At 49.5% G+C, this 117807-nt stretch overlaps 3 protein-coding genes, 1 long non-coding RNA gene and 1 other non-coding gene across 42 annotated transcripts, besides 24 other annotated features; 2 read left to right on the top strand and 3 right to left on the bottom strand.

Moving 5' to 3' along the window:
* Nucleotides 7280–7913: an enhancer, noted in NCBI's record as "H3K4me1 hESC enhancer chr1:38126219-38126852 (GRCh37/hg19 assembly coordinates)". NCBI's record gives its function as "activates a minimal SCP1, AML or CMV promoter by ChIP-STARR-seq in primed H9 embryonic stem cells {active_cell/tissue: H9 hESC(primed)}" and the evidence as "EXISTENCE:reporter gene assay evidence [ECO:0000049][PMID:30033119]".
* Nucleotides 9203–9282: an enhancer, noted in NCBI's record as "active region_772". NCBI's record gives its function as "activates an Ori minimal core promoter by ATAC-STARR-seq in GM12878 lymphoblastoid cells {active_cell/tissue: GM12878}" and the evidence as "EXISTENCE:reporter gene assay evidence [ECO:0000049][PMID:35858748]".
* Nucleotides 9876–10409: an enhancer, noted in NCBI's record as "H3K4me1 hESC enhancer chr1:38128815-38129348 (GRCh37/hg19 assembly coordinates)". NCBI's record gives its function as "activates a minimal SCP1, AML or CMV promoter by ChIP-STARR-seq in naive H9 embryonic stem cells {active_cell/tissue: H9 hESC(naive)}" and the evidence as "EXISTENCE:reporter gene assay evidence [ECO:0000049][PMID:30033119]".
* Nucleotides 10410–10942: an enhancer, noted in NCBI's record as "H3K4me1 hESC enhancer chr1:38129349-38129881 (GRCh37/hg19 assembly coordinates)". NCBI's record gives its function as "activates a minimal SCP1, AML or CMV promoter by ChIP-STARR-seq in primed H9 embryonic stem cells {active_cell/tissue: H9 hESC(primed)}" and the evidence as "EXISTENCE:reporter gene assay evidence [ECO:0000049][PMID:30033119]".
* Nucleotides 13332–14051: an enhancer, noted in NCBI's record as "H3K4me1 hESC enhancer chr1:38132271-38132990 (GRCh37/hg19 assembly coordinates)". NCBI's record gives its function as "activates a minimal SCP1, AML or CMV promoter by ChIP-STARR-seq in primed H9 embryonic stem cells {active_cell/tissue: H9 hESC(primed)}" and the evidence as "EXISTENCE:reporter gene assay evidence [ECO:0000049][PMID:30033119]".
* Nucleotides 28303–38975, bottom strand: AIRIM (AFG2 interacting ribosome maturation factor). 25 transcript variants are annotated; one of them, NM_001350767.2, is made up of 7 exons: nucleotides 38763–38975; nucleotides 38192–38314; nucleotides 37067–37171; nucleotides 36339–36616; nucleotides 33006–33185; nucleotides 30052–30170; nucleotides 28303–29893 (listed from the first exon to the last, which is right to left on the bottom strand). In NM_001350767.2, exons 4-7 carry the CDS (start codon nucleotides 36611–36613, stop codon nucleotides 29856–29858), a joined length of 612 nt encoding a protein of 203 aa, NP_001337696.1. In that variant the 5' UTR covers nucleotides 36614–36616; nucleotides 37067–37171; nucleotides 38192–38314; nucleotides 38763–38975; the 3' UTR covers nucleotides 28303–29855. The 25 variants fall into 25 exon arrangements, with proteins under 25 accessions (NP_001337696.1, NP_001337692.1, NP_001337694.1 ...); NM_001350763.2 differs by having other exon boundaries at nucleotides 30052–30174; NM_001350765.2 differs by having other exon boundaries at nucleotides 36339–36619.
* Nucleotides 36415–36524: an enhancer, noted in NCBI's record as "active region_773". NCBI's record gives its function as "activates an Ori minimal core promoter by ATAC-STARR-seq in GM12878 lymphoblastoid cells {active_cell/tissue: GM12878}" and the evidence as "EXISTENCE:reporter gene assay evidence [ECO:0000049][PMID:35858748]".
* Nucleotides 36595–36654: an enhancer, noted in NCBI's record as "active region_774". NCBI's record gives its function as "activates an Ori minimal core promoter by ATAC-STARR-seq in GM12878 lymphoblastoid cells {active_cell/tissue: GM12878}" and the evidence as "EXISTENCE:reporter gene assay evidence [ECO:0000049][PMID:35858748]".
* Nucleotides 37235–37424: an enhancer, noted in NCBI's record as "active region_775". NCBI's record gives its function as "activates an Ori minimal core promoter by ATAC-STARR-seq in GM12878 lymphoblastoid cells {active_cell/tissue: GM12878}" and the evidence as "EXISTENCE:reporter gene assay evidence [ECO:0000049][PMID:35858748]".
* Nucleotides 37990–38500: an enhancer, noted in NCBI's record as "H3K27ac-H3K4me1 hESC enhancer chr1:38156929-38157439 (GRCh37/hg19 assembly coordinates)". NCBI's record gives its function as "activates a minimal SCP1, AML or CMV promoter by ChIP-STARR-seq in naive H9 embryonic stem cells {active_cell/tissue: H9 hESC(naive)}" and the evidence as "EXISTENCE:reporter gene assay evidence [ECO:0000049][PMID:30033119]".
* Nucleotides 37990–38552: a biological region, named in NCBI's record as "H3K27ac-H3K4me1 hESC enhancer GRCh37_chr1:38156929-38157439".
* Nucleotides 38303–38362: a silencer, noted in NCBI's record as "silent region_674". NCBI's record gives its function as "represses an Ori minimal core promoter by ATAC-STARR-seq in GM12878 lymphoblastoid cells {active_cell/tissue: GM12878}" and the evidence as "EXISTENCE:reporter gene assay evidence [ECO:0000049][PMID:35858748]".
* Nucleotides 38383–38552: a silencer, noted in NCBI's record as "silent region_675". NCBI's record gives its function as "represses an Ori minimal core promoter by ATAC-STARR-seq in GM12878 lymphoblastoid cells {active_cell/tissue: GM12878}" and the evidence as "EXISTENCE:reporter gene assay evidence [ECO:0000049][PMID:35858748]".
* Nucleotides 38501–39010: an enhancer, noted in NCBI's record as "H3K27ac-H3K4me1 hESC enhancer chr1:38157440-38157949 (GRCh37/hg19 assembly coordinates)". NCBI's record gives its function as "activates a minimal SCP1, AML or CMV promoter by ChIP-STARR-seq in naive H9 embryonic stem cells {active_cell/tissue: H9 hESC(naive)}" and the evidence as "EXISTENCE:reporter gene assay evidence [ECO:0000049][PMID:30033119]".
* Nucleotides 38783–38972: an enhancer, noted in NCBI's record as "active region_776". NCBI's record gives its function as "activates an Ori minimal core promoter by ATAC-STARR-seq in GM12878 lymphoblastoid cells {active_cell/tissue: GM12878}" and the evidence as "EXISTENCE:reporter gene assay evidence [ECO:0000049][PMID:35858748]".
* Nucleotides 39011–39521: an enhancer, noted in NCBI's record as "H3K27ac hESC enhancer chr1:38157950-38158460 (GRCh37/hg19 assembly coordinates)". NCBI's record gives its function as "activates a minimal SCP1, AML or CMV promoter by ChIP-STARR-seq in naive H9 embryonic stem cells {active_cell/tissue: H9 hESC(naive)}" and the evidence as "EXISTENCE:reporter gene assay evidence [ECO:0000049][PMID:30033119]".
* Nucleotides 39249–56452, top strand: CDCA8 (cell division cycle associated 8). 2 transcript variants are annotated; one of them, NM_018101.4, is made up of 11 exons: nucleotides 39249–39311; nucleotides 39409–39517; nucleotides 39638–39766; nucleotides 42643–42683; nucleotides 45638–45710; nucleotides 47169–47254; nucleotides 48487–48551; nucleotides 49985–50080; nucleotides 52174–52300; nucleotides 53711–53797; nucleotides 55055–56452. In NM_018101.4, the coding sequence occupies exons 2-11, from the start codon at nucleotides 39424–39426 to the stop codon at nucleotides 55097–55099; spliced, it is 843 nt and encodes a 280-aa protein (NP_060571.1). In that variant the 5' UTR covers nucleotides 39249–39311; nucleotides 39409–39423; the 3' UTR covers nucleotides 55100–56452. The 2 variants fall into 2 exon arrangements, with proteins under 2 accessions (NP_060571.1, NP_001243804.1); NM_001256875.2 differs by having other exon boundaries at nucleotides 39249–39517.
* Nucleotides 39522–40030: an enhancer, noted in NCBI's record as "H3K27ac hESC enhancer chr1:38158461-38158969 (GRCh37/hg19 assembly coordinates)". NCBI's record gives its function as "activates a minimal SCP1, AML or CMV promoter by ChIP-STARR-seq in naive H9 embryonic stem cells {active_cell/tissue: H9 hESC(naive)}" and the evidence as "EXISTENCE:reporter gene assay evidence [ECO:0000049][PMID:30033119]".
* Nucleotides 58276–58476: a silencer, noted in NCBI's record as "peak183 fragment used in MPRA reporter construct". NCBI's record gives its function as "represses an SCP1 promoter by STARR-seq MPRAs in K562 erythroleukemia cells {active_cell/tissue: K562}" and the evidence as "EXISTENCE:reporter gene assay evidence [ECO:0000049][PMID:32103011]".
* EPHA10 (EPH receptor A10) lies at nucleotides 60613–111853 on the bottom strand. Of its 13 annotated transcripts, NM_001099439.2 has the most exons (17): nucleotides 111694–111853; nucleotides 109518–109582; nucleotides 108138–108816; nucleotides 100948–101103; nucleotides 99609–99959; nucleotides 81990–82123; nucleotides 78144–78315; nucleotides 73835–73943; nucleotides 70044–70105; nucleotides 69774–69899; nucleotides 68393–68578; nucleotides 67516–67577; nucleotides 67084–67287; nucleotides 66642–66791; nucleotides 66147–66340; nucleotides 65394–65549; nucleotides 62709–65219 (listed from the first exon to the last, which is right to left on the bottom strand). In NM_001099439.2, the coding sequence occupies exons 1-17, from the start codon at nucleotides 111797–111799 to the stop codon at nucleotides 65105–65107; spliced, it is 3027 nt and encodes a 1008-aa protein (NP_001092909.1). In that variant the 5' UTR covers nucleotides 111800–111853; the 3' UTR covers nucleotides 62709–65104. The 13 variants fall into 13 exon arrangements, 6 of the variants coding, with proteins under 6 accessions (XP_016856569.1, NP_001092909.1, XP_047274359.1 ...); XR_946610.2 differs by lacking the exons at nucleotides 100948–101103; nucleotides 108138–108816; nucleotides 109518–109582; nucleotides 111694–111853 and adding exons at nucleotides 60613–60756; nucleotides 61464–61623 and having other exon boundaries at nucleotides 62588–62730; nucleotides 65111–65219; nucleotides 99609–99969; XR_001737124.2 differs by lacking the exons at nucleotides 99609–99959; nucleotides 100948–101103; nucleotides 108138–108816; nucleotides 109518–109582; nucleotides 111694–111853 and adding exons at nucleotides 60613–60756; nucleotides 61464–61605; nucleotides 99230–99414 and having other exon boundaries at nucleotides 62588–62730; nucleotides 65111–65219.
* Nucleotides 72252–72753: an enhancer, noted in NCBI's record as "H3K4me1 hESC enhancer chr1:38191191-38191692 (GRCh37/hg19 assembly coordinates)". NCBI's record gives its function as "activates a minimal SCP1, AML or CMV promoter by ChIP-STARR-seq in naive H9 embryonic stem cells {active_cell/tissue: H9 hESC(naive)}" and the evidence as "EXISTENCE:reporter gene assay evidence [ECO:0000049][PMID:30033119]".
* Nucleotides 72754–73253: an enhancer, noted in NCBI's record as "H3K4me1 hESC enhancer chr1:38191693-38192192 (GRCh37/hg19 assembly coordinates)". NCBI's record gives its function as "activates a minimal SCP1, AML or CMV promoter by ChIP-STARR-seq in naive H9 embryonic stem cells {active_cell/tissue: H9 hESC(naive)}" and the evidence as "EXISTENCE:reporter gene assay evidence [ECO:0000049][PMID:30033119]".
* Nucleotides 73341–73841: an enhancer, noted in NCBI's record as "H3K4me1 hESC enhancer chr1:38192280-38192780 (GRCh37/hg19 assembly coordinates)". NCBI's record gives its function as "activates a minimal SCP1, AML or CMV promoter by ChIP-STARR-seq in primed H9 embryonic stem cells {active_cell/tissue: H9 hESC(primed)}" and the evidence as "EXISTENCE:reporter gene assay evidence [ECO:0000049][PMID:30033119]".
* Nucleotides 73842–74342: an enhancer, noted in NCBI's record as "H3K4me1 hESC enhancer chr1:38192781-38193281 (GRCh37/hg19 assembly coordinates)". NCBI's record gives its function as "activates a minimal SCP1, AML or CMV promoter by ChIP-STARR-seq in primed H9 embryonic stem cells {active_cell/tissue: H9 hESC(primed)}" and the evidence as "EXISTENCE:reporter gene assay evidence [ECO:0000049][PMID:30033119]".
* Nucleotides 82086–82585: an enhancer, noted in NCBI's record as "H3K4me1 hESC enhancer chr1:38201025-38201524 (GRCh37/hg19 assembly coordinates)". NCBI's record gives its function as "activates a minimal SCP1, AML or CMV promoter by ChIP-STARR-seq in primed H9 embryonic stem cells {active_cell/tissue: H9 hESC(primed)}" and the evidence as "EXISTENCE:reporter gene assay evidence [ECO:0000049][PMID:30033119]".
* Nucleotides 96935–97035, top strand: LOC124904835 (small nucleolar RNA U13). The gene has a single exon (XR_007067431.1). It is a non-coding gene; the product is annotated as a small nucleolar RNA U13 (small nucleolar RNA).
* Nucleotides 99929–99978: a silencer, noted in NCBI's record as "silent region_676". NCBI's record gives its function as "represses an Ori minimal core promoter by ATAC-STARR-seq in GM12878 lymphoblastoid cells {active_cell/tissue: GM12878}" and the evidence as "EXISTENCE:reporter gene assay evidence [ECO:0000049][PMID:35858748]".
* Nucleotides 99989–100038: a silencer, noted in NCBI's record as "silent region_677". NCBI's record gives its function as "represses an Ori minimal core promoter by ATAC-STARR-seq in GM12878 lymphoblastoid cells {active_cell/tissue: GM12878}" and the evidence as "EXISTENCE:reporter gene assay evidence [ECO:0000049][PMID:35858748]".
* Nucleotides 111854–112461: 608 nt separating the features above from the next.
* LOC105378650 (uncharacterized) lies at nucleotides 112462–114049 on the bottom strand. Its single transcript, XR_947192.2, has 3 exons — nucleotides 113929–114049; nucleotides 113224–113414; nucleotides 112462–112626 (listed from the first exon to the last, which is right to left on the bottom strand). It is a non-coding gene; the product is annotated as an uncharacterized LOC105378650 (long non-coding RNA).
* Nucleotides 114050–117807: the final 3758 nt, after the last annotated feature.

Consider the following 117807-nt stretch of genomic DNA (forward strand, 5'->3'; position numbering starts at 1 on the left):
ACGTCCCAGGCCCACATCTGCCACTGCTGCAGAGGCACATTCCTAAGAACTACCCAGGAAGTGGAGACCCAGAGGCCTTATTCTCACAGGAGCCAGATGCAGTGCCCAGGGACCCCAGAGAGGGAGAGATGGGCAGAGGTGAGCCCAGGGAGCCAGGGTCCCTAGTCCAGGCCCCCGAGAGGCTGGTGTGGGAGGAGGGCAGACCACAGGGCTCAGGCTGGACAAAGGTCTTCCAGAAACTTGGGCTCCAGGGATTTTGATCTCAGAGACCCGAGGGGCTGTGCTTCAAAGGAAAGAGCCTTGGAAGGCTGTACCCAGCCTGCCAGTTCTTGCCTGGGTCTTTTCTGTTCAGTGGTTCTCTATAGTAGCAGCGAAGAAAACATTCCTCTGAACGCCCAAAGCAAGATGAGAGAAGGTAGACGGTCCTGACTTTACTACAGATCCAGGAGTTATGTGACCTTGGCCACCTCTGTAAGCTGCTGAGCATCACCTCTGTGAAATTGGTGTACATTAGCTCCCATCTTACCAGGTTGCTACAAAGATCCCATGTGATGAAATGCAGATGCTGGTAAGCAATCGATGCTCCAGTCAACAAATATTGACTGGTCTGGTATCGTGGCTGAGCTTATAATCCCAGCACTGTAGGAGGCTGAGGCAGGAGGATCGCTTGAGCCCAGGAGTTCCACAAGGCCAAACCCTGTCTCTACCAAAAATACAAAAATTAGCCAGGCGTGGTGGTGTGCACCTGCAGCCCCAGTTACTTGGGAGGCTGAGGTGGGAGGATGGTTTGAGTCCGGGAGGCAGAGGTTGCAGTGAGGTGAGATCATGCCATTACATTCCACCCTGGGTGACAGAGCCCGACCCTGTCTCAAAACAAACAGAAAAAAACAAAAACAAATATTGACTGACAGTTTGGCACGGCCAGGCCATGGGCTAGACCCTGGAGTTGATAATGACCTCAAAGCCTTTGTGCATGCTGTGCCTTCTGCCTGGAGCCCCTTCCTCCCCATCCTCACCTGGTTACTTCTACTCATCCCTGCAGGTCTCACCTTGAAAGTTCCTGCCTCAGGAAGCCTCTCCCCAACCCACTGCCTGGGCTAGGACCTCCTGTCTTGTGCTCCCCTAAAAATCCTGCCTTCTGCCATTACAAGTCATTACACATTATCTTGGCCACTTGGTCAAGGATGACTCCCCACCCTGTAACCGAGGCCCTAAGACTTTGAGCTTGTTGAGAGCAGCACTGTGTCTACCTTATTCTCTGCCATGTACCCAGTGCCTATCAAATTTTTGGCATAGGGCTGGTTAAGTTTTTAAAGCTAATATATGCATGGCATTAATTTGGGGCCAGGAGGTGGTTTCTCTTTTTTTTTTTTTTTTTTTTTTTTTGTTAGAAGCAGGGTCTTGCTGTGTCACCCATGCTGGCGTGTAGTGCAGTGGCATGATTCTTGGCTCACTTTAGTATTGAACTCCTAGGAACAAGCCACCCTCCCACCTCAGCCTCCTGAGTAGCTGTGACTACAGGTGCACACCACCACGCCAGCTAATTTTAAAATGTTTTTTGTAGAAATGCAGTCTCACTATGTTGCCCAGGCTGGTCTCAAATTCCTTGGTTCAATTAATCCTCCTTCGATCTCTCAAAGTGATGGGATTATAGGTGTGAGTCAACTGCACCTGGTGAAGGTGGTATTCTATGAGATTTACACATAATAATTCATTCCATCCTAAAAATCCTATGAGGGGCCAGGTGCAGTGGCTCATGCCTGTAATCCCAGCACTTTGGGAGGCTGAGGTGGGCAGATCACCTGAGGTCAGGAGTTCCAGACCAGCCTGGCCAACATGGTGAAACCCTGTCTCTACTAAGAATACAAAAATTAGCTGGGCCTGGTGGCGGGTGCCTGTAGTCCCAGCTACTCAGGGGGCTGAGGCAGGAGAATCGCTTGAACCTGGGAGGCGGAGGTTGCAGTGAGCCGAGATCACGCTGCTGCACTCCAGCCTGTTGACAAGAGTGAAACTCCTTCTCAAAAAAAAAAAAAAAAAAAGAATCCTATGAAAAAGATACTATTATCCATAGTTCAGAGAAGATAATTAGGCCTCAGGTTATTTAGCTGATAACAAATGAATGAATGGCATAAAATAAGCTTGCCACCTAGTGAGGGAGACAGGTAGTTGTTAGGATAGAGATAGACAAGTTGCAGCCCAGCAGCTCTGGGAGCCAGAGGAAGGCTCTAACCTAGGTTGAATGAGAGGTATACTAATGGAGACTGAGTGGCCTAGAGCTCAGGCCCCAGGCCCCAACAGCTGGTAGATCCTGTTCTGGCTCCTCCTCAAGGTGCTCATTCTGGTCCCTCTAGCCAGGAACAGGGTGGGGCCTCTCCTCTTCACATTACCCTGGTTCCTGCCCTCTTCCCTCCCTCAAAACCCGGGACCCCCGCGCTCCCGCCACCAACCAAAAGCCATCCTGCCCAGCCTAGGGGGTTCAGATCAGCCTTCCTGGGGCTCAGATTCCCTAACCTGCCCTGGCCATGGTCTCTACCCCTGCATCTTCCCTGTCTGCTGAAGACATCATGGGGTCAGAGCGCCTGGGCTTCTTGCTCCTTTTGCTTAAGTAAACAAGTAAACCAAAGGTTCTCAGCTTGGATGGGAGGAGGTATCCTCCCTAATCCAAGCCAATGTTTCTCTTTGGCAAGACCCCTGCCCCCCAACCCCTGAGAGTCTTCCTGCCCTCTCACCCCTTCCCAGAGCCCCTTCCCTTTGAGAGTCAGCCTTGGACTCCAGAACCTGAGATTTCAAATCACCAGAGGTGGTTCCCAAAGGACCAGATCAACAAGATCCGTCTGACAAAAGTCAAATGCCATGAGGACTTCCAGAGGTTGGAGCCAGGACTAGGCTAGGTCTCTCCCTGGGTGATGTCGCAGCAGCTGGGGAGGCCTGGAGGGAGGGCCTGCCAGGCAGGGGCTGGGCATGGTGCTCTTTCAAGTTTCCTCCAGCTGGGAATCAGAGGGCTCTTCACACTTGAGCTTGCACTGAGATTGAGGACACGCCCGAGTGTGTCTGAAGTGGTGTGCCCCAGCCGTGTGGACTGTGAACACGTGTCAGTGTGGGTGTGTGTGCCAGCTGTGGGTTGACATATACATGCCTGAGTGTGTACTCACGAAAGTGTGCTTGAGTGTGTAAGAGACTCTATTTTTTTTTTTGAGGCAGAGTCTCACTCTGTCACCCAGTGCAGTGGTGTGCTCTCGGCTCACTGCAACCTCCATCTCCTGGGTTCAAGCAATTCTCCTGCCTCAGCATTCTGAGTAGCTGGGATTACAGGCGCGCGCCACCACATCCGGCTAATTTTTGTATTTTTAGTAGCGATGGGGTTGCATCATGTTGGCCAGGCTGGTCTCAAACTCCTGACCTCAAACCATCCTCCCGCCTCGGCCTCCCCAAAGTGTTGGGATTATAGGCGTGAGCCACCACGCCCGGCTGTAAGAGACTAAGTGCCTCCCTAGGGTGGCTGTCTCTGTGTGTCCATGTGTGTTGGTACCTGGGGGGCACATGTGTGTGTTTGAGTGTGTGTGTGTGCATGTCAGTAACTGGAGGGAGCATCTCACATGGGTCTCTGTGTGCCTACAGGGCTGTGGTGGGGCGTGTTTGTGTGCAGTGAGATGTGACCGGGAGCTCTGGCAGCCTGACATTCACACCCTGCCCATCCCTGGCAGCCCTGCCTTGCAGGGCTCAGACTCTCGGAGAGCATTTTGGAAGGTTTGAGAAGGCGGCATCCTGGCCCCTTGCAGTCACCCAGACAGACACACTGGGTGGGAGGAAACCGGAAACCGGAGCCTTCGGAGGCTTCCATGGACCTAACTTGGTTACACGCTCATTACTCAATTTCCCCACTGTAAGCCCAACGCTGCTGGCACAGGGTGGGGTGCAGCATGCACCCCCTCCACCGCAGCTCTGCAGCCCTCTCACGGGGTGTGGGGAAGGCTGAGGGAGGGCCCCCAGCCCTCAGGGACCCCAGTGTGAGGGGAGACACGACCCTGCTTTGGGGGAGGCCTAATAAGAAGAGTGGTCCTAGAGGATTCCAGAGGTGGGCAGTTAGTCCATCCTGTGAAGCAGATAACATCAGCATGGCCTCATCTCACTAGCCTCAGCCCCAATCATCCCCTCGTCTCAAGGAATCCTCTCCCCTCGGACTGGCACTTGGTGCGGGTGAGGGCACAGCCATCTCCCGTGGCTGAGAGCCACCCGGGAAGTGGGAGGGGCCTGACTGCTCTCCCCCTCCAGGAGATGTGAGGTGCAGAGATGCGCAGTTCCTCACATCCCCAAACCTTCACCATTAGAGGTCCAGTTTGCAAAACCCAACGCCAGCCTAATGAGAAGCACATTGTCTCCCAGAAGACGCTGGGAGGAGAGGAGAGGGCAGCTCCCGCACCCTGCCATCCCGGGGAAGGCCTCCAAGCTACAGGGAAGAAGGCCAGCTGGCCCTTCTGCCCACCCCTTCTGGCATCCCCCGCCCTCCCTTGCTCTGTCTTCCCTTACCACAGGGTCCCCAGCCTTCGCCTTCCCTCCTGGGGGGTCATTTGGGAGCCAGATGTGGAGCTCCAGCCTCTGGGAGGGAGGAGCACAGAAGGAGAGAGAGGGAGAGTGGCCTTTGGAATCAAACAGATGTAGACATTGGAATGCGGGCTCCACCACTTGCTCACGAACTCTGATCTTGGGCAAGTTTCCGAAACTTTCTGGGCCTTTGTGCCAACGCACCCACCTCCAAGGATGGCCTGAGGATGACAGCAGATCCCTAAGGCCACACCTGGGAAGCAGTGCCTGGCACATCACAGGTGCTCCATGCTTGGAGGTGCTACGGGGATGTCAAGGAGGGAAAAGACATGGGGGAGTTTCCTAGCCAGTGCTGAGGAGGAACAGCAAAGGCAAAGGAGCAGGCCGTGTGGGTGGAGGCGAGAGCCGGGTGCTGAGTGCAGGAAGCCTGTGGGAATTCCAGCTCTTCCCCTGGTGCTCCCTAGGGCTTGGGGCAGGCAGAGCCAAAAAGAAGCTGCAGGGTGGGGGCCAACTGCCCAGGCTCAGCTCCCAGCTCCTCACTTACTGGGTGTGACCTCGGACAAGACAGTCACAGTCCCCTCTCCAAGCCAGGCTTGCCTCCTTTGCAAAATGGAGAGGATAATAGTACTTACTGCTACCCCAAAGTTGTGGTGTAAGAAGGAAAGGGCTATAGTGTGCTTTCATCTGTGCCTGCCTTGTAGTAAGTCTGCAAAGAAATTTCTCCTCTCCTTCTCGCTCCTTAACCCATGTAAGATGACCTATTTACTGACCCAATTACGTTACGCACAGTATCTTATTCAACCCTTAAAATACCCTATGAACAACCCAGAGGTCCATCAGTGGGTGAAGGGATAGCACACGGCCATCCACACTGTGGAATACTATTCAGCAGTGAAAAAGGATGAAGTGGGCCATACATGGAGGAATCTCAAAGCATTCTGAGAGAAGCCAGACACAAAAGACCACAGGCTGCATGATTTATTTTAATGAAGTGTCCAGAAAAGACAAATCTATAGAGAAAGAAAATAGGGCTGGGCACGGTGGCTCACACCTGTAATCCCAGCACTTTGGACGGCCAAGACAGGTGGATCACTTGAGGTCAGGACTTTGAGACCAGCCTGGCCAACATGGTGAAACCCCATCTCTACTAAAAATACAAAAAAAAAAAAAAATTAGCCGGGTGTTGTGGCACATGTCTGTAATCCCAGCTACTCAGGAGCCTGAGGCAGGAGAATCGCTTGACCCCGGGAGGCGGAGGTTGCAGTGAGCCAAGATTGCACCACTGCACTCCAGCCTGGGCACCAGAGTGAGACTCCGTCTCAAAAACAAAAACAAAAAAGACAAGTGGTGGCTCAGGATAGAAATGGGGAGTGATTGCAAATGGGCATGAGAGACATTTTGGGGGTGATGGAAAGGTTCTAGAATTGGGTGGTGATGATGGTTGCACAACTGTACACATTTACTCAAGATCATTGAATTGTGCACTTAAAGTGGGTACATTTTACGTGTAAATTTTATACCTGAAGAAAGTTATTTAAGAAAAAAAAGCTATGAGATCAACATATATTAGCCATTTGCCCTTAAAAACTTCATAGTAGGTTTCGGGAATTCAGTGCCAGGTTTGTTTGTCTCCAAAGCTCATGGTCAAGTTCTTTAGTTTGGGAGATAAAAGGAAAAACAACAACATGAGGTGAGCATTCTTTTTTTTTTTTTTTTTTTTTTTTTTTTTTTTTGAGACAGGGTCTCACTCTGTTGCCCAGGCTGGAGTGCAGTGGCACAATCACAGCTCACTGCAGCCTCGGCCTCCCGGGCCCAAGCCGTCCTCCCACCTCCACCTCAGCCTCTCAAGCAGCTGGGACTACAGACGCACACCACCACGCCCGGCTAACTTTAATTTAATTTAATTTTTTGAGACAGAGTCTCACTCTGTCTCCCAAGCTGGAGGGCAGTGGCACAATCTCAACTCACTGCAACTTCTGCCTCCCAGGTTCAAGTGATTCTCCTGCCTCAGTCCCCCGAGTAGCTGGGACCACAGGCACATGCCACCACACCTGGCTAATTTTTGTATTTTTAGTAGAGACGGGGTTTCACCATGTTGGCCAGGCTGGTTCGAACTCCTGACCTCAAGTGATCTGCCCACCTCAGCCTCCCAAAGTGCTGGGATTCCAGGCGTGAGCACCTGGTCAAGGTGAACATTCTAGGACTCCAGTTTGTTTTCCACTTAGTAGCCACGAATTGGCTCACAGAAGTAAGGTGATGAATACGGAAAAGGAGCCTGGACCCCAGAAACAGTCATCTCCAGGGAAGAGGTCCTGCAACTCAGAGTCCTGTTCTGCTCAAGGGCAGTGGGGGCTTCCCAGGCACCACTGAGCTCTCTCTGTCCCTTCTGCCTTCTGTCTCTCTGTCTATGCTTCTGATACTACAAAGTAAGGATTATTACTCCATTTTGCAGACGAGAAACGGAGGCTCAAGTAGATGAAGTAGCTTGCCCAAGCCCACACGACTGGGTACCAGGCGTGACTTTAAATGCAGTTGAAAGTCCCCAAACCTGTTTTTCCCACCATGCCAAGCTGCCCTGGACCTCTCCTCCATTTCTCTCGGCCTCTCTGTGTCTACCTCCTTCTGTATCTGTCTTCCCAGCTCCGTCTTCTATCTGTCTGTCTTTCTTTGTCTCTCTTTGCTTGCCTCTGTCTCTCAGCCTCTCTGTCTCTCCCTCTGTGTCTCTGTCTCTGGCTCATTTATTTTTTAATAACCACAATAATGAGAAAAGCTCCTTCCCGACCCTCCTGGGGAGGGAGACAAAAGGAGGGGAGCCCAGGGAAGAAGGGGAGGGATAACCTCCCCTCTTGCTCCTGAGAAATTTAATAAAGGGCCTGAGAAAGTGCTGGGCTCCACGGCCAGCCAGTACCCTGGGAAAGGGGGCGGCCCCCTCCCCCACCACAGACACCAGCTCTGCACGGGCCTAGGGTCAGGGAGGGAGTGTCTCGGTGCTGGGCCCCCCTTCTTCAGCTCACAGGCTTTATCTCTCCCCTCCCTGCTGGTGGGAGCAGTTCCCCCGGCTAATCCGTCCCTGAATATGGTCCATACCAGACTCCCTCCCCTTGACCCAGACCTGCGGCTTTCCCAGGAGAGCAGCCCAGAGGCTCCGAGGGGAGAATCAATCACAGAATCATAGCCTCTGGACTCACAGGAGGTCAGGCGGTGCAGCCGCCTGCCTCTGCTGTGTCCAGGGCAGCTCCCCATGAGGCCATGCCCAGCCCCCTACCAACATCAGTAGAGAGGGGGCTGGGCCTTCCCACCCCCATCCTGGCTTGCAAAGGCACCTGATGCCAAAGTGCCCAGTTGGCTTCTGGCCAGAGACAGCCCAGGATCCCAGGCGGGAGGTTACCAGGCCTCCCGCCTCTGCCTCCTTGAGGGCCAGCATTGGCCAAGATGGAGAAAGCGAGTCATAGCATCCTTCAGTCCGGCCCCGGCCTCACCTCTCCCTCCATGGGTGGTTCATTCGGACAGGGGCTTAGCAGGTCAGAGTGGAAGAATGCCCTGGTCCAACCTCTGGGAGAACCAAGGGGATGAAAGCTGCTGGTTGATAGGTGAGAGGGGGGCTTCCCAGGGGGCCGAGAAAGGAGGCCTGGCTGCTGCCAGGCTGCTGAAATGGACCCACAGAGAGGAGTCATAGGGTTGGTAAGACGAGGCCAACTCGTCAGACGAACACCGAGGCCAAGTCCCACAGTGCAGGGAGGCCAATCCAGCTCTCCACCCAGGAATGCGCTCTGGGCTCCTTTCTGCCCAGAGAGACTGTAGGCCCCGGGGCTGCCCAGGCACAGTCATCCTGCTGTTTCCAGGTGTCCAGACAGCCTTTCCCATGCTGAGAAACCACACTCTGGCAGAGCAGACAGCATCTCCCACCTGGCCAGGAACCAGAGGGAGGGGCTGAGGGCCGGGGCCTGGGACTGAGCATGCATTCACACGCTCATTTGCTGTGCACTGCACTCTAGCAGGCCGTGCTGAGTTCCCAGGATAGGGAGTAAGAACAACAGCTCATTCTCTGGGGGGCTTACAAGGTGCCAGGGACTGTGCTAATGCATTATCCCACTAGACCCTCACAGCAATGCAATGTGCCATCTGCACTTTAAAGATGAGAAAATTAGAGGTACAGAGAAGTTAGGTCACTTGTTCAAGGTTACAGCCAATCCATAAGAAAGCCACCGTTCCAATTTGGCATTGAATGGAGCACAGCATGTCCAAGGGACAACGAGACACCCTTTCTGCCTCAAGAAGCTCGCAGACAAGAGAAGTGAAGCAGGGTGGAGTTGCAGGGAAGGGACAGGCAGAAAAGTGGGAGCCAAGGTACAGAGGTTTCCAGAGATGGCCTGAGCTAGGACTTAGTCCCACCTCCTTCGAAATGGGAAGGCAGAGCAGTGACCTCACAGGCACTGCCAACAGATTCCAGCTGCTGACAGGCTCTGTGCAGACTAACTGCCTGTCCGCCCAAGTCCCAGGTGCCCAGTGGGCAGCCAGAAGCAGCCCACACTCCTGCACACCTGGGACCCCCTTGCCTGGGGCCACAGGCAGAGGAAGTGAAAAGGAGCCAAGAGATGGAACCGGAAGACAAACATTTGCAGCTCCCAGCCTGATTCTGCTCTGTGCCAGGGCCTGCATTGGGCATTGTGGGGGTGTTAGCCGAGGTCAGCTGGGCAGCGCCCTGCCCCACCTTGAGGAGCCAATGATGGAGCATCCTAGAACCTTCTCAGAGAACTGTGGCCGTGGGGAGCGGAATGCACTAGGCACCGAAAAGGAGGTAGCCAACCCCAGGGGTCTGAGCTCCCCTTGGGGTGTAGGGCAGTGCAGTGAGGGAAGGCCTAGCTACTTCCTTTACTACATCTGAAGAAGTAGAGGTGGCCAGCAAAGGCCAGAGGAGTAAGGCATTTCCCAAGTACCCGTCCCCACTGGCAAAGCACTTGAAGACCCTTCCTTGTCCTCTCAGATAATTTTGATCCTCTAGTCCTTAAAATAGGAGTTTAATCTCCATTTTAAAAGAAACTGAGGGCAAGCACGGTGGCTCCTGCCTGTAATCCTAGCACTTTGGGGAGGTTGAGGCAGGTGGATCACTTGAGGTCAGGAGTTCGAGACCAGCCTGGCCAACATGGTGAAACCCCCGTCTCTACTAAAAAAAAAAAAAAAATAGCCAGGCATGGTGGTGCACAGCTGTTATTCCAGCTACTTGGGGGGCTGAGGCAGGAGAATCACTTGAACCCAGGAGGTGGAGGTTGCAGTGAGCCAAGATCTCAGCACTGCACTCCAGACTGGGCAACAGAGCGAGACTCTGTCTCAAAATAATAAAAGACAATAAAATAGAAACTGAGGCCCAGAGAGGTAATGAGATTTGCCAGAAGACACACAGCCAGTGAAGAGCATCACACAGAAGCTGTGTTTCCCAGCTCCTTGCCTGGTTGTGTGGAGACCCCTGGTTTATGCTGAAGGTGGCAGAATCTGGGGGGAGCTGAACGGATTCTGACCCGCACTCTCCCCAGTGGGCAGCTGCAGGTGGCCAGGCACAGCTCTGCCTCCAGCGTAGCACCAGCCCCATGGTGGCTGGTGGGCAAGCGGAGGCTCTTTGGAACACGTGTTTCCACTTTCACTGGAGCTGGGAACTAATAGCAGAAAAACCTGTGAAGCTGCTAATGGGATAATGGAGAAAGTATTTATTTATTTTTCGAAGGAGGCCTGTGAGGATCTGGGGCAGGCCCAGTGTGAGGCCACAGAGGCGGGAGGTCAGCCCACTGTTAACAGGGATTAAGCAGACACCGTGGAATGAGGGGGTTTCCGGAGCAGAGGCTGGCAGCAGGGCCTGGTCTGATACTCTCAGTGATTGCTCTCCCTGGGGACAGTAAGGCTGGGCCCGAGGACTCCCTCCAATCACTTCTAGGTAGGGGGCTCCAGGCTCCGCGCTTTCCTCTGCATCTGCTTCCTGCTATCCCGCCCAAGGTGCAGGCGCCCGTAGGGGGTCATCACATGGGTCTCCTGTCCCCAGGCAGTGTGACCCCAGCAGCTTGCTGAGGGATGTCTGGGTAGCTGCCTCCCCACATGCCCAGCTCCGGGAGGGAGGTGGTTCATATTGCACCTTCGGCTGGAGCCATGTCCATCCCCGGGAAGCTAGTTCTCCTTGAGAAATGTCTTCATAAGCAAGGCACAATGGGTCTGCCCTCCCCTGTCCTCACTAGTGAGCCAGTTGTCATCTCTCCAGCAGATAGCACTGCCCTTGGACCTCCCAGCCCTAGCCCACCTGGAAACCCCTATTAAGCTTGAGGACAAGAAGTCCCTTAGCTGTCCTGCAGTGCCATGGCTCTCAGGCTGTGGGTGTGAGAGAGGCGCTCAGAGGCATAGGGGAGGCTGAGCAGGCAGGACCCCAGGCTCCCCCTGCTCCAGCCAGAGCAGTCCTGCTTTGTTTTACATGTTGACATTCCTCACATTTCTCTCCACAATACTAAGGTTTCTACTTCTTTAAAAGATTAAAAAAAAAAAAATAGGCCGGGCACGGTGGCTCACGCCTGTAATCCCAACACTTTGGGAGGCCAAGGTGGGTGGATCACCTGAGGTCAGGAGTTCAAGACCAGCCTGGCCAACATGGTAAAACCCTGTCTCCACTAAAAATACAAAAATTAGCTGAGCATGGTGGCAGTCGCCTGTAATCCCGGCTACTTGGGAAGCTGAGGCAGGAGCATCGCTTGAACCTGCGGTGGAGGTTGCAGTGAGCCAAGATCGCATCATTGCACCCCAGCTGGGCGACAAGAGCAAAACTCTATCTCAAAAAAAAATAATAAAATAAAAATAAAAAGCATTTAAAAATCTTTGCTCTTTGCCACTCTATGGAGGTGAAATAACTCAGGACTCAGAGAGATAGGACTTGTGAAGGTCACACAGAGCTGGAACTTGACTGCAAGTCACTGGCCTTCTGGCCCAGAGGTGGTCCCACCATCCTCTGCTTAGCGTAACCAGTGAGACTTCAGGAAAACCAGAGAAAGGCTAGAAATGGTCTTTAGGGAGTGGAGAGCTGGGAAGAAGGGTTTGGTTGGTGTTCCCAGAGCCCCTGGAAAGTTGTTTCATCTCTCTGGGCCCAGCACAAGGCCTGCATGGGAGAAGTGGCATTGAATATTGGGGGTGATGGCAGTGAGGTTGGCAGGGACCTGGGTGCAGTTGGGCTGGAGTGCTCCTGCCTTTGAGGCTGACCCAGACTGCAGATGAGGTCCTTCCTTCCTGCAGGGCAGCCCTGCTGGAGGCCCCTTCTTTCTGGCCTGTCCAATAGTGAGTAGTCCTGGCCCAGGCTACATGGTCCTTTGTTTGACCAGGCCAGCCTGGGTGTCTTCTCTCAACCCAGCCCAGGAAGGCTAAGGGTCTGGAAACCCCCACCCTGTCTGCTTCTTCCACAGTGCCTGGTAGGTATTCCAAGATTCCCGGTGCACCTGCCATACTTGAGGGATGCCTGGCTGCTCATGATTGAGAGCTCACCCTTCTTGGTGGCCAGCGCCTCTCCACTAGGAAAGCTCTTGAGTTTCAGATCAGATGCAGGCCCTCTTTGCCAAGCCCTGTTCACTACAATTACATTGTATTTCCTTGGGAACATGCACTCGACATCTGTCAGTTCAATTTCCAACCTGTCCCCCATCCTCCTCACCCTGCCGTGCTGGTTCCTTTTCCTTGGGGAAGCAAGGGGAGGCATTTGGGGAGGACACCCCTCTGCTTCCATGCTGCTTGACTCTAGGACAATTGGCCGAAGTTATTCCTGGAGATGTAGGCAGACATTGGGAAGAACTTCCTGACCAACGGGCTTAGAAACTGAAACGAGTGGGAGGAAGATGGTGAATTCATTGGCCCTGGAGACATTCTATGGGGCCTGTGTGGGGAGGCTTAAGAGGCTGTTTTAGATGGAGGTAGGTCACCTTTCAGGGGCCCTAGTCCTAAGCCCAGCTGCAGGCCTCAAGTCCATGCTCATTCCTTTGTTTGACAAATATTGGTCGAGCATCTGCTCGGTGCTGGGCATTCACTGGGTTCTGGAGAGCAGGGAACAAGAGACACAGTGCCTGTCCATCCCCAGTCAGGAACAAGTGACCAGAAAACCTCAAGATAGTGCATTGTCAGTGCTGTGATAGACAAAGAATCGGGTCCAGACACCTCACCTGGTCTAGAGGGGATGGGGGAAGACTTCTTGGAAGAGGAGAGGTCTCTGCTCAGGCTGGAAAAAGGGGGAGATGGTGAACAGAGCAAGAGCTGGACTCTAAAATCTCGGGACCTGTGTGCCATCGAGGTACACCCCAAAGCTCAGCTGGGGCAGCATCAATGAGCCTTTCATTTATTTATGTATTTATGTATTTATTTATTTATTTATTTTTAAGTGGATAGCCCAATAAAGAGAAAAATAAAATCGGCAGATCACACGAATATCCAGTAGCCAGGTAGACATCCCTGTCAATTCGACATATTTAGCTCAGTGCTTGGCACACAGTAGGACCTCCACAAACATTTGTTAGAGGAACAAGATATTTGGTCAGTCTGGAATTCAGTATTCTCGCTGGCCCTCTTTCTCCTCCAAACCTGCAACCTGTCTCAGCTTAGAGCCCTGCCAGTAGAGGATCAGCTGCCAAACCAACCCAAGTCATGTATTTACTAGGCCTCGCTCCAAAGCCATGTCCTACAAAGAAGTAAAAACAGTGACAACAATGTGCACCGAGGGCTTCCCAAGTGCAGGCACCGTTCTCATCGCCTTACCCGCGTTGCCCCCCTTAATCCTCACAAATGCCATATGAGATGGGCACTGCCATGATGTCATTTTACAGGTGAGGAAATGGGAGCACAGAGAAGTTACGTGCCTCACTCGAGGTCACACAGCTGGTACATGGTTGATGGAAGAAATCACATTCTGTGTAGCTACAGGGTGTCAGGCATTGTTGGGCCTTTAATTCTTAGCATAAGAGAAGCAGGTATCAATCTTCCCCTTTTACAAATGAGAAAAACCAAAGCTCAGAGTTAAGTATTAATAACTTGCCCAGCCTGGAAGCTGCTCCTCTGGAATTTGGCTCCCAAAACAGTGCTCTTCTCCGCCCTGCACCCCATCAGCACCCCAGAACCTTTCCTGAACTGGTGTGCAAACAGCTGCACCCTGGCGAGCTCTGGGAGGGAACCAGCTCCAGGAGGCGAGCTGGCCCAGTACTTGCCAGCAGGATTTATGTCCTGTCCAAGGAGGACAGTTTGGCTGCTGTATGAAAGGCTGAGCAGAGCTCCAAGATGGAACTGATTTCCATTAAACGATCGCAAATGTCAGGCAGCACGGCCTGGGAGCTCCTTCTGCACGCACCCAGGCGGCTGGAGGCCAGGCCGCCTATAACAAGCATGCCCACTGACCTCATGGTTACTCCTAATGCAATTAGAGCCCACTAAGAGACAGAAGGTTCCAACACGGAGCCTGAGCAGCATGCTCTCCAGGGCACGCAGCAGCGCCTCCCGCCTGAGAGACGGCACTGGGACAGAGGGTGTTGTTCTAATGAACTGAATGAGATCCATTCCAATGCAGATGGATGAAGAAATTACCTGCAGATGTGACTATGCACAACCATTGTGACTGTCCAAGCTGTCACGCAGGCTCGGAGAGTCAGGGCCTCATGGAGCAGGGTTCCTCCCATGCAGCCCCCTGTCTCTGGGCAAGGCAGACTTGTGCCAGTCTGGGCTGATGAGTGACTGCTGTCTCGCTTAGGCCTCCCGGCCATCAGTGCTTCTCGGGCCTGTGTTGTCCAGAGGCTCAGCTGATAGAATGTGACTCCCCAGGGGTCCTGGCTAATGGCCTTAGAAGGGCTTCTGCAGGGGAACCCGGGAAGCTGCCAGTGGTCCTCTGTGCACACTCCAGCGGGGCTGAGTCCTCCTCCATCTGCACTGCAAAGCCCTTTCCTTGGGTCTTTGAGTCCCCATGCATTTTTGGATTGTATAAAACCAGATAACACATTTTTTTAAAGACAGCTATAGAAAAGCTTCCCACATCGAAGACACAGGATCCATCAGAACATTGACTGATTGATTGATTGATTGATTCATTCATTCATTCATTCATTCCAGCACCCACAAGGCTCCAAACTGTTCCTGGCTGGGACAGAAAAGAGGAGCAAACCTGGCCCCTGTCCTGGAGGAGCCAGGGAAAGGAGATGGAAGTATAAATAGCCAGTTACCCGAAAGTGGGATGGGCTATTATACTGGAGTGTATGATACAGTAAGTCCTTACTTAACATCATCAATTTGTTCTTGGAAACTGACATTAAGCAAAACAATATATAACAAAACCAATATTTTCTTCATGGACATTGAATGAAACAAAATGCTGTTATTTGAGGACCTGCTGTATGTTGTTTCCCTTAAAGTCACAGTTTCCAAGAACCTACAAACAACGTTAAGTGAGGATTTACTGTACTCTGGGGACTCGGATGAGGGAGGTGACTTGACATGGTGGTCAAGGAAGACTTCATAGAGGAGGTGATGTTTAAACTGAAAGGTGAACGGAACCTCCCCAGATGGATGAAGGGAGAAGGCATCCCCAGCGAGAGATCCCCCGTGACAAAGGCATGGGGCAGAGGAGGGCATATTGCAGAGCAGGGGAAGATGAGGGGCTCAGGGGCTCACGAGGGGCCTTGGACACCAGGCTGAAGACCCAGGGAACCTCTGAAGGTCTTCTGGGGCAAGAGGACAACATGGCTCGATTTCCATGTCAGAGCAATCCTCTTGGCAGAGGGTGTACTGGAGGGAGAGAGGTTGGAGGCAGAGGCCAGCAATTGTCCAGGCAGGGAGAAGGGAGAGGAAAGGGCAGATTCATGAGATGTTTGGACAGTACCACCATCTTGGGGACTTCTATGCTGGGATGGGATGTAGTGGGGAGTGGTGAGGAGGCAAAAAAGAAGAAAGAGTCCAGAACCATGAGGCTGGTGGGTGAGAGGAAGCCCACATGGGGATGGGCAAAATGATCCTGCTCCAGGCATGGCTGCCCAGTGGTTAGGATTCAGGGAGCCAGGACATCCGTGTTATGATCCCGGCTGCTTCCCGAAGCGTTGTGAGAGCTCCTCTTCTCCACTGGGCACCTGTTTCCCCACAACAAGTCAGAAAGCTCATTCCCACACTTCTTCCATCCATCTCCTCCCAGCATGGAGAAGATAACTGGGAAACATTTGGGGAAGATGTGAGGAGCTCTTTGGATTTTCTGAGCCCACCAGGTTCATGATGGGTGAGGGACAGAAAGTCCCAAACCCAGGCTTGCTGTTGAGCCCAGCATCTTTCTCATCCAGCATCCTTAGGGGCCTTTCCCTACCTTCCCCACCCCTGGAGCCTCCGCGCCACCCTGGTATCCCTGGGCAAATGACCTTGCCTCTTAACTGCCACCCCAAAGACACTCCCACCCTTCAAACTCACTGTCAGGTTTCCGTCCTTCCCTGCCCTGGTCCTAAGCCAGCCTCTCCACCTGTGCTCGGGCACTCTGTGCCATCAACCATCCCTTCTCATGCTGCTGTCTTCTGCGCCTCAGCCGACAGAACAGGGTCCTGTCTCCTCCATTCCAAATTGCCCCCTGCATCTGCTTCAAGCTACTGCCTTCTTCCTTTCCCTCTTAAAGGGCTTTCTACATGCATCACTTCCATATCCTCATCTCTTTCACCCTTCAACCCACTGCAAACTAGCTGCTGTGCCCCCACTTCCAAGAAACTCTTCTTACAGAGGCCACAGCCTGTATGGACCTGTCCTCATCCTACATGTCCTCTCTTCACCTTTATCACCTCAAAACCTTCCTTCCTTCCTTCCTTCTTTCTTTCCTTCCTTCCTTCCCTCCCTCTGCACCTTTATCACCTCAAACCCTTCCTTCCTTCCTTCTTTCTTTCCTTCCTTCCTTCCTTCCCTCCCTCTGCACCTTTATCACCTCAAACCCTTCCTTCCTTCCTTCTTTCCTTCCTTACTTCCCTCCCTCTGTACCTTTATCACCTCAAACCCTTCCTTCCTTTCTTCCTTCCCTCCCTCCCTCCTTCCTTCTTTCCTTCCTTCCTTTCTCCCTCCCTCCCTCCCTCCCCTCCTCCCTTTCTTCCTTCCTCTGTCTCCTTCCTTGGCTCCTGCCCCCCAGTACCTGCTGGTTCTCCTCTCACCCTCTCTGCCGTCTCCTTGGGCAACATCATGCAGGTTGGGCTTCCCCAGTAAAGCCCCTCGGAAGCCTCTCCTTCTCTCTGCACACATTCTCCCGAAGCTTGATCCTCACTCCAGCCCTGACTTCTCTAGTGGCCTCCAAACCCATCTAAGAAGCCAGCAGATGTCCTCCACCCCATGTCTCATATTCTGTCTCCCCCACCCACCCATCCCCCACCTGTCCCCTGCCTTGTTCAACAGCCAGCAAACTGGAGCCATCTGCCTTTACTCTCCCTACATCCAATGTATCACCAGGTCCTGCCAATTCAACCTTCCAGATATCTCTGGGATCGACTTCTCTCCATCTCCACTGTCATCACCATAACCTGGTCTGGTATCTCACATCTGGACAGCCTCCCAGTCTCTCTGCCTGAAATCCTCCTCCTCTAGGTTCCTGCAGATCTGGTCTCTGCCTTCCCCTCTGACCTCATCTGCTTCCATCCCTTTCTCTCTTCATTCTAGTCCTCCTGCCTTCCTGCACTTCCCTGAATATACCAAGCTGGTCCCACCCCCGGACTCTCTGGAAGGCTCTCCTGCCAGATCAGCAGTTCTCTAACTTTTTGGTCCCATGACTCTATTACACTCTTAAGAACTGAGGGGCTGGGTATGGTGACTCACACCTGTAATCCCAGCACTTTGGGAGGCCGAGGTGGGTGGATGGCTTGAGTTCAGGAGTTCGAGACCAGCCTGGGAAACATGGCAAAACCCCATCTCTACAAAAACTACAAAAATTAACCACTTGTGGTGGTGTGCACCTGTAGTCTCAGCTACTTAGGAGGGCCTATAGTCCCAGCTACTCAGGAGGCTGAGGTGGGAAGATCGCTTGAGCCCGGGAGGTCAAAAAGAAAAAAGAATTGAGGACTCCAGGCCAGGAGTGGTGGCTCAGGCCTATAGTCCCAGCACTTTGGGAGGCGGGGGTGGGAGGGTTGCTTGAGGCCAGAAGTTCAAGATCAGCCTGGGCAACATAGCAAGACCCCATCTCTACTAAAAAGAAAATCGGCCAGGTGTGGTGGTGTGCACCTGTGGTCTCAGCTAGTCAGGAGGCTGAGGAGGGAGAACCACTTGAGCCTGGGAAGTTGAGGCTGCAGTGAGCTATGATTGTGCCACTGTACTCCAGCCTGGTCAACAGGGTGAGACCCTGTTTCCAAAAAATTTTTTAAAAATTGATGACTCCAAAGAATGTCTGTTTGTGTCTATATGGGTTATAGCCATCACTATTTACCAACATAGAAATTAAATTTGAGAATTTTTAAAAACAGAATACAAGCCAGGCTCAGTGGGGTGCGCCTGTAGTTCCAGCTACCTGGAAGGCTGAGGAAGTAGGATTGCTTGATCCCCGGAGTTCTAAACTAGCCTGGTCAACATAGTGAGACTTGGTCTCAGAAAACAATCAAACAAAAAACCCAAACATGAGAATGCTCAAGAACGAATCCCATTAGCTGTCAGAGCGATGACATCATCATACATCACAGGGCACCTGAAAACTTCCTTGCAGACTGGTGAGAGAATGAGAGTAACAAATAGCATCTTAGTATCATAAAAAGTTTCACTTGCAAAACCCCTGAAAGGGTCTTAGAGTGCTCAGATGGCACTGAGCACAGCTGCACCAGATCCACACGTCCCCGTTATTCACTTCATTTAGGTCTAAGCACAAAAGTCACCTCCTCAGAAAGCCTCTCTGCCCCCTCACCCTCTCCTCAAGTCATTGTATCCCATTGCTACTTGCATTTTTGTCTCTCTCTCCCTCCCCCCGACTCTCTCTCTCTGGAGACAAGGTCTTGCTCTTTCACCTAGGCTGGAATGCAGTGGCATAACCACAGTTCACTGCAGCCTCGACCTCCCAGGCTCAAGTGATCCTCCCACCCCAGCCTCCTGCATTGCTGGAACCATAGTTGTGTGCCACCAAGTCTGGCTAATTTTTTTTTTTTTTTTTTTACTTTTTATAGAGACAAGGGTCCCCCTATGTTGCTCAGGCTGGTCTTGAACTCCTGGGCTCAAGTGATTCTTCCACCTTGGCATTCCAAAGTGCTGAGATTACTGGTGTGAGCCGCGTGCCCGGCTTGCATGGTCTTTATAGAACTTATTACCATCTGAAATTGTTTTCTTGTTAATTTATTTTGTTCCTCCCCACTAGAATGCAAGCTCCATGAGGACAAAACCCAGATTCTTTTGTTCACCTTGGAACCCAACATAGTGCCTGACACACAGTGTCAAAGATCTTTAAATGAATGAATTGTATCAAAGCAGCTGTTCTCAGCCATTGCTCTCTATTAGAATCACTTGTGAGGGAGGGAGGGGATTTTTAAATTCCTGCATCCCAGCCAATTAAACCAGAGCCAATTAAACCAGAATCTCAGGGGGTGAACCTGAGTCTACCCAGTCATCAGTGTTTTATAAAGTTCTCCAAATGATTTCAATGCGTAGCCGAGAAAAGAACCACTGGTCTAGATTCTTAAATCCTCACTGATGGAGAGACTGTTTATTCCTCACTGGACCAGAGTTACACAGGATATAAATAAGGACAACTCTGTCTTGCTGGACCAGGCAGCCAGGCCCAAGGGCAACTGGACGGAGGAAGCTATTCAGCTCTCTGTGGGTGAGAACTACCCTCCTTGGTCCCAGGCTGTGGATCAAAGAGATGGGATGGGCCGCTTGCACAGATGGCACTGGTTATTCTCTCAAACACGTCTGCACGGCTTGCCGCACTGGGAGCATTTTCCCCCTTGCTGTGATGCAGGATTCTGGAGCTTTGGAGACTTGCAGGGAACAATGATGATTTCAGTGGACAGAGATAGAAATGATGCAGGTCCCCAGACTCCCCTAGGCAAGGAGGAGGCTCACGTTGCTGGCCTGGGCGCTGAAGTGTAGCCAGGAATTGACACACCTGTGCTCCCACCTGGGCAATGCTTCCTGCACTAAGCGATCACCAGAACTCCCCAGAAAGTCTGGAGTCAGCCACCGTCCAACCCAAAGCAGCTCTTAAGGCTAAGATACCTAGTGGGAATTCCTGATTCCAAGCAAAAGAAGAAAATTCACCCAGCACTGTGCCAGGTGCTTTTCACACATGGGTTCATTTCATCACAGTGGTTCTGAGAGGGGAATAATGGTGTCCATTGCACAGGAGAAGAAACTGAGGCACAGAGACGGTAGGTGATTTGCCTAGAGTCCTATCAGAGTTAAAATCTCAGATTGGCTATGTGACCTTTGAGAAGTCATTTGACCCCCACACCCCCCAAAGCAGCATCCTTGTCTGTAAAACAGGGGAAATAGCACCTGCCTCACAGGGTTGTTTAATGGATGTGAAAGCGTTAGGAGTAAGCATGAAGTTGAGAAACTTCCAGAAGTGGCAATTATAGTGTTATTCTTATTGGCTCCCAAATCCTTTTGCTTCTCAGAGGAAAATCGCTTCCATTTCTATGATATGGTTTCAAGTTTAAAACAACAACAACAACAACAAAACAAAAAACAGGGTCTTGCTCTATCACTCAAGCTGGAGTGCAGTGGTGCAATCATGGCTCACTGCAGCCTTGACCTCCCAGGCTCAAGTGATCCTCCCACCTCAGCCTCCCAAGTAGCTGGGACTACAGGTGTACGCCACCACACCCAGCTTATTTTTTATTTTTATTTTTTGTAGAGACAGGGTCTTGATATGTTGCCCAGGTTGGTCTTGAACTCCTGGGCTCAAGCAATCCTCCCGCCTCAGCCTCCCAAAGTGCTAGGATTACAGATGTGAGCCACTGCGCCCAGCTCTGATTTCAAGCTCTTTTACGTGCATTAGCCCATTTCATTTTTGCAGCAGCTGTATGTTGAAACCTTTGCCTACCCGCCCTCTTTGTTTGATGAAGACCCTGGGGTCTAGAGAGGTCAAGTCACACGCTCAGGTCCCACCGGAGTGGCACAGCTGAGTCAGGAACTCTGATGTCCCGACTCCCTGCCCAGGACCTTCACCACACAGCAGCAGCCACAGAGGGCTGTGGCTTACCTTGGCCTCAAGGAGAGGTTACACCCTGGGTTCTCTGGGAAGGAGGGAGGCGGGGAAGCCTGAGGTGGGAGGGGATGCTGAGAGGAGGGTGGAGCCGTGTCCTTGATGTGGTGGCTGGGCCTCCGTCAGGGCTGTCGCCACAGTCCCAGGGTTTGGCTCGAACAGTAACCACCATTTCCGCCAGTGTGGCAATGCCGGGTGGATCTAGGTCCGCCAGCCTTGCCAGGGAACCCAAGCCAGGCGGTCTGGGAAAGGGAGGATGCTCTGCCCAGCCTGGCCTGTGGGTCTTTGCTGCTGGGATGGGGTCATCTTCTGCCTTGTTTCACTTCCATCAGCCAGCCTAGCTCTTAGGTGGCCAGTGACTACACCCTCAGCCCAGCTGGCACCTGACAGAGGAGGAAATGGGCCTCAATCCCAAGTCCTCCTCCAGGGGGAGGATAAAACCTATAATTAATTAAGAACCTACTGGGTGCTGGGCTTCATCCTCTGTGGTTTGAATGAATTAGTTCATTTCATTTTCAAAATAGCTCAGTGAGTCGGGTCTTCTTATACTCATCTTACAGGTAAGAGCGGCAAAACACAAGGCCCACATCCTAGGTGGGTGGAGACAGGATTTTGCCGAAGCTCACAATCTTTCTAGGATACCGCAGCTTTACAGGAGGCCATGGCTATCAGCAGCCAGCCAGCTCTGTCAGAGACCACTGCCACCCCTTGCACCATCCCACTGGGTAGAGCAGAGCCCACCTTCTCCACGCCATGCAGCTGCAAAGGCCCCTGCACCATTTCTACCACTTGGGTCAATTCCCAAATGGGGCTGAGCCCCTTGCTGAGCTGGTAGGGATATAAGAATGGATAAGAAAAAAATAAAATCCTGCAGGAGCTGGATTTAAATTTAAAAAAAAATAGGCCGAGTGTGGTGGCTCACGCCTATAATTCCAGAGCTTTGAGAGGCCAAGGTAGGCAGATTTCTTTTATTTATTTATTTAGTTAGTTATGAGATGGAGCCTCACTATGTTGCCCTGCCTGGTCTCAAACTCCTGGGCTTAAGCGATCTGCCCGCCTCGGTCTCTCAAAGTGCTGGGATTACAGATGTGAGCCAAAGCACCAAGCCCAGCTCAGGTGGATCTCCTGAGCCCAGGAGTTCAAGACCAGCCTGGACAACATGGTGAAACCCTGACTCTACATTTTTTAAAAAAATTAAAAATTAAGTGTTAAAGGGAAGTACAAGTACTGTGCTGAGAAAGGAAGGGTTATTTTCATCTAGGGGTGTAAGAAGAGATAACAAAAAGGAGATGGTGTCTGAGTGGGGCTTGGAAAAATAAGAAAGTGGGTCTCTTTCCCGTAGCAGGAAACAATGTCTTGCCTTTGAGGTGGAGGTGGCAGTTAGGGGATGTTTTCTCTAGCAAAGACCCCAGCTCCTCCATAAGAGCAGGCAGCTTCTTCCAGGCAGAGTGCATTGACTAGAAATCTTTTCTGGAAAATGATAAGAAGGGGCCAGGAGCAGCTGCAGATGACTTAGGGAGTTGGGACTGACAGGCACCTCTTTAGGGCCTGTGGAGATACTGTCACGTAATAGGGATTGCCTGTAGCCAGAAGAGTGGATAACAGGGAGCCTTTGGGAGGGGGACAAGGCCAGAGGCCTCAATGACGGGTAACTAACCTGCTCTGCAAAGGCTCAAACTTCAACTTGGAGAAGAAAGGGTCTGTCCACAGTGCTGGGGCAGCTACAAGCAGTAGGACCAGAGAGAAGCTGGGCAGAACTGGCAACATAATTTGCAGGGCCCAGTGCCAAAGGAAAATCATTCGAAAACTGTTTAGAATTTCGAGAGTGACAGCAGAGCATGAAACCAACCTTGGGAACCCTTGTAAGTGTGGGTCACAGGCACATGAAGCCAGCCCTGAAGTGTGGGCTAGGGAAAGCAAGCAGGGGATAAGGCCACAGGAAGGGCAGCCACAGGAGCCTTCTGACCTAATGGTCTGATCAAAATGAAGAGAACCCATAAACACAGGTGGGTAATCCTGAGACACAGCCAGGGCCACACTCAACCATTCCTAGTTGCACCACTGAGGCCTTTGTAGCTCTCCCAATGACCCAGTCCACCCCAGCCAAACAGCATTCTCCAAGAGTCCAGGTCTCGCCCTATTTGGAGGACAGAGGGCATTTAAATTTCATCTCTCTGTGTTGGGGGAGCTCTAAATGCTGGGAAAAGATGTCATGCCTGGAGACCATCTGGGGAAAAGGCCTCCGGAGCTGTTTCTTTAATTTACAGAACTGACAACTGAGGGTAGGGGCCTTTGGCAAGTACAAAGGGTGATGGCCCAGAAAAGAATCAAAGTATTAATAACGGGCTCGGCTGGCACTGGCCTCCTGTCCCCCGCCCTGGGGTTCATGTGGCAGGGAAGCCTGATGTCTCTGTTTCAACAGTGGGATCAAAACTGGCTTTCAGAGCAACATAAGCCAGGGGTAATTTTTAGCACAGACGTAACTTTCTAGTTCCTTTTTCCTACCCCTCATTTTTCGGTTGCCTTTAAAGAGGCCGCAGAGAACTGAAAAACAAATCCAAGTTTAAAGAGACAAGTGCAAAAATGCAAACTGGGCAAGGGGACAGAGCCGCCAGCTGGACAAAATGTGCCTGGAAAACAGCATCCTCTGCTTGGCAGGTGCCAGGAATTTATGGTTGAGTTTTGCAGACGTTTCATCACATTACAAGCCAGCTCAGGAGACCCTCATAAAACTCTGCTTATATGAAAGAACAAACTAGCTGATAAAAGTCAGCTGTTGCCTATAAACGCACTGTGGGAATTGCAATTGAGTAGCGGATTTATTAGTCTGGGCTCTCTGTGCAAATTAAGAACTGCTCCACACGTTTCAATCAGAAGAGATGAGCCAGAGCAGAAAGGGTTGCTCCCCGCTCACATGATGGCCAGCAGGCCAGGCTGACCCCCACCCCCATCACTTACTCTACTAGAGACCAGAGGGAAGACTCTCACTGAAATTAAGTCACAGAGGAGCTAGTCTCACATTCCCCTATCTCGCCTCCCACAAAAACCCACAAAAACAATCAGTCACTCTCTCCATCCACTGCATTCCCCACACATCCTTCACAATAGCACTTCTCACGAAGAGCTTGCAGATCTGCCTGGCCTACTAAATCATGGACTTCTTTGATTTACCTCTGTATTGCTAATGATGAGTTCTGTGCTGGGCACACTGGGAGGCCTCAGAATGAATGGATATGGATGCGACAGACTCTAAAGCCCCATATACATAAGTTATGACTATCCCACCCCAAACAGCATGGAGGGGCCAGGGGAGCAATGCCGAGGTACCCATTGGACTTGAGGACTGGCAACAAAAAGGGGAAAAGAGGTGCAGTGAGGGAGTTATGAAGGCGTTTCTTCCCCAGAGAAGTGCGGTCTTTGTGGCTAGTCTACCCAGCCATCAATCTCTGTGCTAACTGCTGCCTTTTCTCAGGATGAAGGCTCTTTCTTAAGGAATGACTCTGCAACTGAACTAAGGGTACTTATTAAGGATGCAGATATCTAGCCCCTCCCCACACATACTAGACCAGAATCTCTGGGCTGGGGCCCTACAGTCTCGGAAAAATGACTTTGCTCTACGTGGAAACCAAGAAGGAGCCTTCCAGGAAGGATGGGGAGGAGGACAGTGCCTGGAAGGGGTACCCCTGTCATTCCTTCAGAATCACTGGCTTTCTCCTACCAGGCCCTGGCATCAAAGGCAAAAGTGTAGGACTCTGGTAGACCACGCCAGGATTTGCTCCAACCCTCTTGGCTATGGGGTCAGAAGGAAGGGTAACTGGCAAGGTTGCGGCTGTCCTGGAAGAGGCTTGGATACTTCATGTGCCACGGCCAAGTTGGATGGAGGTAGCTCTGCACTGCAGGATCCATGTCCTGTGCAGGGCTGGGTATCAGAAAACCTCACCCTTGTTACAGCTGAGTAGATGTTAGGCATGCTCTTGCCTTCTGTGGCAGAAAGGCAACAGTGATGTGGGGGAAAGCACCTTTCACCGGAACCAAGCAAGCCCTGGTGCAAATTCTGGCAACATTACTGACAAGCTGTGGGCATTTAGAAAGCTTACCAGGTCTCTGTCTCGGTCTCCTCATCTACCTAATGGAAGTAAGCATACTTGTTTCAATTCTCGTTGAGGGTTTAGAAAGATATTAAAGAGCCTAGCACAGAGCTATACACTTAGTGAGTGACTAATAAAGCTTAAGTGAATTTCAATCCCTTAAATGCTCACAAATGTACCCAAAGCCCTCACTATCTCCTCTCGCTTAAACCTTACAACCCTGTAAGGACATATCATCACTTCCACTATACAGATGAGGAAATAGACTTAGAGGAAATTACTTGCCCAAGATCACACAGCTGGCTAAAGGCTGAGCCTGAGACTTGAACCCAGGTCTAGGTTCCTTCCTTCCCCTCATCCCCAAACCTGCTCCCTGAAATGTGCACTCTTCCTCCCTTCTCATAGGGAAATGGAATTATAAATGATCCAGTGTTTGAGCAGGTTGGGAAGGTACCTGGCTTCTCGTCCCAATTAAAGTCTGGTGTAATACAGTCCCCATAAAGCCCAGGCTCTCCTTGGGCAAGCAGGAGACCTTCTCTTTAGGGCCCAGGCACCCCAGCACCTTGAGACAACACTTACTCTGAGAGAAGAATCTGAAGGTCAGTTTCTAGATGTGGATGGGGAGGGACAGGATAGAGGGAAACCAAAATTCTTCATTTCATCCCAAGACTGTCTTACACTGACAGAGAAAGGGGTTCTGACCCAGCTGAGGGAAAACAGAACAGAACTCACATTGGTGTCTTCATCCATAAGCCAGTGGCATACATAAAGGAGGAGCACCAGAAGTATTCCCAGTGTGGTGACTCTCCCTGAATTCGTTTATCAATTTAGTGATTCTAGTAAAAAATACTGACAATTTATTTTTTGTTGTTGGAAGGTGATGGGGTTAGCTAAATGGAAAATTCCAGGTGGTGGAGGGGAGGCCTAATGAACAAGAGTGGGAGTACAGGCGGGTTGCTACTATAAAAACCAATAGGTATTAAGACTTTGGAAACAAATGTCCACCCTAAGGAGCTATTTTAAGTAAATTATGGTTTACCCACACAACAGAAATCTATGCAACTGTTTAAAACAATGTAAGGAAGCTCTTTATATAGAATGAACTCCAAGATACGGTAAGAAAGAACAAGGTGCAAAAGTGGGTATATGGTATGTTAGCATTTATATAAAAATGAAGGGAGGTTTTTTTGTTGTAGTGATTATCTATCGCTGTGGAACAAATGGCCCCCAAACTTAGTGATTTAAAACATTTATTATCCCAGTTTACATGGATCAGGAATCCGGGCACTGCTTAGCTGGCTGCCTTTGGGTCGGGTCTTCAAGAGGCTGTAGTCAAGCTGTCAGCAGGGGCTGTGGACCCATCAGAAGGTTCAACTGTGGGAGGGAGGATCTGTTTCCAAGTTCAGTCACATGGTTGTTGGCAGGCATTGGTCTCTCACATGAGCCTCTCCACATGGCTGCCTCACAGCATCGCAGCTGCCTTTCCCCAGGGTGGGTGATCCCAGAGAGAGAGAGAGAGAGAGCACCCAAGATGGAAGCTGCAGTCTTTTTTACCTATTTCAGAAGTGACATCCTACCACTTGGGTAGTATTTTATTCATCAGAAGTATATCTGTGGCCGGGCGCGGTGGCTCACGCCTGTAATCCCAGCACTTTGGGAGACCAAGGGGGGCAGATCACAAGGTCAAGAGATCGAGACCATCTTGGCCAACATGGTGAAACCCTGTCTCTAACTAAAAAATACAAAAATTAGCTGAGCGTGGTGGCACATGTCTGTAGTCCCAGCTACTCGGGAGGCTGAGGCAGGAGAATCGCTTGAAGCCGGGAGGTGGAGATTGCAGTGAGCCAAGATCACGCCACTGCACTCCAGCCTGGTGACAGAGCGAGACTCTGTCTCAAAAAAAAAAAAAAAAAGAAGTATATCTGTCAGTCCAGCCCATCTGGAAGGAGAGGGGAGTACACAAGGGCAAGAATACCAGAGGTGGGAGCACTGGGGGCTGTCTTTGAGGATACCTACCCACCACACTCACACAGGCATAGTATTTTTGGAAAGATACACTAGAAACATTCAATATTGGTTGCCTTCAGGGAAGGGAATTGGGAAACTCCCACCTCAGCCTCGCAGATAGCTAGGACTACAGGCACACACCACCACACCTGGCTCTTTTTTTCATAAAGACAGGGTTGTCTGGCTAGTCTAAACTCCTGACCTCAAGCCATCCTCCCACCTTGGCCTCCCAAAGTGCTCGTACAGGCAAGAGCCATTGTGCCCAGCCTAAATATGCTCTTGCATACCTATTTTACAATATTGATATATCACTTAAAAAATAAATCAGGCTTGGTGTGGTGGCTCATGCCTGTAATCCCAGCACTTTGGGAGGCCGAGGCAGGCAGATCACTTGAGGTCAGGATTTGGAGACCAGCTTGGCCAACATGGCGAGACCTTGTCTCTATTAAAAATACAAAAATTAGGCAGGCATGGTGGTAAGCACCTGTAATCCCAGCTACTCTGGAGGCTGAGGCAGGAGAATCGCTTGAACTTGGGAGGCAGAGGTTGCAGTGAGCTGAGATTGTGCCTCTGCACTCCAGCCTGGGTGGGAGTGAGACTCTGTCTCAAAAAAATAAATTTTATTTTAAATTTAAAAAGAACAATGAAAAATATGGCATTTTAACAGACACAAAGCTAAGAGGGAACAAAATAAAAACAATACTTAAATACTATATAGTTATTACTGAGCACCATAAACGTGCTTGTTTCTACTTAGCCATTACTTGCTTCTATGAGGGAGGTTTAAAAACCTCTTTATTACACATGCATACACATAAGCGAGCATCTCCCACTTGTAGAGCAAAATACAAACGCTTGAGCTGGGACTCATAATCCTCTTCACAATTTGGTTCCAGTCCACCCTTACTGACCCACTTCCTGCCATCCTTCTATCCATCTGTGAACTTGTTATTTGTGATACTGAACTATTATTTGCCAGTTGTGGAGGGTAAAGGCAACAAGCACAATGCCTGGCACACAGCTAGCTTTCGTCAAGTGTTGGCTTCCATCCTGCCTCAAACATGGCCTTTGTTTAGATTATCCCCTGTGCATGGAATGCCCCGCACCCCTCTCCTAGCCCCAGGTAAAATTCCCTTCAAGGCCTACCTCAAATGTCACTGTCATCAAGAAGGAGTTCCACAGGCAATTAGTTATCATCTCTATTCTCCCACAGCACCTGTTTTTACCTTAACTATAACACTTTTATTATTGTATTACAACTTAAGTCTCTGCAATCCAAAGTCTGGTCCTTGGACCATTAGCTGAGACTTCGTTTGAAATGCAGAATCTGGGCCCCATCCCAGACCTACAGAATCAGAATCCAAATTTTAACAAGATATCAGTGACTTATTTGCACATTAATCTTTCCCTGGTGGAACTGTGAGCCTTTCTAGGGCTCTCTTTTATTTCTGTCCCCAGAGCCCAACATAAGACTTGACACTTAAATGCTTTTTAAGTTTTATTTGCAATACTTATATGATAGATGTTTTTTAATTCCTGGAAAAATAAATACACATTATTAATAATAGTTATCTGGTAGATGGATAACGGTACATTTCTATGTAACATTTTCATTTTTTGTAATCAGAATGTATTACCTTTACAGATAGGCAAACACAAAGATTTGGGAAAATGCATGTAAAATCTAAGAAAAAAGGTAAATTGTAGATATAATACATTCACAAAAAGAATATAACTGTGTTGAGCTATATTTACAGATATAAAAAGATGAACAAATTACATTAGGTTTTTTAAAAAAAGACAACCTAACAGTATGTATCGATGATAGCACGTTTGTTCTTTAAAAAAATTTGTGAATTGGTCAGGAGCAGTGGCTCATGCCTGTATTTCCAATATTTTGGGAGGCTATGGTGGGAGGATCCCTTGAGCTCAGGAGTGAGCTGGGCAATATAGTGAGACCCTATCTATATTAAAAGAAAAAATTTGTAAATAGACACTGAAAAGGTATCTATCAAAATATCTCTAATGAAGTTTGTTTTACAATTTTCTACATTTTACATTTTTTCTAGTTTTCCTATGATCTTTATAAAAGCTTATCACTTATAAGAAAAAAAGTTATTTTCATTTTTGAAAAATATCTATACCCTTTACTAAGTCCCTTTACATTCAATGACCAAGATTCCCACAACACTCTGGGAAGCTGAAAGATCTGAAAGTAACACGGCCATTACATAGATGAAGGCAGCAGACCTTGGAAATGTAACCCCGATGGACTGACTCTGGGCTGGCATTCTCCCACCCCTGCGGCTACTCCAGACTCAGAGGAATGTGGCAAGTCAGATGCCAGCTTTGGCCAAAAAAACTCCTGTCATTTTAGGAGTCTCACCATGCCCAGTTACTTCCTCTGAGATGGTAACAGCAATAGGGGAACACTTCAAAGACAAAGCATTCAGAATGATTCATGCTGCACCACCTCCCCCTGGTGGCAGGTTCTGGAAATTGGCTTGAGGATAACTATTGCAATTGGTCAAAATTTTTAAAATATATTTTCTGTCAAAATCACCCTTATTTCTTTAAATCATCAAAACCACTTTTTCTTTTGTCAAGGATTCAGGTATTGACAAAAGACACAAAACCAGGACCTGGTGTCAACCAGACAATGCTTTGGATGATGCCAAGGGCAGTGTGGCTCTTTGCCTCTTGTCCTTGCTTCCCCACCTCTTTAGGTCCACAATAGAGGAAAGACACTATGTTCTTCAGCACCGTCTTTCCTGTTGTCTCTCTAGCTCCATCCACTTCCCTGAGCCTCAGAAAAGGGCAAGGCATGGCTCACATACTCTCAGCCACGGCCTGGCATGCTGCAGCTCCAAAATCAGACATCTAGGCGCTAATCCTCCCCAAGACCCAGTCCTAAGGTTCAAGGCACTGATGTTTCAAATATGTCAGACTGAAATACTGACGTTTCTTTAGAAACATCAGGGTTCAGAATGTCAGTCTTCAACTGTGGTACCCGTGGTCTCCAGATACGCATAGCTTCCTTACTCTTCCAGGAAGAAGGAAACATTCAATAGGATATCTGAAATAGGAAGACAGAAAAAATGGCATTATCACCTCTCCCGAGAACATAAAACACACAGAGGCACAGCAAGGGCACCTTCCTAATGCTTCCAAAGAGGCGAGCCACAGGGAGAGAAAGGAGGAGAGGAGACACAAAGGAAGAACACAAACCAGTACCTTGTACAAGATCTTGGTGTTCGTCTTTTGAAATTCGGTCCCAGGCCTTGGGCAAAGCTTGTATGTTTGCCAAGTCTCCCCACTGGATAGACGAAAGAAGATACTTTCTCTTCAGGTACCTTTCTGGAAGTTAAGGACTGCTCAAAAGAAAATGCAGTATGCTGAAGTGAAAAAAAACACCCTGGTGAGAACCAGAGGGAGCCATAAAAGTGAAAGTGCAGATATCCTTACATTTTACCAGGTGGGCCTGATTCACCTATGCTACAAATATTTCCTGAGCAACTGTTTACTAACATGGCTTTGTGCTACAGGGAAAGAGGAATGAAACCATCCCTGAAATCTGGGATCTCAGCATGGTGAGGACAAAATCAGATCCTGAAAAGAAAGAACAAAAGGGACATGAGAGGTAAAGCTAGCGGAGGTTCAGAGGATAAATACATCCAATTCAGAGGAAGCAGGGACACCCCAGCTGGTAGGAAACATGAACAAAGGCACAGAGGTGGAGATGCATAGAATGAATTCAGGGAAAGCAAATCTTCCAGTCTGCTCAGCATGGACGCCACATGGAGAGCAGTCAGAAAGGCTGAAAGGTGGGCTGAGCCAGAACAGAAAGAACACCAAGTACCAACGCAGGGCTCTGAACTTTATCCCATTAGCAACAGGAGCTATTCCTATACAGTACAGAACAATTCTGATCCTAACTATCAGGATCAGAACCAGACTTCCTGCAGATATAGAGGTCATTCATTGGAGTCAGCTTAGAAGGAAAGAAACTAGACAGAGAAAACTGTCAAGAGGCAATTAAGAGTCCAAGTGAGAGCTAAGAAGCCATGTAAGCAACAGAGGGGATGGGGACAGAGAGGGAAAATCAAAGAAGCACCAGGGAAACAGAAGGAAAGGACTTGACAAGTGACTGTGTAAACATTCTAGCACATAGCAAGTGCTTAGTAATGTCAGCCGCAGCTCTTGCTCCTTCTGCCCATGCTCCTGTTGCTGTTACTACTACTGCTACCAATGCATTTAAAAGGGAAAATAAGCCGGGCGCGGTGGCTCGAGCCTGTAATCTCAGCACTTTGGGAGGCCTGAGGTCAGGAGTTTCAGATCAGCCTAGCCAACATGGTGAAACCGCCTCTCTACTAAAAGTACAAAAATTAGCCAGGCGTGGTGGCAGGTGTCTGTAATCTCAGCTACTTGGGAGGCTGAGGCAGGAGAATTGCTTGAACTCGGGAGGTGGAGGTTGCAGTGAGCCAAGATCGTGCCATTGCACCCCAGTCTGGGCAACAAGAGCAAAACTCTGTCTCAAAAAATAAATAAATAAAAGAGAAAACAGGGTGGGTTCTACGACTCAAGGAAAAGGGGGCTGAATTTGAGGGCTAGATTGAGGAGTTCAATTTTAAACTTGAGTTTGCAGTTCTAAGAACAATCCAGTTGGAGGCATCTGCAGGAAACCAAAAGTCAAGACCAGAGACAAGAAAAGTTGGGGTTTGGGAATTATTCACATGAAGGCAGAAACCTAAGCTAGAGGCTAAAATCAGGTGTCAGACAAGAATTGAGAGAAGACCAGGCATGGTGGCTCACACCGGTACTCTTAGCACTTTGGGAAGCCAAGGAGGTAGGATCATCAAGGCCAGGAGTTCAAGACCAGCCTGGTCAACACAGCAAGACCCCATCTCCTAGGCAAAAAAAAAATTTTTTTGAGAGAAAAATGTTAGAGCTTCAACTAACTGGTCTTTCTGCTTTTACCCTTGCCCCCACTACCCCAAATCTTACCCTAGAACGAAGCCAGAATGATACTGTTAAAAACATAGGTCTTATCCTGTTACTCCTTAATCAAGTTTCTAAGAGGTTTTTCTGTCACTCGAATGCTTTTTTTTGGGGGGGGGGGGTGGGCGGGGGGTGGTTTGAGACAGGGTCTTGCTCTGTCACCTAGGCTGGTGATCACACCCAGGCTGGCAATCAAGGCTCACTGCAGCCTTGACCTCCCACGCTCAAGCAACCCTCCCACCTCAGCCTCCTGAGTAGCTGGGACTATAGCTGCACACCATCATGCCTGGCCCAAAATTCTTTTTTTTTTTTTTGGAGACAGAGTTTCACTTTATCACCCAGGCTGGAGTGCAGTGGCACGATCTCAGCTCACTGCAGCCTTGACCTCCCCCAGTTCAAGCAATCCTCCAGCTTCACCCTCCCGAGTAGCTGGGATTACAGACTTCAGGCACATACCACCATGCCTGGCTAATTTTTGTATTTTTTGTAGAGACGGCGTTTCACCATGTTGCCCAGGCTGGTCTCAAACTCTCGGGCTCAAGCAGTCCTCCCACCTCAGCTTCCCAAAGGGCTGGGATTACAGGTGTGAGCCACCACGCCCAGACCCCAAATTCTTTCAAAGACCTTCAAGGCCCTAGAAAGTCGAGCCCCCTGTCTTTCTACCCTCACCTGCTGTTAGGCTCCTCCTCATGCTCCAGTCTAGCCTCCTTACTATTTCCTGAATAGACCAGGAATGTTCTTACCACAAGGCCTTTGCATTTGATGTTTCCTCTGCCTAGTAACTTTCTCTCCCCAAATAGCCACATAGCTCTTTCCCTTACCCTCTTCAGATCTCTGCTCAAATATCACTTTCTCATGAAGCCTGCTCTGACCACCCTATTTTAAATCACAACTCCACCCTCACTCCTCACTTTCCCTGCTTTATTTTTCTCCATAACACTTATCGCCATTCAGCATTCTACTTGCCTTTTTCAATGCCTGTCTCTTTGCACCAAGAACAGTGCCTGACAGGTAGTAGCTACTCGATAAATTATTAGAGGAAGGATTATACAAAGGAATGCAGGAAGAATCCAAGTTCAGGAACCAAAGAGAACTGACTCAAACTACTTAGTTTTCCAATCTTGTGAAAACTGAAATTTGAAAGACTTAGAACAGCTCTGGCTGTGACCTGAAATGTGTGCAAAGGATACGACTTTCGATAATGTCTCTCAATATCCTGCAACCATTCCAACATGTCAGCCACAGAGGGGCTCACTGCTGAAGGCTGCAGGACAGCATCAATGCCAACTGTGTCTGCGTGTTGCTCATAGATCTGAAACACTCGCTCCACATGGCTGCTGACCATGTCTCGCACCTTGAGGAGGATGGCTCTGCAAGAAAGAGTCTGACATTAGGCAATATCATGAGACATGTATAAAGGAAGGTTTCTCAATTTTGGCACTACTGATATTTTGGACTACATGATTCTCTGTTGTGAAGGGCTGCCCTGTACATTGTAGGACGTGTAGGAGCATGCCTGGCCCCTACCCACTAAATGACAGGTGTAAACTATACCTATACCCTCCATAAGCCATAACAACCAATAATGCCTCTAGATGATGCCAAATGTCCCCTCATAGAAAAACCATCTCCAATTGAGACCACTGGTCTAAGGAGATTAGTGACAGTGTCTTGGAGGTACGGGTGGCTCAAGAATCAAGAAAGGGGCTGGGTGCAGAGGCTGTTGCCTGTAATCCCAGCTTTGGGAGGCTGAGCGGGGTGGATCACCTGAGGTCAGGAGTTTGAGACCAGCCAATGTCCCAAAACCCCGTCTCTACTAAATATACAAAAATTAGCCAGGTGTGGTGGTGCACACCTGTAGACCCAGCTACTCGGGAGGCACGAGAATCACTTGAACCCAGAGGCAGAGGTTGCAGTGAGCCAAGTTCGCGTCACTGCACTTCAACCTGGGTGACAGAGCGAGACTCCGTCTCAAAAGTGTGTGTGTGTGTGTGTGTGTGTGTGTGTGTGTGTGTGTGTGTGTGTGTGTATAGTTTTTGTTTTTGTTTTTTGTTTTTTTATTGAGATGGAGTTTCGTTCTTGTCGCCCAGGCTGGAGTGCAATGGTGCGATCTTGGCTCACCACAACCTCTGGCTCCCGGGTTCAAGTGATTCTCCTGCCTCAGCCTCCTGAGTAGCTGGGATTACAGGCATGCGCCACCACACCCGGCTAATTTTGTATTTTTTTTTCAGTAGAGACGGGGTTTCTCCATGTTGGTCAGGCTGGTCTCGAACTCCCGACCTCAGGTGATCCACCTACCTCGGCCTCCCAAAGTGTTAGGATTACAGGCATGAGCCACCGTGCCCAGCTAATATATATTTTTTTTTAATTAAAACATTTAAAAAAAAAAACAGGTGCAGTGGCATGCCTGTAATCCCAGTAGTTTGGGAGGGCAAGGCCAGAGGACAGCTTGAAGCCAGGAATTTGAGACCAGCCTGGGCAATATGGCAAGACTATCTCCACAAAAAATTTTAAAAATTAGCTAGGTATGGTGGCATGCTCTTGGAATCCCAGCTACTCAGGAGGCTGGCAGGAGGAGTTAGAGGCTACAGTAAGCTATGATCATACCGCTGCACTTCAGCCTGGGCAACAGGGTGAGACTGTCTCTAAAAATAAAATAAAAATAAATAAAAGACAAAATATTAAGTAAAGCACTCATAGGTACTCACAGCACTCCTGGGTTCAAATGATCCTCTTGTCCTTAGCCTCTCAAAGTGCTGGGATTACAGGAGTGAGGCACCGTACCTGGCCTCATCTTTTTTTTGTTTTGCTTTCCTTTTCATGGAGAATGGGATCTCACTATGTTGCCCAGGCTGGTCTCAAACTTCTAGGCTCAAGCGATCCTCCTGCCTCAGCCTCCCTAAGTGCTGGGATTACAGGCTGAGCTGCCATACCCAGCTGATCTCATCTCTTACCAGGCCTCTGCTCCTGTCATACTTTTCTCTCTTTTTTTGAGACAGAGTCTTGCTCTGTCACCCAGGCTGGAGTGCAGTGGGACAGTCTTGGCTCACTGCAACCTCTGCCTCCCAGGTCCAAGAGATTCTCCTGCCTCAGCCTCCCCTTTAGCTGGGACTACAGGTGTGTGCCACGACAGCCAGTTAACTTTTTTTATTTTTAGTAGAGATGGTGTTTCACCATGTTGGCCAGGCTGGTCTCGAACTCCTGACCTCAAGTGATCTGCCTCCCAAAGTGCTGGGATTACAGCCATAAGCCACCGTGCCGGGCCAGTCATACTATTCTCTATGCACACTACTCATACCCACGTCTTGACTCTGTTTACATCTTTTCAACCATTAGGTTTTTAATATCACTTCCTCCCCAGAAACTTCCCCACTCCACACAAGCCGTACTTATCAATATCTTAGGACATCCCACAATTTAATTCACTGATTGTTTATTTCTTCTACTCAACTAAGAACAGGAACTAAATCTGGTTCATTTTTATATTCTTGGCACCTTGTGCTTGGCATCCCACAAGGTGCCTAATGAACGTATTTTGTACAAATAAATAAAAGGAAAGTCCTCATCTGTGACAGTTTCCTATTAGTCTATGACAGACTCTATATACTGGAACTTTCTTTTGTTCCAGTTCAAGGAAAGGCCACACATGCCCTGTCTCCCCTCTGTCCTCAATAACCTGTAACTCTCAGCCTGGGCAACATAGTGAGACCCTATCTCTACAAAAAATTTTAAAATTAGCTGGGCATGGAAGTGCACGCTTGTTGTCCCAGGTACTTGGGGGGCTGAGGTGGGAGGATCGCTTGAACCAGGGAAATCGAGGCTACAATGAGCTGTGATTGTGCCACTGCACTCCAGCCTGAGTGACAGAGCAAGACCCTGTCTCAAAAAAAAAAAAAAAAAAAAATCTGTAACGCAGGCACTGGGTCTGACAACAAGCATATCAGAACTTGGAGACGTGCTACTCCTGGGCACAGAGACACCAATCTACAGCAGAACAAAGTGGTGATTAAGAGCTCTAGCCTTTGTGTCAGGCACACTTGAGTTAGAATCCCAGCTCTACCCTTTTCTAGCTGCGTCACCATGGGCAATCTGCTTAAGCTTCAGTTTCCTACCTGCATAGAATTAAGTGCAGTTAAGTCACAGATATGTTGAAGAGACTTTATAACGTAATATACATAAACCCCTTAGCTCTAGCACCTACTAAGTTTACACAGCTCCTCACTGCCTTTTACCAAAGAAAACTATAGGGCAGAGCTAATAGGCTTTCTCCGCTCCTTTTCTCTTCTTCTTTTGTGACTTCTACTAAGCCCACCACTGCCATGCCTAGTCTCTGACAAAGAAAATGCCAGAAAATGGCTTTCTGACCGAGGTCCCACTGCCCCAGATGAAGTAAGGAAGGTTGAGATACCTCCACATGCCACGCTTTCAAGGAGAAAAACACCTTCTGGACTGACACTAGCTACATATAAAACACCTCGTTTTAAAATCCTTCCACCAAGAAACAGCACTAGGGAGCTGCTTACAGCCTTTCCCCTAGCTTGTCCAGGACGATGTCACCAGCCACCAGCTGCTTACGCCTCAGCCGCTCTTTTAAATCTGGGAAGGCCCGAAGCGCCGGCACATCCTCAAACCGCAGGTTCTGTGCGGCCTGCAGCTGTTCCGCCAGGTTGCTGAGGGAGGACAGGAGGGGCTGGCAGTCCCGCAGGGCACTCTGCCACAGGCCCTGCTGCTCCTCCACCACGGGGAAGCACTTCTTCAGCGCCTCCTGCACGGCAAGCAGAGGCCGGTCTTGAGTCATCTTCTGCTGAAAAAGATAAAAACAGAAAATAACCACGTTGGGGTGCCAAGTCAGTCGGGGAGGCACTGGGTCGAGGGTGGGCGTCATCTCTGTTATCGTGTTCAGACAGGAGTTGTCTCACCTCCAGAAGCAGGGTTTTTTTTTTGTTTTTTTTTCGAGACGGAGTCTCACTGTCGCCCAGGCTGGAGTGCAGTGGCGCTATCTCGGCTCACTGCAACCTCCGCATCCCGGGTTCAAGCAATTCTCCTGCCTCAGCCTCCCGAGTAGCTGGGAATACAGGTGCCCGCCAACACGCCTGGCTAATTTTTGTATTTTTAGTAGACGGGGTTCCTGACCTCAGGTGATCCGCCCGCCTCGGTCTTCCAAAGTGCTGGGATTACAGGCGTGAGCCACCGCGCCCGGCCTGCCTCAGCTTTCTGAAGGAGACCCTGGTTTCCCCTCGGGAAGGGTAACCTGGATAGGGCAGTCTCCTGCTTCAGAGGATTCCTGGCGTCCAAGCGCCGTCTCTTCTCTGACATACAGTCCTGTCTCCCCTGCCCGAGGCTGCCGGTCGCCTTCCTGAAAAAGCGGAAAAACTTAAAAGTCCAGACAGCCAAAGCGTGAGAACCCTCCAGGGACTGCACCACGCGCCCACAGTCTCTCTGCGCATGCTCACACGCGACCTCCCCACAAAGCTACTCCGCGGGCCTGCCTGGCTACTGAGTCGCGAAAATATATCGTAGTGCCGCAATGACTTCTGGGTACTGTAGTCCAACATGTGGACTGGCCACTCGGCTTGAAGCTTCCTTGGGATTGGATGTTGGGACCGTCCAAACACGGCGACTTCTCATTTGTCAGCCTGCGGCAGTTTAAATTGGGTGGCGGTGGTGGCATGTCCTGTTAGCTGTGGAGTCTTTTCCTCTTATCTTGCGCCTCCGGTTGTGCCTTAATGACACTTTTGACATTGTGTATCACAACCAACTGGCAAAAACTAGTAAATCACGGGCTCCTGACGTGGCAGCTCTGGCTAAAATGCAGGTGGACGTCCTAGGTGCCCAGGGAGTTCGGGCTCACTGGGGAGTAGGGTGAAGGAAACCCTGAAACCGAGAGGCTGGAAGCCCGACTTGCGCAGCATAAAAACACCTGCAGGGGGAAAGCCTACATGAGGTACGGGTTGTCATCCCGTCTCATCTTGGCCATCTGACTGATGGAGATCCTCAGGCACCCAGCAGACTGGGGTGTCACCCCCACTACCCACTGCCCAGGGCTGACCTCGGGCGGAAGAGCGACATTCAAATATTTGTTGCATATGGAGCAACAGACCAGGGTGGAAGAGAGAGAAAGGACTTTCCAGGAAGGTCCAGGCTTGCCAGGACTTCTATGCTTGGACTGCTCTGTCCCCAAGCTCGCTGGTGCCCATCAGGAGCCTGCTTGGCACCTTTGCTTATTTCTTCGATTGTTCCTCAACTCAGAGGGGGAGAGGCAAGATTATCACTCCCATAGCCTATAACATGCACGCTTAAACACAACCCCTCTGACATGGCTTCAGACCGCATCCACAGGTGAAAAGCACCAAATCCAAACAATCAGGCCACAAACCCGTCAAGAGCTCGCCGGTCTGGCCGTCCAGTCGCCGCCCGCCTTGAGACTCAGCCTGAGCTACAGCTTCGAAACTAGCCTCTAGCCTTCTGGGTCTCAGCACAACTCTTGAGCAATCCAACCCTGTGGCCGTGGGCAGATACCAAGATGCACAGTTAGCACCTCCGACAGGACCGCGGCTCGGCGGGGCTCGCCGTCTACACGCCCATTCCCAGGCCCACGGCCACGACACCCAGAGCTGCCTCCTGCCCTGGGCTCCCTGGAGCCTGGTGGCCGCGGCTCATGCTGCAGTCACCGTGTGGCCAGCTGCCAAGCGCCACTACTTGCACCTGAAGTCGCAGCCCCGCGCTGCGCACCCAGTCGAGGCGCCAACACGCGAACTGGGCGGGAGTGGCCGGCCCGCGGGGGAGCGAGGAACGACAGGGTTCCCCCCACTCGCTGCCCAGACTGGCCGCGGGATAGCGCGCCCCCCCCAAAGCCTGCACCCCTGCCCTGCTCCTCTATCATTCCGTCCCCCTTGCTCTGTCAAACCCTGCCGGGGCTGCTCTGTCTCTGCCGACCCGCCACTTGCCCGAAGTTCGGCCTGAGGAGCTTGGGGCCCTGAGGAGCGCCGACGTAGGCAGCCAGCCAGTCAATCAGTCAGAGGGTCACGGCGGCCCCTCGGCTACTCAGTGGCAGCCAGGCCAGAAAGAAGCAGCCGCCAACCCTGGAGCAGAATCCTACAGCCGACCTGACCTAGTAGGCCCCCAGCCCTCCAGAGCTTGGGGTATTGCAGAGCCGCCACAAGGCCTGCCGGGAGTAGTAGTTTGTATAGTTCGCAGCCGGCCAGGGCGGAGCCGGGTGGGTTGGTGGGGAGGGCGGGGAAACAAGCCTGGACCACAACTCCCAGGAGTACCCGCGACGGCGGCGGCCTCGCTGTCGCACTCAGGCTATAGGGGGCGCATTGGGCGGAAGACCCTGGGCCGGCAGGAACTTGCTTGTGATTGGATGTTGTGGGACGGCGGCTTCTCATTCGTCAGCCTGTGACTGTGGAGTTTGAATTGGGTGGCGGTTGACTGTAGAGCCGCTCTCTCTCACTGGCACAGCGAGGTTTTGCTCAGCCCTTGTCTCGGGACCGCAGGTACGTGCCTGGCGACTTCTTCGGGTGGTCCCCGTCCGCCCTCCTCGTCCCTACCCAGTTTCTTGCTTCCCTGCCCCATCTCCGCCGCTCCCCGCAGCCTCCGCCGAGCGCCATGGCTCCTAGGAAGGGCAGTAGTCGGGTGGCCAAGACCAACTCCTTACGGAGGCGGAAGCTCGCCTCCTTTCTGAAAGACTTCGACCGTGAAGGTAAGGGGCCAGGCCGTCGCGGCCTCCTGGGGCGGTCGCGGGATGCTGGCGGGTGGGGACACGAGCTGCACAGATTCGCCCGCCCGTGACCCGTGTCCTGTCGGCTCTGCCCTCCCGCAGTGGAAATACGAATCAAGCAAATTGAGTCAGACAGGCAGAACCTCCTCAAGGAGGTGGATAACCTCTACAACATCGAGATCCTGCGGCTCCCCAAGGCTCTGCGCGAGATGAACTGGCTTGACTACTTCGGTAAGAGCTGGAGAGCTTCCCTGGGCGGAGGCCAGGAGCCCCTTGGGGTTAGGTGACACCCTTCAGAAAGGGCTCGCTCAGATGTCACCTTTTAATGAGATCTGACATGACCACTTATGGAAAATTGCAGACCCTTTCACTCTCTGTCTCACTTCCCTACTTCATTTTTCTCTATGAAAAATGGGGGGGTGGTTGGGGGGCGGCGGGCGGGGCGGTCTCTGTCGGACAACTCAGCTCTGCTGTTTACAGGTCCAAAACAGCTGTAGTGAATGGGCATGGATGGGCTGTATTCCAATAAAATTTTAGTTATGGATACACTGAAATGTGAATTTCACATAATTTTCACACATCAGGAAATTTATTTAATTTTTTTTAAACAGAGTCTCACTCTGTCACCCAGGCTGGAGTGCAGTGCAGTGCAGTGGTGCGATCCCTGCTCACTGCAACCTCCACCTTCTGGGTTCAAGTGATTCTCCTGCCTCAGCCTCTGGAGTGGCTGGGATTACGGTCGCCTGCCACCATGCCCCGCTGATTTTTGTATTTTCAGTAGAGACGGGGTTTCACCATGTTGGCCAGGCTGGTCTCGAACTCCTGACCTCAAGTGATCCACCTACATAGGCCTCCCAAAGTGCTGGGATTACAGGAGTCAGCCACTGCGCCCGGCCAGAAAATAGTATTTTTAAAAATATATGTATATTTTACCCATTTAAAAATGAATGAATAAATGACATGGTTAGTTAACCAGAGCTCAGATAGAAGAATAACCCGAAGCAGCTCCTTCTGCAGCTTATGGAAATTGCTAACCTAAAAATGGGCGCATCAGGCTGGGCGTGGTGGCTCACGCCTGTAATCCCAGCACTTTGGGAGGCTGAGGCGGGCAGATGACCTGAGGTCAGGAGTTCGAGACCAGCCTGACCAACATGGAGAAACCCTGTCTCTACTAAAAATACAAAAAAGTTAGCCGGGCGTGGTGGCGCATACCTCTAATCCCAGCTACTCTGGAGGCTGAGGCAGGACAATCGCTTGAACCTGGGAGGCAGAGGTTGCGGTGAGCTGAGAGCACGCCATTGCACTCCAGCCTGGGCAACAAGAGTGAAACTCCGTCTCAAAAAAAAAGACACATCAGTTTTCCTGGCCAGAGAAAAATCCCAGCCTGTTTCTGCACTCCCTTATTAAATGTCCGGAGAAATGCAGGAGGCTGTACTTTTCTGCTGGGTTGCCCTTTTCTGTTTTCCTTATTATTAACTATCCAGCATGTAGTCTCCTTCCTGGATAGAAATGCATGGTCTGCTCACATATTAGACATTGAATGATCCTTTTGACTTGCCCTTTTATTTATTAAGCCATTCATTTGCTTATTTCTCCAAATACTGAGCATGTGTCAGTCACAGTGCTAGGTGCTAAAGATGCACTAGGGAATAAAACAGACATTGTCTCTGCCTTCAGGAACATACAGATTAGTAGAAAAGAGCTATTAGAAAAATCCACATACAATTATGTAATTAAAAGTATAGGTACTACAAAGGAGATAGAATAGAGTAGTGGTCAGTGAGCATATTGTGCTTTCTATGCCAGATGGGCATTGTACCAAGTGTTTTACATACATTAACTAATTTTTCTTCATAACTAATAATATCCCTATTTTTCAAAATGACAAGATTAAGGCACAGAGAAATTGGACACTTTGCTCAAGGCCTCATAAGCTAGTTAGTGGGATAGTCTGTTTGAACCCAGGTATTCTGGTTTCATAGCCTGAGATCTTAACTGTTTTACAAGATACTATGAGAGTTTCTAGCAGGAGGTTCTAACCTAACTTTTTATTCTACATGTAAATCTCACAAAGACCTTTTCATTCAACACGTTTACTGTACATCTATTGACTGCTAGATTTTTGCCAGAAGCAAAGGATGTCATCTCTGGAATTCAGTCCAAGGCAGGGATGGACATTTAAACAGCTTTGAGTAGTTATTGGGTATAATGAGGGTGAGCAACTAACTCTACACTTTGCAGCAAACTGCTGAGATAGAAAAATAAGCAGGCTGGGCACAGTGGCTCACCTGGAATTCCAGCACTTTGGGAGGCCAAGGCAGGTGGATTACTTGAGCCCAGGAATTTGAGACCAGCCTGGGCAACATAACAAGACCATATCTTTAAGCTTTAAAAAAAATAATTAAAAATAAATTTTTAAAAAAGAAAAATAAGCAGAGGGCAGGGCATAGGGTGGGGATTCATGCCTATAATCCTAGCACTTTGGGAGGCCAAGGCAGGAGTATCACTTGACCCCAGGAGTTCAAAACCAGCCTGGGCAACATAGCAGGAGACCACATCTCTACTTAAAAAAAAAAAAAAAAAAAAAAAAGACAACCTGGACAACTTGGCGAAACCCTATCTCTACAAAAAAACACAAAAATTAGCCGAATGTGGTGGCGCATGCCTGTAGTCCCAGCTACTTGGGAGGCCAAGGTGGGAGGATCAGTTGAGCCCAGGAGACAGCCAAGGAGGCGCCACTCCACTCCAGCTTGGGTGACAGAGCAAGACTCTGTCTCAAAAATAAATAAAATTTAAAATATATTTTTTAAAAAGAAAAATAAGCAGAATTTTTGGGGTGATGTTTGAGCTGAGTTTTGAAGGATGAGTTAGAAATTTGTTAAGTACGGAGGTGAATTTCAGGCAGAGGAAATACAAAGTACCATGGCAACAAGTCATGAGAGTCAGTGGCACATTTGGGATATAACTTGGAGAAAGAATAGATTAGATGGTGAAGGTCCTTGAAGGTTAGACCAAGGGCTGGACCAGTTTTAGAAAGATAAATGGTACTATTAGGCAAGATGATTTATTGTTAAAATGTAATAGTAACTACAACGTTCTTTTTAAAGCCCTTGGAGGAAACAAACAGGCCCTGGAAGAGGCGGCAACAGTAAGTGACCTTTCCTATTTTCCAGCCAGTGGTTACTTAAGTCTAGTCCAGTCCCCAGATCCAACTAATAGATGCTTACTGTGGAAGAGGTTTCATAAAGGGACATCATCTGTTTGTGTCAACTGAAAAATTAGAGTTGGACCAGACACTGTATACATGAGACCCAGATAGTTCTGAGCCCTACAGAAGGTGGCAGTTCTGTTTTTGACCAATTTCTTGCAGTCCTTTGTTCTGAACTCTACAGCGGAAGTAGAAAGCCTCAAGCCCAAGTTCCTTTAAGCGCCTGAGTCATTACACTATGCATTGGCCTGCTAGATGATAAAGGTGTTTCATCATGTCGTACTGTAGAAGCAGTGCTTTTGCTTGGGATGCTCAGTATTCCCCAACCCCTCTCATCTCCTTCCTCCCAGCATCAGTGCCAGGATTGAAGGCAGTAAGATGGGGATGCAAAATAGAGCATTTAAAGCTGCACTGTCCAGTGTAGTAGCCACTGGGCATATGTAGCTATTTCAGTTAATTACAATTAATAAAATTAAAGAATTCATTTCCTCAGACATACTAGCCACATTTTACATGTTCAATACCTACATATGACTAGTAGCTACTCCATCAGAGAGCACAGAAATAGAACATTGCTACTCTTGCAGAAAGTTTTATGAGACAGCATTGGGAACTAGTCCATACATGGGCTTCACAGAGTCCCTAGGCACTCTAAAATAATATACAAACAATGCGTGTGTATGCACGCATTTGTGTATCTTTCTGTTAGTTTATTGTAGCCTTGATCAGATTTACAAAGTAAACCCCAAAATTACATCTTTTGTTGAGTTGATCAGAATCATTTGGAATATCAGGGTTTGAAGGAGTCTGACCACCAAGGGCACATAGCAGATCTCCGCCAGCTTCATTCAGAAGGTAAAGGTAATGAGGAGCCAATTATCAATTTGGAAAAAATTGGAGCATTTGGGAGAGAGGTGGGGATTATTCACCCCCCTACATACACTGAGCTCCAATGTTTTAAAAGAGTTACCTCTGAGATGAATTATGCTTACTAGCTAATGCAGTTCTCTCTTTTTAAATTAGAAATACAGAACTGCAAATGAGAACTTCTAATGTAATATGAGAGAGCCATTGTTACCACACCAAGTTGAGAGAATTCTAGCCTTGACTAATATGATTTAAAACTCCAGAAAGGAACGATAGAAAATCTATAAAAGCTCTTAGTTGGGAAGTGTGTTGGGGCTCCCAAGACCACCTCCAGGTTTGGTGATTCACTAGGAGGATTCATGGGGCTCAGCATACAGTCACACCCATGGCGATGATTTATTACAGTGAAAGTATACAAAGCATTAATCAACAAAGGAGAAAATTGCATAGGACAAAGTCCAGAGGAAACCAGGCTTCTAGGAGTCCACTCCCTGTAGAGTCAAACAGAACATGCTTAATTCAACACATATGAAATGCTGTCTACCAGAAAATCTGATTAGAGAGTCAATGCCCAGAGTTTTAACTGGGGGCTGCTCACATAGGCATCCTCTGCCTAGCACATGTCAAAATCCTAGACTTTCAGGAGGGAAGTAGGTGTTCAGCATGAGCCATATTGTTTGCATAAAGTTTAGGCACAGTGAGGCATCTTGTTAAGGAAAGGTGGGAATCTTTCTGAAATCAAGTTCCCAGATGCCAACCGAGGCCAGGCTTGCAAACAGGCCTTTCTATGTGTATCAGTCTCAGGCCTGCTCTGTTAACTGTCCTGCACAGTAGATGCCCAGTGGCCTGCCACCACTGATGACTCCATAAAATGCCAGTTGTTTCTAGAGATGGCAGAAGGTTGGCAGGAATGCCCCTACTTTCTGTTGCATCAAGCCTGGCAAACATCAGTAACTTATTACAGCCCTATTTCTTGCTAAGCCTAAGACAGCCTCAGAATCCTTCTCTGAGTATGTCAAGCAGTCCCTACCAGAAATGAAACCTGTGCCATTCCAAACCTGTAGTAATTATTCTGATGTTTACATGTGTTCTATAAGGAAAGGACTGTGAATCATGACTGCTCTTTGTAGTGCCCATACTTATTACCATATGAAAAAAAAACGAATTTGAATGGTGACTGGAAGCCTTTTTGAAGGACCCAGGATCATCATAGAAAACCTTATTGAGACCCTGTAGATTTATCGAAAAAATGGTAAGCTTGACACACCACCAAGTGTTGTAGAGGATGTAGATCATTAGGAACTTGTATTGTTTGCAGATGGGCTGTAGTCAAGGGTAACCACTTTGGGAAACAATTTGGCATAATGCGAAGGCTGAATATTTATGTAACCTATAATCCCTGTCATGTCCTATCCAAAGGATAGAGCCAAGGGGAAACTTGGACATGTACCTCAGACACATGTAAGACAGTTCAAGGTAGCAGTGTTTATAATAGCAGGAAACTATTGATGGAAGATGGACAAATCCATTGTGGTATATTCACACAGTGGGATATGATATAGCAATGAAAACAAATTAACTACAACCACAAAGAGTGGTGAAAACAGCCAAAACCAAACAAAATGCTTAAGTACACACTTGTGAAAAAGCACATCTGTGTGTGCACACATGTATACACACATATGCATGTATCTGTGAGCACATACACATGTACCTTTCGATAAAGCAAGTGCAATGATATGGTTACCCCTGGGGAATGAAGGATTAGGAGACTCATCACCTTTGGAAGAAGAGATAAGAAAATGGAACAAGGAATGAATACAGAGCCAGAAGCAAGTTATTGGCAATGTTTTAGGTCTTGGGCTGTGTGGTGGGTTTATGGGAGTTTGCTATATTGTATATTGTATCACTAACATTTAACAGTCTTATGTATTAAATAATAGTTTTAAAAAAGTTTTTATCTTGAAATATTGTTCCTCATATTTTGGTGGAATAAGCCTGGTGCTTTCTGGCTATGTTTGTCATAGGCTGACCTGGATATCACCGAAATAAACAAACTAACAGCAGAAGCTATTCAGACACCCCTGAAATCTGCCAAAAGTGAGTACCTTTCAAAACTCCTTGTTGTACAGAAAGAACTGAGGCTCAGGTTGCTTGGTTGGCTGCTCAGGCAGCGCCTTGTTGGTAGAGCCTCTTCCCTTTAATGTCTGGTTCTTAATCTTGTAAATCCAAAAACTTGCTTTTGGATGGTGCATTTAGTTAATTTTTTTTCCCCCGAACAGCAATTCAAACCAGAAATTTAGTTAATTTTAGGCAGGACTGCTAAAAACCAAACTCAAGACCCGTGTGCGAGCTAAAATGAAAGTGAAAAAAGGGGGGAAAAAAGCTGTGCTAGAAACCAAACATTGTTGCCTGCTTACTTTCTCCTGGGTTAAATAGATGACAAGATTTAGAGAGGTGTTAAAAGACTGGTAACACCAACTGAGACGCTCCCTGATGTAATCAACAAAGTTGAAAGCGAATTGAAAAAGGAATGACTTTCTCTGCATATAATTCAAAATTACTCAATTCAGGCCAGGTGCGGTAGCTCACGCCTGTAATCCCAGCACTTTGGGAGGCCAAGCTGTGAGGATTACTTGAGCCCAGGAGTTCAAGACCAGCCTGGGCAATGTAGTGAGACCTTGTCTCTGAAAAAAAAAAGAAAGAAAGAAAGGAAAGGAAAGGAAAGGAAAGGAAAGGAAAGGAAAAAAAAAGTTACTCAGCTAGGCGTGGTGGCTCACGCCTGTAATCCAAGCACTTTGGGAGGCCGAGGTGGGTGGATCACGAGGTCAGGAGTTCGAGACCATCCTGGCTAATACGGTGAACCCCCGTCTCTACTAAAAAATACAAAAAATTAGCCGGGCGTGGTGGCGGGCGCCTGTAGTCCCAGCTACTTGGGAGGCTGAGACAGGAGAATGGCGTGAACCCGGGAGGTGGAGCTGGCAGTGAGCTGAGATCATGCCACTGCACTCTAGCCTGGGCGATAGAGCGAGACTCTGTCTCAAAAAAAAAAAAAAGTTACTCAATTCCATGATCTATCCACATAAAATCATCTTACATACATGTCCCGCACTCTGAGAAACACTGTCTTATAGGAAAAGTTGTATGGGAAACCAGGTTTTGACTAGTGAGCAAGGAATCGGATCAGGATGAATTGTGACATGGACTTAATGTCACTGTCATTAAGCTATGATAGTTTGATGCATCCAATTCTTATAAGAACATCCTGACCCATGGCCAGGATTTCGGGGCTACACACCAGGGCACGCTCTACAGTAGGCAGGGCAAGCTCAATTATTCAGAATGCTGGGCTGTCCCTACAAAGCATCATATGGGGTCTCTTAACACTCTGGTTAGTTTCCTTTGTCTAAACCCTCTTTCTTAAAAAGTCTTCTTTATTTTTAGTCCATTTCTTCCTTGCAGCTTAAGATTGTGTACATTTTATTCCTATAAGAAATGTGAATGCACAAAACTTTATTTTCATCAGAAATACCACCCTGTTGAAACTGTTTCTTACAGCACGAAAGGTAATACAGGTAGATGAAATGATAGTGGAAGAGGAAGAAGAAGAAGAAAATGAACGTAAGAATCTTCAAACTGCAAGAGTAAGTGGACACTGAGGTTGGAGGCTGGGGGTTATCACAAGACAAGCAAATACAAATGCATAAAATACACTGTTGTACACCAGAGCTCACAGTTTAGTAGAGATGATCCTACTTTACATGGCAATGACAAAAGAGATAATTGACTGGTGTGCAAAGTGTGTAGAACACAGAAGAGGAAGCTAGCAAGCCTCCCCTACCCCACTAGGACATAGACAGGCCTTTCAAGGTGAGTGAGAGTCTACTAGCTAGAGAAGAAAGGGAAGAGGAACAGTATTCAGGATAGATGGGGGAGGCGGAAAACTGAAGATGAGGAAACCAGTTAGAAGCCTATGAATTCTTGAACTGACATGCTGACACTATAGAATGAAGGGATGGTTTTTAGATAGGTTTTAGAAAGAAGTGGCATGGTTGGTGGAGAAAAGGAGGAATCAGAGACAACTGCATGGTTTCTAGCTAAGGCAAATGCTATCCAGTGAGGTGTGGGACCCAGGTGGCAGAGGGTGCTGGACTGGGGGTGGTGGAGCACATGCCAATTGCATGACATGTTGACCATTCATTACTTTTCCAGGACATCTAGGCTAGACAGAAATTTCAGCCTGGAGCTCAGGGAGAAGAGGGAGATTTGAGAGATACACTGCCTCCCAGATCTTTAGGTGTTTGTCCCAGTGTGGGAGTGGAGATGGTTGTGCAGGGAGAGCAGGAAGGGAGGGAGTCAGGGTGGACACTAGAGGGAGGGTAGAGAGAGGAGCTCCTAAGGCAGACTGCCAAGGAAGTTAGAGAAGCAGGAAAGACAGATCCATCACGGAGGACAAGGGAGGAGAGAATATATGGAAGATAAGGAGTGATTCTTGCCAGGGACCTCCCAGGCCCCAGGAAGGGAGCACTGCAGGGTTTGCCTTTGATTGGGCACCTGGGACGCCCTGAGTGACCTTCACAGCAGCCCTTTATGTAAAGTAGTGGGGTACAAGCCAGGCTGCAATCAGTTCAAAAGAGATTTACCTTTAATCTTGGTCAAAATCCTCTATTTTGAAAACCCAGCCAGTGGAAGTCCTTATTCAATTAGTTATGTTCTGAACTTTTTAAGTCATTGAATTCTGAGATACACCTTATTATATTTAGTATTAACTATCCAAAGCTTGTTCTTAATGCTTTAAAAAAAAAAAAAAAACCCTCCTTACCTTCCTCTTTGCTGGGTTTTTTGTAACCTTAGTCTCATTTGATTGTGACTGCAGGTCAAAAGGTGTCCTCCATCCAAGAAGAGAACTCAGTCCATACAAGGAAAAGGAAAAGGGAAAAGGTAGTGGATTTTCTAAAGTTGTGGTGTTTTGGGTTTTATTGGAGAGCCATATATATCATGGCAGAAAGTGAGGGGCAGTGAAAAGGCTCTGGTGGCTAGTGTTTGAAAGCAGCTTAAAATCACTGAATCCTTGAGTATCCAAGCTGGAGGGGTCTCTAGAAATGACCTAAACCAAAACCATCTCCAGTACTTTAATGTACATTCTCTATCCTTCCCCACTTTTTTTTTTTTTTTTTTTTGAGACGGAGTTTCAATCTCGTTGGCCAGGCTGGAGTGCAATGGTGCAATCTTGGCTCACTGCAACTTCTGCCTCGCGGGTTCAAATGATTCTCCTGCCTCAGCCTCCCGAGTAGCTGGGATTATAGGCATGTGCCACCATGCCGGCTAATTTTGTATTTTTAGTAGATGCGGGGTTTCTCCATGTTGGTCAGGCTGGTCTTGAACCCCCGACCTCAGGTGATCCACCCACCTCAGCCCCCACTTTTTTTTTTTAAGTATAGCAAGAACTGCCTGTTATGTTTCAGTTCCTGATAGTCCATATGTAGAGCTACCCCATAGCTCGTCATAGAGTGGCTGTCACTTACCTATAATTGGTTTCTTGAAATGTTTTGTCCAGTCCTGCAAAGTGAAGAACCTCTATGGGCTTGAGTTGATTATACTGGACTCTACCATAAGCCATGTGGGGGAAGGTACAGCAGCTTAGGAGAGTAGTCACCGGGATGCATGTCTGTGGAGGAGCGAACTCATTTCTCTTGAGCAGTGCAGCAGCTGCCTGGCACAAGGACAGAATTCCAGCTGGGGGAGCCTTCGCATGAAGAGGCTGTCTCCTTGATTAAAAAGTCAGATTCTGAGGCTGAGTGTGGTGTCTCACACCTGTAATCCCAGCACTTTGGGAGGCCAAGGCAGGTGGATCACTTGAGGTCAGGAGTTTGAGACCCGCCTGGCCAACATGGTGAAACCCTGTCTCTACTAAAAATACAAAAATTAGCCAGGTGTGGTGGTGCATGCCTGTAGTTCCAGCTACTCGGGAGGCTGAGGCAGGAGAATCGCTTGAACCCAGGAGGTGGAGGTTGCAGTGAGCCAAGATTACGCCATTGCACTCCAGCCTGGGCAACAGAGCAAGACTCCGTCTCAAAAAAAAAAAAAAAAGTCAGATTCTGGAGGCAGACTACTTTGGTTCAAAGTTTTGGCTCCATCCTAATTGGATATGTGATCTTGGGCAAGTTTTTAAAACTTGATGCACCTGAGTTTCTGCATCTGTGTATGAGGATGGCAGCAGTGCTGGCCTCCCGTGTTAGAAGGGTCACGTGAGTCGATGTGTGCGAGGCGCCCGGAGCAGTATCTCACAGTCAGCTCTCCACGTGTCACTCCTCTGCTGCTGCCTTCGTGGAACCTGAGAGTTGGCATACCTGATGGCCATTTCTTACCTGTAGGTCAAGCCGTGCTAACACTGTTACCCCAGCCGTGGGCCGATTGGAGGTGTCCATGGTCAAACCAACTCCAGGCCTGACACCCAGGTTTGACTCAAGGTGAGTATCGAGGGAAACACTTGGATTTGATGGGACTCCAACATTGAGCACTACCCAGAGAAGGAGTGTCTAAGAAAATACTCCTAGGCCAGGCACGGTAGCTCACGCCTGTAATACCAGCACTTTGAGAGGCCGAGGCAGGCGGATCACTTGAGGTCAGGAGTTCAAGACCAGCCTGGCCAAGATGATGAAACGCTGCGTCTACTAAAAATACAAAAATTAGTTGGGTGTGGTGGTGCACGCCTGTAATCCCAGCTACTCAGGAGGCTGAGACAGGAGAATTGCTTGAACCCAGGAGGTGGAGGTTGCAGTGAGCTGCAATTGCACCACTGCACTCCAGCCTGGGCAACAGAGTGAGACTCTGTCTTAAGAAAAGAAAAGAAAATAGTCCCGAGTCCTTGGCCTGGGATGCCTTGTCAGAGGACAGTGGCCAGCTGGGTTTCCTGGTGTATGCCTCTCCCTTAAGTGTAGTTTCACCTATCTTCAGTGGCAAAATGATTCTTTAATGGGAGGGAGGTGAATATTCTGCCTGTGATGACTAGGAGGCCTCTAGGTGACGTTTTTGGCCTTTTCTGATTCAAATCAGAAGGTTTTTATTTTATTTTTAAAATATTTATTTATTATGAGGCAGGGTCTCACTCCAATGCCCAGGCTGGAGAGCAGTGGCACAATCACGGCTCACTGCAACCTTGACTTCCCGGGCTCAAGTGCTTCTCCCACCTTAGCTCCCAAGCATGCCACCATGCCTGGCTAATTTTTTGTTTTTTTGTAGCGATGGGATTTCGCCAGGTTGCCCAGGCTGGTCTCGAACTCCTGAGCTCAAGCAATCTGCCCACCTCGGCCTTCCAATGTACTGGGATTACAAGCATGAGCCATCACACCCGGCCTCAAATCAGTTTTTTAAAGATGAGTAGGCACTCTCCTGTACTCTTGGTAGAAGTAAAAATTGATACTGCTTTTTTGGAGGCTGGCATAAGCGAGGATATTCTTGCAGCATAAGTTAATACCTTCCAAAGAACCTAGTTGACCAAATAGGAGATGCTGTATAGCCATTAAAAAAGACTGGATCTGTGTGTGCTGACAGGGAAAGAGCACCGTGATCACAGAGCATCTCCGAGCAGGTTGCTGAACACTGTGCTGTATGATCCCATTTGGTTTTATATACATACAAAGTTTCTGGAAGGATAGATAAGGAATTCAGAGTGGTTACCCCTGGGGAGGAGAGCAAGAAGTGGTTATCTCTGGTGTGGGGAAGTGTTGAAGATTTATTTTCTACTTTTAATTGCCACTTTTTTTTTTTTTTTTTTTTTTTTTTTTTGAGACGGAGTCTCGCTCTGTCACCCAGGCTGGAGTGCAATGGCACAATCTCGGCTCACTGCAACCTCCACCTCTCAGGTTCAAGCAATTCTCCTGCCTCAGCCTCCTGAGTAGCTGAGATTATAGGTACATGCCACCATGCCCAGCTAAGTTTTGTATTTTTAATAGAGACAGGATTTTGCCATGTTGGCCAGGCTGGTCTCGAACTCCTGACCTCAGGTGATCCACCCCCCTCGGCCTCCCAAAGTGCTGGGATTACAGGTATGAGCCACGGCACTCAGCCAGTTCCCACTTTTCTTTACTGTTTGTTTTCTCACATGAATATGTAACAAAAGGCATTTAGGGAAAACTAGGTAGCAGTATTTTAACTGTCTTGAGAAATTAGTATAATGATGTAATATCTAAATCATCCTCCTTTGCCTCTGAAAAATTCCTCTTGATGGAAGCAGCCACGCCTGGAAACAATTAACCAGCGTATTTCTGGCTTTGTGGATGGATGGATGATGGCACCCATATGGAGCTTTGGACCTAAACTTTATGTGGATAAGAGTTGGCTTTTTGTAAGATGTATGTTCAATAATTACAACCTTCTTTCTCCAGCTGTGTTTAGTCATTACTGCTTTAAAACATTTTTTTTTTCTAAATTTAGAACGTGCTTTCTTAGGAATGTATGACTTAAAAACTGCAACTTGAGGCCAGAGTAAGGTTAAAATGGCCTATAGAGTTTGGTGTCATCCAATTGCCAAGCTATCTTCACAGAGATTTTCCCATTCTAGGGTCTTCAAGACCCCTGGCCTGCGTACTCCAGCAGCAGGAGAGCGGATTTACAACATCTCAGGGAATGGCAGCCCTCTTGCTGACAGCAAAGAGATCTTCCTCACTGTGCCAGTGGGCGGCGGAGAGGTGAAGTATTTCCAAGGGAAGCCAGGCCACAGTGTGCTGCTTAGTCAAGCATTTCTTTTCCCTGGGCCCTCACCCACGCTTCACCCTCAGAGTCCTTTCAGTGCGTGGGTCCTGATCTCCACACTTCTGCGGGACTCAGAACCCAGTTTTCTCTCCCAGGTTAGAGGCCCAGACTGCAAAGATCGTTGCTCAGCTCTGGGTTCTGTTTTTCTGTTTTTTGGTTTTGTTTTTGTTTTTTGTGGGTTTTTTTTTTTTTTTTTTGAGATGGAGTCTTGCTCTGTCACCAGGCGGGAGTGCAGTGGTGCGATCTCGGCTCACTGCAACCTCTGCCTCCTGGGTTCAAGCGATTCTCTTGCCTCAGCCTCCTGAGTAGCTGGGACTACAGGCACACGCCATCATGCCCAGCTAACTTTTGTATTTTTGGTAGAGATGGGGGTTTCACCACGTTGGCCAGGATGGTCTCGATTGCTTGACCTCGTGATCCGCCCTCCTCGGCGTCCCAAAGTGCTGGGATTACAGGCATGAGCCACCGTGCCCACCTTTTTTTTTTTTTTTTTTGAGATGGAGTCTCACTCTGTCGCCCAGCCTGGAGTGCAGTGGCACGATCTCAGCTCACTGCAACCTCTGCCTCCCAGGTTCAAGTGATTCTCCTGCCTCAGCCTCCTGAGTAACTGGGACTACAGGCACATGCCACCACACCCGGCTAATTTTTGTATTTTTAGTAGAGATGGTGTTTCACCATATTGGTCAAGCTGGTCTCAAACTCCTGACCTCAGGTGATCCACACACCTCAGCCTCCCAAGGTGCTGGGATTACAGGTGCAAGCCACCACACCCGGCCTCCATCTGTTCATCAACTAACATTTGCCCATCCGATTGTAGTAGGCCCAAGAAGTAGACATGGGGCCTGCCCTTAGAAAGCAGCTCAGTGGTCAAGATGGGTTTGCAATCATGGTACCTGTGATATGCGCAATAATAGAGATGTTAAAGGGTGGTGCAGAGGAGGGCACCACCGAGGTATGCGCTTAGTCTAGAACCCGGACCATGAGCTGTGCCTTCAGCTTTGTATAACTTAAGGGATTCTGAAGCAAGCTGAGCTCAGTGTCTCTGGGCTGCATGGAGCGAGTTGCTGACCTCAGCCCCTGTGAGGGGAGGACGGTTTGTTTCAGACATACTCTGCAGGGCATTTCTTAGATGATGTGCGTGCCTTTTGTGCCCAGGTAATCCAGCCTCCACCCTAGTGATAGTGCTGATGAAGTCATTGTCTCCTTAGAGCTAATATCCTTCCTGCCTGTCTTGCCACTTCTCCATCCCAGCCATTCCCCACCACTAAGTGCAGGATATCAGGGGAACCTAGGGGTTCCGGCCCTAAGGGCCATGGCCAGTTTAACCCACTCCCCTTTCTATTCAGAGCCTGCGATTATTGGCCAGTGACTTGCAGAGGCACAGTATTGCCCAGCTGGATCCAGAGGCCTTGGGAAACATTAAGAAGCTCTCCGTAAGTCTCATATTCATCTCCACACATAGGATGCCTCCAGTAGCTTTCTTGGGCTACCTTTATTTAGGATTGTCTTTTGGGCCTGGGCTAATACTTTCTACTTAAATTTGTGTTGTCTTCCTTCCCCCAAGAGATTTTGACTCTTACCCTACTTAGATAGCAGCAGTTCTGTTCCTCAGTTGATGTTGAGTTTTGTTCAATCCCAGGGTGCCTGCCACAGAAGTTCCACTGCAAAATCAAAATTCTGCCTCATTCAGGCAGTTAGTGCTAGGGGTATGTTAGGTCACTATTGGCCACCAGAAAGTGAAACCTAGAGTAGCTCAAGAATGAGGGTCGGGGCTTGTTATCAGGAATCTTACAGAATCAAAGAGCGAGCTGAACGGCCAAGCCTCTGGAGTGGTGGGGCCCATCAGCTGGGGCCTGTGTGCTCATTTCTCTCACACATCTTCATTCCTCCCTCAGCAGATAACCTTCTCCACAGGCTCCAGGTTCTGTGCTTACTTAACATTGTTTTGCATGTGGCTTTGAGTAACCACACCTCCAATCCCAACTTTATTGCTCTATTGCCCAATTGTTCAATTTCTTGTCTTGGTTTAAATTCTGAAGAGGGCCAGGCACAGTGGCACACACCTGTAATCCCTGCAGCTCAGGAGGCTCAGGTGAGAGAAATTGTTTGAGCCCATGAGTTCAAGGCTGCAGTGACCCATGATCGTGCTGCTGCACTCCAGCCTGGGTGACAGAGAAAGACCTCAGCTCTAAAAATAAAGTAAATTATCAATTTAATTTAACTGAAGAATGTAATGGCTCCGCCAGGGATGAACCTCCTTGGTCTGGTCAGCCATCATCTTGGGTGGTGGATGAAGCACTTAGTGTAAACATGGCAACCTTACCCTCATCCTTCTGTGGGGTCTGAAGGGTACATCCAAGGAAGGGGACAAGGCGGGGCTGGTTTCCTAAACCTGTCTTTCTGAACATAGGCCCAGTGCTGAGATCCCACACACACCTAGCCACCCAAATCTTGTGACTGTCATCCTCTAGCTAGATCTATTGCAATGTTCTTCTCAAATCTATGATACCTTTACTGTCTCACTTGAGTTGTTATTTTACTCCCTTGTTCAGATGAGAAACAGGTTCAGAAAGGTGAATTCATGTGTGATACAGATAGAGAATGGAGGGGCTCAGGCTGACTGTGGGAGGCCAAGGGGCAAGCCTGCCAAGTGACATCTTCTACAATGACCTCTCTCCTTTTCTTTTTAGAACCGTCTCGCCCAAATCTGCAGCAGCATACGGACCCACAAATGAGACACCAAAGTTGACAGGATGGACTTTTAATGGGCACTTCTGGGACCCTGAAGAGACTTCTTCCCTTCAGGCTTATTGTTTGAGTGTGAAGTTCCAGAGCAAGGAGCCATGTTCCTCTAAGGGAATTCAGGAATTCAGACGTGCTAGTCCCACACCAGTTAGGTAGAGCTGTCTGTTCACCCTCCCATCCCAGCTGATCCCAGTCACTGCTTGCTGGGGCCATGCCATGGAAGCTTCCCATCAGTCTCCCAGCTGAATCCTCCCTGCTCTCTGAGCTGCTGCCTTTTGCCTCCTGCAACTCAACATCCTCTTCACCCTGCCCTGCCTGCAGTTGAGGGGGCGAAGAAGAACCCTGTGTTCTCAGGAAGACTGCCTCCACCACCGCTACCCAGAGAACCTCTGCATCTGGCATTTCTGCTCTCTATGCTTGAGACCGGGAGGTTTAGGCTCAGATAAGTGAGCTCTGGGCCATGAGAGGGTAGGTCCAGAAGGTGGGGGGAACTGTACAGATCAGCAGAGCAGGACAGTTGGCAGCAGTGACCTCAGTAGGGAACATGTCCGTCTACCCTCTCGCACTCATGACACCTCCCCCTACCAGCCCTCCTCTTCCTCCTCCTCCTCCTCCTGTGGGAGGTGGTCAGTGGGACTTAGGGATCTTTCACCTGCTGTGCCCAGTAGTTCTGAAGTCTGCTTGTGGAGCAGTGTTTTATGTTTATCCCTGTTTACTGAAGACCAAATACTGGTTTGGAGACAACTTCCATGTCTTGCTCTTCTACCTCCCTAGTTAGTGGAAATTTGGATAAGGGAACTGTAGGGCCCAGATTCTGGAGGTTTTATGTCATTGGCCACAGAATAACTGTCTCTAAGCTATCCATGGTCCAGTGGTCCCTGCCAAGTCTGTAGACTTCAGAGAGCACTTCTCTCTTATGGGGTTCATGGGAACAGGGGTGGGTGTGACTTGCTTGGTGGCCTCATTCCATGTGTGCCTGTGCCTGGGGCATGGACTTTGTTAAGCAGAGTCAGCAGTGAGGTCCTCATTCTCCAGCCAGCCTCTCTGCCCTGGAGAATCATGTGCTATGTTCTAAGAATTTGAGAACTAGAGTCCTCATCCCCAGGCTTGAAGGCACATGGCTTTCTCATGTAGGGCTCTCTGTGGTATTTGTTATTATTTTGCAACAAGACCATTTTAGTAAAACAGTCCTGTTCAAGTTGTATTCTTTTAAGTTCTTTTATTCTCCTTTCCCTGAGATTTTTGTATATATTGTTCTGAGTAATGGTATCTTTGAGCTGATTGTTCTAATCAGAGCTGGTACCTACTTTCAATAAATTCTGGTTTTGTGTTTTCTTTTGTAATCACTGTTCATCCTGCCTGTCCTCTCCAAGCTGTGCTCTGTGGACTAGGGAGACAGCAATTGTGTGGGAGTCTTTGCACATCTGCTTTTCTCAGATGTGAAAACCTTTGCTTTGGGCAGATTCATTCTGATATCTGAAAGAGGGGCTTACTACAAGATCCAGAGCATCGGTACCTTCAACCCCCAGCAGAGCGCCCCCAACACCTTCATTCCATGAGCTAGAAATTTGTGTCTGGGAGGACAACACCTAGGGTCTCTGTAATTTCCCAGTATAGTAGACTTTTCTTGGCCAGGAACAAAGCGGGGCAAGAGTAATTCGGTGATCATGAGTCTCACTTCCCAAAGTTTCTGAGGCCCTGGCAGATCTGCCTTCCCGGAACTCTCTAGGCTGAAAATGATCAACCTAGAGCTAATGATGCAAGAGGGTTCTGCCTAAAAGAAGACAACCTGGGGGCATACTTAGCCAGGTTATTGGGTATTGACAATTTATAGACTAGGAATCTTCTGGTAGTGACAGCATTTGGAAGAATGGTTACTCAGTGCAAATAAGCAACCCAGACTATATGTCATCAGGCCTAAAGAGCCTGACACCAAGGAAACACTTAGGATCCAACCTGCTTTACCCAGAACCAGGTTCATCCTGTTTCATTCCATCTGCACCACTGCCTAAATCACCTAGTAGGAAATGCATGTTATGTAGCAGGTGCCTAATTAACACCTGGGACTGAGACATGGCAGTTCTTCATTTCATATAAGGGGCTGGCTTGGAAAGTAAAGAGTTCCCCATCCCAGGATTGATTGATTGATTGATTTTTTGAGACAGAGTTTCGCTCTTATTGCCCAGGCTAGAGTGCAGTGGTGAGATCTCGGCTCACTGCAACCTCCACCTCAGGTTCAAGCAATTCTCCTGCCTCAACCTCCCAAGTAGCTGGGATTACAGGTGCACACCACCACGCCTGGCTAAGTTTTGTACTTTTAGTGGAGACAGGGTTTCGCCATGTTGGCCAGGCTGGTCTCCTGACCTCAGGTGATCCACCCACCTCCACCTCCCAAAGTGCTGGGATTACAGGTATGAGCCACTGTGCCCGGCCCCATTCCAGGATTTTTAAAAAAAATTTTGTTTTTTATCATTTGGTATTTTTGTTGATTTATTTTGTAGAACTTATGTCCCCACCATCCCAGGATTTTTAAGTACAGGCTGAACTATGTCACAGGGCTGGGACAAAGACAACCTAAATCTTACTGCCAGCCCCCAGACATACTTTCATACTCGTTGGGTTGGGTTTGGGTTTTTTTTTTTCCCCAAATTAGTTGCTAACCATTTAAATATCGGGCGATTACACAAAGATTGCTAGCCTCTGAAAATAAGATCAGACAGCACGGGCCAACAGTCAGCTGGAGCTCAGTAGCAGCTTTCCTTGGCCCGCAGAGAATCCTCTACCGGTTCAAAGCAATCCTGATGAGATTACTTCTTCCCTTGATGTTACCTGCCTTATCTCTGTAGGCAATTTAGTTTTTACTGTCTGCTGTGGAGAGAAAGCATAGAACAGTAGGGCTGCCCCAGGTTGAAGGGAGAATGGAGGCCTGGAGTCCATCCCCAGGGCCGCTGAGGCAGTTTTAAGGAACCCCAGAGGTCCAGTCAACAGTAGGTTCATTCTTTGTCCTACAGGGCCCCTGTTATTTCCAAAAGCCCTACTTGGGGCTTCCTGTTGAGAAGATTACAAATGTATTATCTTGTGACGAGTTAGATTATATTACTCATATGAAGAGTTAGCTCATGTGCGTGTGTGACAGGACATCACCTAAGCATTTCTCCAAAGCATCAGACATGCCTTTTACCAGGAGGAATTAATATCCCCAGCCTGACCCATGATAATGAGTTCACATACCAATGCAGGGCTTAGCTCCACGATGTATCCCCAAACCTCTGAAAAACAAAGCATGTCTCAGTGCCTACCTGTGTACACACTCTGGTGGGTCCATTTTCTAATTTTACACAGTATCATAGCTGTTGACCCATACCTAAAATTCAGCATGACATATGTACTCAAAACTTTCATAGTAGATACAATTCCTGTGGCTCCAGAAATGGAAGGACTGAGAGACACTCTTCAGAGAGGATTCAATCAGAATTGGGGGCTACACTGGGCTCCCTGCTAAAAGGGGGGTCTGGAATCCAATTTGCTTTGCCTAAGATGCCATCTCCCTTTAAGGGATTAAACATCTCCTCAGCCCTGTATCATCCCTACCTGCATCACCCCACCTGTCAAGCCTCCACCGTCCCCTCCCTGCCAGCTGTAACGTGCACTTCTTGCCTTCTACACTTTGCCATCATCCTTCCCTCAGCTGATATTAGGATCTGCATGGTTCATCTTTCCTGATCCTTGGGTGGTGGATATGGTGGAGGACAAACATACCCTTGGCACCAAGATACCAGCTCCATCTGCAAATTTTCAGTACCCACAAGCACACATACGTCACAATATGCTAAGAACCATCAGGATGGAGACAGGTGACAATCTTCAAGGATACACTCTTCCAATCAAATGCCAAGGTCACCCTGGCAAACCTCCTCCTCTTCACTCTTCATAAGGCCCCAGGTGAGGGTCAAGGAGGAATGCTGGCTGGGAGCAGTGGCTCAAGCCTGTAATCTTAGCACTTTGGAGGGCCGAGGTGGACAGATCACCTGAGGTCAGGGATTCGGGACCAGCCTGGCCAAAACGGCAAAACCCCATCTCTACTAAAAATACAAAAATCAGCCAGGTGTGGTAGAACATGCCTATAATCCCAGCTACTTACTGAGGCAAGAGAATCACTTGGACCCATGAGGCAGAGGGTACAGTGAGCCGAGATCATGCCACTGCACTCCAGCCTGGGTGACAGAGCGAGACTTGTGTCTCAAAAAAAAAAAAAGAAAAAAGAAAAAAGGAATGCTGTGGGGTGGAGGAAGGAAAAGGGGCCCAGGAGAAGCCTAAATGAAAGGGGAGGAAAGGTGCTGCAATGGGGAAACAAGTTTGGTTTTGATTTTTTCATTTTCCTCTTACACTTCTACAAGCAGTCTTGATCAAACATATTCCCTGGAACTAGGCTCGAGATACCCATAATCCGCTCCCAAGATGCTGATAGGCAACATGAGATCATTCATGAGCCCAAACAACTTCTGGCTTCTCTCTGTTGCCCAAAGACCCCAAGGGGCTCAACTAGTAAACTGTGGTGGGAAATATCCTGCAAATAGCAGGATTTTTTCAAGATACTGGCAGACAGTTCCATTTCAATGGCAAAGGGTACAAAGAGATTTAAAGAGAGCTGCAGGTGGTGCAGTGTGAATTTTACTCACATCCTGAGCCGTGGGGCAGAGGTAACGTTAGGAACTGAGATGCCCTCCTGTAAGGTCCAGAACACAGGCTTTGGCTACCAAAGACAGCTAACACACTACCCACTTTCCCCTAGGAGCCCGCTCACACCTCCTCGGGGATGAAGTCAGGCAGAGCCTTCCCCTGAGCCCCAAAACACCTAGAATTCATCCTTATTGCCATGGCGTGGGTACTTTTTACTTAACTGACTCGCCCATTGGGCAGTAAGGCCTTAACTTGCCAGAGCCAGCCATCTAGTATGTGCCTGGTCCATGTGCAGTGAATGAGCAAATACCTTGTCAAGCCAGATCAGCAGGCCCACTGCCTAGAGAAGTTCCATTCCTGACCACATGTTATATGTCTACCTGGTGCCTCACACCAGCTAGGTAATAATAATAACAATAATAATAATAATAGTAATACTAATAACGAGTGGGCATTTCCTGTGTTCTGTGTGCCAGGCACTGTGTTAATGCTGGGGTCCTGCATTCCCTGGCTGCATGCCTCTCCTGGGGCTGACTTCAGTGGAGCAATGCTGCTAACATCTCTAACCCACTCCTCATTCATTCCTCCCCACCAGAGGGTGGCTTCTCAAGTGGAATTGAGGGACAGAAGGAACAACCTGCTTGACTCAGTGCCATCTGGCTTCTGCAGATCTGCTTGCCCACAAGAAAGGTGCACCCTGCTCTGCTCCCATCGTGCAGGCAGGAGCTGAGGGGACAGTTCTGCCCCTGCAGTGGATGTCTGCCCCACCCGGCTCAGCCTGGGACTGGGTGGGTCTAGTTCAGGGGAATGATGGGAAACATACTTTGTCCCTGATGCGCGGCATCTCATTTATTGAAGACGTACATGTTAACATCTCTGAAACTGGGATGCATCTTTCAGTTGGATGGCACAACATAGTTGGCTGTGATGTTTCTTTCTTGGTAGGACATCTTACACTCAATGGCATCTTAGATTCAAAGAAACTTGGTAAGCAACATTCTCCAGTTAGCCTTATCAAAGAGCTGATATTTTGCTCTCCACCTGTCCCAAGGAATTAGTATTTAACTGGCTCTGAGCACAGGCAGTGGGGGAAGGGGTCTTATTTATCACCATCCCCACCATCCTACCCCTTGCCCTAAGCACTTTGCATGTCCTGAACTATGCAGAGGAGGAAGACGCCTTCCGCAGCCTAAAGAACATGAATGGCCCGGGCCAGGGAGAGGAGAAGCACTAGCAAGCCAACTGAGACATGCAAGGACTCATGTGGTCCAAGTGTGTGTGTGCACGTGTGTCCATGAGTACATATGTGTTCACATGCATGCGCACTCAGGCCTTGCCCCTGCAGCCTTTGGCCCACACCTGCAGCCTGTCCTGGTCATTGTCTCAGCCCACTCTTCCTCCTTTTGCTGGACTCCTCAAAGATTCCCAAACTCCACTCCCCAATCCTCTCATCTGGCTTCTGCCCTGACAACAAAGGTCGCTGTTACGGGTTGAATTGTGCCCCCCGCCAGGCCTCTATGTTGAAGTCCTAACTCCCAGTAACTCAGAAGGTGACCATACTTGGAGACAGGCCCTTTAAAGGGGTGATTAAGTTAAAATGAGGATGTTAGGGTGGGCTGGTATGGACCGGTTCAATATGACTGGCATCCATAAAAAGGGGAAATTTGGACTTACAGAGGGAAGATGATGCGAAGAGAGAGTGGGAAGATGGCCACAGGCAAGCCGGGGAGAGAGGCCCAGAGCAGAAGCTCCCCTCACAGCTCTCAGCAGGAAACAACCTTGCGCACATCTTGATCTTGGCTTCCAGCCTCCAGAGCTGTGGGACAGTAAATCCCTGTCGGCAAACCCATGGGTGCTGTGTTACAGTCTGAGGTGCTGTGTTACAGTAGCCCAAGCAAATGAATACACTCACTGATAATAGCCCAGTGCCCACACTGACAGCCACTCCTCCCTCCTCTTTCACTTGATTTCTCTGTTTTTGTTGTTGTTGTTATTTGTTTTTCTGCTCTGTCACCCAGGCTGGAGTATAGTGGCACAATCTCGGCCCACTGCAACCTCCATCTCCTGGGTTCAAGTGATTCTCCTGTGTCATCCTCCTGAGTAGCTGGGATTACAGGCACCCACCACCACACCCAGCTAATTTATGTGTTTTTAGTAGAGATGGGGTTTCACCATGTTGGCCAGGCTGGTCTCAAACTCCTGGCCTCAAGTGATCTACCCACCTCAACCTCTCAAAGTGCTGGGATTACAGGCATGAGCCACCGAACCCGGCCATTTTTCTCTGTATTTAACACCAAAACTTCATCTTCAGCAGCAATGGCACAGCTCCTCCTGGCATCTCCCACTGCTCCCCTTCATCCAGGTGCCTCCCAACACTGACGTCTCCCCTCTCCTGAACATGCTGGCCGGGTGACCTCCTTCTCATCCTGGCTTCTACCCCCATCTGAATGCTGATGACCCCAAAGCTCTGTCTCTAACTTACATCTGTGCTCCGAGGTTCAGACCAGATATCCACCTGCCTCCTAGACATCTCTGCCGCACATCCCACAGGCATCTCAAACACATATCCAAAACTGAGCACTGAGCACCTTTCCTGGTCTCTGCCCTCCCTGGTACTGTCTATCCCAGCAAAGGACACCACCATGTCTCAGACACCTCCCTGGTTCTACTGCTCCTGAGACTGGGTAACAGACTTCTCTACATACCCAGGGCACCCAGTTCCCCTCGGTACCCTGGGTCACACCGTCCTGCCATGGATCCTGGGACATCTTTCACGGCAGGAGCAGTGTTGGACTCACCTCTATGCAGAGAGATCTCAGACGCAGATTCTGGACACCCCTGTCCTCGAGGAAGGGGGCAGAAGCCCTTCCACACCAGCTATACAATGATCAAGCAACTGCCACTCAAAGAGGCACCATATCACAGACAAGTTTTTATTATCCTGCATAGAGAACCCAAGAAATATAAAAACATCTCCAGAAGGAACCCCCTCCGACTGGCCCCCTCCCTCCCAGGGTGAGCTCAGACCAGGGTAATGGGGGCTTGCAGGCCACCTCTGTCCAGTGAACAAGTTCCATATAAAAATAGATCTGTAGAGGGTTCCCAGAGAGCCATCGCCCCACATCACATCTGTGCAGGGCTGAGGCCTGGGACCCAACAGGATTCTGGGACCTCACTCCTCAGTGGAGGGGAGATCTACCCTGGACACCGAAGTCCTGCCAACACAGCCAGGGGCCCTTCTGCAGAAACAGCTGGGGTAGGGGGAGGAGATTTTGCCCTGCAGAGAATGACTGATGTAGCTGGAGATGAGGACGAGGCTCCATCCACCCAAGAAGGGATGCTGGTCCAGGCTTCCCAGGAGGGGTGGGGAAGGCGGATCCTGGAGGGCACCTGGCCGGGGGCTCCCCCAACCCTGACTAAGGTGGTAGCAACATCTTGGTCTCCCCAGTACCCCCAGAGTCACTGAGCTGGGGCAGGTGCTCAGGAGACAGGGAGGCAGGGGGCTGGGGGGAGATTCCAAGAGCAGGGGAGCTGCTGCTGGCAGGGTAAGGCCAAAGGCACCTCTGTGAGTCACTGTCCCCCACCTCTGGGTGCTCTGCAAAGAGGCACTGCACCTTCCCGCCTCTGGGCTCTTTCTCATGCTAGCCTCTCTGCATGGACTCCTTTTGTCCGAGGCCTGCCATCTTGCCTGCCGAAAACTCCACCCACCCCAAGGAAAGAACCTTCCCTTTCCCACCTGCAAGGCCCTGTTCAACTTACATCTCAACTTCACACATTAAGAGAGTGGCTATCTCCCCCTCCAGCCCACCTACCCACTGACCCAGAGGGCTCCTGGGGGGCCCTGGGCACTGTGGATGGTGCCCTGGAATTACTTCTTGGTACCTGAGCTCTTCTCCTGGTCTAGTCTGAGCCCCCCAAGGGCAGGCTGTGTGTCTTTTTCATCTTTACCTCTTGTCTCCTCTTTCCCGCCCCATCCCACCCCACCAACACACAGCCAAGCAGAGCAGACAAGTGTCACGGGCGGCCTAAACAAACTCAGTCCCTGTGGCCCTGCTGAGATCCAGCTGCCTTCCTGCCACCCTACGAAAGCTCTGGCATACTGGGCCCCACCATTCCCGGGGGCCCTTGTGGATAAGGAACTCCACGGTGGGCTCAGCACAACCACTTCTGCCAGGGCTCTTCAAAGTCAGAGCAGGGAGGGGCTCCATGGAAGGCTGGGTAGTGCCCAAGGCACGGAGCTGGCTGGAGGGGAGTCGCCTCTAGAGTCCCCAAGGGCTGTACAGGGAAGTGGTGGTGCCATAGGGCAGGACCAAGGACTCTCTCCCCAGAGCCAGCCTTACCCCTGGATTGGGTTCTGACCTCAGCTCTGCTCCTGACTCCTCACTTGGCCTCAGTTTCCCCCATCTGTACACTGGGGGTTAGACCAGCCTGTTTGAGAGAGAGGACCCATCTCTGAGTCTCCTCTTCACCCTCCCCATGGCTGGAGAGAAAAGCTCTTGGGTCCCTGGGGAGATAACATGGCCCTTTATGCTTTTCCCAGATGTCCTGGCCACTAAGTTCATAAAAGGAATGCACACGAGGGCCTCATGGGGCCCCAGGGAGCACCAGGGCCTCTCATGGCCCGGCCTGGCCAGGACTTTTGGCCTCACCCTGAACTGTCAGCCCAAGGCAGGGGGACACAGAAACCAGATCCTGAGTCTAGGGCTCTTGGGTATCAGCCCCTGAGCTCAGCACCATCTTTGCCTGCCTGAGCCTTGGCCAGTGTCCAGTCAGCCCCTGCCAAGGCACAGGGAGCTGAGGTGGATGCACCTCTGGCCCAGCCCCCGACGCCTGAGCCACCAGGCAGCTGCAGTCACTGCCAGGTAGAAGAAGACCCCCCCAGGACCCACGCTGTCTGACTGGTCAATGGGTCTGTGGGAAAAGGGAACACCCCACGGGGTAGGCCCCAGCCCCCAGTGGGTACAAATGGCAGTAGGGCATGAGCCAGGGCAATCTCAACCCACTGTCTTCCCTCCCATCCCTGCCCCAGCTTTTCTCTGAGACCCCGAATTTCCTCCTGCTGTTATCTCAGGGGTCCTCCCTAGGGATTTGAACCTCTTTTCAGGGGCACTGAGTTAGCCAAGGCGTTCAGACTCGTGAAAATGGGAGGGGCAGGCAGTGAAAGCGGGGAAGCTGTGGCCCCACCAGATCTGGGCCCAAGCAGAGGAAGAGAGCGCTCCCTCCCACACTGCTGGAGCGCAGCTTGCCACGGTCCTTGGGCAGGGCTGGGGGACTGGACCCCCACCGGAGTCCTGCCTTGGAAGAATGGGGTCCACTCACACCTGCACCCCCTGGCCCTGCAGCTGGAGCACTCGTGCCTGCAGGGCGCTGATCCCGCTGAGGAGGGCCTCTCGATGTTCAGCCAAAGAGATGCCTAGGCTCACCAGGTCCCTGAAACAAAGGCTGGTCACACTCGGCTGGCTTGTCCCCAACTTCTGCTCCTCCCATGAAGGCCCTCCACTCTCCCTCCGCTTCTCTGGACAGGTTGGGACTCCCCAGTATAGGCAGGGGCAGGGCCTGTGGAATCCCCCAGCCCCGGCCTTGACCTTGGTGCCTTGGACTCACTGGGCAGTCATCTCGGCCACGGCCTCCAGGCTCCCATAGCCAGCAGCCGCGAAGCTGTCCTTGTAGCGGCACAGGTCCAGGGCCTCCAGCCACGCGCCCACAGAGCCAAAGGAGGGGAAGGTGGAGAAGGCACGGTCCGCTAGTGGGGTGGGAGGCCTGCGGGTCAGAGGAGCTGTGCTCAACCGACAGCTGGGATCTGGGCCCACACCTGGTGGTCTCCCGGGGAGAGGCCAGCTGAGGATGGACAGGAGAAGGGGAGGGTAACCGGGCCCCAGGGCTGGATCTGGCTCACATGAGCACTGTGCATTCGTGAAGAAGCGAGGGCTTCAGGTTCTTCAGGCAGGTGGAGGCAGAGCCAGCGCCAGCTAAAGGTATTGGCGTATCCGGAACAGTCTGGGGTAGGACACGCCTAGGACTGGTTGGTGACTCATATTGGGAACAACGAATATTAATTTCACATATTTGATTCATTGGAACTACAAATGTGTTAGGGCTATTACCACATCTATTTCTCCAGTCAAAGGTCATTGTACCCGGGGATGTGGGCAAAATCCAGGAGAAGCAGAAGTGACCAGGAGGATGTGCAGTGAGGTGGGCCTGGGCAGGCAGGCAGGCTACAGCCCTCTGGGGCAATGGGGTGAACAATTGCTCTTGGACAGGTGGGGTGGTGGAGGCGGTGGGTTTGCACTTGCAACATGCAGGGAGGCCCTCCACGGACAGGTGAGAGGCTGGCTGTCCCATGTGGGAACGTACCTGGGACAGGTAGTCAGGGCACACTTGGGGGGCTCTGGGTCCTGCACCATCTTGCTCAGGATGCTGTGGATCTGGGAGAACCTGGGCCGCTCACCTGGGTCCTTCTGCCAGCAGTCGAGCATTAGTCGGTGCAGAAGGTTAGGACAGTTCCTGGGGGGTGGCAGCCGGAAGCCATCCTCCACAGCCTTGATCACCTGGGCCACAGGGGTGGGGAGCAGAGAGGAGGCTCTGGGTTTCCCCAGCATATGGTGTGTGCACACACACATGCACACACACAGACACAGACACACACACACACATGCGCACACACAGACACAGACACACACACACACACCCAAGGAAGCCTGGGGCAGTGGCCAGGCAGAACCAGAAGCAAGCAGACAGAGAAGAGGGGCCTGAGGCAGGAAGATTGAGGGCCAACGGGCAGAGGTCAGGAAGCTGGGGCCTGAGCTGAGAGGGTCAGAAGGCATGCAGCTGGAGCCACGGGTTACTCACGTCTTGGCCAGACATGTCCCAGTAAGGCCGCTCCCCAAAGGCCATCACCTCCCACATGATGATGCCGAAGCTCCACACGTCACTGGCAGAGCTGAAGTGGCCAAACTGAAGTGTCTCGGGAGCGGCCCATAGCGCTGGGCTCCGGCCACTCTGTAGGGGCAGGCAGGTCAGGGGCAAGGAGGAACTGGGTGACACGCAGGTTTCCCCACCCCACTGAGCCCCAGATCCAGCCTGCATGTCATCCTCCCAGGCAACCCCCAACTCCAGCTTCACATCTGGGAAAGACAGAAAAGCTGACCTCAAGGTGGGGTTCACTCGCATTTATGCCAAGACCAACTGGGTGGAGGGGCAGGGAAAGGAGTAGAAGTGGGGAGTTAAGGGCTCCAGGGCAGCTTGGTGGGAACCAGAAGGCACAGGCAGGCTTGGCTGGGGGCGCCCTCACCATAGTGGTGTAGACAGCCTCTGATCGGTCCCGGGGGCCCCGCCCGAAGCCAGAGATCTTGCAGACAAGGTCGCTGCTGACCAGCACATGGCGAGCTGCCAGGCCCCGGTGAACGTAGCCCATCTCTGACAGATACTTCATGGCTGATGCCAGCCCAGGCAGCAACCCCATCAGTTGCCCAGCCACCAGCTGCCCCTCGTGCCGCTGTGGAGGGAGAAGACTGAGGCCAGGGCTGTGCGCTTGGATCCCCTGGTGTTGTGTGACACCAGGGCGGTCACCTAGCTCTCGCCAGGCTTTAGTTCACCCTGTGACCACAGGTCAGCCCGGCCAGTGGGGATGATGCCAATTCCAAGCCCTACCAAAGAGAAAAGTGAGGGACCCCTGCCCGCTTTACAGAATAAAGTGGTCATTGGCAGCCCCAGGGCCACTCACCCTGAGGAAGCCGTCCAGGGCCCCATGGCTCATGTACTCGGTGACAATCATCAAGGTGCTTCCTGTGCCCAGGGATGGGAACACACATGCTAAGTTGTCCACTCCACTCCGCACGCACACAAGTTTCCCCCCCAGGGTCCCAGACTGGGCCTCGAGAGCCAGAACCAGCACCAAGCTCCCTAATCTCGCCATCCTCCTGCCCAGCCCAGGGTCCTCTATGCCAAGGAACAAAAGAGGAGACATCTGTAGGTGAACAAAGTCCAAGGTCATGAGCTGCAACAAGCTTGCTAAGAAAGATCACTCTTTCTAGGAGTGATATTCTAGGGGACCTATCACAGGTCAGAAAGGTCATCCTGGCCAGGCGCGGTGGTTCACGCCTGTAATCCCAGCACTTTGGGAGGCCGAGGCAGGTGGATCACGAGGTCAGGAGATCAAGACCATCCTGGCTAACATGGTGAAACCCCGTCTCTACTAAAAAAAAAAAAAAACAAAAAAATTAGCCGGGCCTGGTGGCAGGCACCTGTAGTCCCAGCTGCTCGGGAGGCTGAGGCAGGAGAATGGCATGATCCCAGGAGGCAGAGCTTGCAGTGAGCCGAGATCTCACCACTGCACTCTAGCCTGGGCAACAGAGCGAGACTCCATCTCAAAAAAAAAAAAAAAGAAAGAAAGAAAGAAAAGAAAGGTCATTCTGAGCCAGAGTGGCCGCTCCAGGAGAAGGGCCGCCTTGAGTCAGTGAAAGCTGAGGTCCCTGGCTGAAGCTCCCTCCCATAGCTGAGGGAAGGACCTGGAGAGGCAGGGGCACTCCAAACTCCCACACCATCATTTCCACCCCCCATACCCGTGGGCTGGGCAGCAGGAAGGGAGCACCGGGCCCTACCTCGGGTAACAACGCCCTCCAGCCGCACGATGTGGCTATGGTCAAACTGGCCCAGCGTGAGGGCCTCGGCCAGGAAGCCGAGCCTCTGTGAGTCGGAGGCGCTGTCCCTCAGCATATGCACGGCTACGAGCAGCTCCTGGCGACCGGGGAGCTGCAAGCAGCCACAGCACAGCTCCCCAAACCGCCCTGTGGGGAAACAGCACCTCAGATACCGCCAGAGGCCACTGCCCTGGCTGAGCTGGGCAGGCTGAGCCGAGGAGAAAGTGACTCTGACCAGCCTGGCCAACATGGCGAAACCCAGTCTCTACTAAAAATACAAAAATTAACCAGACAAGGTGGCACATGCCTGTAATCCCAGCTACTTGAGAAGCTGAGGCAGGAAAATCACTTGAACCCAGGAGGCAGAGGTTTCAGTGAGCTGAGATTGTGCCACTGCACTTCAGACTGGGTGACAGAGCAAGACTCGGTCTCAAAAAAAAAAGTGACTCCAGATCATGGACTGTTTCCAGCTTAAATCCTGGTAAACTGAGTACCAGCAGTGTGACCTCGAATTCCATCTCTTTCCTTTTCTTGGCCTGTCTCCTCTGTGAAATGGGGATTCCTCTCTGCCTTCCTCAGTGGGGGGAGGTTTCCAAGCCTTAAAGAAAGGACAGGGCATATGCCAGCACGCCGACTGCCATCAAACCCCATGTGACCCAGGATGGATGACAATGACATCTATTCTTCCACCCTGCCCCTTTCCGGCTTCTGTCCAGCGGGTCTGGAGACAGTGTCAGGGGATAATGTCAGGCTCCCAGTGAAAGCAGCTACCGTCTCTGAGCACAGGAGGCTGAGGATTTGTAGTCAGGAAGAAAGGCTAGCAGAAGACTGGCCCTTAGAGAGCAAGCGCCGACAGCCAGGCCCTGTGAGGAGTGCTGGGAGTTCCCCACATTAGCCCCCAGAAGGCAGATATCATGCCCATTTCTCAGATGAGAAACTGAGGCTCTGAGCAAAACAGGGCCATGACCCTGATCATGCAGCGGGTCAGTGGGAGAGCCAGGACTAGAACTCAGTTATGTCTGGCCCCTAAGCTTGCAAAGGCCCCTCCCCACTGCCCCATGAAGGCCTGGGACTAAACTGCCAGTGGCAGTGTGCAGAGGTCTGACCTTGAGGACCAGGAGAGGGTCACAGACCCTTCTGCCATCCTCTTCCCTATAATCAGGCAAGCCAGGGACTTTCTGGGTGGAGGGTGGGCTTGGTGTGGAGGCAGGGCTTCCAGACACGAGCAGAGACCTGGGTGGAGGTGGGCTTCAGGATAGAGGTGTGGACAGAGTAGGGGCGGGGCCTATAGAGTGGGTGAGGCTTCCAGATGGGGACAAGGCTTCCTGGGCGCCCAGCTTGCCTCCTCCAAGGCTCCTCTCCAGCGTGACGCTTTTCGCATCCAGTTCCTTGGCGAACAGATGCACAGCCTGCAGCAGGTCCCCACAGCTCTGGGGGTCCAGGAATGTGCGACGTGTTGGGACTTTGACTGGGAGAGAAAGAGATGAGCCTGAGGAATGGGGCCTCCACCACTGGGGCTGACAAGCGGGCTCATGCAGTGTAGCAAGGCAGAGGGCTGAGGAGTGAGGCAGGGTGGAGCCCGCCCCTCCCCAGCCAGGCCCAGCCAACTCACAGTGGAAATACAGCTCCTCTTCATCATGGGCATCCCCTCCTCCTTTGCCATAGCTGCAGGGCCTGGCAGGGAGTTCAGGGTCATTCTTTCAGCCAGGCCACCCCGGCCCTTCCCATTACAGAGCACTGAGGGCAGCACCTCTTTGTCCCTTCAAAAGACAAGGCCTGTGCCCTGGGGGAGGGAACTTCTTGTCCAGCTGGTTTAAAAGCTTCTCTGTGGTTTGACGACCTCCCCATGGCACAGATACAACCGTAGCCCTAGACCAAACCGTCACCACCACCACCATCCCTAGCTACTTTCACATGGTGAAAATTATTGCAACTCCAGAGGCACCCAATCCACATCCTGGCTGCAGGCCCCCAGCTGCCCCCGCATGCGGTTTTGTGAAAGTGTGAATAAGGCAAGCGGATCCAGCACTCGGGGGCAGCTTCTGGTCTGGTCAGGAAAACAAACATGGAGAGTTAGCCACAAGCCCACTCACCAGTGCTGGCAAAGGAGAAAGGTGCTGTACTGTTGGGACACGGGACAGACAGGCCTGACCTGATCCAAGGTCATTGTGGAGGGCTTCCTGAGACAGAGGCAGCCACGGGCCAAAGGACTGCATCACAGTCAACAAAGCCACAGGCCGGTACTTGGGGCCCCTAGGGGCAGGGCCTTGCTGGCCAAGATAAAGACTTTGGCTTTTATTCTGGGAGCAGAGGAGAGCCCCTGTGGGGTTGAAGCAGAGGAGTGCAATGATTTGATTTCTACTTTAGAAAGAGCTCCAGTTGCAGAGTGGAAGCTGCCACGGGTGTCACCACAGGAGAGGAGCTGGCAGTGGTTCTAGCTATGGGGTCAACATGGGCATGGAGAGAGGCAGAGGACTCGAGTGACATGAAGGTGACAGGGGCCACAGGGCTGAGAGGTTGTTGGATGGCAGAAAGGAAGAGGGAGAAGTTGCCCACAGTTTATGGTGGTGCCATTTACTGGGATGAGGAGACAAAAAGTTCACATTTAGACATCTGAGTTTGCAGGCCTGGGGGATAAGCAGGGAAGATAAGACGGGCGTTCGACGTGTGTGTGTGTGTCTGGAGCTTGGAAGAGAGGCCTGCTCTGCAGATACAAATCAGGAGCAATGAGCATGGCCCAGGGAGAGGATGGAGTCTGAGAAGAGGGACTAGGAATAAGTCTGAGAAACCCCAACATCTAGGCTAGCGGAAGGAAGCACCAAGGACAGTACAAAAGAATCGCCAGAGGAACAGAAGGAGAGCAGAGGGAAACTGGGGCAGGGTATCACAGGGACCAAGGACAGAGAAAGTAGAGGGGATGGTAGAGAGAAATCACATAAAGGTACAAGGATGAGAGACCAAGGGAGGAGTTTCCGAAGTTTTCACAACAGAGATGATCACATGTAGATACAGATGGGAAGGAGGAGCTAGGCTGTCACACAGGGGGAAGCGGCCACCGCAGGGTGTTGACAGCCTGGGCTCGGAACCTGACTGCAGGGACCTGCTTCCCAGCATCTCCGCTCGGTAGCTGTGGGACTGGGTGGCTCCATTTTCTCTTTAATAAAATCAGGATAAAGATAGGCCTGCCAGACAGCAGCATGTCAGCTTACCAAGCCTCCACACATGTTCACTGTTATGGGGGGCAGAGGGGAACATTAGGAGTAATAGTGGGCTCCCAAGATGGCAAAAGGGTGGGGTTCAGCCATAGGTGGAAGGACTGATCCTGGCTGGGAGGATCACCTCCTCTAGAGAAAAGGGGGTGAGGATGGGTGCAGAAGCAGGCAGGTTTGTAGGTTTGGTGGTGAGTAGTCCAGGGGCCAGTGATGAGGCTAAAGAACAGGTGTGACTGGTGTGGCCAAGACAGCAAGCTGCAAAGACAGGGTGTCTGCAGACCAAGAAGGGAACTGGATTAAGTATTGGGGTGAGGCCAGGCATGGTGGCTCATACCTGTAATCCCAGCACTTTGGGAGGCTGAGGTGGGTAGATCACCTGAGGTCAGGAGTTTGAGACCAGCCTGGCCAAAATGGCAAAACCCCGTCTCTACTAAAAATACAAAAAATTAGCTGGATATGGTGGCACGGGCCTGTAGTCCCAGTTACTCAGGAGGCCGAGGCAAAAGAATCAGTTGAACCGGGGAGGCAGAGGCTGCACTGAGCTGAGATCATGCCACTGCACCTCAGTCTGGGTGACAAGAGCAAGGCTCCATCTCAAAAAAAAAAAAAAAAAAAAAAAAGAAGTAACGAGGTGAAGCATTCTAGGAGGATGGCCAGGAGGAACAGAAGAGATGATCCTTGGGAATGAGAAGTCCAAGAACCGAGGGGCAAGGGATGGGACAGGCTGTCTGGCAGCTACTGAAGTCACCCAGGGTGGTGACAGGACTTCCACGAATGAGGAGCAACATCCAGGAGAGATGGGTGGAGATGAAGGGGGGAAGGCTGAGTGGATGGAGGAGCGAAAGAGGGTGCGTGGTGAGGAGAGGAGAGAGGCTTCCACTGGACCACACGGTCTGGTGAGAAGTGGGCAAGCTAGGGTGGACTGGAGAGGAGGGAAATTGGAGGTGAGGGACCATGGCGCAGAGCAGGTACTACACCCAGGACGGTGTGAGAGGTGCTGCAGACAGCCCACCAGGCTGGGACATGCATGCTGGAGGAGAACACCTCTCTACCCCTCCACACTAGACTGGGCTCACTCTCCCCATTTCAGAGCAGCTGGATTTGGAATCCCGCGCTGGCTTGCTCCGCCTCTGTAGTGCACCTGTCCCTGGGGCGCTCCTGTCCTGCAGAGCCTCTGCCCGGAAGAGGGGCTCTTGGCTTGCTTGTCTCCCTTTCCTCCTTCTGCCTCTCAGAGCCTCTCAGTGCAAAGCCAGGATGAGATGCTCTCGGCATCTGTCCATCTCTGCTTTTCCAACGGGTCCAGCACATGGACCCTTCATGCTCCACGAGCAAGGAACTCCCTACTCTTGTCCTGCCCTCCTGATTTGCCTGGTCCAGGCAGAGCTGGCTCCTAGACTAGCGAGACAGTGTTCTCTCCCACTCAGTCACTTTCAGTGCCTCATTCAAGGCCAAGCAAATTAGCCAGTGCCAAATGAATGCCCATTGTCGTTCCAGCTGCCAGGCAGTTTCAGGATGCTGAGATGTGGCTCCCCAGCCCGCCCAGCCTGGGACCCATCTGGGCGACTCTGCCTGCAGCAGAGTGTGGCCCTGGGGAGAAGGGGAGGATACATGGCAGAAGGCCTCTGCTGCCTGCAAAAGGACTAGAATCTTCTCTGAACCATACTCAAGCTCTATGTCTTCCTCCTATCCCCTTTCTCTGCTCACCCTCCTGCAAGCTTCTTTCTGCTGGGGGTGGGAGGTTTCTGCTTTATGAAATGCCCTCCCTGTCCTGCCCCTCCCACACACATACATACACAAGATTTCTGTCTTTTCCCCCTTTTCCTGTGTTCGAGGGCCTCAAGAGGCCCGGGGACAGGGGCTGGGGGCCTCTGAGCTCCTCCGGAGAATTCTAATCACACTGGAGCAGCCGGAGCTTGATTCCTTCCTCAGTGATGCCTTCTGACATTTAATGAGTTAAGGCGCTAAATCCCCTTCATCCCAGAGCAGCTGAGCTAGCTGCAGTGCTGGCTGCCACATGAACAGTGAGCTGGGGGGAGGGGCCGGGATGATGCATGCCTACATTTGTACAGCAGTGTGCTTGCAGGTGCAAATCTGCGTGTGTGCAAAGTGGGCAGAGATGCCTGTGAGCACACATTAATGTGCACGGGACATGACCCACCAGGAGTCACCTAGGCTGGGGCCAGCCACCTACCTCCTCCAAATGGCCAGCACACTCATCACGGAGCCCAGGACGAGGAGGGCCGAGATGGTCACTACGGTGACGACAATGGCGGGGCTCTGGTCCCTGGACCCTGAGGCAGCTGGGAGGAAAATCACGAGGTTGAGGCAGGCAGAGGACCAGGCTCCTAGGCAAGCCCCAGGGCAGACTCCTGTCCTCACCCTGTAGCAGGATTCCCATAGCACCTCTGCACTTGGCACTGCCTCCCAGCCACAGAGGCGCCAAGGCAGTCCCACTGACCACAGTGGCACCTGGAGTCCCAAGAGCTTCCTCTGCTCTCAGGGCAGAACACCTCCACAGCAGCCCAGCTCCTGCTCAGAGAGGCAGGAGTCCAGACAGGCAGGGCCAGGCCTCCCTCTATGCCTTTCAGATGAGCAGTGAGGGACTCAAAGTTGCTCTGCAGGAGGAATGGCCTCTGCTCTGAGCTCCCTACCCCCAGTCCAGACCATCCACCAACAATAATAAAAAGGGCTAACGGTAACTGCACCTTACTCCATTCAAGACACTGGGCCATGTGCCTACACTATACTGTCTTGTTTCATCTTCACAATAATCCAGGAAGGTATTACCATCTTCATCTTACAGCTGAGGAAACTGAGGTTGAGAAATTACATAATTTGCCCAAGATCACATGGCTAAAAAGTGGTGAACCTAAGATTTGAGCATCACTCCAAAAGTCTCTGCCTGATTCCAAAGCTTCTGCTTTGAACTATTTCTCCAAGAGATCAGCCTAGAGGACCCTCGCTCTCAGCCCTATTCATCGATCTATCCAATCAACCCATCCATCCATCCAACCTATGTGCCTGGTTTGCATTAGTACTGAGGAGAGAGGGGTGAATGGGCCTACGGGTGAGACAGAAACAAAAATCTTAACTGTAGAATGAAAAAAGAAACAGAAATGAGCAGAGCTGAGCAGAGGCACAATAATTTCTTCCTAAAGCCAATGAGGAAGGCTTCACAAAAAAAGGTGCCATCTGAACTGGACCTGGAGACTGGAAGGATTTTTGATGGTGCTTTGATGCACACACTGGGTCTGAAAATGGCAAGTCGTCCCCTGTGTCTGGGAAACAGACTGCATGAAGGCGGAGAGTGGCAAATAGGAAGCTGGAGGGTGGGAAGATGGAGGGAACTGGGGGAGCCAGAACCTGGAGGGCCTTGAACGCTAAGCTAAGGAGTATAAACTTTCTCCTGTGGGTGACAGGGAGCAGTGGAGAGAGTTCCTGCCTAAGAAGAAAAGGAATGAGGGTGTCTGCTGAGGTGGGAGTGAGGATGGAGAAGAGGTGCTTGAGAGAGGTGAAGGTTTGGCATAACTATTAGGAATGGGAAAAGTACTAAGTGGCCCTGAAGACTGAACTGAGATTGGAAAGTACACCTCTTTAGGCAGCTTCCGCGTGGGACACAGGGAGGAGAAAGGTCCAAGTCTGGGGACTAGCAGGTGGGTGCAGCAAGGTGCCCAGGGAATGAGGGTTGGCAGAGTTGGGGAGTATTTCTGATGAGATCATCTGCAGGGGCTGGATAGAGATGGGTGTGGGGCCAGGAGGAGCTAAAAGTCTGGGAGATGAGGTAGGATCCAGTGAGCAGTCTTTCGGATGTCACAGAGCAAGTGAGGAGGAACAGAAGACGAGAGTTAGAAGCCAAAAATGCTAGAGTCAGAGAGGGCATTTCAGAGCCCAGGGTTCCAGAGGCAAAGAGGGCTGAGGGTCTGGGTGGGGATAGAGGGGAATAGAGTTGCCAAGAACTGTTTGAAATGAGGCAACCATGTGGACACAGAAACGGAGAAAGATGCCAGCAGTGGGCAGTCTCTGAGATGGCATCCCTACCTCCTGGTATCCATTCCCCATGAGCACAGGCTGGACTCATTTCTAATGAACAGAATATGGCAAGAGTATTGGGATGTCATTCCCAAGATCAGGAAACAAGATGAATGGCTTCTGTCTTGGGTGCCCTCTCCCTGGCTCACAGTCTCTGGAAGAATCCAGTGGTTGTGGTGAGCAGCTCTAAGGAGAGGCCCATGGGACAAGGAACAGCATGCCTCAGCAGCAGCCAGCAAGACCCTGAGCAGGGAGGTGAACTCTCCCCCAGCTAAGCCCCGAGATGATCACAGCCCCTGAGGACAACTTGACGGCAGCCTTGGAAGAGACCCTAAGTCACTGGCACCTAGCTGAGAGGCACCTATATTACCAATCCATGGAAACATAAGATTATAAATATTTGTTGTTTTCACCTGCTAGATGTTGGGGCAACTCATTACATAGCAATAGGTAACTAGCACAGTGGTGACGCATAAGCGTTCACCAAGACCTTGATTTGGGGCTGGGCATGGTGGCTCACACCTGTAATCCTAACACTTTGGGAGGCCAAGACAGGAGAATTGCTTTGAGCCCAGGAGTTCGAGACCAGCCTGAGCAACATAGCAAGATTCCATCGCTCTTTTTAAAAAAAGAAAAAAGAAAAAGATCCTGCTTTGGAAGGCGGGGGGCAGTGGCTCAAACCTGTGATCCCAGCACTTTGGCAGGCCGAGTGGAGGGATCACCTGAGCCCAGGAGTTCGAAACCAGCCTGAGCAACATAGTGAGACCCCCAAAAAGTAAAAATATTAGCTGGTCATGGTGGCAAGCGCCTGTGGTCTCAGCTACTTGGGAAGCTGAGGTGGGAGGACCACTTAAGCCTGGAAAGTTGAGGCTGCAGGGAGCTGTGATTGTGCCACTACACTCCAGCCTGGGTGACACAGTAAGACCCTACCTCAAAAAAAAAAAAAAATCTCAATTTGGAGACACAGCTCATGGGAAACCACACTCTGCAGATTGGGAGAACCATAGCCAGGGCCACAAGAAGGGAGACTGGGGATCTCAGCAGTCTCTACTATCTGAGAGGTACCCAATGAATGGAGACCATCAGCCCTTCTCCACTGACGGTCCCCAGCTCCTGCCCCCACTACGCCCACTCCAGCCAAACCTGCCCGCCTTTGTTCAGATAGCTTCCTCTCCCCAGAATGCCTCCCTGCCCATCTGTACACATTCAAATGATCCCCAGCTATAATCTTCTCTTTCCAGCACCTGGCCGAGGTCTGACACTTTTTGCATTCAGGCGAGAAGTGTGGTCTTCCTTCCCAGAACTCAGACCCCTTCAGCATTTTATCTTCACTTCCCTTTGGACTCAGAGCTCTTCCTATCTTGGATTAGAGTCATGTAGCAGGTTGGAAAGAATTATTATCTTGACAGCTGGTGCCAGAATGCCTCTTAGGGGGAACTGCCTTTGTTCAGGAAAATATTTTCATGAGCTGCTCAGGGCAGATAGAGGTGAGATCCTGAGGACCAGGTTAGCAGCAGGCAAAGCAACAAGACAGCTAAACTGCTGTGCACACATCAGGGAATTGGGCAGTGGGTGGGGAGAAGAGGAACCAGGGGAGGGAAGTAAAGGAGGAGGGAGGAAAGCACAATATTGCGGAGAAGCCGGAGATGTTTTCAGATGAGGATATTCAATTTCCAGTTTTTGTTTGGTTTTGGTAACAGCTTTATTGAGATATCGTTCGCATACCATGTGATTTACCCACTTAAGTTACACAATCCTTCTTTTTTTTTTGAGACAGAGTCTCACTCTGTGACCTAGGCTGGAACGTAGTGGCATAATCTTGGCTCACTGCAACCTCTGCCTCCCGGTTTTAAGTGATTCTTGTGCCTCAGCCTCCCGAGTAGCTGGGATTACAGGTGCCCGCCACCACGCCCGGCTGATTTTTGTATTTTTAGTAGAGAAGGAGTTTCACCATGTTGGCCAGGCTGGTCTCGAACTCCTGACCTCAGGTGATCCACCTGCCTCAGCCTCCCAAAGTGCTGGGATTACAGGTGTGAGCCATCGCGCCTGGCCGCAATCCTTATTTTTGTGTTTATCACTGCAATGCAACCCCTTCATGTCCATCAACCTTCAGTGAAGTCAGCATCACGCTCTAAGGCCTAGTGGGGAAAGGGACAGTGTCCCATGTTTGGGTCTCTATCCAAACTGAGTCTCTATCCAGCTGAGACATGGGTTATAGCTGTTCACAAATCCCTCTCCTGTGAGCTCCTCCAGGACAGTTTCCCAATCTAATTCACGTCGGTGAACAGGCATTAGTCAGTGGATTTCAAAGTCATTAATTAATTAGGCTGTAATTAATTAAACTGTTCTGCAGGCTCCCTTCATTGCACAGATAACTCCAGATAACTCTCCCCCTCTATTTGTCTCCCTACCTCAGCCCCGTGCAGGGTTCTCTCTGTCTAGGTCCCTGTCCACTCACACACACTACTTACCCTCCCCCAGGGTCTGTACTTCAATGCTGGGGTTAAAACTCTGGGCCTCCCAGGATGGCCCCGGGGAAGCGGCCCGGATCTGAAAGACGTAGCGGGTAGCCGGCTTCAGGTTGGTGACGGTGACTGTGGGCGCCCCTGTCTTCACCATGGAGTAAGTCTGCTCACTCTGACCCTGGAGAGAGATCAAGAAGTGAAGCCCACCAGCGCCAGATCCACTGTTCTAGGAGAACAAAGGGTGAACAGGAACAGGGAGGCAGGAGAAGCGCCCTTACGTGAATGTGGGCTGAGTGCGAAAACCCAACCTCAATCATCTTGGGGTTTCCCAGGGATCTTTTCCTTGGATCCTTAGCCCCTGTCTTCACCACAAGCACCCACCCACACTCGGTGGCACTTGTAGCTGAGAATAGCACCACCTCTGCATAAGAGAAATTTTAGAGAAGACACCAGATCCTCCTTCCGGGGGATGATAGGATGAGGGCCACCAGGGCCTGTCCATCCAGGCTAAGCTGAGCCAGTGCCCTAGGCAGGCCTGAAGCCTCAAAGGACAGAATGAGAGAATGAGCCCTGACACATGAAAGCCCCCAATGGCCCACAAGGCTTTTCCTTTCCTCGATGTCTGATTTTTCACAACTGTCCTGCAAGGCTCAGAGGACAGAAAGTATTATCTTGTTTGTTTGTTTCACAGATAAGGAAACCCAGTTCAGAGGGGTAAAGACTCCCCCAAGGCCCCAGCTGGAGCCATCACTGATGAGCGCCTACTCAGTGCCAGCTTCTGCATGAGACCCTTTGCCTCCTGTGAGCCTCACAACAGCCCTGTGGAGTCAGCATTTCCATCTCCTTTTTAGGTGAGGTTCACATCAAGGAAGGGGCTGGTGCACCCTCTGAATCCCTGCAGAGCCCGTGTTTTTTGCTCGACATCATGCTGCCCCCCGCTCCACCCCAACACACCTGACAATGGCATACTAGAGATGCTCCTCCCGTCGTTTCGTCCCTGCCCACACCTTATTAGAGGCCCTGCCATATCCACAGCCCCAGAAAGTTATTCTCCCCACTGATATTCGGTGGCTCCAGCTTTCTGACCATAGCATTCAGGAACTGGGACGGACTTTGACCCAAGCTGGGCCAATCAGAATCTCTCTTCCAGGCATCTCAACAATCCATTGAAAGACAGAGAAGCAGTGGCTTCAGGACCCACAAGGTAGGGCAGGCTAGGGGCAGAGAGGAGGAAGGAGCAAGGCTGCCTACCTGGGCATTGGCAACGTGCCGTAAGCAAGCCCCTCTGCATCATGGGCTGGACTGGTGTGCAGAGAGAGGTTGAGATGAGCAGCACTGTGGCTCCAGAGGGGAGCTGCCAGACACCCGCCCAGGTCCAGTGGCCCAGCAAGGCTTCTACTCAGCAGGCTCCATGAGAGTACACTGAAGCCTTTCAAATATAGCCCTTTTATACTTGTTCTTTTTTTTTTTTTTTTTTTTTTTTTTTTTTTTTTTTTTTTTTTTGAGGCAGAGTCTTGCTGTGTCACCTAGGCTGGAATGCAGTGTGGTGCAATCTCGGCTCACTGCAACCTCCACCTCCTGGGTTCAAGCAATTCTCCCTGCCTCAGCCTCCTGAGTAGCTGGGATTACAGGCACCCACCACCATGTCTGGCTAATTTTTGTTTTTTTAATAGAGACTGGGTTTCGCCATGTTAGCCAGGCTGGTCTCGAACTCCTGACCTCAGGTGATCCACCTGCCTTGGCCTCTCGAAGTGCTGGGATTACAGGCGTGCACCACCACGCCCGGACTTGTTCCTTCTTTTTTGTTGTTTTTGGGGGTTTTGGTGGGTTTTTTTGAGACAGGGTCTCGCTCTGTTGCCCAGGCTGGAGTGCAGTGGTGCAACCACTGCTCACTGCAGCCTCGACTTCCCGGGCTCAAGCGATCTTCCTGCTTCAGCATCCCAAGTTGCTGGGACCACAGGCGCACACCACCATGCCTGGCTAATTTCTTTTTTGTAGAGGTGGCGGTCTCACTTTGTTGCCCAGGCTGGTCTTGAACTCCTGGCCTCAAGCCGTCCTCCCGTCTCAGCTTCCCAAAGTGCTGGAATCACAGGTGGTAGCCACTGAGCCTGGCCCTTGCTCCTCTTTTTGAGGGTTTTCATGCCCAACAACCTGGGAGCATCCACCCAGCTCAACCTTGGGGCTCTTGTCTATACCCTGATCCTCAAAGTCCATTCAGTGAGTCCTTTCTAAGCACCTGCTTCCCAGTGTCCTTTGCTGCTCTCCCTAAACATCAGCATTCCTCAGGGCTCTGTCCTGGCCACTCTTCTCAGACACATTCCCCTTCTCATTCCTCTCCCCCAATTTCTCCCCTGGCAGCAGCTACTGTCTCTATGCTGAGAGCCCCCAACACTCTCACTCTCTCTCTCTCTCTTTCTCTCCCTTTCCAAGCCAGGCCTCTCCCTTAAGCTTCAGACCTGCAAGTCTACCTGGGTGTCCCAGAGGCCCCCTGAATGCTAGATGAGCAAAACCAGGTTCATCACCTTGCTCCAAGCCTGCCCTTCCACCTCAGTGCTTCTCCATCTCAGTCAGTGGTACCTCAGACTCTGGGTTACCCAGGTCAGACACCCAGCAGTGACTCAGGACTCTCTCCTCCTTCCCACTCATCCCCAACACTCACAGGTCTCAACAGACTTCCAGTATTCAAAAACTATTTTCAGCAAAGGAGTCCCTCATGTCATTGAGGAGTGAGTGAAGTTCTGACACATGTAGAAGCTGAAAGAGGTTTCACTTCAGTGAATATAATTTGCACCAAGGTGAGAAACAGTTTAACAGTAGTTTGCATATCAGATTTAAAGATAATAAATTGGCCAGGTGCAGTGGCTCACACCAGTAATCCCAGCACTTTGGGAGGCTAAGGCGGGTGGATCACCTGAGGTCAGGAGATATAGACCAGCCTGGCCAACACGATGAAACCTCGTCTCTACTAAAAATACAAAAATGAGCTGTGTGTAGTTGTGCATGCCTGTAATCCCAGCTACTTGGGAGGCTGAAGCAGGAGAATCACTTGAACCTGGGAGACGGAGGTTGCAGTGAGCCGAGATCATGTCACTGCACTCCAGCCTGGGTGACAAGAATGAAACTCTGTCTCAAAATAAATAAATAAATAAATAAATAATAAAGGTAATAAACTTACGGGGAAAAGAGCAGATTGGGATGTGACTCCATTTGTTACATCACAGCTAAGCTGCAACCACAGATTGACAATGGATACAAGAGGTCAGCAAAAATCAGCACAAGTATCCTATGGGGATCAATTGGCCATATGGAGTTCACAATCAAGAGTTCTGAACATATTTTATTATCACTGTAAATGCTGTGCTACACTTTTTTATATGACTGGAATTATAATAACTCATACATTTATTGTTCTGGAAAGCTGGCTGTTAAATATCTACCAGCACACCACCACACCCAGCAATGTGCTCCATGGTCAGGCACTTTTGTAAAATTAGAAATGATATGATCTTTCTGTGTCCTTTTTCTTTAAAAGGGCTCTACAAATGATACGTATAAGATTCAGCCACACAAAATCTGGACCGGGCCCCAGAGAAAGCTCTTTGTCAACCGAAACACTAGGTGACATGGGGACAATGGAGATGGTTGGTGTTGGAGATAGACCTGAGCGGAGGGAGGAAGAGCAGGAGTCCGGGGGAGGAGGGGGAGACTCGAGCCTGGGGCCCCTAGGAGACGGGTGGTTATGTTTACAAAGGGAGTAACGAGGGCTTTTGCTGGGAGGATGGCCTGAAGAACCAGAAGCCCTGCGGGACAGGTGCGGGGCAGGCTCCAGGTCCCTCCCAGACACGCACTCACCTTCTCGTAGTATCGGATCTCGTACTCCGTGTCATTGGCCCCAGGGGCTCCGGCAGGGATGGGCTCCCGCCACGACAGGGACACGCTCTGGGGTTCCACTCGGTCCCTGCGGATCTCATCCTCCTCCCAGGGCGCTGAAAGTAAGTTACGTGGGATTCTCCACCTTGACCCACCTCACGGCAGGGCTGGGGGTGCGGGGAAGAGGGTGCGGCGTGCGGGGCTGTGGGACCGGACTAGAGAGGCCTGGGGCGTGGTCTAACGGGCTGTGGGCGGGGCTAGGGAACTGACTGAGAGGCATGGCCAAAGGAGAGGAGTCTGTGGGACCAGAGGAAAGAAGCACCTCTGCCCCCACAGCCCTTTTCTTCATTGTCCCATAGAGGGAAAAGCATTAGGCCTTCTGCTGCTTGCCCACCCCTTACAGCCCAGCTTCTCTCATGGTGGTCGGCTCTAATCCTCCAGGCTCTTTCTATACTTGCTGCAGCTTGGAGACATAAGAGAGCATTTAGAGGCAGAAGGACCTGCTTCTTAACGATTCCAATGGTCTGGTCAAGAGGTAATACACTCAACAAACTAGAAATAGAAGGAAATTATCCCAAAAGAATAAAGGCCATATATGAAAAGCCTACAGTGAGCATCATACCCAATGGTGAAAGACTGGAAGCCTTCCCTCCAACATCAGGAAAAAGGTAAGATGTCTGCTGTCATCACTTTTATTCATCATAATACCAGAAGTTCTAGCCAGAGCAGTTAGGCAAGAAAAAGAAATAAAAGGCATCCAAACTGGAAAAGAAGCAGGAAATTTATCTCTGTTTACAGATGACATGATCTTATATGTAGAAAACCCTAAAGATTCCACACACAAAATTGTTAGGCCAGGCGTGGTGGCTCACGCCTATAATCCCAGCACATTCGGAGGCTGAGGCAGGTGGTTCATGAGGTCAAGAGATCAAGACCAGCCGGGCAGGTGGATCACTTGACGTCAGGTCGAGGCAGGTGGACCACTTGAGGCCAGGAGTTCGAGACCAGCCTGATCAAATGGTGAAACCCTGTCTCTGCTAAAGAAATGCAAAATTAGCCAGGCATGGTGGTACATGCCTGTAATCCCAGCTACTTGGGAGGCTGAGGAAGAAGATCAGTTGAACCCGGGAGGTGGAGGTTGCAGTGAGCTGAGGTCGTGCCATTGCACTCCAGCCTGGGCAACAAAAGCAAAATTCTGTCTCAAAAAAAAAAAAAAAAAAAAAAAGAGATTGAGACCATCCTGGCCAACATGGTGAAACCCCGTCTCTACTAAAAATACAAAAATGAGTTGGGCATGGTGGTGCGCGCCTGTAGTCCCAGCTACTTGGGAGGCTGAGGCAGGGGAATCACTTGAACCTGGGAGGCAGAGGTTACAGTGAGCCGAGATCGCGCCACTGCACTCCAACCTGGGCAACAGAGCAAGACTCCATCTCAAAAAAATAAAATAAAATTTAGAATTAATAAACAAAATACAGCAAAGTTGCAAAATACAAAACCAATGCACAAAAATTTGTTGTGTTCTTATACACAATGAACAATTCAAAAAGGAAATTAGGAAAACAATCCCACTTACGATAGCATCAAAAATAATAAAATACTTAGACATAAACTTAACCAAAGGGATGAAAGACTTTTATACAGAAAACTATAAAATATTGCTGAAAGAAATGAAATAAAACACAAATAATTGGAAAGGCATCCTGTGTTCATGGAATAGAACACTTAATACTGTTAAAATGTCTCTACTACCAAAAGTGATCTACAGATTTAATGCAATCCTATCAAAATCCCAGGCATTTTTTGCAGAAATAGAAAAAACATCCTAAAATTCATATGGAATCTAAAAGGACCATGAATAGTCAACACAATCATGGGAAGGAAAAATAAAGGTGGGCCAGAGGCAGTGGCTCACACCTGTAATCCCAGCACTTTGAGAGGCCAAGGTGAGAGAATCACTTGAGGCCAGCATTTTGAGACCAGCCTGGGCAACACAGTGAGACTCCATCATTTACAAAAACCAACCAACAACAAAACCTACACACACACACACTCACACACAAAAGGTAGAGTCCTCACACTTCCTTACTTCAAAACATATTTCAAAGCTACAGTAATCAAAGCAATATGGTACAGACATATAGACCAATGAAACAGAATACAGAGCCCAGAAATAACTCCTCTCCATGTATGGTCAAATGATCTCCCACAAGGGTACCAAGGTTATGCTATGCAGAAAGGATAGTCTCTTCACCAAATGGCACTGAGAAAAGTGGATATCCACCTGCAAATGAATGAAGTTGGACCCTCACCTAAAATCATATGCAAAAAATGAACTCAAAGTGGATTAAAGACCTAAATGTAGGATCTGAAATGATAAAACTCCTAGAAGAAAACACAGGGGAAAAGATTCATGACACTGGATTCAGCAATGATTTCTTGGATATGACACCAAAAGCACAGGCAGCAAAAACGAAAATAGACAAATGAGACTACATCAAACTTTAAAACTTCTGCAGGGCAAAGGCAACAATAATCAGAGTGAAAAAGCAGTCTTTGAAATGGGAGAAAATGCTTGCTAACCATTTATCTAAGGGGTTAATATCCAGAATGTATAAAGAATGTCTAGAACTCAACAACAAAGACCAAATAACTGTAGGCTTTTTTTTTTTTTTTTTTTTTTTTTTTGCTATCAAGCGAGGCAGTGGGAGTGGAGATGAACAAAGAAATCTATAACTGGTTGTGATCAGTTAGTTGTAAACAATACTGCACTCAGACCAGCTTGAGTAGACATTTCTTCAAAAAAGATATATAGGCTGAGCGCGGTGGCTCTTGCCTGTAATCCCAGCACTTGGAGAGGCCGAGGGGGCAGATCACCTGAAGTCAAGAGATTGAGACCAGCCTGGCCAACATGGTGAAGCCCCGTCTGTACTAAAAATACAAAAGTTAGCTGGGCGTGGTGGCATGCATCTGTAATCCCAGCTACTCCAGAGGCTGAGGCACAAGAATTGTTTGAACCTGGGAGGCAGAGGTTGCAGTGAGCTGAGATCGCACCACTGCACTCCAGCGTGGGCAACAGAGTGAGACTCTGTCTCAAAAAAAAAGATATACAAAAGGCCAAGAAGCACATGAAAAGATGCTTAATATCATTAATCATCAGGGAAATCAAAATCAAAATCACAATGAGATATCACCTCACACCCTTTAGGATGACCACTACCAAAAATATGGGACATAACAAGTGTTGGCAAGGACATGAAAAAATTGGAACCCTTGTACACCATTGTGTAGGAATGTAAATTGGTGCAGCTGCTATGGAAAACAATATGGAGGTTCCTTAAAAAATTATAATTACTATATGATCCAGCAATCCTGTTTCTGGGCATATATCCAAAGGAACTGAAATCAGGTCTTGAAGAGATACTGCTCACCCATGTTCATTGCAGCATTATTCACAACAGCCAAGAGGTGGAAGCAACCTAAATGTCCATAAGTGGATAAATGGATAAAGAAAATATGGTGTATACTCCATGGAATACTATGCAGCCATAAAAAAAGGATGAGTTCATGTCCTTTGCAGGGACATGGATGAAGCTGGAAACCATCATTCTAAGCAAACTGTCACAAGGACAGAAAACCAAACACCGCATGTTCTCACTCATAGGTGGGAGTTTTACAATGAGATCACTTGGACACAGGGCAGGGAACATCACACACCGGGGCCTGTCGCGGGGTGGAGGGTAGGGGGAGGGATAGCAGTAGGAGAAATACCTAATGTAAACGACGAGTTGATGGGTGCAACAAACCAACATGGCACTTGTATACCTATGTAACAAACCTGCACGCTGTGTACATGTACCCTAGAACTTAAAGTATAATAATAAAAAAGAGTTAAAAAAAAGAAAAGAAAAAAGAATATATGGTGTAAACATACAACAGGATATTAGTCCTTAAAAAGAAGAAAATTCTGTTATATGCTACAATATGAATGAACCTCGAAGACACTATGCTAAGTGAAACAATTCGTCACAAAAAGACAAATACTGCATGATTCCACTTATGTGAGGTATCTAAAGTAGTCAAACTCTTTGAAACAGAAAGTAGAATAGTAGGCCAGGTGCAGTGACTCATGCTTATAATCTCAGTGACTCACACCTGTAAACCCAGTACACTTTGGTAGGCCAAGGCCAGTAGATCACTTGAGGCCAGGAATTCAAGACCAGCCTGGCTAATGTAGTGAAACCCTGTCTCTACTAAAATTACAGAAATTAACCAGGCCTGGTGGTGTGTGCCTATAATCTCAGCTACTTGGGAGGCTGAGGCAGGAGAATCACTTGAACCCAGGAAGTGGAGGTTGCAGTGAGCCAAGATTACACCAGTGCCCTCTAGCCTGGTTGATAGAGTGAGACCCTGTCTCAAAAAAAAAAAAAAAAAAAAAAAGGAAGTAGAATGGTAGTTGCCAGGGGAGGGTGGTGGGGGTAAAGGGGAGTTGTTGACTGGATACAGAATTTCAGCTTTGCAAGATGAAAAAGTTCTACACCCCAGGTATTGGAGTTCATGCCTGTAATCTCAGCACTTTGGGAGGGCCAGGGTGGGAGGATCGCTTGAGCCCAGGAGTTCAACACCAGCCTGGACAACAAAGTGAGACCCTGTCTCTACAAAAAATCAAACAATTAGCTGGGCATGGTGTCACACACCTGTGGTCCCAGACACGTGGGAGGCTGAGACAGGAGGCTTGCCCAAGACCAGAAGGTCAAGGCTGCCACTGCACTCCAGCCTAAGCAATACAGCAAGACCCAGTCTCAAAAAAAATAAATAAATAAAAATAAAGGAAAAAAATTATATCCTTTGGACAACGTATCTAGTTAACATTACTGTACTATACATGTGAAATGGGTTAAGATGATACATTTTATGTGTTTTTTACAGTAAAAAAAATGTTGCCCAGGTCACAACCCAGAGCAAACAAATCATCATCTCTGTAGGCTGGAGCTCAGGGATTAGTTGCTTTTATTTTATTTTATTATTTATTTATTTATTTGTTTATTTTTTGAGACAGAGTCTCACTCTGTCACCCAGGCTGGAGAGCAGGGGCGGGATCTCGGCTCACTGCAAGCTCCACTTCCCAGGTTCACGCCATTCTCCTGCCTCAGCCTCCCGAGTAGCTGGGACTACAGGTGCCCGCCACCACGCCCAGCTAATTTTTTGTATTTTTAGTAGAGACGGGGTTTCACCATGTTAGCCAGGATGGTCTCCATCTCCTGACCTCATGATCCGCCCACCCCGGCCTCCCAAAGTGCTGGGATTACGGGCGTGAGCCACCGTGCCCAGCCAGTTGCTTTATTTTTTAAGTTTCTTGGTGATTCCAGCGTGCAGACAAGTTTGAGAACCGCCAGTCTGGATGATGTCAGATGAACAGCAGCATACACACACATACACACATATACGGGAGATAATAAGGCCTGGGGTTAGTGTTCGGCAAAGGGGTTTCCAAGAGAAGATGCCAGGAGGGCAGTGGGAGAAATGGTTCCAGGGCTCAGAAAAGGTGTCTGGGAGAAAAATGGAGATGCAGGAGCCATGATAAGGTGAAGGGATGAAACTGTCCAGGGAAAACGCATAAAAAGAGAAGAGGAAAAGCTTTTAGGGAATAAGCCTGAGACACGCCAACAATTAAGAAACAGGCAAAGGAAGAGAAGCTTGACAAGGAGGAGCCAGAGAGGCAGGAGGAAGACCAAGGGTGGGCAAGGTGATGGAAGCCCAGGGAAGAGAACATTTAGGAAGGTTCCCTCCTGACTTTTCCAGTGGTTAGCCCACTATTGGTCCACAAGCAAGTGATCTTACTCCCTGAGCCTCAGTTTCCCCGTGTGTAAAATGAGAACAATGATGACACCTCCTAGGCTTGCTGTGGGAATTTTATGAAGTAATGTGTTATGAGGGACTGAGCGAGTGCTCAGCACCAGCATTCCAGCAAGAGGAGCTGGCGCTGGGCCATGTCTTACGCTGAGAGGAGACAACAGAGTAAGATGATGATTCAAACTTCCCACTGGCTTTCATAAAGTGGACGTTCCCGGTGCCTTCAGGGGATTGAGGAAAGTACCGATCAGATAGTAATAAAGCAAGAAAGTGGAAACGGAGTAGGTGGCTCAGGCTCTGACAAGTGCGTGGATGTGGCTTCTAGTCTTAAATGGTATATATATCTAGCAGCCTCCACTCCATGTCTTTCCCAAATTCCAATTAAAACATAAAGACACAGTAAGAGTTGAAAACCTACACCATCACCATAAACTAGTCTTGACAGCTGATCGCCAGAATGGGGGCTGGAGAGTAGAGTGGCACATTTCTACTTATGATCAAGGCAGTGGGACTAGATCAAAAAGTGCAATTGTAATGAACCCCTAGGCTACACTGCCCACAGAGTGGCATTGCCTCCCATTCTAAAAATAACTCAAAAAAATCCTTTATTCCTCCCTTCAGTGTCTGACCCTTTAAAAAAAAAAAAAAGCCAAGTCTTTGTCAAGTGGACAATGCACAGCCAGCACTCTACTGCAGAGCTGCTTTCGAGGAAGAGTGCTCTTCCCTATCCCCCGGGGGCGCTTCTCAGCCAAAATTCACTTTGAGACGGCAGCTCCCAGAAAAGGCCTGAGCACAAAGGCGAGAGGAGTGATGAAGCATTCTAGGAGGTGGCAAAGTTCCTTGCGAATACAGATGGGGCAGAGATGGAAAAGGAGGCTAGAAATGTCCATTTTTGAGCTACATTTGTGGAAAGCATCAGATGGCCAGGATAGAGAGGTAGAAGATGGTTCCATCTCAGCTCCGAAGAGATAATTAGATGAAAGCCTGATAAATCCTGCTAGTGGAGCTAAAAACTAACACCAAGCACCGGCTCTCCAGCTGTAGATTTGGGATGGGAATCAGCCAGCACCCAAGTGGGGCCAAAGTTACAGCAGATAGTACTGGAAACCTAGTCAACAGCCTTGTCCCCCTTTCCTGCTAGCTGAGCTGAATTTTTGGTTCATAGTCTACTGTCTCCCCATAGGTGACTTGGGTAACTTCTGGCTGTTCTAAGACATTTGTGTGCACTCATTCCCTTTGCCAGTGAATGGTTTAGGGTTGGGCTTACAATCCAGTTCTGGCCAACAAAAGAAGTTAGCTGGGGACAGGGGATTCAGAGAAAAGTTTCTTGCTTTTAAAAAGATACCTGCAAGGAAGAAACAGTTCTTTTTCTGCCTCTGAATGGTAAGGATGTGATGTCTGGAGCTGCTGCAGCCACCTTGCTACCATGAGGGAACCAGCCTATGTGATGAGAATGGCAGAGTGGACAGACAGAAAAAACCTAGGTCCTTGAGGACACTTTTGAGCTGCTGAATGAACCAAGCTTTAACTCTAGCCCTCTTATGTGAGCTAAGAAATCATTTAAGTTAAAGTCAGTTAGGGCCCAGCACTGTGGCTCATGCCTATAATCCCAGAGCTTTGAGAGGCATAGATGGGGGTCTTGCTTGAGGCCAGGAGTTAGAGACCAGCCTGGGCAACATAGCAATACTCCGTCTCTACAAAACAATTTAAAAAGAAAAAAAAGTTAGCTAGGCATGTTGGCATGCCTGCAGTCCTAGCCACTTGGGAGGCTCAGGCGGGAGGATCACCTGACCCCAGGAATTTGAGGTTACAGTGAGCCTATGATCATGCCACTGCACTCCAGCCTGAGTGACAGAGTAAGACCTTGTCTCTAATAATAATAATATAATAATAATAATAAAATAAAATCAGTTAGACTGAGATTTATTGTTACTTGCAGCTGAAAACCTCATAACTAATTCAAAGGGCAATTCACGCATCTTTTTTGTTGTTGTTGACAAACACCAGCTATTTCCTTACTCAAGAACAAGTAAACAGAAAATACCAGAAATTGGGTATATGAAAAAATATTTCAGAATAAGAGAATAGGAACATTATTCTGAAGACTCAGGAGAAGTAGATCTTGAAAAGTGATTTAATATGATAGAGAGTAAGTAAAACGCTCTGGCACTTTAAGAAGAAAGAAAACACAGCCTCCACCAACTATGTACAGAAGGTCATAAGGAGAAAACAGGTGGAGAAGAAAAAGAAACGAGATGAGATAAAAATGGAGAAACTGAGAAGGGCTGGGTGAAGAAACTAAAAGTGCATCAGCAAAATTGAAATATTTAAAATAAAATTCATTACAAATACAAGGAATTTTAACAAAATCACAAACAGAATGCAAAATGAACCCCTCTCAGTCTTTGGAACATCAAGTAAAAAATAAGAAGGAACCACAACTGAATAATAACTCGTGATGGTTTAACTGATGATTGTTTTACCATGGTGTAAAAGCAATACAACCATTCTATTTTTGCACTTTCAGTACAGTGTTCAATAAATTACATGATACTCAGTGTAAAATACTCATTGTAAAATAGGTGATTTCGCCCACCTGTAGGCTAATGTAAGTGTTCTGGGCATGTTTAAAGTAGGCTAGGCTAAGGTATGATATCTGGCAGGCTAGGTGCATTAAATGCATTTTTGACTTATAATATTTTCAACTTATAATAAGCCCAATGGGACATAAGCCCGTCATTAAGTTGAGGAACATCTGTGTATATATAGATAGATATAGATATATAAAGACAGAGAGAGAAAGAACTACACCATAAAATAGTGCACATTGTTTTAAAGTAGCCATGAAATAGTTTAAAAATTTTTACCACGTACAAACCTCCATGAAGCACTACAATCAGCAACGTAAAGACAAACAAAATAAAAGCAAGTCATCTGGAAATAAAAGCACATCCTCTAAAATAATTTGATTCAAAACTACAACACTAAAAGAAAACACAGAAATGTTAACCTTGGACTAAGCAATGGTTTCTTAGCGATGACACCAAAAGCACAAGCAACCAAAGAAGAAATAAATAAATTTGACTTCATCAAAATTAAAAGCTTTTGGCCGGGCACAGTGGTTCACTCCTGTAATCCCAGCCCTTTGGGAGGCTGAGGCGGGTGGATCACGAGGTCAGGAGTTCGAGACCAGCCTGGCCAACATGGTAAAACTGTCTCAACTAAAAATACAAAAAAAAAAAAAAATTAGCTGGGTGCGTCAGTGTGTGCCTGTAATCCCAGCTACTCGGGAGGCTGAGGCAGGAGAACCATTTGAACCCAGGAGGCACAGGTTGCAGTGAGCAGAGATCATGCCACTGCACTCCAGCCCATCTAAAAAAAAAAAAATAGCTGGATGTGGTGGTGTGCACCTGTAGTCCCAGCTACTCTGGAGGCTGAGGCAGGAGAATCGCTTGAACCCAGGAGGTAGAGGTTGCAGTGAGCCAAGATTGCACCACTGTACGCCACCCTGGGCAACAGAGCAAGACTCCATCTTGGGGAAAAAAAAAAAGAAACTAAAAGCTTTTGTGATTGAAAGGCTATTCTCAATAAAGTGAAAGCCAAACCACAGAGTGGGAGAAAATATTCACAAATCATGTATCTGACAAGGTTTGTATGGGTTAAATTGTGTCTCCAAAAAAGATATGTTGAAGTCCCAACCACCACTTCCCATCTCAGAATGTGATCTTATTTTTACAGAGGTAATCAAGTTAAAATGAGGTCATTAGTGTGGGCCCTAATCCAATATGACTGGCATCTTCATGAAAAGAAGAATTTGAACACAGAGAAAAACACCTAGAGAGATGATGATGTGAAGACACAGGGAGAAGACAGCCATGTGACTAGAGTGATGCGTCTGCGAGCCAAGGAACACCAAGGATTGCCAGGAAACATAAGAAGCTGAAAGGCAGGGAAGGGTCCTCCTCTAGAATCATCAGAGGCAGCGTGGCTCTGACGACACCTTGATTTTGCAATACATTTGTTTTAGGCCAGCCAGTTTTTTGGCACCTTGTTAGAGCAACCCTGGGAAATGAACACAAGGGTCTAGTGTCTGTAATACATATCTATAGTTATAATATAACTTAATGACAAAAAGAAAACCCTGCACAGGAAAAGATGTTCAATATCATTAGTTATTAGGGAAATGCAAATCAAAGCCACAATGAGATATTACCTCACATCTGCTAGGATGGCTACTGTTTAAAAGACAAACAATAACAAGTATTGGTGAGGAGGCAGAGAAACTTGGACCCTTGTACTTTGCAGGTAGGAATGCAAAATGGTAGAGCTGCTTTGAAAAAGTTGGTAATTCCTCAAAAAGTTAAAAAGTTATTATATGTATTAGTCAGCTCAGGTTACCATAAAAAGAAACCACAGACCTTTAATAACAAAGGTGGCTTTCAAGCCAGGCATGGTGGCTCATACCTGTAATCTCAGCATTTTGGGTGGCCAAGGTAGGTGGATCACCTGAGGCCAGGAGTTTGAAACCAACCTGGCCAATATGGGGAAACCCTGTCTCTGCTAAAAAATACAAATATTAGCCAGGCGTGGTGGCACGCACCTATAATCCCAGCTACTTGGCAAGCTGAGGCTTGAGAATTGCTTGAACCTGGGAAGCGGAGGTTGCAGTGAGCTGAGATCGCACCACTGCACTCCAGCCTGGGTGACAGAGGAAGACTGTCTCAAAAAATACATAAATAAATAACAAAGGTGGCTTTCCTAACAAAAGCCACCTTTGGCTTTCATAACAAAAATTTATTTTCTCACACTTCTGGAGGCTAGAAGTCCCAGGTCAAGAGGTCAGCAGATCTGTAATCCGGTAAGAGCTGTTTTCCTGACCAGCCACCTTCCCACTGTATTCTCACGTGGCCTTTCCTCTGTGCACATATGGACAAAGAGTGAGTGAGCTGTGGTGTCTCTCCCTTTTCTTTTCTTTTCTTTTTTTTTTTTTTTTGAGATGGAGTTTCGCTCTTGTTGCCCATGTTGGAACGCAATGGCACGACCTCGGTTTACCGCAACCTCCACCTCCCAGGTTCAAGCAATTCTCCTACCTCAGCCTCCCGAGTAGCTGGGATTACAGGCATGCACCACCATGCCCAGCTAATCTTGTATTTTTAGTAGAGATGGGGTTTCTCCATGTTGAGGCTGGTCTCGAACTCCTGACCTCAGGTGATCCACCCACTTCGGCCTCCCAAAGTCCTGGGATTACAGGCGTGAGCCACCACACCGGGTAGTGTCTCTCCCTTTTCTTATAGAGATACCAGTCCTAATGGATTAGGGCCCACCCTTATATCTCATTTAACCTTAATTACCTCCTTAAAGAGACTCTCTCCAAATATAGTCACATTGGGGTTTAGGGTTTTAACACATGAATCTGGAGGTAACATAATTCAGTCCATAACCATATGACTTAGCAATTCTACTCCTAGGTATATAGCCATGAAAACTGAAAATATATGTTTATGCAAAAACATATATTCATTAATGTATTATGAATACATTAATATTCATAATAGTATTATTCATAATAGCCAAAATGTGGAAACAGCCCAATGTCTATCAACTGATGAATGGATAAGCAAAATTGTGGTCTATCCATGCAATGGAATGTCATTCAGCCATAAAAAGGAATGAAGTACTGATACGTGCTACAATATGGATGAAACTTGAAGCCATTATGCTAAGTGAGAGAAGCCAGACATGCAAGTTCACATATTGTATAATTCCATGTATTGAGATGCCAAGAAGAGGCAAATCCATAGAAACAGAAAGACCTAGTTGTTACCAAGAGCTAGAGGAGGTGGATGGAATGGTGAGTGACTAATGGGTTTCCTTTCAGGGTGATGAAATGTTTTAGAATTAGATAGCACTTGTTGCACAACTATGCGGATATATGAAAAATCACTGAACCGTATACTTCAAAAGGGTGAATTTTATGTTACATGAATTATACCTAAAAAAACCTTATAATACTAACAATGTGATAATATCATGTATCAAATGTATTGGAAGTGACAAAGCTATATTCAGAGGAAAACTCATAGCTTTAAAAAATTTAAACAAAAAATAACTAAGCACTGAACTTGCCTAGAAAAAGACTTCAGAGGTTGGGTGGGGTGGCTCACACCTGTAATCCCAAAACTTTGGGAGGCCAAGGCAGGTAGATTGCTTGAGTCCAGGAGTTCAAGACAAGTTTGGGCAACATAGTGAGACCCCCATCTCTACAAAAAACACAACATTAGCCAGGCGTAGTGGTGTGCACCTGTAATCTCAGCTACTTGGGAGGCTGAGGCAGGAGAATCGCTTGAACTCAGGAGGCAGAGGTTGCAGTGAGCCAAGATCATGCCACTGCACTCCAGCATGTGTGACAGGCAGAGTGAAACTGTCTCAAAAAAAAAAAAAAAAAACTTCAGGAAAGCAGGAGAGTGGTATTAATAAAGATAAAATCATAAAATATAGCCGGGCATGCTGACGTGCACCTGTAATCACAGCTACTTGGGAGGCTGAGGCAGCAGAATCACTGGAACCTGGGAGCCAGAGGTTGCAATGAGCTGAGATGGTGCCACTGCACTCCAGCCTGGGCAACAGAGTGAGACTCCATCTCAAAAATAATAATAATAATAAATCATAAAATAAGTGACGAAAGTAAAGAACAATGGAATTGATAGGTTCAAGAGCTGATTCTGTGTCATAACCAGTAAAATTAACTTCTGGCAAGGATAATTAAGAAAAAAGACAGAAATCACAAGCATACAACAGGAAGAAAGAGAAAGTGAAGTTAACTCCAGGTACTGAGGAAATGTATATACATTTCTAATAATAAATTAGAAAAAGAACACCAAAATATTTTCTAGGAAAGCACAAATTTATAAAACTGATCAAGACGTTACAGTAAAGATTAAAAATATCAAACCACCAGGTGCAGTGCCTCACGCCTGTAATCCCAGCACTTTGGGAAGCCAAGGCAGGCAGATCATCTGAGGTCAGGAGTTCAAGACCAGCCTGATCAACGTGGTGAAATCCCATGTTTACTAAAAATACAAAAATTAGCTGGGCGTGGTGGTGGTTGCCTATAATCCCAGTTACTTGGGAGGCTGAGGCAGCAGAATCACTGGAACCTGGGAGGTAGAGGTTGCAGTGAGCTGAGATGGTGCCATTGCATTCCAGCCTGGGCGACAGAGACTCCATCTCAAATAAATAAATAAACAAATAAATAAAACTTTCTCTCCAAAAATGGCATAGAACCCAGAAAGTTTCCCAGGCAGTTTTTTATGCCTTCAAAGAATATGTAAATGTGTTGTTAAAACTGTCCCAGAGCAGAGAAAAAGAAGAAATTTTTCCAGATACCTTTACCAAAGCCAGCATCCCCATAGTGCCAAAACTTGACAAAGAACACATTACAAAACACTAATCTCTCTTAGAAATGTAGATGGGAAAAATCTTAAAATATAAGCAAATGAACTCAGCAAAACATCCAAAGAATAATATATCTAGTAGGGTATAATCCAGGAGTGCAGAGAGTTCACACTGAAATATCCATTAATAGAATTCATCATACCGACAGGTCAAAAAGGAAAAAATTTGGTCATATTGAAAATGCTTAATAAGCATTTTATAAAATTAACATCCATTTCTGATTTTTAGAAAAAGTTCAATGAAGCATTATATGGCCTAGGGATTAAAGGCACAGGGCTTTGAGGTCAGACAGACCTGGGTTCCAAAACCAATCTAAGATGAGTTTCCTTTCTTTTCATCTTTTTTTTTTTTTTTTTTTTTTGAGGTGGAGTCTTGCTCTGTCACCCAGGCTGGAGTGCAGTGGCACGATCTCAGCTCACTGCAACCTCCACCTCCAGGGTTCAAGAGATTCTCCTGCCTCAGCCTCCCCAGTAGCTAGGATTACAGGTGTGCACCACCACGCCTGGCTAATTTTTTTTATTTTTAGTAGAGACGGGGTTTCACCATGTTGGCCAGGCTGGCTCAAACTCCTGACCTCAAACGATCCACCTGCCTCGGCCTCCCAAAGTGCTGGGATTACAGGCGTGAGCCACTGTGCCCAGCCCCGTTTCAATGAATTAATGTAGAAAATCATATTGCACAGTGCCAAATACAGCAGCACTAGATCAGTGGAAGCTTAGTATTTTTATTGAGAAAATGGAAATAGAAGAGTATTTCCTTAACATGGCTTCTAAATCTATCTGTGTCAAAACAGTTAAGATTGTTAACATAAGGCCGTGCACGGTGGCTCACGCCTGTAATCCCAGCACTTTGGGAGGCTGAGGCGGGTGGATCACCTGACGTCAAGAGTTCGAGACCAGCCTGGCCAACATGGCGAAACCCTGTCTCTACTAAAAATACAAAAATTAGCCGGTTGTGGTGGTGTGTGCCTGTAATACCAGCTACTCAGGAGGCTGAGGCAGGAGAGTCGCTTCAACCCAGGAGGCGGAGGTTGCAGTGAGCCAAGACTGAGCCATTGCATTCCAGCCTGGGTGATAGAGCAAGACTCCGTCTCAAAAAAAAAAAAAAGATTGTTAATGTAAAATGCCAGATAAAAGTTAGTATTACATATACCATCATGCATTGCTAAATGATGGGAAGATGTTCTCAGAAATGCGTTGTTAGGTGATTTCATTGTTATACAAACATCAGAGTGTACTTACACAAACCTAGACAGCATAGCCTATGACACGCCTAGGCTACAACCTGTACAGCCTGGGTGACAGCATGTGACTGTACTGAATACTACAGGCAACTGTAACAGAAAGTACTAAGTGACAGGAGTCTTTCAGCTCCGTTATAATCTTACAGGATCACCATCATATATGCCATCCATTGTTGACCAAAATGTCTTTATATGGTGCATGACTGTATTAAAACAAAAGGGATTTTATAGGTAGATAGTTACAAATATGAATACAGAGATCAAGATAGACAGGAAAAATTTTCTGGACGTATATACTCTAAGATATTAATAGTTGTTTTTATCTATGTAATAAGATTATGGGTTTTTTCTTCTTCTATACTGAATTTTTAAAAATGTGATCCTTTTGTAGTTTGCAAGTGTGATGATTGGGGATTCACACTCGTATGTGAGATGTGTCACCCCCGAACCTTTTCACGTTGGCAAAATACCCATCTGACATGAAAGAAAGATGGAAAAAAAGAATTTTTAAAGATGTAAATGCAATAGCAAATGTTAAATCACAATAGAGACAATAAAAAACAGTACTGTTCCAGAAACCCAGACAAGCTGGAAAATCTCCAAAAGGCAGTGGAAATGGATTAAGAGCTCAAAAGGATAAGGGAAGTGACAAGATTTGAGAATCAGAAAATGAATGTAAAACCTAAGGCTTAGAGATATTTTTAAGAGATATATTTGAGCTATCAGAAGTTCTAGTCAAAGCAGTGGCTGAATAAAACTTTTTTTTTTTTTTTAAGAGACATAGTCTGGCTCTGTCACCCAGGCTGGAGTGCAGTGGCACAATTATCACTCGCTGCAGCCTCAAACTCCTGGGCTCAACTGATCCTCCTCCTTCACCCTCCTGAGCACCTGGTACTACAGGCACACATCACCATGCCTGGCTAATTTTTAAAATTTTTTGTAGAGACAGGGTCTCACTATATTGCTCCTGGCCTCAGGCTCCCAAAGTGCTCAGACTAAGGGCATGAGCCACTGTTCCCGGCCTGAAGAAAACTTTTCCCGGGAAAAAAAAAAGTTGTGCAAATCAAAAGGTTTACTCAATCAAAAGAAATCCATATTGGTAGCCGGGCGCAGTGGCTCACGCCTGTAATCCCAGCACTTTGGGAGGCCAAGGAGGACAGATCACGAGCTCAGGAGATCGAGACCATCCTGGCTAACATGGTGAAACCCTGTCTCTACTAAAAATACAAAAAATTAGCCGGGTGTGGCTGCATGCCCCTGTAGTCCCAGTTACTCAGGAGGCTGAGGCAGGAGAATGGCGTGAACCCCAGACGCGGAGCTTGTAGTGAGCCAAGATCGCCACTGCACTCCAGCCTGGGCAACAGAGCGAGACTCCTCTCAAAAAAAAAAAAAAAAGAAAGAAAGAAAGAAAAAGAAAAAGAAAAAAAAAAAAGAAATCCATATTGGTTAAATGATTATTTTCAGCCTGGCATGAGGTGGCTCATGCCTGTAATCCCAGCACTTTGGGAGGCCAAGGCGGGTAGATGACTTGAGGTCAGGAGTTTGACACCAGCCTGGCCAATATGGTGAGACCCCATCTCTACTAAAAATACAAAACTTAGCTGGGTGTGGTGGTGCGCACCTGTAATCCCAGCTACTCGGGAGGCTGAGGCAGGAGAATCACTTGAACCCAGGAGGCAGAGGTTGCCATGAACTGTGATCACACCACCACACTCCAGCCTGGGTGACGAGCAAAACTCCATTTCAAAAAAAAAAAAAAGAAAGTCTGGCTAGGCGCGCAGTGGCTCACGTCTGTAATCCCAGCACTTTGGAAGCCTGAGGCCAGCAGATCATGAGGTTGAGAGTTGGAGACCATCCTGGCCAACATGGTGAAACCCCGTCTCTACTAAAAAATACAAAAATTAGCTGGGCGTGGTGGCATGCACCTGTAGTCCCAGCTACTCGGGAGGCTAAGGCAGGAGAATCACTTGAACTCGGGAGGCAGAGGTTGCAGTGAATCAAGATCGCGCCACTGCACTCCAGCCTGGTGACAGAGCAAGACTCTGTCTCAAAAAAAAAAAAAATTATTATCAACAGTAGGTTAAGCAGGTTAAAGAATTATTCTAACATCCGTGTGCATACGTGTACATGTCATATGTCCAAGTTAAGTAGAAAAGAATGAAAATAACCCTAGCCTCAGACTTCTTGGCAACACCACTGCCAAAGACAGAAGCGGGATCACAGAAAGCAGGGATGCAGGGTGACAGGCCGACCCTATAGGCTCGATTAGGAAGGGAGTCAGAAACCATACCACTCGCTTATCTTTCTTGCAAAGAATACAAGCATTACTTGAAGGTCCACCCCAGCTGAGAAGCGAATCAAAAGAAACTCTCAGGAATGAAGGTGTGGTGTGAAAAGGTTGTAGGTCTTCACTTATTCACCTCATGTCCAGACTCAGAGATGTATTGGCTGGTGTGTTCCATCGCCCCTACAGCCTAACTCTACAAGCTTCCTTGCCCTTTCCCGGGACCAGGAAAGGAGGTGGCCAGATGCAGCAAAACCATGCAGAGGCCGAGGGTTGGAGGTAAGGGACACAGGGCCGGATCCGGCTTCCCGAGACAGAGGGAAGGAAGTAAATTCGGATTCCTACTGACATTTTTTTAAAGGGAAGGTAAGAGATTAAGGGACTTTCCACCTCTTTTTCCCTGAGAAATCAGCGGCGAGGCCAACTGCAGAGCCGTGAGCGGGACAGAGGCTTTGTGCAAGGAGTCCAGGAGAAAAGCGAGCACACAGGTGCTTCCCGCAGACGCAACAGAACCGCGCGCCTCCCCTCTGGCCCAGTAGTAAGGGGACGCCTGCATCCTCAGTCCCTCTCGCACACTCGGGAGGGCGACTGACGCTGGGGCGTCCGGGGGGGTGACTTTGTGTCCCGGAGAGGGGCGGGGTGCGTGTACAGAGGATGGCTTCTCTGGGGTGGGTGGGTGGGGCTCCCGCAGGACCGACGGGGCGGCCCCAAGAGGGCGCAGGGGCGGCAGGCGCGGTGGCCTCGGGGTGGGGGGCGCGGACGGCCTTACCCCCGGGCCCGGTGGAGACGGTGACCTGCGCGTAGGTGGTTCCCGCGGCGGCCGCCGGGCCCGAGACGCCGTTGAGCGCGGCCACGCGCACGGTGTAGCGCGCGCCGGGCCGCAGGTGCAGCAGCGTGGCGGCTCGCTCCCGCAGCCCTGCCTGGCGCGGTAGGAAGGCCACGCGCGGCCCGCACGGCTCGCAGGCGCCCGCCGGGCCCTCGCGGCCGCAGCGCAGGCACAGCAGCGAGTAGGTGACGTCCGAGCGGCCTCCCGAGTCGGCCGGCGGCAGCCAGCGCAGTCGCAGCACCAGCGGCGAGCGGCTCAGGCTGTACTGCAGGTCCCGCGGCGCCGACGGCGGCCCTGAGGCGGCACAGGGGCGGGGCGGTCAGGGCGGGGCGTGGGTGCCCGTGAGAGGGGCGGGATGCACGAGGGGGGGGCGGGGTCTTGTCCACCCCCAGTGAGGCAGGAGAAGCAGGGGCGCGAGGGTCAGTCGGGGAGGAGGGAACCAGGGCGTTCATCAAGGGACTTGGTGGATGAGGGGGGACGGGGGACAGGAGAGACAGTGGCATGGGGTCAGTCAGGGAGGAAGGTAGAAGGGACGACCGGTGAAGGAACAGGGATGGATGAGCGGGAATGGGCCGTGGGAGCCAGTGGGCATGGGGGATAGGAAGGTGTGAGGGGTCTGGGGTGGGAGGAATGGGGGCGTGGGGTTCAGTCAGGGAGATTGGTACAGAGATGGTCAGTCAGTGAGGGGTCGAGGGCGGATGAGCCCGGGGCAAGCGGGAGCAGGGGCGAGCGGGAGCAGGGGTGAGTGGGAGCAGGGGCGAGCGGGAGCAGGGGTGAGTGGGAGCAGGGGCGAGCGGGAGGAGGGGCTTGCCCCGGGAAGGGTCAGAGACGGGGGCGTGGGGGCCCTTGGGAGGTCGGAATGTGAGAGTGGCGGGGCAGTTGGTGAGGATTTGGGAGGAGGTTAGTGAGGAACCGAGGATGGCAGCATGGGGACCGAACCGATGGTGCGAAGGTCGGGAGCCCCCCTTTCGGCTGGAGGGTAGGCAGGGTGAGGAGAGGGCAGCGGAGGGGCGCTCTCCTCAGTGATCTGCCAGGCATCCTAACCCCATCCTCCGTCTGGACTCTCGCAGTTGTCCTGGTTCTTCTCATCAAAGGCCCCGGCCCCCAGGGCGCGTCCAGGCTCCGCTCCCCCGTACGCCGCCTTCCGGGGCGCTGGCCCCCATATCCGCCCACGTGCGCCCCAGTGCGGAGACCCTGCCCTCACCACCACCTGGATCAGGCCTTCCTTCTTGGCCACTCCCACCCCCCACCCTCCGCAGTGCAGCCTGGAGGGGGGACTCACGGGTGCAGGAAGCCGAGGGCGGGTCGGTGGGTGAGCGCGCATAGCTGTCCTGGCACACGCAGAAGGTGGAGGCGTTTTCCAGGGCCCGGCTGTGCTCTGGGCACGGTGAGCAGAGGGGCCGCCGCGGGGACACCTTGTAAAACCCTGGGGGACAGGCTGCAGGGCATGGCTGGTGAGAAGAGGGGGCTCCTCCAGTTTCTCCCCGCTTTCCTGACTGGCCTGGTTAGGGCAGCGTTTATCTCCTCCAATTGCGATAGAAAAACAGTCAGGGGACTCAGCCACTCCAGTCAGCACTGCCCCGTGGAGTGACTCCTGAACAACCCATTACCTACCCTTAGAAAACGCTGTGTGTTCGGAAAACTTTGAAACATTTTACTTTCAGCCGGGCGCGGTGGCTCATGCCTGTAATCCCAGCACTTTGGAAGGCCAAAGCTGGAGATCACTTGAGCCCAGGAGTTGGAGACCAGCCTGGACAACATGGCCAAACCCCGTCTCTATTTATTATTTTTTAAATTACGTCTATTAATTCATTGAATCCTCACAACCACCTGTGAGGTTATATACTTTATCCTCTTTTTATTTTATTTATTTTTTCTTTTTTCTTTTCGAGTCTCCTTCTATCACCCAGGCTGGAGTGCAGTGGCGGGATCTCCACTCACTGCAACCCCCACCTCCCAGGTTTAAGCGATTCTCCTGCCTCAGCCTCCTGAGTAGCTGGGATTACAAGTGTGCACCACCATGCCCAGTTACTTTTTTTGTATTTTTAGTAGAGATGGAGTTTCACCATGCTGACCAGGCTGGTCTCGAACTCCTGGCCTCAAGTGATCTGCCCAGCTTGGTCTCCCAAAGTGCCAAAATTGCAGGCGTGAGCCACTGTGCCCGACCCTTTATCCTCTTTAAAATGAGGGAGCTAAGGCTAGGAGAGGTGAAGTTGCCTACAGCTACTCTCCCGCAGCCTGTGGGATCCCAACCCAAGCCCACATCACACCACCCTCAGGACCACTGGAAGAAAATAAGTCAAACTCTGCAGTGCTGGTGTGAGAAAGAGAGGGGAGGAGAGGTGCCCCAAGAGCTGTTCCACAGTTACGCAGGGACAGACACACAAGCATACATGCACACACACACACACACCCTCCCACCACCACCATCATGTGAGTGAGTGTGTCATAAATTCCCAACTGGAAGTAAAGCCAGCCAGGTGGAGGGGGGTGGGTGGAGAGAAAAGGGCCAGTAAAAGTTCCCTGGACCATGAGTCAGACCTGGTTCCAGTCTTGACACCTACTCAGTTTGCTTCTCTCACTTCTCAGAACACAGGTTGTTAAGATCACAAGTGTTTCTATCTGAACAACCTGGGTTTGTAGCTGAGTCACCCCACTTATTTGCTGTGTGGCCTTGAGCACATCAGTTGACCCCTCTGAGCCTTGTGTTGAATACCTACCTCAAAAAGGTTGTTGGAGGATTGAGATAAAACATGTAAACCACCTAGCCCAGTACCAACCACATTTTCACAATAATGATAGTAATTACTGTTCCTCCCCCACAGGCCTTAAGTGGTAACTGCTAAACACCCACTTTAAAAAAATTTCTCACCAGCTGGGCCAGTTGGTTCCTGGCCCTACCTCTCAGAACTTGGGTGGTCCTCACCTTGTTCCCTGGCCCTCTCCTCTAGTTTAGCTGGCTGCTCTCCAGCTCCAAGAAGACGCAGTACAACAGAAAGGGTGCAGACTAGCCCTCAGGAGGAACTTTCAGCCTGTGTGGCAGAAGAGGGGAGGGGACTAGGATTTCCACTGTCTGGAAGGCATAGGTTTGAGAGGGTCCATCTTGCCCAGAGTTCTGGGCAGCACAACTCTGGGGAGGGGCTCGGCAGCCCAGGAGCCTTCAGAAGTCTCCTCTGCCTGCAGAACAGAGCATGGGCCAACTATCCCCGTGGTCTGGTGGGCAGCAGAGACCCAGGCTGGGACTTGGAAAGCTTGGGTTCTAGTGTTGGCTGGGCCACTCCTTGTGCCTCTCTGGCCTCAAAAAAAGCATTGGTCAAATAGGAATAACAACCATGCCCTGCCCACCACTGTTGTGAAATAGGAGAGCAAGTGAGAGCCCAGATAAATGATCTGTTCGCAGGGTTTCACAAAAATAGGGGAAGAATGCTGGAGGCTCCCTCCCCACAAGTGTATGAGGGTGGCTGCTGTCCTAGAGGTGGGTGGGCCCATCAGCGACCACAGTGGTATCTCTGCTGTAAGAGGCTCTGCTTAGAAGGAGTTTGTGCTGAAGAGCAGATTCAGGGATTCCTGACTGCCAGCCCCTCCCTCTCTTCAAGGTCAGACCTTCAGAGATAATCTAGCTCAGCTCCCACTGGCCTGGTCCTCCGGCAGCTTCCCCAGCAGTAGCCACAGTCTTTGTCACATACTTTATCATGAGGCATTCACCCGCTTCTGAGGCTGCCTTTGTTGAACAATGCTGGCAGAAAGTGCTTCTTAGGATGAGCCCCCATTAGCTTCGCTGTCTGTAATGCCCCTTGTGCCACCCCATCACAGGGGCTCATTGTGCCCTATGGAGCCTCAGAGAACATATCTGCTTGGGTCCCTTGGCTCCAAGGCAATCCCACTGAGTTGTTTTGTTTGTTTGTTTCTTTGTGACAGGGTCTTGCTCTGTTGCCCAGGCTGGAGTGCAGTGGCACAATCATAGCTCACTACAGCCCCTGCCTCCTGGGGCCAAGCAATCCTCCCACCTCAGCCCTCCCAAGTAGCTGGAACCACAGGCATGCTGTGCAACCATGCCTGGCTAATTTTTTGTGTGTGGAGAGATGGGATCTCCCTGTGTTGCCCAGGCTGATCTTGAACTCCTGGCTCAAGCAATCCTCCTGCCTTAGCCTCCCAAATTGCTGGGATTACAGGTGTGAGCCACTGCACCTGGCCCTAGCAGAGAATTAAAGCTACTTGTTATATGCCCTGATTTTTTCCCCCAAAGGAAACCCCAGCTCTTTTACTAATTTCTCTAGTGGCTAACCGAGGGAGAACAAAAGTCAAGGTCACTAAAGAGAAACAAAAAGGGGAAAAGAACATATTCGTTCTATTCCCCCACTTATCCATCTACTTTTAGAGGGAAGCTTGTGTTAGCTGCAGAAGGCACTTGGAAGGCCTTAACTTTCTAAATGCAAATCCAATCATTTCCCTTCCCTTCCTAATGTCCTCCAACAGCTCCCCACTGCCAGCCACTCTAACCATGGTACACTGAGCTCATCCTTTCACACCTCTGGGTCTTGTTCTGTAATTCCTTATATCCTTTTTCTCCTGGCAAACTTCTATACTTCTCCAAACCCCAGTTCAAATAACATCTCCCTTGTGAAGCTTTCCTTGGCATTGTCCCCAGCTCCCCACTCCCCAAGGCAGAGCTGAGGCCATTACAAATGGCCTTTTTCTGTTCTCATCAGACATGGTTTGGGTTCCTGAGTCTCTTTCTCTCTCTCTCTCTTTCTCCCTCATTTCCCAGAGAAACCTCCTCCTCTCACTCCTGATCCATTCATTCAGCAAATATTTTTTGGCATCTACTAGGTAGGCTCTATAGATACACAACAATGAATAAAACAGACAAGGACCTTACTGTCCATTTGTACAGATGCCCTCCCTCCCACCTTATAGGGAGAAGGGAAGCCATCAGTTGATAATTCCCTCAACATCTGCCCATCAGAATACACAAATGCCCCCATCCACAACCATCTCCCCTCTCCTCCTCCCTTCCAGTCCTAGAGGAGGGAATGAGCCACCTCCTGTTGAAGGCCAGCCCCTCTGTCTCCACCCTGGATCTCTCCCTTTAACCTCATCAAATACTACATTCCATCAGTCATCTCCCTTCTTGGTAGTGAAGCAGTAAAAAGTGGCCCATTTTGGGTGCAGGCAATAAGGGCACAAACTATAGAGTATGTAAAAACAATAATAAAACTGACTAAAATCTGGCCTGCTTTTTTATTAGCAAAATGCATCAGCAATTCTAGCCCACATCAGTAATAAAATACTCCTGCCTCCTGGGACCGGGATGGGGATCCCCCCCATATACACACTTGGTATCCCAGTGGCTCTTTGTCCTTCCGCATACAAACAAGTCTCTCCCATCTATAATAAAAATCCTCTCTCAATCCAATGTCCTCCTCGAGATACCTCCTCTTCTAATTCAAATCCAGGCTTCTAGATTCCCTGACTCAAGCTCTTCAACTTCCTTTATCCCTCAATCTACTGCAACCTGTTCTCTGTGTCCATCACTCAGCTGCAATTGCTCTCACCAAGGCCACCAACTGGGCACTTTCTAACCCTTGACTTACCTGACTGCTTCCCAACTCTGTAGGGCATTCCTTCCTGGACACCTTCAATCTCTCTTGGCTGTCATAATATCACACTCTCCTAGTTCTCCTCCATACTCTGATCACTCCCTCTCAGCCTTTTTAATGGGCTCTGTATTTTCTACTTGTCCTTAAGTATTGCTATTCTATGAGTCTTCATTGTTGGCCCTCTTGGCTTCTTACCCCACACGTTCTCCTGGTCTGTCCCAACCACACCCACAGGTTCAAGTACTGTCTCTGTCTTTCAGAGCTCCAGACCCACTTTCTAGCTACCTCCACTGGAATGCACCGTGGACATCATAAATATGTGTCTATCCAGGTCCTGTGTTCTGTACCCTAGTGAATGATCCCTCTGTCCATTCAATCCCCAGTAGCATGTAAGTCAAAGGGGACTCCTTTCTCCTCCTGTATCACATGGTCACTAAGTGCTGTGGATGCTAACTCATGATCCCATCTATCCTCATCTCTCAATGATCTCTGCCACTACCTTAGTTCAGCCCTTGTGCTCTTTCTCCTGCACTATTGCACCATCTTCCTTCTTCATCTTCTGGCTCCTAATCCTTCCCTCTTCAATCCTTTCTTTGCAATTGCAGCTTGAGTGATATTTTGAAAATACAAATCTGAGCATGTCAGATCCCTGCTTCAGATCCTCCCCATTGGCCTAAAGCATAAAGTCTAAGCTCTTTATCCCAACATTCAAGGCCTTTCATGATTTCCACCTGCTCCTCTCCAACCCCATCACTTCACTCCCACACCCCCACATGCCCTCTGCTCCAACCACATTTAGTTACATAGGCCCAGCCATGCTATGTTCCTTCTGCCTCCATCCTTCTGCATGCAATTCCTAAGCTTAGAATGCTCTAAGCTGCCTGGGAAAAAAAAACCTTCTCACCTTCTCTGGGAAGCCTTCTCCATGCTTAGAATTAGGTTCTCCCTTCCATGCTTCCTTAGCTCTCTGTTTATGTTTCACACCCTATAGTAACCACTTTTTCACCCAATGCATTTTCACTGAACACCTACCGTATGCCTTATCCTGTTATGAATGCTGGGGCTGCTGACACTAGTAACACCCAGTGCCTGAGCTCAAGAAGTTCCTAATCTAGGGTGTGGTCCCTATAGTCCCACCTACTCAGGAGGCTGAGGCAGAAGGAATGCTTGAAACCAAGAACTCCAGGCTGTAATGCACTATGATCATACCTATGAATAGCTGCTACACGCAAGCCCAGGCAACATAGACAAACCCCCATTTCTAAAAAAAAAAAAAGAAGTTCTTAATCTAGTGGTGAAAACACACATAAGTAGATCAGTGCATACCATGGGGTAAGTACAGAAATAGGTTTCAATGAATGCTGGAGAGCACCGAGGTGGATCCTAACTATATCTGGAGAGCTCAGGAAGGTTCATGCCTCCCAGTCTTTCTCTAAATTACAATTTCCGCAGGGAGGAGATGGTGGCATTCATCTATATACATATAATAAGCCCTCAATAAATGCAGCTGGCACATCCTCAATTCATATTGGATGGATGATTGAACAAAGGAATGAGAGCAAATTTAGTCACTTCCTCCCCTGTCCTCCCACCACTCTGTGTATCCCTCTGTTATAGCATATATTACCCTCTTGTGATTTTTAAATTTTTGCATCTCTCCATCTAGACTGTGAGCTTCTTGAGAGCTAGGACTATGTCTGACTCATTTCTGTTGCCCTGGCACCCAGAAAAGGACATGGTTTAGAAAAAGCATACCTTGATCTTTCTATATTAAGTACACACATTAATAACCCCATCATCACCCTCTGTATCCAAAGCCACAGGCAAGAGAGAGAATGAGAGGTCTGTTCCTAATGCCCCCACTAGCCTGAGAACCCAGCAAAACCCTCAACATGAAGGATCTCCCCCAGGGAGCACAGTGATTGTAGTTCAGAGAGTGGGATGTGATCTTCGTAATCATCTAGTGCAACTTCCCAATCCCTCTCTCCAGCATAAAAATCCCCCCTGCCAGCCTCTAACTTGCAAGTATTTGGTCCGTGACTGGGAGATTCCTCTCTGTAATGCAACCAATCCCACTAGCCTGAAGATTGGGCTGCTGTAGAGTTCTTCCTTATGCACTGAGGAGACCTCATGATGTCATAGAATGTGAGTTGGGCAAGCCTGAATTCAAATCCTAGCTCCCCATTTCCTAACTTTGCAAGTGAGGTACTAATCTCTCTGAGGCTCTGTTTCTTCATCTGTGAAATAGAGATAAGAATGACTTCCTTTAGGCCAGGCACGGTGGCTCACGCCTATAATCCCAGCACTCTGGAAGGCCTAGGTAGGTGGATCACTTGAGGTCAGGAGTTTGAGACCAGCCTGGCCAACATGGTGAAACCCCGTCTCTACTAAAAATACAAAAATTAGCTGGGCATGGTGGTGCACGCCTATAATCCCAGCTACTCAGGAGGCTGAGGCAGGAGAATTGCTTGAACCCAGGAGGTGGAAGTTGCAGTTAGCCAAGATCAAGCCAGTGCACTCCAGCCTGGGCAACAGAGCAAGAGAGACTCCTTATTTTAAAAAAAAAAAAAAACAATGACTTCCTTTATTGCCATGAAAATAAATAAACGAGAAGGCCTGTGCAAGGTGCCTAAGATATAGATCCCTAATGCCTCCTTAGCCAGTCAATTTCATCTAGTAAGTTCACTCATTGGCCCTGACTGGACTCACTGGAAACTCCACAAGACTTCAGGGCTCTCCTTGGGCTCCAGAGTCCAAGGCTTCTCCACCGCCCCCCGACCCCACACCCGCCTCTTTCCTCTAGGGCACACTCTCTCTCAATTGCCACCTACGCTCTACACTCCCACCCCACGGCCCCCAGCCAACTGGATACCTTCGCAGAAGTCACCACGCTCCTGGAATCCCGCGCTGCAGCTGCAGCGGCCCACAGGCACCAGCCACTCGCCGTCGGCGCCGCAGTGCATGCGTGGGGGGCTGCCAGGCTCCCCTTCCGAGTGCGCCACGCACGTTCCGGCCACTTCCACCAGTGTGGAGAAGGCGCTCTCGGCTGCGGTGGCTGGGAACGTGGCCAGGCCCCGCACGGTGGCGCGGCACTGCTTGTAGTAGACGCGCACCGAGACAAGCGCCACGCATGCGCCCACGTCCTGAAAGGCCAGGTGGAAACCCCGCCGGCTGAGCGGTCCGATCTCGCGCACCTCTGTGTTCAGCTTCATCTTGCGCTCACCCAGGTCGCCCTGCGTGAAGCTCTCGTCCGCCGCGATCGTGTCGATTTTGCGGGGCCGGCTGCCGCCTAGGCGGGGACGCCCACGGCCCAGGTCGGCCTCAGTTTCCAGGTAGTAGACGTTGAAGGTCTCCTTGCAGGTACCCGCGGCGCCAGGGATGCTGCTGCAGTCACGGAGTGTGAACTGCAGTTCCACGAAGATGCGCTGCCCGCGGCCACGGCTTATCCAGCCAGTCTGCAGCCAGTTGTCCTGGTTGGGCTCCAGCACATTGCACACTTGGTACGTGCGGATGGGACGGTCGTGTTCATCCACGCCGCTGATCTCCTCCCACTGGGGACAAGAGTAAAGGGGTGGGCAGCCCAGAGCCAAAGTGCTTCCAGGAGGTGGAGCGCTAGCAGTGACTCCTGCTTTCTCTCTCATGCACCATGCACACCCCGGAAATTGTAAGATGCAGCGCTGGGAGAAACTTTGGAAACAAATGATCCCAATCCTTATTTTTATAGATGGGGAAACTGAGGCTCCAGAGGGAGAGCGATCTGACCAGGTATGCACATCAAGTTAGTGGTGGAGCTAGGAATGGTGCCTGTAGTTTCCTGACTCTCTGACCAGTGCCCTTTGCACTCCACCAAGCTGCTGTTACAGCCCACATCATCCTCCCCTACCCCAAGTCTCCAAGCCTCTTTTAGGACTCCCAGTCTTGCTTGCTGTGTCAATCAATCAACAACATTGCTTGGAGGATCTACTACTATGTGCAAGCCACTGTCCTGTATTAGCTCCATCCAGATGCCACATTTCTGTTCCTAGACAGCCAGTTCTCTCCTCACTTATTCACTTTTTTTTTTTTTTTTGACTGTCTAACTGGCTGAAGACTCAATGTTTTCTAACAGGCCACTCTGGCTTGAAGCCAGGGCTGCTGGAGACCACACACTCTGAGGAGCACTTTTGTCTGATGTAAACATGAGGAGCTGAGGAGACTGTGTCCTGGACCACCAGAGGATCCCTGGGACAGGGAGGGACACTTGTGCACTTACCCCATTACTTGGCAGTGCAGTCCAGCCCAGCTCGGCCTGGGAGGCTTTGGAATCCAGGAGGATAACTAAGGAGAGGGGAAGACAGAAATATCAGAAATCGAGAAGGTCAGTTTAGCAAGAGAGTGGAATCCTTTGGTGAAGTCCCTGTAAATTTGCTGAGAGAATGCAATATGTGACAAATGATATGGGCAAGTTTTTCCCACTCCATACATCCCCAGGAGGGGTGTGAATAGCTCAAATCCAGAGAGAGGTAGCCACAGTCAGTAGGGAAGGAGCTTGTATTCAGTTCCTGGGGCTGCTGTAACATATTACCACAAATTTAGTGGCTTAAAACAACACAATATTTTTCTGTTACAGTTCTGGAGGTCAGAAGCCCAAAGCCACTTTCACTGGTCTAGAGTCAAGGTGTCAGCAGGACTGTTTTCTTTTGGAGGCTCTGAGGGGAGAACTCATGTCCTTACCATCTTCAGCGTCTGGTGGCCGCCTGTAGTCCCTAGCTTGTGGTCCCCTCCTCCATCTTCAAATCACATCACTTTAATCTCTGCCTCAGTCATCACACTGCCTCCTCCTCTGACTCTGGCTCCTCCTGCACCCCTCATACAAGGACCATTGTGATTATTGGGCCCATCCAGATAATCTAAAACAACCTCTCCATCTCAAAAGATCACTAATCACATATGCAAAGTCCTTTTTGTCAATTAAGCTAACATTCACGGTTCTAGGGATTAGGACATTGACATATTGGGGGTGGGGGTCATCATTCAGCCTTCTACAGGGTCCATGGCAAATACTCTAAGGTTGGCTCTCAGATTGGGGGTGGGAGTCAGTGACTCTCCCCAGCCTTCTTAGGTTCCCAAAATTATAGCTAAGAGTCAATTAGAGAGAGAGAGAGAGAGAAAGTGAGTAGTGAATGTATCAGGGGATTCCTGTATATACCCCCCAATCCACTCCTACTCAGGGGCTTTTCTGAGGTCGGTGGTCCCCAGGCATGAAGACTTGAACATTTTTAGACTGACTCCCGGGCCTCTGAGAAAACAATGTGGAGAGATACTGCTAACAACTGGAGAAATAAAATCTCTCTTCTCCTCAGCCAGCCCTTTTCCCAGGGGCTGTCACTTCCACTGCTTTTGAAAGAATGTCTGGGGTTCTTTTATGTATACATCTATGACCCTTCCTACCAGAGAAGCTTGAAGTCCCTTTATTCCCCCAGGAGGCATCGGATCAGCAGCCTGCAACCTCTCAGCATGGATCACAGAAAATGGTTTGGACAGCAGAGTCCGCAGACCAGAGACAGGAGGTCAGGACACCCCGGAGTCTTGGGAGATTACCCTCTGGAGCTTAAACCAGGGGGTGGGCCACCAAGGTGAGGGCCTCTCCAGAGGCGTCAGCGACTGTGGGCAGGACCGCCGACGGCTTTCCGAGATCCGCGCAACTGACAGCACATCGGAATCGCGAACTGGAAGGCATCAGCCATCCAGGGCCCAGACCAACCCCGCGGTCAACGCCTCAGATTCCAGCTCCTCCGGATTCTGCACCTAGATATGACGCCTCTGGATTCAACTGAGCGTATAGCTCCCCTAAATGCACAATCAGAGGCAAGACGCGGGCTCCAGTATCGCCGACAGCCTCAAACCCGGCAACGCGGAGCGCGCCCGGCAGACTACGCTCAGAATTCAGCACTGCGGACAGTTCCATGATCAGCACGTCGGGCAGCGCCCGGATCCAGCCCCCTCGACCAGCATTCCACCTTCTGTTGGCCACACTGTGGTCTCCTAGCCCCTGTAGTCCGGGCTCCATCCCGTCTCCCCATATTCCGAGCTCACCTCCGCATCTCCCTGTCTCCACTCTTCATCTCCCCGCCCCCGCACCTCCCACCTCCAATCACTCAGCTTGTCCGTCTCACCGGCCGCTGGACCGCCGCCTCTGGCTCCCGCGGTTCCTGGCCTCTTTCTTTCCCAACCTCCCGGGTCTCCAGCCCCCAAGCTCCTCAGCGCCCCTCTCTTCGCTACTGCTTGATCACATTTTTCTCTGTCTCTCCAGTTCTTTGCTGCCTGCTTGCTTCAAGCCCCAATACAGACTCTAGTCTCTCCAATGACTCCTTCCCCCAGAACCCCCATCGCCAGCCCCCTATCTTTTGGTATGCCACGCTCCGAGCAGAGCTCACCAGTCTTCTCACCTTCCTCGGCGGTCCCAGGCCGCCAGGGTCCCAAAAGCAGCGCGAGACAGAGCTGCATCCGGCAGAGGAAGAGGCGCAGCGGGTGTGGACCGGCGCAGGTCTCCATGGTCCGCAGACCGAGCTGTCAGTCCGGCGGCGGCTCAAGCCGCGCCAGCCTAGCACCGCTGAGCAATGCCCCCAGACCCCAGAGCCAGCGGGGGGCGGAGTCTCACCGCTCACCATCATCCATGGGAACCAATCACTAGGCACCGCCGCGGGATGCCAACCAATCCCCGCCAGCAGAGGGTGGGAAGGTGGAGTTTCATAGGCCAGGGGCGGAACACCCAACTGGTGGGGAAAGGAAGGGGTCCTGCAGATCTCCAAACCGTGGGGGGTGGGGCAGCTGTGGGAGCTGGCAGGGCTTCTGCGAGAGGGGAATGAGCTGGCATCGGTGGCCCAGAGCGCTAAACCTTAGCTCCTCATTCCTGAGAAGTAGGCAGGCAAGGTGGGCTTGGCTTAAGGAGGGGCGACCCTCGGGGAGGCAGCAACACTTGCAGCCTCTGAGCTAGTCTGAAAGCTCCCTTGTTCCCAGGACTTGCGGGGTTTTGAAGCTTTATGTCCTGACCCCAAGCTCTGGGGAGCTCTCCTGTCTCCCTGCCCTAGGTCTGTTCCTGTGTCTGAGGCTCCCGGTGTCTCCTAGCTCATCCCCCCCTTTCTCTTCCCGCCCTCATCACACACACACACACACACACACACACACACACACACACACACACACAGCGGCAGGAAGGAGGGGCCGAACGATCCCGGGAGCTGCTCGGGAAAGGAGAGCAAAGTGAGGGACGGGGTCCTGCCCTACCAACGCGCTTCCGAGGCTGGGAAACCATGTGGACGCTGGGATGGGGGCGGTGGCGGTTTTGCATGAACGATCGGTTCCTCAGGTTCTTGCTCCTGCTGTCAAGATACAAGCAGCACACCTCACAACCACCCATGCCCTCAGTCTGCTCAGAGTCGGGGGTTCCCCTCTTTGATCACCCCACTCCGCCCACCCCAGGGGACTGGTGAACAGCACAGAGGCCAGGAATCGGAGACATCTGCGAGAGAGGCGGAGCAATCCTGGCAGAGTTCAGCCGGCGCTGAAGAAGCCGCAAGAAAACGTGGAACAAGACCTCTGTCTAGTGAAGGTCATTTATGTGCAAGCTGAGGGTTTAACACTTTGGTGGTGGGAAGGGTTGGGGCCCTCCAGGACGAGGGAGGCGGCTACTGAGCGCCACCATCTGGGCTGAACTTGAGGGGAGAAAGCTCCACCCACCTCGTGGCTTTTCCGAGCTCTTTTCTTGGGGGACCCACCCCCTCTCTATTTGGAAGCGAATATAGCCTGAGAAACCTCGAGAGTGAGTGTGAGTCCTGTGACTACTTGGCCCCTGCGGTCTGAGTGTCTGTGCTTTTGCATATATGTATCCCTCACCCCTCTACCCAGCCCTCACTGGGCGCCATGCTCTGTGCTGCGGATGCCCTGGTGAACCACGCTGTCTCTGCCAGAGTCCATACCTCTTTGAACGCCGAGTGTAAGGAGGATTCCTGGCATCGTAGATCACTGGCCATTTACAACCCGCTTTCATGTGCCATTTCTGCGTGTGTGCTTGTGTATATGTGCGAGTAAATGCACACGTGCCCACTCAGACATACTTGCTGGACAGTAGCAATAGGAGGAGTAGGTGGGAGGAATTGGTCTTCTTTACCTGCAGAAAGAAAGGTCATCAGGAGAGGCTGTGGCTTGGACACCACAGGAGACAAGCCCCCTGAGGAAGCAGAAGGAGGTGTGGCATCCCTCCAGTCCTTGGATGCAGGCGGGACTTCTAAAACCAGACCTACCTGAGGAAGGGTTCTCACACTGCCACCTCCTTTCCATCTTCATTCTCCTCACGCTCGATTTCTCCCCTCCCCCTGCCTCCACCTCTGGGAGATGGTATTTTTAGAAGCTGCTTAGAGACCCAGGACTCCTTTCATTTCAAAATGAGTCCTCACTCCACCACCCCTCACTCCTCTTTAAAACCGGGTTCCATCCCCTTAGCAGGCTCTAAGGCACCAATCATGGCTTCTTACTGAAGCTCCAGGGACTTCAGCCCAGAGGTTCTGACCCTCGGTGCTAAAACAAAATACAGACTTCCTCTGAACCTGACAAGGATCTTTCAGAAACCAAACAGATGGGGGAAATTATCTGGGGAAATCTACATAGGATGCTCTGGCAAATACCTGACTGTTGGAGTCTGGTTTCTACCCTCTTCCACCACACACACCTTCACGCATCTGGGGGAAATTTCCAGACAGAGACCCTAGGAATAGGGGGAAAGAAGAGGAAAAAAAAGGAGTGAAATAATCCTTCCCTTTCTTCCTCTGAGCAATTCATTTACAATAAAACCAGAATGGAGAAGCCCCAGTGAATGCAGATATATGCAAATCAGCTGGATGTTAATAAGAGTTGCTCTAAGGCGGACCCCACTCTACCAGGAAGCCGCAGAACTGAAAGCTCAGTAAAGAAATTCCGGAGGGCCTTAGAAGGAAACCAACCCATTGTTTATCTCGACCTTTAAGTGCTGGGGGCCAGTTAACTAATGGAAGGGGTTAGGTTCCTCCCAGGAATAGCAATGGGGACTAGTGAAATTGGGGGTGGGGACAGAGAAGGGGTATCTGTCTATGGCATTCAACCCTCAGCCCTCAGCAGCTTTGGGCTGCTTTCTGTCTATGGTGCTGAATCCAACAGAGTCTGGACATTCAGTTAGACCTCGGACTTCTCTGCTGCCATGTTCTGATCCTTGGCAGGATCATAAAGAGTAAGTAGTTTTGCTTCATAATCTTAAAGATTTTCTCTGCTTAATTTTCAAAATTAGTAAATTAAATGCTTTATATTTCCTTTACCTAAGAAAATACAGTGGTTGCATCTGCTCCTCCGGCCTATAACCAAAATCCATCAATTCATGTCTTCAGGAGATAAGCACCCTTCACTCCCTTGCAGAAGGGTGGAGGGGCCTGGAACCCACCCAGAAACATCTTGTTTTCTCTTTTGCTCCTCTCAGAACTCTACTGAAGCAGGCTGGAAGGGATACTCCTCTCTACTTCTACCTCACTATCTTCTAGGATCATGGGGAGGACACTTGATGAGGCCGAGCAACTTAATTAAACACCCAAAATAATAAAAAGTGACCTTCCAGGGAGCAGATTTAATGTTACCACAACCTCCATCTCCAAGTTACTGAAAGTTACAAATCTAGGTGCTGAAGATTTGACCTCTTCCTTTTGCACAGATACAGAAAGTATGTTGAGCCTGACTGGACAGAGAAGGTTATCTCCTCCATAAAGAAGTTTAAGTTTGTGTCAGAGGAATCAGGGTCAAGTCCCACTCTCAGGAAGAAGGATGGGGAGAGGCAAAGAGCAGTGAGAGCTTTATTGTTCAAAGGGTCATCTTTTTTTTTTTTTTGAGACAGTGTCTCACTCTGTTGCCCAGGCTGGAGTGCAGTGGCCTGATTTCAGTCCACTGCAACCTCTGCTTCCCAGGTTCAAGCGATTCTCCTGCCTCAGCCTCCCAAGTAGCTGGGACTACAAGTGCACACCACCACAGCTGGCTAATTTTGTATTTTTAGTCGAGATGGGGTTTCGCCATGTTGGCCAGGCTGGTCTCAAACTCCTGACCTCAAGTGATCCACCCACCTCAGCCTCCCAAAGTGCTGGGATTATAGGCATGAGCCACCATGCCTGGCCTAAACTGTATTTTCTTAGATAAAGGAAGCACAAAGCATTTAATTTACTAATTTTGAAAATTCAGCAGAGAAAACCTTTAAGATTATGAAACACAACCACTTACCCTTTATGAGCCTCCACTTCTTTCTTTGTAAAATAGGAACAAAAACAGTTTTCAGAGTTATTGTGAGGTCAGAATATAATTTTTACATGTGACCCAGCTCTGTGCTTGGCACATAGCTCTGGTATATATTATTTTTCAACTCCATGGTTAATTAAGGTAAACAACAACAACAACAAACAAACAAACAAAAAACAGAAGAAAAAAGGAAAAGAAGTCTGGGCACGGTGGCTTACACCTGTAACCACAGCACTTTGGGAGGCTGAGGCGAATGGATTACCTGAGGTCAGGAGTTCGAGACCAGTCTGGCCAACATGGTGAAACTCCATCTCTACTAAAAGTACAAAATAGCTGGACATAGTGGTGTGCACCTGTAGTCCCAGCTACTCAGGAGGCTGAGGCAGGAGAATTGCTTGAACTCGGGAGGCAGAGGTTGCAGTGAGCCGAAATTATGCCATTGCACTCCAGCCAGAGCAAAAAAGAGAGAAATTCCGTCAAATAAAAAAAAAAAAGATAAAGGAAGATTAAGTGGTGAAGTAGGAAGAGAGAAAGATATATATAATTAGAGAGAGAGAGTCATAGAGGAAAAGACAGAATGAGGGATAAAGAAAGAGACAGCTGATTGAGATGAATGTGGCTAGGAAGCACAGGAGTCTGAAAGAAATGTGCTTGAAGAGACAGGAGTGTCATCAGGGCAGGCTGGCTGGCCAGCTGACAAGTGGCATCAGAGGTGACTTTTACCTTGGTAAATTCATCATGGTCCAGGCTTATGAACTTGACTTTAACAGCATTAAGAGAGAACCTATCTATTGGGGAATGGAAAGTAGATCCTACTAACCCAGCTCCTATCCTGCTATCTGAGCCAGAGAAGCAATGTATTAATTTATGATGAGAAATAGAACTGCCAAGGGGACCAGAATGCTCACAATGCCATGTCCAGCACATTCTTTCCCCGTAGGAAAATATGCACAGGAAGCCAATTTATGATGTGAAGACAGCTTTGAGAGTGGGACGGGAGGGAGGTGAATGGTTTAAATATTTGATGGCATCAGGCTCGGATAGCTTTGTGCCTCCAAATCCCCAGAAGGAATAAACCTGCTACTGGCACCTGAGTAACTGTGTAGGGGCCAGGACTGGGATGGAATATACAAATATGTGCTTCTCTGACTCTCTCTCTCTCTCTCTCTCTCTCTCCCTAATACATATATACATACACACACACATACACACACACACACACACACACACACACACATATATATATATATACACATACATATATTTATGTATGTATTAGAGACAAGCACTCTGTTGCCCAGGCTGGAGTGCAGTGGTGCAATCATAGCTCACTGCAGCCTCAACCTCCTGGGTTCAAGCAATCCTCCAACCTCCTGGGTAGCTAGGACTACAGGCACACACCACCATGCTCATAATTCTTTTTATTTTTTCTTTTGTAGAGACAGGGTATCACTATGTTCCCCAGGCTGGTCTCAAAGTCTGGCCTAAAGTGATCCTCCTGCCTCGACCTCCCAAAGCATTGGGATTACAGGTGTGGACCACCATATCCAGCCTTCTGACTCTATATTTTTGTTCTAGCTCTACTTCTGAGCAGCCCATTTTTAGATTGAAGTTCTTTTAAATTTAAATCACCAAAGTAATATAAACTAATGAAAATTGTATAAGTAAAAATATCCATCCTTTCCACTCCAGATAGTCCCCCTCCCAAATTTAAATTCTGCTAAAGATTGATATGTACAATTCCTGATATTTTCTACCCACACACACAACTTTACAGAAAATTAATACATCTATTAGTGTCATAAACACTGTTGATTATTTACCCAATAGCTTTCCCCTTTCATATTTTATATTGCTGGCAGAGTCCCAGTTTTATTTGGATGTTCTTCTACTGTAGTTGTTTGCTAGTGAAAGATGATCCTCTCCCCAAGTTCAGGGATAAGTAAAGATTGCTGTTTGGTAATCATTCCCATCCCATTCCATGTAGTGTGTGATTACAACCCTGGCCTTCTGAATTAGAAATTATAGAAAAGATTTTCACTCCTAATAAACAGAGATGGATGACAGGCAGCATTCCACTTCTTCTCTGGATGTCATGTCTGCATTTGACACCTGGAGCTGCTGCAGCCATTATTACAACATCATGAAGGGGGATATCTCCACATTGGCAGTTAAGATTTTTCAGTCGTGTTTAACAGGAAACCAAATAAAACTGGCTTAAACAAAAATGAGATTGTATTGGTTGATATAATTGGATA

This window comes from Homo sapiens, chromosome 1 (assembly GCF_000001405.40).
Source record: "Homo sapiens chromosome 1, GRCh38.p14 Primary Assembly".
In the NCBI taxonomy this organism is placed as follows: domain Eukaryota; kingdom Metazoa; phylum Chordata; class Mammalia; order Primates; family Hominidae; genus Homo; species Homo sapiens.

Bases quoted from the DNA above. Each gene is read 5' to 3' on its own strand.
- AIRIM (XM_011541638.2), bottom strand. From the start codon at position 37,131: ATGTCAGAGAAGAGACGGCGCTTGGACGCCAGGAATCCTCTGAAGCAG. The intron at 30,175-33,005 runs GTATCCTTTGCA...CTTAACTTCCAG, and splicing joins GAGAGACATTATCGAAAGTC to AAAGGTACCTGAAGAGAAAG. The intron at 29,894-30,051 runs GTACTGGTTTGT...TTCCTATTTCAG, and splicing joins ACACCAAGATCTTGTACAAG to ATATCCTATTGAATGTTTCC.
- CDCA8 (NM_001256875.2), top strand. From the start codon at position 39,424: ATGGCTCCTAGGAAGGGCAGTAGTCGGGTGGCCAAGACCAACTCCTTA. The intron at 39,518-39,637 runs GTAAGGGGCCAG...GCCCTCCCGCAG, and splicing joins GAAAGACTTCGACCGTGAAG to TGGAAATACGAATCAAGCAA. The intron at 45,711-47,168 runs GTGAGTACCTTT...TGTTTCTTACAG, and splicing joins ACCCCTGAAATCTGCCAAAA to CACGAAAGGTAATACAGGTA.
- EPHA10 (NM_001099439.2), bottom strand. From the start codon at position 111,799: ATGGAGACCTGCGCCGGTCCACACCCGCTGCGCCTCTTCCTCTGCCGG. The intron at 82,124-99,608 runs GTAAGGCCGTCC...ACTTACTTTCAG, and splicing joins CGTCTCCACCGGGCCCGGGG to CGCCCTGGGAGGAGGATGAG. The intron at 73,944-78,143 runs GTAAGTAGTGTG...TTTTCCTCCCAG, and splicing joins AGTACAGACCCTGGGGGAGG to CTGCCTCAGGGTCCAGGGAC.